The sequence below is a fragment of the Lasiodiplodia theobromae genome, assembly GCF_012971845.1.
Source record: "Lasiodiplodia theobromae strain AM2As chromosome Unknown scaffold_25, whole genome shotgun sequence".
NCBI lineage: Eukaryota > Fungi > Ascomycota > Dothideomycetes > Botryosphaeriales > Botryosphaeriaceae > Lasiodiplodia > Lasiodiplodia theobromae.
The window spans coordinates 553,003-687,286 of NW_023336458.1; the positions used below are offsets into that span (position 1 = coordinate 553,003).

Sequence of the window (134,284 nt, forward strand, 5' to 3'; positions counted from 1 at the left end):
TGGATGAACGGGTCGCACATGGGATAAATCCTCGGCCAGCGCCCCACCTTTGAAGCGCCCATCAGCTTATCGCAAGCGACGTGCAGGATTGCATCCTTGACAGCGGCCCTTCTATTCATCCGGAATAACCTGCGCATTCACTGTTTAAGAACCTCGTTGCAAGCAAACTTGGAGAGAACGAGCGATCAACTCGTCCTCTACAACACGATGTTCCTCGTTTCACTCCTCTTCTGGGCCGCGGTGAGTGCTGCACACCTAACGCTACAACCCCCAATGCTAACACAGACAACAGTGCCTCTGGATCGCGGGCAGGTGCTTCTACAACCTGTACCTCCACCCACTGCGCTCTTACCCGGGCCCCTGGCTCTGCCGCGCCTCCTCCTTGCCCCGGATCTGGCACCGCACCGTCGGCACCAACATCTCGCACGCCCATCACGCGCACGAGAAGTACGGCCCCGTCGTGCGCCTCAGCCCCGGCGAACTCAGCTACATCAACTACGACGCCTGGAACGGTTCGAATGCCCCCCCCCATCCACCCTTCCCCACGCGCCTCCATCTGACCCCGCAACGCAGATATTTACGGCCGCAACGACGGCAATGCCGCCCTGCCAAAAGACCCAACCTTCAACTCGCCATCGCCCGACTACCCACCGGGCCTCGTCCAGGTCACCGACGGCCCGCCGCACGCGCGCCAGCGCCGCATCTTCGCGCCGGCGTTCTCCAACACCTCGCTCATGAAGCAGGAGGCCATGCTGCGCGGCCACGTGCGCAAGATGGTCGCCAAGCTGCAGCGGGCGTGCGACAGCGCCTCGTCCTCGTCCTCCCCCTCCTCAGGCGCCGAACTCGACATCTCCTCCTTCTTCAACTTCCTCACCTTCGACGTCATGGCCGACCTGGCCTTCGGCGCGCCGCTGGGGCTGCTCGACGCGGGCCAGTACACGCCGTGGGTCAAGAACGTCTTCGCCGTCTTCCGCATCCTCTCGCTGCGCGCCATCATCTTGTACTACCTGCCGCAGCTGGAGGGCCTGATGACGCGCGTGCTGGCGCGGCCGGCCATGGTGGCGGCGCGGAAGGCGCACATCGACTACGCTGCCGGGTTGGTGGATCGGAGGCTAGACGCGGATGCCAACGCGCAGACCGAGGAGAGGCCGGATGTCTGGGCGCTGGTGGAGAAGAAGATGGATGTGTTGACGCGGGAGGAGATGCATATTAACGCCGCGACGTTCATGGCGGCGGGGACGGAGACGACGGCGACGGCGTTGTGTGGGGTTGTGTGGTTTCTTGCGAGGGACGGGGGCGCGATGGGGAAGGTGACGGAGGAGGTGAGGGGGTTGAGCGGGGGGGAGGAGGACTTGACGATGGATACGTTGGCGAGGTTGCCGTATCTCAATGCGGTTATTAATGAGGCGATGCGGTTGTATCCGCCCACGCCGGATATGCTGTATAGGCTTGTGCCAGAGGGGGGCGCGATGGTCTGCGGGAAGCTTGTGCCGGCTGGGGTGAGTTGACGCGCTGTCCTCAGTTTGTTGATGGTGTGTTTTTTGCTGACGTTGGCCCCTCTGGGCGTAGACGGTGGTCGGTATCCATCAGTGGCCCGCGTACCACTCGGCGCACAACTTTGCCCGCCCGGAGGAGTTCATTCCGGAGCGGTGGCTTCCCGAAGCTTCGGTCAAAGGGGAATTTGTGAATGATGAGAGGAGGATAGTGCAGCCGTTCTCGAGGGGGCCCAGGAGCTGTATTGGGAAGAAGTAAGTTTTTTACGACCTGCAGCTGATTTTCCTATGCTTACATCCCCGCAGTCTTGCCCTGCATGAGATGCGCTTGGCCCTGGCAAGCACTTTGCGGCAGTTCGATATCGTTGCCACCGATAACAGCAAGGATTGGATGCAGCGCCAGAAATGTCATGTTGTATGGGAAAAGCCTCCACTTATGATGAAGGTCAAACCTGTGGTGTAACTAAGGTAGTGAATGACGGTTTTTGTGGGAGCTGGACCGATCCACGATGTATATGCAAGCATTTGAAACTTGGTAATTTTCCAGTCCATAAAGTAGCAGCCATGGTTGCGATGCTTTCCTCCCGCTTCATGGGCATGGGAATGAGAATGAGTGGAGTTCCACTGACTAATCCATCTTGCACGAGATATCAGGCTCTGCTGCACCGGAGGATGAATGATGCTGCAAGGGACTCTTAGGGGCGTGAGGATCACACCAGCGCAGCATTCTTCCCTCCTGGAACGCCAACGGCCATAGCGACTAGCAAGAAAAGGGGAAAGAGAGAGAGATAGAGGAGCGAGGGAGTGTGAGTATGGGCGTATTGGAGGAAAGGGCGCACAAATGAAGCTTGCGCAAAGTCGAGGTGGTGTCGGCATGATGCGCGGCGGTCATTTGCAGGTCCTGTGATGTGATCTGGAGAACATTCACAATGCCCACCGCTACAGCTGGTTTGCCTACAAAGACCATGTGACCAAATGTACTCAGACCTCGGACTGGGCGTGTAGTATGACCCATGAATAAATCATCCAATTTGGTTCTTTCTTCGTTTCCCTTTGTGGTTGGCAGCTCAGGTTCGTAATCGGTTTTGATGGAGAAGGTCTTTATGCAGGGAGAAGCGTTGCCACCGGATTACGTACTTCTATTTTCGACTCCTGCATTCTTTAGCAAGCGAGGAGGAATATATGCGTACGATAGGGAATCAAGTCTCTTAAGTAAGGGGCCAATCCCCATGTATAAGTTAAGGAATGAGTCAACGGCAGAGAATGAAGAATTTGACAAAGCGAGGGAAGGAAAAGAAGGTAACGGAAGTGGAGATAATGAGTGAAGATACTTAAGGTGAAGCTTGCTCTCTTCATCTCACCTTTGATAACCTCAATACCTCGAAAAAATGGGAAGCCAAATTACCCATGAAGGCGCTGTTCATGAGATATATCCTGGCGGCGATATCATCTTCCTTTGTGGCCCGAGTAAGGTGAAGCTTCTAGTCCATTCGATTTTTTTAACCAATGCATCGAGAGTTTTTGGTGCCATGCTTGGCCCATTCTTCAGCGAAGGACAACCGCAGACTGATTCCGGACCTCGAGAAATTCCGTTGCCAGAAGACGACCCGTTCTCTATGCAAGTCATTTTCAACATCATTCACTCTCGACGCGAGGTCTCACATAAGAAGATATCGCCAAAGCAATTGTTATCCATTGCTTACGCGGCCGACAAGTATGACCTCGTTTCTACTTTGAAATACGCCTCTTCGTGTTGGTTTTCTTCAATCCAAACACCTGGAGACGGCTTTCATCTCGAGACATACTTGCACAGCATGAAAGCTGCGTATCTTCTCAAAAATGAAGCTGCTTTGCAAACGGCAATATCTGCGATTGTCCTCGGCTACACTGGGCCATTTCTCAGTCTCTGGTCACACTTTGATGATATCATGCCACGAGAAACCATATGTATGTTTTTCTATTCAGCTCTACAGGTCTGACAGGATAGCTAAGCCCTGGTTGCAGTCGTGCTGGAAGAGAAGCGCAACAAGATTCGCCTTGATATCATAAAGCTACTCTGGCCACGAGATGGCGTGCTCGACGACCGATATGGGAACCAAACCCTCCGATGGGTTTACATGCTTCAAGCGAATGGATTACTTCCGAACAACGTTGTCAGCTCCGACCTGACGAGGATTATCATAAGGATCCAGAATGCATGCAAGCCCGATGCGTTGATGGCATGTGGAGTTGCCATAACACCTCAATCACGACTGCGTTTTCTAGCACAGTTGAATGAGCTCACAAAGTCTGCTGGGATTTGTCTCGAGAGTCTCGGCAACCGTACCGGGAGAAACACTATATTGTCAAAAGCACCTTGGCAATCATGGTTATGTGTTTTGATCATTGTTATTGCTTTTGTATACCCCTACTTTCAATAAGTTGAACATTAGTAAATAGTGAGAAGATACTCATTCGGAATTACGAGTGCCAGACTACCTCTTGAGACAGCCGAGACCCGCGACCACCCAGATGTTGTGGCTATTTTTAGACAGTGGGCGGCTTTGGCCGTCCAATCTCTGTCACGGTCACAAGGGACGTTGACGGTTGACGTGTTGGATATTCGGTCTAGACATTATGATATGGTACTCTGTTCGTGCATGAACCCGTGGGGCAAGATATAACATGAAACCATGGTGTGTTTACAGCACCAGAGCAGCGGCAAAGACACCCATAGCACCAACAATCGGCACGGCAACCCGCCCAACAGCGCCGCCTGTCGACGACGCCGTCGCAGCCGAGCCGGTCCCGCTGCTGCTACCCGTTGCGGAAGAGGCTATTATCACCAGTCAGCCAGCATTCAAGAGTAAAAAAAAAAAAAGACAAAGGAAAAGAAAACAGCAAAACTCACAACCCTCGCTTGTCGCCGCCGCCGCACCGCTGCTGCTCCCCGTCGCCTCAGCCGTCGCGCTCGCGCTCGCGCCCGCCTTGGTCGCCGCCGCCGCCGCCGCCGCCAGCTTCTCCTGGCCGGCCGTCACGTACAGCGGGCTCCACGAGATGTCGGTCCCCGTGAACGTGGCCGTCTGCGTGCCGGGGAAATCCGCGTCCTTGCCGCCGATGACGGCCGTGCAGACGGCGCGCTCGGTGCTGGCGGTGATGTCGCAGTACTCGTCCATGGTGACGTCGGCGGCAGTCGCGCCTGATGAGGCGCTGTACTGGTAGCGCATGGTGGACGGGCCTGCGATGAGCGTCATGGCGTTGCCGGGGATGCCGCAGTCGGAGGAGTCGACGTCGACGTCGTCGTCGTCGTCGTCGTTGGTCGAGGCGGTGGTGGTGGTGGTGGTGGTGGAGGGCGAGCAGGCGATCAGGTAGGTCGCGGCGGTGGCGTCGGCGGCGATGACGGAGGCGACGGGCGTGTTGTCGAAGCCTAGGTTCATCCAGCTTCTCGTGAGCGTGCTGCTCGACTCGGCCGTGGCGCCGGCAGCGGCGGTGGCGGCGGTGAGGAGGGTGGCGGCGAGCTTGGGCATTTTTGTTTGTTGTGGTGGTGGTTGTGGTGCGCAGAGCGAATGAATGTGGTAGTGACCGAATTGGAAATTGACGCGACGGATGTCAAATGAAAGGCTGCGATCGGGGTAGAGAAGGAAAGTGGATAGAGGACGGATTCAGAGAAGCTTTTGACGTTCTGCTGTGCCGCAGTATTTGCTTGACCGCAATCTTCCTTCGTGGGCGCCACTTCAGGCAGCCGTACGCCCTGGGCACTTCTACTGCCGGGCGGCAGGCCGTTGCGTTGGATGAGCGGGGCCTCTTGTAAATTGAGACGGCGGTGGCGCGATATCCGTCGCTTGGCAGGGGCGAAGGATTCGCCTCCTTGCCGTGTTCCCGAGACCCCATGTGGCTGCTCCACTCACGTCCTAATCGATAAACCCAGTACTGCGTTACACTATTGCAGAAAACGACCGTGAGATCCGGCGATACTCAGGCTATATTGAGCAAAAACTGAAAGAATGCTTCGGGCCCTCTTTTCCGCAATCATCTTGAGAACCAGAGCTATCCAGGCATTGGCCCAGAGAACGTACAAGCGTTCTTTGGAAGAGAGAACATCTTCCACAGCGTTCACTAAAGAGCCGGAAGTTTCCTCTATCCATCATATGAAGGGGCCGAATAGAATACCCTAGGCCGGTGGACATTTGAGGGTAGCAGCAACTTCACACTTTTGCTTGTGATCTCGTGGGACTGCTCCGATCCCCAGGTTTCTGTCTTCCAACTTAGCCACGTTACCTACTCTATAGATGACTGCTAGACTTTGCTAATTCTTAGGAATTGCAGATTCCTCGAGTTTAAGATAACGACCGTCGACTGTGTTTTTAGAGATGCTCTTTCGAACCATTATTTAAGTCCTCAGAAACAAAGTTATATCGAACTGTGAATGCAAACTGGCCAATCTCTTTCATATTCTTTTTTCGTTTTTGGATCGTAAATCGTTAGGGCTAGTTTTATTTCCAATATTTCCTCTGGAGAATCCAGGTAAACAAATAATACGTTGAGAGAAAATGGAAACAACCCAATTCCTACGAAGAAAAACAAGGGATACACCTTTCCCATGGCACAACCCACTATCCCAGGCGAACGTCTTGCCAAACTGGATTAGCTGCATGAAACGCATCGATATGGACATGGCCAAGACCAATGCGATAGGCAATACCATCCTCCCATTCGACAAGGAGAACATGATAACAATTGAGGAACTTTACTTCGAACTTTCCTGTATCATACCTTTGGCAATAAAGGTCCCATTTTCTTGTTGGCCCGCAGTCTTGGCGTGGTACCGAGATGTTGTCCAAGAGTGTTTCATCCAAATCCAAAGGGTCGTCAGCAGGAAACGAAATTTCGCGTCGTGGGCTGCTGGTGAATCTTGACAGGGCGATGAGTCCAGTATTCCGTTCGATGGGTGGGCGATTTTTAAGGGAGACATCTAGACGAATGGTCCCGGCTTTGTGCTTTGTACTGTCGTACACGATCGCTTCTAACCATCGCCAGCTGCTATGCCGTTCTGGACTAAGCCACATCCCTCCTGGATCTCCCTCGTCTAGGTAGCTTTTCGTATCGATGGAAAGACAAAAGCCTTGGAATGTCAAGATGGTGGAGCCTTGAATGGGCGACATTGCATTGCCCTCATCCTGACCCAGTGCCACAGGGTGAGGGAAGTAGAGATCCGGTTTCGACGGATGGACATACACGAACTGAGGGTAACTAAGATCTGGTCGTAGGTTTAAGCACTTCCATCCAAGCTCACGCCAGTTTGCACACCGAAACTCTTGACTGGAAAGGAGGCGCTCGGGCCCATTTGCTGTTCTACATTTCCAGAGAATGGATGGAACAGTGAGATCAGTGATCGGGCTGTACTGAACTCCATGATCCCAACCAGCCCAGCTCCAGCTTGGGGTTGGAAGTCCTGGAATGTTCCGCCGGTGTTCACGTTTCCAATACTCGATGGTATCACTCCTCTCCTTCTGGGAGGTTTCTTTAGATAGTTCTCGGTATATTCGTGAAAAGTCAAACGGTGAATCGGTCGTCCATAGAAGTGCTTCATCAAGAACGGTGGCCGGGAGGTTGAAAAAATGCGTAGATGATGTTCCCCTGCTCAGAAGCTCCAGAATCCCTGAGAATGCCGAAAAAATGTCGGTCTCGTGAGTCATGGTGCGACGAGAGTATGCGCTGACACATCCTCGGTAGTCTTGCCATTGCGTACACATCTGATTGCACAGTCGTCCGATGGGGTCGATGCTTTGGGGGAACACCGGTGTCCTTTCCGGCGGCAGGTGGGCGTTAAGCTCCTCGAAGTACATCGTATGTCCGCACATGAATCGAAGCTGTTTCTCAGTCACGAATAGGAGACGGGAAGACATTTTTCTTTCTTGATACGTCCACGCAAGTTTGCTCCAAGGTGATAGGGTGACTGCTTCCAGACTGCTCTCGTACGAAACGTCTCGCGCAGATGCAAGCTCCATGCCTTGCACCTGTCTAATGTAAGTATCGCTTCGAGGAATGCTGATTCCAGGGAGGCCATCATTAGCAGATGACCCATACGCATCCACGATAGTGACAGCCGCATCTCTGTAGATAGACCCGATCTTGTTTTGGAGGGCTGCCTTTGCAGCCGCATCGTCCTGACGAACGCAAAGTGAAGCCACCCAGAGGTACCGTAGTCCGATGTGCCTTGTGAGCTCTGCCGCATCCTTGATGGTCCTTGGTATCTGCAATGCATCGCTGAAGAGGCCATTGGGTTTTTCCAGTATCTCCTTGGTGCTTGTCTCGTAGCAGACATGTTTCACCTCACCCGGCACATAGCTAAGAGCGGCGTATTTGCAATTTCCACTCACGCTTTTTACACAGCCATCCACCAAGTCCATCAGCAGAAAGTCGTGGACCGCTATCTCCTGAGGTTCCGCACCATGGCTTGATTCGCATGCTGCAAGCCAGTCGCATCCAGAATCAGTCCCAACAAGCTTTGCAGGGATCCTTCGTCCATCTCCTGGACGTGTCCCAATTCGGTAAATGACTGGACGATGGTGCAAAACTTCACAAGGTTCATAGCTATAGGCATCGAGCCCCAAGTATCCAAGTGGCTTTGGGAAGTTATAAGGTCCGAATCCCAGGCCGCTGCGGAGAGAGAGTGCGCCATCGAAATTCTGATAAACCGGGCGCAGAAGTTGGTACCCATGTGTGATTAGACTGCAAAACGAACAAGAGGTTTGTTGGCCATGGTATTGAGGTGTTCCAATGTAGATGTTTTCATCCGGATCAGACTTGTCAACGAGTTGCCTGAAGTCAATATGCCGACACAGTTCGCACAGGTATCCAGGGTCAGCTTGAGATAGGCCGGGTGGATTCTCGATCCACCATTTCTCGTGACATTCAGGTACGACGGCTTTCCAGGACTCAGAGGCATTGTCCCATTTGTGGTTCTGGTATGTGATTGGTTTCCTGGGCTTGTGGTTATGGTCCGCGTTTTCGTGGTGTACCTTAAGGCCTGAGCTCAGTTTCACTTCAGGTTCGTGTGATTGGGAACTTGATGCAGCTAGTTCTTTGGAGTCCTTGGCACAGCCAGGATTCCCATGATCGAAGGTATTTTGACGCGCAGCTTCCCCTTCTGACATCTTGACCAATCCCGTCTTTCGCTACGCTAATAGTAAGCGAAGAGTTAAGACCATAATTAGAATAAAAAGGCAATTACCAAGTGAAAATTCCCAAATGCTATCCGAGATAGGCGTCAACGCTCATAGAGCGATCTTGCTTGCTATGCAACTGGGTGTCACCCATGGATATCATCCAGAAGAAATTTGAGCAACGGCAGGGGGTAGCTTCAGCACCAGAAGAAGACAGTCAAGAGCTTATGCACAAATAACTGGCAACATCTGGTCCTCTGCGGGGTTTCAGCTACAAGAGAAAATTTTTTCATCATCTGACAGGGCTGTGCAGCCCATCTATTCCTGATCTGTAGGATCCCCGCTTGTCAAGGTTTGCTGCGCCGCAGAGATGCGGCCGACGGATGCCACCACCACAACAGACAAGAAAAGGGGGCACTCGCATGTCTCGCCCACGCGCTTACTGATAAAATGTTGCACTGTGTCCTGCAGGAGCCTTGTATTTAGATGAGGAACCTGAGCTGGTTATAAAGCGACTAATCCGGGGAACTCCCCCTCAACCATAGCGCCAGTCTTTCCGGTGCATTCAACTTGATGGATCTCTAGCATCTATCGCGACATGGAATTATATCATGTTAAATGTTCCGACTTTTAAGCACGCATGTGAAAAATTTATCAGCCAATTCTTTGCGTTCTACCGCATTACTGCAAGCTGATACGGGCGTCCGTGCTTTAGTCCCTCTCAGCATCCTCCAACTGCACTACAGTAGCTTTTGGTAGGTTCTCTGGGTCTCCATTACTCTTAAGCACAGCCATGTCGTAGCTGAGGCTAGAGGTCTTGTAGCCTTTGAACTTCCAAGCCGGTATTCTTGCAGCAAAGAGCTCGTCCATCTCCTCAAGTGTACGGTCCTTCAGCTCTGGCATGCATAGCCAGACCCAGATCGCCCCAAGCGCAGAAAAGCCGCCCCAAACATAGCCCAAATTAGCACCGAGGCCAGCGTATGCCGGGTTCATCAAGTATGGTGTAGTAAACACAACTACAAAGCCAACAACGACATTCACGGCAGTCTAGAAGGAAGATTCAGTGAGACGGGCACGCACCGCATAAGAGGCATGTAGACTTACTGCGATACTCATCGTCTTCTCGCGTAACGATGAGGATCCAACTTCTGCTGCAGTGATGTACGCCGCTGGGCCCAGAGTCATGTGCAGAATGGCGGCGTAAATGATGAATGAAGCCACCATTCCATGGGTGTCGCTGGCAGATCTGTCCGGCTTTGCACCAAGAGCTCCGATGAGGCAGAGGAAGACTGCCTGGAAAATGCAGCCGTAGAACGTGACACTCCGGCGCCCAAGAGAATCAAAGATTATCATGCCGATGATGGCCGTGACCATGGAAACACCATTGTTGATTGCCTGAGCCGAGAATATGAGTAAATTTGGTTCATCAACAGAGTATGAGACTACTAACCGCGTACGCAAAGGCCATCTTTGCGAGGCCAACCTGTTTGTAGAAGGTCGGCCCGTAACTGCTCGAGAATGTCACACCTGTCAGTTGTTGCAGGGCCATTATCCCAGTGGCGATCCTGATGAGAACTTATTAGTACGCGCCTTGATGAATTACTGTGCACTTGACCGAGCTTACCATGTGCGGCGAAGGTTTGTGCCCTTGAATAGACTACTCCACGGTTCCTTCTTTCTCACGCCTTCGACCTGTTGTGTAAAGTCCTCCCTCATGGTAGCGAGTTCAATGTTGACAAGTCCATCTTGGACATCCTTCGCGGGGCGAAGTTTCTCCAAAATTGCAAGAGCTTCATCTTCCCGGTCTCTGGAAAGGAGCCATCGCGGAGATTCTGACAGGTCAGCACATTAAGTAAATGTAGAAGTATAGCATCATACCTGGAGTGAAGGGCAATCCAACTATGATGATGACGGCGGGCAAGGCCTGCAGGCCTGAAGCAACCATCCACCCGGCTTGAGTAGCAATCTTGGCCATTTCGTTATTGACGATGCCGGCAATCAAGGAGCCGAAAGTCAAAAACAGTTGGAGAGATCCAACAAAGAAGCCACGCAGGGGTGCGGGCGATACTTCCGATTGGTAGGTCGGAGTAACGTTTTCGACAAGGCCTACGGCTGTGTAGATAAGGATGCGCCCGACGGTAAATTGTGCGACAGTCTTGCTCGTTACTTGAACTGGAACGCATTGTAAGTATTGCAGACTTAATCATACAGAAGATTCAGCATACCGATCACACCGACAATCTGTGTGAAGCAGGTCAAAAACATGGTTTTCTTATGGCCAAGTTTTTCGGTCATTGTTCCCACAATGAGGGTTCCAGCCAGTTTTCCCAGAAGTGCAAGACTATCAAAGTATATCAGTGAAGTGTGCGGTGATTGTATTCAGCGGCAATTGCATTACCTATTCATCAAAGACGCGACTTTGGGAGTAAGCGCGCAGGACCCATCAGAATCGCAGGTTCCGAATTGTTTTGCAAACGGTGCAAATGCCTGAACACCCGCAAACGATGCGCCATCGCTGGAGAACGTCGTCAACCACGGTGCTTGCTTTCGACGAGCCGTAGAAAAACTTACTATCCTTGAGACAAGTTAGCCTCTCATCATGAGTTGGTCATTGTCATCTTGACTAAGGCAAACATACCAAAAAATACGCTGCCCAATGAATAGACAGAGCAAGTAAAAATGAGGCGTGCCGTGACGGAACTCCAAGCACTTCCGCTCACGAATATCGTTCCTCTACCTCCCATAGTGTCGATCACCAATTGAACCGTCTATGGCAACCGAGATGAGAGATTCGAGGACGAGATCTGGGGTGTCGATCCGAGAATGAGGACCGGGAAAGAATTCCGGGGAAAACAACTTATATGGGCCTCCATTTGTTGCATGCATCCAGCTAGTGCAAAGATTTTGCAATCGGCAATCCTTCAGTGAGACCGACGCCATTTCTCTGGGGAATGCTTATTACCCGGTCCTGAAGCTTGCTCGCAAAGATGGTTATGATTGGCCAGGACCCCTAATTCCGGGGATGTGGGGCATGCGGGGTTGGACGGACCCATAACGGCAGGCAAGTTTTGGTCCGATCGGATGGAAAAGACAAATGCCGAGTAGAAAAAGACTAAGCATCCTCAGGCAATGATCATCTGCCGAGGGATTAAATGAAAGTTGCTAGGATCCTCGTCTCTTCAAAATGGCAAAGCTGCCGAGTTTGCTACGAACTTCCCCAGCTTTGACATTCGGAACACAGACCATTGCATCGACAACGTTCATTACTAAAATTGTAGATTGCCATTTCAAACAAATATGACCTTCGAGTTCGACGTCATCGTTTATGGCTCAACGTCTGGAGCTGTCGCCGCAGCTATACAAAGTGCGAAACTTGGTCGTCACGTGGCCCTGGTCTCACCTCACAGCCATATCGGTAGGCATTCCAATATACCTGTATTGCATATCATCCGAAAACTAATAGAAGTATTAGGTGGTATTCAAATCGAAGGCCTTGGGGCAAGCGATATTGACAATCAAGCCGAGTTCCAGAATTCTGGAACAGTCGGAGGGCTGGCACTAGAGCTTCATCGCCGCATCAGCTCTTACTACGGTAGACTTGAACGTCTTGATGAGGTTGTCCAAAAAGGGATTAAGGATCCCACTGTATGGCGGTTTGAATCAAGCGTGGCTGAAGCAGTCATAAAGAAATGGCTAAGTGAATACAGCACCCTACACATCATTTACGTATGATTATCTCCTGGCATCCTGCAAATAACAAACCGAAGCCTAATTTAATTCTATATACAGGGGCGGCTTGCCACAGAGAATGCTGTTGAGAAACAAGGCAATACGTTGCAGCGAATCAGGCTTTCCGACGGCAAAGTCCTTACAGGCCGGGTGAGTTTTTAGAAGATCCGTTCGATCGAATACATGATTGAACCGAGACCAGGCATTCATTGAAGCATCATACGAAGGGGATTTGTTGGCTGCCGCTGGAGTGTCCACGGTAATCGGTCGTGAAGCATCCAGCGCCCACGGAGAAAGCCTGGCCGGTGTGCGAGCGGAGACGCCATACCGGCAATTCAATATACCGATTGACCCCTACCGTATTCCCCAGGATCCCTCCAGCGGACTACTTTTTGGAGTCTCTCCTGAGCCATTTGGAGAGCCGGGGCAGGGAGATGCTCACCTCGCAGCATATTCGTTCCGCATCCCGTTGACGAAGGATGCGTCTAACCAAAAGCCAATCACTAAGCCCGATGGATACAACCCAGATCACTACGAGCTCCACAGGCGCTTTGCCAAAGCGGGAGGGGAATGGTATACGCCTACAGCTCGTTTGCCGAATGGGAAGACGGATTTGATCGGATCAGAAGCCGTTCTGGCAACTGACCTGCTTGGGATGAACGACGGCTGGCCAACGGGCGACTTCGAGGCTCGACAGAAGATCCTTCAGGAAACGACGACTTTCACGAAAGGCCTGCTGTATTTCTTCACAAGCGACCCGAGTCTGCCCCAGGACGTGAGAGATGAATGGAGCAAATGGGGCTATTGCGCCGATGAATTTCCAGACAACGACCATTTCCCCCGCCAACTATACGTGCGGGATGCACGGCGGATGGTATCTGACTACGTCATCACTCAACACACGGCTTCGCAAGGTGGCGATGAGCCAGTCGACGACCCTGTCACTGTGGCTTGCTGGCCTACTGATACTCACTGCGCGCGCCGTATTGTCCGTGACGGCCATGTCCACAACGAAGGTTTCATCTTCAAGGATGGACATCTTTGGCGACCATTTGGGGTCTCATATCGATCCCTGGTACCTCGAAAGTCGGAAGCTCGGAATCTCATTACGGCAACATGTCCTTCATCGACACATGTTGGTTACGGTATGTGTGCTCTGTGAAAAGTTTCTTCTGCATAGACGCTAACGCAAACATCAAAGGGGCGGTACGTCTGGAGCATCAGTTCTATGCTCTAGGTCAAACCTGCGCCCATTCGTGTGACCTGCTCTTGAGAAACCCACAAGACATCCAGGACATTCCTTATGCAGAACTTAAGCAGCGGCTGGAAGCGGATGGGCTTACTCTGGACGCGAGTCATATTGCTATGCCTGATATACCGTAGAGGTCACCCGAGTGTGTACATCTGGTTCATCAGCCGCGATATCAGCGGATTAATATGTTGTAGAAATTGGATCGTGGGTTACCATGGAAATAATTTTCCACTTATCTATGCTACTATTCTAGACAATTTGGCAAATTTCACTGCTATTAAATATTCTCTCATTTCCTCTAGGCGATTGTTTGGAAGGCACATAGAAGAAATCGACGATGGATTGCTTCGGAATATTTGACAATCAAGACGACGGGCCTGTCGAAACATAAGTTGCGATCGCTATCTTAGAGCGGGTCATATCAAGCTTACAGTAATCTCGTCTATTGGTCGATTTTTTCATTGACCGTGAGATCGTCCACGAAAAAGGAAAAACAGTATGAATGACGGGATCTAATCTACGCAATGGAAAAGTCCTCGCTGTGTTTGAGTTTGATTTCCTTGGGTGAACACTCGGACCCGCATTGACCGTCATTGCCGTGTGATTCGCATTTCTGAAGAGCTCCTGTCCCGCTTAAAATCTCGTAATGACAGGAACGCAGCTGCAAAATAACGCAATAGCACTCAGAGACACTCACCAAAACCTCTTCTGTCTGGTATTCCGAGAAACCTTGGAAGGGTTTGTAGTGTAGCTGGGAAGTGACTCCATTATCCACCTTAAGGCCCTTCCAGGTGCCGCAATCGATTAGCCTAACGAAGCCACTGATCACACGCTTTCCACGGATAATCAGACGGTTGCTGCCTGATTCTGTATCTTGCACAAAAGCTTCGTTGCCAACATGGATAGGCTTCCGCGGAGTACCATCCAGCCAGTCATATACCCAAGAAGAGCCTTCCGAACTAAAGCTCGGGAAAACAATGCCGAACCGTCTTACAAAGTAAGTTGCCAGATCTTCGAATGTTTTCTTGCTCGAAAGCCCATAGTCTGGGACCATTTGAGGATGGCTGTCCTTCTCCACTATGCCGAGCAAGGCGAACACTTTGTCCCGTGGATCCGACGCTTTTCCACCTTGGGTGGCACAGAACATCCATGGAAGTCTTTCGATCGGTTGGGCCCCTCTGAGGCCGTAATGGAGCAGCATTTCAGGGAATGAGACGTTGTCCGATTGTGCGTGTTTGTCGTTCGAATGGTACGTTCGATGGTGGTATGTATCGCAAAAATCGGCAAACATTCGCCATGACACCATTTTGTCGCCACACATAAGGACAGCGCGACGGGCCAGCATGATTTCTTGCAATACCCAAAGTCTTTTGAACCATTCTCGTCGAAGCATCGAGTTCGCTTGTTTGACTTGAGCGCTGGAAATTTGCGCCTCTATCTTGTTGTTCAAAAAGTTGATGAACTCGTCACTATCGCGAGTGGCTTCGCCCAGGTAAACTACGACACGCGAAGCCGTACTGTAGATCTTGGACATGATGGACACTTGCTGATTCCTCTCCTCAAGCATTGATTGGTTGATGCAGATGGCGTCGATCCATAAGACTCTAGTCTCGCTTTCTAGACGAAGGTGTCGTAAGGCAGCCTCACAATTCCGAGTAATAGGAATTCTCTTATCTTCAGGCTCGCATGAAATGGCCCCGGTGAGACTTTTGTCGCCATTCTCATCTGCCCATGTGTACGACAAGGCTTCGTAGTCTGGTGCTTCAGCCAGATCGACGTGGATTATGTCGCAGCGGAGGCTGCTGTAGAATGATCCTGGAGGTAAGACGACAAGTCGAATATCGTTCCTCCCTTCGAGTTTGTCGTAATGGTAAAGATCTGTTCTCAGTTCAGTCCTGGTGAGAGCGCCTGAGATTATTTTCCGATGGCTTAGGCTCGGAGTGGTATTGGAGGACATTTTTGGGGAAATGAGCCTGTAGAGCGCAGCGCATAATGTGGGCACGGTTGTTGTGAAGAAGAAATGGCACAAGAAAAAAAAAAAAACCGTCAGCAGAACGCAGGGCTGACGTGGCATATTGCCAAGGCTGAGGTGGCTCAGCTTATGCTGCATACCCAATCAGAGCTACTCGCCAAGTCCCATAATTGGAGAAAGTCTCCGATCCGCAGAAACGCATGATATCAATCCTGCTAGCAAATTATTGCCTTTGATAATGGTCGCGAGACTCGCAGCTTGAATGCTACCAACATGTATACGGGGCATAGCCTGTCGTGATCTGCTTGTGATGCTTTAAAGGGGTGTCTCCATGTAGCCAGATCTATGTTCGCGCATTCTACCTGGCCACCCGGCTACTGAGTATGCACACCATACTTGCGTGTTTAGCGCGCTGGGATGTACTGCCACCACGTTGAAGTAGTTGGCGTAAGAGAACTGCCCCACAATCGTGTCACGAATGGCTTAGATAGGTAGCATACTGTGAGGCGAAGGGAAGTGCACCCGTCTCCGTACCCTCAATGTCTTCATTTTTGGCTGGGCCGGAAAGGAGACCTAGCTTGTCTACACTTAGCTACTCACTGTAGCAGAGGTCTCCTGGATTCCATCCAAATCCCCAATCCTTTACAAACAGGTTGCTCGTGTGGCGCCCTTGCTAATGGTGCCCCGATCTCCTGCGGCGCAGGCGAGCTTCCCGGTCGCATAAAATATCCAAAACAATTAAAAGTGATATTTAGAGACTGAATCCCAGTATGATACTCCCTAACCACTAGAGACTATTCAGTTCCATCGGTATGATTGCTTGAATGCGACAATGAGGTGATCTGCACGTCCAGTTACCAAGCACGCTCTTGTATATCTTGTCAGTCGTCTGAGAGTATTACCTCATCTCCTTTCACAGTGCTGGATGTACAAGTCTCCCCACGTCTGCGGCAACGGCGGTAGGTCAGCCTCACGTGTCCCAACAAATTTTCTTCCCGTCTGTGCTGCGGTATCTGAATCGCATGGGCCTTGACACATGGGCTGAGATGTGCAGAATACCAGTGACAGTTGAATGCATGAAAGTCCTGAAAAGCAGCCCAGACGCTGTTATTGATGGCATTTTATGGGACTCCGTTCCACTTGTCGCGTTTCGCACGTGCTTCATGGCGCTGGTCGTCCTATTTTTAAGGGCCCATGGGGAATATCATAAAATGCGGAGGCATTCGTGCTTGTCCTAAAAGGAAGGTCAGTCGATGTAACAATACGACAGATCTCTTTCAGCATAACATGTTTGTCACTGCTTGACAGATGTACACTAATTTCTATAGCAGCTCACAAACCACGAGGCCCGAGCGGACAGGCTTTCCCGCTCCGGTGGGATCATTTGACTGGGTGATGAGAGATATCAGGAGCTATAGAACAACATCTCTTCTCTATTGCTAGAGCAGATTTTACTAGACAGGGCTTGAGGGCGTCGAGAGCCTTGGCTACCAGACTTACTTCATGGGTGGCGTCCCGGACCCACTTCTCACTGGCCAGATTGAGGGCGATTTGGAGAAATCAAGGCCATGTACGTCCGTAGCAAGGGCTCTTTCCAGATCCAGACGAACTGCAACACTGTCACCTCTCATCCACCAATGCAATCATGGGCACGCCGAGTCCTCATACCAGTAAGAGCCGTAATATCCGTGTCACGAAGGGGTCAATGCGCGGGGATCCATGAGCAGCTCTCACACAGCAACCGACAACGGTAAAACATCTCTTCTCCTCATGTGGTACATGGGTACCACTGGAAATTTTGCGTCTCGTCTTTTGCCACATGGAAAGAATTGTTGAGAGTACACTCACACTCAGCAGTTACCGCTTCGTTGAGCCGAAAAAAGAAAATAAAAACTGGAGCTTTACCACATCGCGACACATCATATCGGCGGCACCACGGCAGCGCTCCCGGGCCCGTTTCATCGGATACATCGATCTGGAAAGGTTGCAAATCACGAAGCTTTCTTCCAATAGCAGGCGATCCTACCGTAGCCCTACCGTAGCCCTAAAAAAAAAACAAGCAAATTAATTGTGTTGACTCCTGCGTCGCAAAATTTGTAACATGAAGAAAAAGCAAAGCACTGGGATCAGTCGCATGCACCAGGTCAGCAACTTTCGAGTTGGTAACAGAAAGTTGCTATTCCGACGACGTCCTTCCTTTTACAATCGGAACTTTTCAAGTAACTCCACCAATCTCGAGTTGATTCTAGGTGACGCGCGTATGTGGCTAATCTTTATAGAAAAATAGGGAAGAACGGTGCACGCCCCTACACTTGCGTTGAGGGGTCATGTCACAGATCACACATTTACCCGGAGGCTCCACAATTTATCCAGAACAAAAAAGACTCGCGTGTTTAACTTGCTTATTGCCGGCTTCACTTTCACCCTTTCAAATAAAACAAGGGTGTACACAGTTCCGGTAAGTCGGTTGCGGGTAGTCAGATAGCCAAGCATCGGTTTCAGGCTATGCTGGTGATCGGACGTAAGTGCCTGACACAGCAAAAAGACAGCAATCTCGCTAGCCCTCATTGTGTGGAATGAGCAGAAGTCCGCTCTCTGTTGGCCTACCGTGACATGTATGCTTGCTGGAAACTTGATGCATCGTACGTTTCTTGGGGATTTTCTTGGTGTGAGAGTAATAGGAATCTGGTTACCCTGGGCGTTTCACCTACACGTGCTGGATATAAGCAATGACAATCCGCGATACCAGCATTCCCTGGAAGCGCAACTCTGTCTTTCTCAACATGATGTGGCCCGTGCTGCTCCTAGCGTTGAGCTTACTCCGGCGTGCCTCGGCAGCAGACCTCTCGTTCTCCAGCCTACCAAAATGCTCTGTAAGGCGATCGATCTAAGCAAATGCGGAAGATCTGCGACCATTGACGGTGTCACAGCTACCTTGCCTATTGGAGGCATTGTCAATCATCGACTGTTCCGCTCTTGACTTCACCTGCCAATGTCGCAAGAGTGGTCAGCTTGCAGATATCACTCAGTCTTGCTTACAAGCGAAGTGCAAAATGCAAGAAGTAATTGGTGAGCACATATATCAATGAAGTACAATACAGTCTACTAAGAAGGACTAGATCTTGCCAAGATTCAAAGCAAACTGTGCAATCACGCAGTTGATTCACGTCAAGGCTATCTGAGAAACGAAAAGATAATATCCGTGTCTCTTGCGCTATTCTTCGTGGCTATCAGAATGACCTCGAAGATTTTAATACAGAGAAGACTAGGATTAGATGACTGGATGATCCTTGTTGCGGCAGTAAGTGCACGGATTGCGCGGAGAGATCATGCCAGATGTACTAACTGGGACTAGCATCTTAGCATCGCGTCACTTGCTTGTCTATTGATCAGTAAGAAGCCATAGCGCTACAATCTCCACTCTAAATAATCGACGATCTTTAACAACGTCCACTGAAACCAGGTGTGAATTACGGCTTCGGACTTCATCTTTGGGGGTTTGATACGTCTTACCATTTTGCGCAAGCACTCAAATTCTGTACGTACTGTATCCTTGGAATCGTTAAATATACTGATACCATCAAGTTTACATCGAGCAAATCCTCTACGCAATTATAACCGGTATCACAAAACTGTCCATCCTGATCTTCTTCCTATCGATCTTCCAACAATCCCGTTCATTCAGGATTGCAGCCAAACTCGTTTTCGCCTCAATCGCATGTTCAACCACCGTCTACATCTTCGGACTTGCCTTTCAATGTATTCCCGTCCCATTGTCATGGGACAAGGACATCAAAGATGGCAAATGCCTCAACTTCAACAACTTGGCGTACTCAGGAGCGGCAATCACCATCGCCCAAGACGTCGCGACGCTCATTCTGCCGATTCCCCAGCTTCACACTCTGCAGGTTGACGTATACAAAAGAATTGGGCTGGCTATCATGTTCACTGTCGGCAGTCTGTATGTCAGAACTCTATTCTGTACACGTGTCACATACTAACTTTGTTCCCTACAAGTGGTTGCGTCGCATCTATGGTGCGGCTCAAATTCCTCATCGACTACGGCATATCGACCGGTGAGGCCGCAGATCCAACATGTAAGCTTCCAGCCAAAGAGCTACTCTTTCATCCAGCTGATCATGCTTTCACGACAGACACGACTGCTCCCGCTATCGCATGGAGTGGAATCGAGGCCGGAGCCGCCATCGTTTGCGCCTGTCTGCCGTCTACTCGCAATTTGTATCGACGGATAGCCTCCCAGCTCTTTCCAAGACTGTCACTCAGCCTCTCCTCTCTGAATCGGTTTCGCGTGAAGCAGGTCACGAGCATCACGCAGAACTCAAGACCTCGCAACGAATCGGAGATCGAGCTGAGCCGGACAGGGGCGGAACCTTAACCGTCCCGTGTGACACATCTGATCTGCGGGGAGGCCCGACGATTCCGGTGACGCCATTCTGTCCTTGGCGACGTCCGGGAGGTGTTCGGACGGGACGTGGGTGTGAAAGAAAGTGGAGAGAGAGAGAGAGCCGAGATGGGTACGAGAAATACTCGGCGGAGGACGGCGGCTGGCGCTGGCGGAGATGGCGGACGGCGCTCTCGACGTAACGGCTGTGGCGTGTGAAGGCGTCGGGGGATGTGCCGTGGCGTGCAAGGGAGATCGCCGGCTAAAGCTTGAACTTGAGGAGTTTTTGAACTCTTCAGCGGGTGTCTCGGTCAGTTCCTTGCAGCGACTCGAGGCTGTGGCGCGGAAAGCGGAGGTCGGGGTTCGGTTCGGTTGCGGGGAGAGGGGAAAGAGCGGGGTTACGGCTGCCAGCAGGGCGGAAAACTAACTGCATCGAGAGCTACAATAGCGAGAAGGCCGTTGGCACGCGTAACGCGATGCGTAATACGACCGACTATCATGACCTGGAAGTGTCAGTTTTCAATGCAAGGCTATTTAATTTTGGAACACCTGACTGTATCAAAGTTCTCAGGTCGGCACTTGGTGGTGCAGTATGACGCTTCGTTCAAAAGATTTGTCGCGAGGATATCGATTCGGCACAAGATTACCGAGTAACCCGGTACTGATCGTCCAATTGAGAAGGGGGTCGGCAGACCCGAATTGACATACCCGGCGTGATCGGCACTCCGGCGGGTGAGATTGAGGCTAAGATCTCGACAATAATCCGCAACCGTGGGATAAGCCGCTTTGATCACGCCAGGTGCCAGAATGGGCAAACTTTCCACTGTCGCCTTCTGCTTTTAGAGGCTGCAGCGGTGGATACGGTGGGATTGTGGGCTCCGTCCAGGGAATCCTTGAATTTCCATCCCACAAGCCCACAAAGCAATTCCCGGCACTTGTTGGCGGAGCGGAGAATGCACTCCCATGCAAGGAGATAAAGCTCGATGTTATTGCCATCATTGTCCGGCAAATCCGTCTATCTGTACCACTCGTTGTTCTTGAAACCTACCGGTATTCGTCATGTTGCTCCATCCGCGTTCTGTTTTGATAGGTGCTGTTGCACTCATCGCTTCCACGGCACCTTCATTGGCTGTTCACTTGACGGTATCCCAAGATAGCGGAAATGCAACATCCTCGCACATGTGGGGTTTGATGTTTGAGGTGAGACATTCAACCATAGTGGGTGGACAGGGACTGATGTGTCAGTGTAGGATATCAATCAATCAGGAGACGGCGGCCTTCATGGTCAGCTCATCCGCAACAACGGTTTCCAGGGGCCAGATCCGGATCTTAGCGCCTACGGATCTTTGAACGGCACTTCCCTCGCGATGGATGATACAGTTCCACTTACGGATGCGATCCCCCGGACTCTTCGTATTGATGTTGAAGCTGGGGCCGCTGGTGAGGCTGGCTTCATCAACTCTGGGTATTGGGGTGTGCCTGTTGATGGCAGCACTTATTCTCACTCAATTTACGTCCGTGGAGAGTATAGCGGTGATATGACCTTCTCTCTGATCGGAAACAGTAGTGGAACTGTCTTCGGCCAGAGCACATTCCATGTTGACAGCGTGTCTGACTCGTACACCCTTTTCGAGGCCACAGCGACGACCACAGAGACAAGCGAGACTGACATTTCATATCACTTGACGTTTGATGCTGGGCTTGTCTCTGGATCCTCGCTATGGTTCGCGCTTCCTCAGCTCTATCCCACCACCTGGAACAACAGGTACGGCCGGGTTTCTTCCTCTATTGCGCATGTTTTGCTGACATCTCGTAGAGAAAATGGGTTGAAACCGTGGATCGCTGAAACACTTGTCAATATCCAAGGGACATTTCTCCGATTTCCTGGAGGCAACAACCTGTATGTATTCAAGTACTGCAGACCAAACGCATTGCTAACAAGTCATTTAGTGAGGGCCCTAATGTAGAAAACCGTTGGAAGTGGAACGAAACTATTGGCCCACTCGAGAACCGACCAGGACATCGAGGTCCGTTTGCAAAGCACGAAATAAAGATATCCGTACTGACAGCTTGGTAGGCACGTGGGGCTACACCAACACAGACGCTTTAGGTAAGAACCTTTATCCCAGACGATTGATAAATCTGCTAATGTAGTACCAGGCCTGCACGAGTACCTCTACTGGTGCGAGGATATGGGTTTGGAACCGGTTCTCGCCATCTATGCCGGATACTCTCTCGACGGCACCGCCATCACTGGCGATGCACTGCAGCCTTACGTTCAAGAAGTCCTGAACGAACTCGAGGTGAGTTGTTGACCGGCTTCAGTGCATATTTCTTTTACATGTAGCTAACTCTGATAGTATGTTCTCGGCGACACAAGCACGACATACGGTGCTCTCCGCGCTTCAAATGGCCAAACGGACCCCTGGGACGTCAAATACGTTGAGATCGGCAATGAGGATTACTTTGCCTGTGACACGTATCCCGAACGCCTGGCTGTATTCCATGACGCCATCTCTCGGGCTTATCCAGACCTGCAGTTGATCGCCTCCACGGAGAACGCTACCTGCTTACCTGACCCCATTCCTGAAGGTATCATACTGGACTTGCACAATTACAATTCCCCAGACGGATTTGTAGATCTATTCGGCTTTTTCGACAACATTGACCGCAGCCATCTCTACATGGTTGGCGAATACGCTCGAGTCAATATTGACTGGCCCGACATGCAGGGATCTGTTGGAGAGGCTGTGTACATGATGGGAATGGAGCGTAACAGCGACCTGATCAGGTTTGCCGCTTACGCCCCGTTGCTTCGGCTGGTTGATAACCAACAGTGGCGAGTGCGTGTTCTCATATCAATTCCCAATGCATCCTGCTAACATAGACTCAGCCTGATTTAATCTCCTACCACCAAGCTCCTGACGCTATCTACCTTTCCACAAGCTACTACGTCCAGCAGCTGTTTGCCCAGAACGCCGGTGACACAACACATGCCGTCACCTCCGACACCGCCTTTGGGCCTTTGTACTGGAGCGCCACAAGTTCGGGTGACACGTACATCGTGAAGCTCGCAAACTACGGCCAAGACGTTCAAAATGTAACCATTGAGATTGCAGGAAAGACGACTGCCACCCTGTCCATCTTGGCAAACGATGACCCGTCAGCCGCCAACTCCGACACTGCTTCTCCTGTCAGTGCTCCCGTGGTATCGACAGTCACAGCAACTGACGGGGTCTTTTCTTTCTCCGCACCGGCCTGGGCTGTCATTGTCTTAGCAGCTGAGTAGAAGACGATGGTAAAGAGAGCGGCGCTTCACCGCATCGTGTCTGGACTGAATTGTTTCACGTTAAACTTTATGTCTAGACGATTTATCTGCAACTTGCAGATTACTTTCCTTGGCATCAGGGGGATCTTCCCCACCACGTTCTTTAGTAGCTAGTAGCATTGGCAGTCTAATCACCTCGCACTACTACTCAGATATTGCGTCGTCATTTATTCAAAGGAGGACCAATTCTTTCCACTGATTGTAGATTCAAACACAATGTTGTCTGCATTTCTGCGTCGTCCTTGCCAGGTTTCTCAAATGTGTACATCGGAGTGTGTCTGTCAATTACTGCCTGTCAACGTCAAATATGTACGTGCCGACACAGCGGACTAGATTTGTTGGTGGTATAGGGTCAACCAGTCCTTCAATATATTTTTAATATGGTGTTGGCTCCCCCTCGAAACTCCTCATAGACCATCGAATGGCCTCCCGATCATCGGATCACCTTCCGACTCTCTGGAAATTTGAGTTCCATCCAGCTCAAAATAGTTGATGGACCTGGACCAAATTCTATCTCTAAACCTACTGATCAATTCATCGTCAAGTTGCCCCTAAATTTTCCGGCAGTCTTCCGAATTTTTTAGTATACTTTGGTCTCAGTGATATGTGCGTGCACAGAGGATGAAGCAGATTTTGACATAATTTTGACCCGGCCCACCATGTCTGCTGGTCGGAGTATTCCGCGCGGCACCGCCTCTACCCACCGATCGACGACAATCCTGTCAATAATGTCTGTCGTGAGCCTAAGGCTAAAATCACGAAGATCATCGCTTAATACCGTCGCATATTCGGGGATGGCGGGAGGCGCTGCTCTTTTCGGGTACATCCCGCGCACCAATGCGCCTCTAGCGCCACGCGGTTCCAGCCCCTGACATATGCTTGAAACGGGCGCTAAATGGTATGATTGGCTGTTTGCGAATAGTTCGAGCTATCCACCAAGCAAATTGGTCCAAACATTTAGGAGCCGTTTACAGATTCCACAGTAATATAATCATCCCCAAAGCCGGGAAGAGATCCCACGCCGACAGTCTATCATTCATTTCACATTTTTATCGTTCCATTCTTTCTGACAAACGCCTTTCGAGTAGCACCAGGTCTACTTTATTTTTTCTTCATTCTGTCGCTCTCGCCATGAAGTTTTCCCCAGTTCTTGCAGTTGCCTTGTCGACCTGGTCCATTCCTTGTTCCGCCCATTACTTTTTTCCACATCTCATTGTCGACGGCAACTTTACCGGATACTTCGAGTATGTCCGTGAGACCACTCAAGGATATATGCCCCAAAAGGGGATGTACGAGAGCACCGACTTCCGCTGCAACACGGGCTCTCAGGACTTTGCATCCAAAACCCTCGTCTACGATGTCCAAGCCGGCGCTGAACTTGGATTCGGGACCGACTTCAACGCACTGATCGAGCATCCCGGACCCTTGAGCGTCTATTTGTCCCGGGCTCCTGGCGACGTCCGCGACTATGACGGCTCTGGCGACTGGTTCAAGATCTACGAGCTGGGCCCTCTTCCGGGCTGGACCGCCGACGGGTCCATCGAGTGGGGCGTCACCGGGCTCGGGAACTTCACTTTCACGCTGCCCAGCCAGACTCCTGCTGGCCAGTATCTCGTGCGGATCGAACACATCGCCCTGCACGGTGCCGGCGAGTTCGGCGGCGCGGAGTTCTACTACAACTGCGCCCAGATCAATGTCTTGGGTGAGAGCACGGCCACCCCGGAGCCGACCGTCAAGATCCCGGGCGTCTACAACGGTTCCGAGCCGGGGATTCTGTTCTACATGTACCGACCAGATTTGAACTACACCATTCCGGGCCCAGCTGTCTGGCCCTCCGCGAATGGGAACACGACGATCGAACAAGCAGCCACGACTACTGGATCAGGGTTTGCCACTCAAATGCCAGCTTCGACCACGCCTACTTCATCCGTGTTCGTGTCAGCTCCCTCCTCTTTTGTTGCCCCTTATCCCTTCAGCAACAACACGGCCGCCATAAATGCAACGAGCACTGACTCTTCGTATGAGCCGGTGACTACGGTCTTGCCCAGTTTCTCCGTCACCGCTGCTGATGCGGCCGCTGGAGTTCCACTCTTAGAGACCGTGGTGGTGACCCAGTACGTCACTTCACTCCAACAGTCTGGCTCCGGGATTCCAACGGCAACGGAGTGTCCTGACTATACTGTTACTGTTACTGAAAGCAGCATCGTCACGGTTACTGTAAACGTCGCAAATTAAGTGAAACGGGTCGAAGTATCTGGCACAAGACCATGGTCATACAGGCGCAATGGAAAGTCACAGTGGAAAAAGGGACCGCCCACCACAACCTCAACATCTTCATCTACACTGAGGTCGTAAATTTGTCAATGTCAACAGGTAGCAGGAGTTCGTTTTTATTCTCTTGAAATGATAGAATATGGCGAAAAGGCTTTTCAGGATCGTGACTCGACATTCCGCGGCGCAAGAGATAGATTTGGTGCAAATGGTGAGGGGGACACCATGGAGCCGGACTTAAATTCAATCGAATCAGCAAGCAGTTTGAATGGAAGATAAATCAAATAGTTATTACCCTGTGTCCGTATGACGCCCATTAACTGGAGCCATTTGACTGTCTTCATGTCGGGTAGAGTAATCTATAGGGCTTTATAGCTTCATACCAGTCTCTGTGTGTTTATGCTGCAGTTAACAATGGCGATACAGAAGAAGGGGTACTGGTGTACTCAGGACTCGGCATTGATTGCTTTTGGCCAAGATCGTACGTGAGTCGCAAACGAAGATGGGATGCAAATGGCCGTTAGTGATCGGATGAAGGGCGGGAATATGCGGCTCGGCGGTCAATGATGAACGATAGTCTGAGTATCCCAGCTAGACTTCAAAGGGGAAAGAAAGCATGCAGTGTACATGCACGATATAGGAACCCCAGCTAGAATGTAACAGCTAAGTACCATGCAGATTGAAATGAAGAAAATTTTGTTTGTATTGGATACTGTAGGTGGTTGTTTCGGGTGGTTTACTTCGTGTACACAATCTGCGCAGATCCAATTTCCTGTCCTTGTGAAACAACACGAAAGCGGAGAACACCCTCTTTTGTGGAAGGAAACACTTGAATTTCATAAGCCAGGTGGTAATGCATGACTCCCTTGTGAATCTTGGTCTCGAAAGCACTGAAGTTCAGAGAATTGAAGCGCAGACCTATCTGGCCAACACTTTGAACCCCTATCCCTCCGAGTTAGTGATCTGTATGAATAAATAATTCTACGAACTTGATTTATACGTACCTGCATAATAGCATCTTTCAGCCTGCTCCTCACTTTCGCTGCGGTACAGATTGACCGGCGGTGGGTTGTTTGCCTGTGCTGCTGTTTGCCACAATACTTGAGAGCTTCTGAAGAACACCCCCTCATCCATGTATTGGCCCTGTACGCGACTTAGCATAAGGAGAATGAGGGTATTATGACACGGAGTTGATCACCTTCGACATTGCCCATTCCATCCGGTGTAGGCACAAGTGCTGACCGTCGATCTCGTCAAACCAATAGTCCTGTTGTGGGTCGATCCCCGGTCGAAAGGTATGGGCGCTCTCGAAGCCGTAATGTTGTCTGCATTTTTTACGCTGCGGTTTGATATTCTCTAGCCCCCTCAAGGCTGCCCCTTTTACAATGGCGGCTTGGCTATTTGTAATTTAGTTGTACTCTATCAGCAACGGGTTACGGCGACTCACGGATGCTTCGGACATAGAACTTGAATCTGCCACTGCGCACACACCCGCTCAAGCTCGGTGTAAAGAAACTTTGAATCTCCAAAGCCCCCAACGAGAACGACTTTCTGTAAACGGGTATTAGCTCACTACTCAAGTGTGTCGTAAAGTACTGCTTACATGGACTCTCTCCCCAATGTTTGCTGCTTGCTGCGTTTGCTCCTGGATCAAGCCTATAATCCTCTCCACAGCTGGTTCAAAAAAGCTTTTCATAGTAGACCTTGGTACGTCAGCAAGCATTGGTGTATATGCAGTGCATTGGCTGAATTACCATTCAATCTTCACTGTGTTTTCCGAAGCATCGTATGACGGCGAATCCGGAACGTCATGCATGGATAGACCCAGCTCGAAATGTTCACAATTGTCGGAGCTGAATGCGCGCTTATGTGACTCAAATTCCTGCATCATCTTGCTCCCAGGACACTTGAGTCTGTCACGAAGCCCGTCGAAAGCTGGGCCAAACGTTTCCGACATCCAAGCCAGGAAGCGGCGATCAACGTATGTGGAGCCACATTTGCCACCTGACCCAACTACAAGCTCTTCGAACTGGAGGGTTGGATAAGTCTGCGTCACTTTGTAGGTTATTAAATCAACCGTCCCCCCGCCACAATCACATATGAGTATACCATCACCCGGTTTGACAATGACATTGGTCCCATGGACCGTGAGGTCTTTCAGGACAGCAACAGCCGCTGCCTCGGGCTCCTGAATCATGAATATTCGGTCTCCTGGTCGGCTTCCGAAGCCAGCGGCCCGGGCTGCCCTTCTCGTCGCATGATTGGCTTGATCTGACCAGATCGCTGGTGTGGTAAACCAAAACTCGATCGGGAGTTGTTGCACAACGCTGGGGGTCATACGACGTTCTAGTGTCCCGATCAAAAACTTGTACACGTGGGAAAGGAAGTCGGTAACAATTTGCTCGGGTGACTTGTGCGGGTGCTGCTTGACCTCCGGGAGCGTATCGTCGTAGTGCCTTTTCGCCTGGTCCTGGTCCAAGAGTAGCTTCATCCACGCCCAAGACACCATCTCAGGCTTGACCTGGAAGCCCCATTTGTCCCCTCTTGGGCTCCACGGAGAGTTCTCGTTTTGGTACGCGATAACGGTAGGGACTTTCCAGTTGTAGCTGCCTGTTGCCCCGCTTCCGCCCCATTCGTTGATGATGTCGATCTCCTGAATGGTCTGCTGGCTGACAGTGGTTACCCAGCTGACCCCTATCATGTCACATATTAACGATGTGTCTTCAGCATGGATGGGCTCCCGGTACCTGTGTATGTTGTGCCGAAGTCGACCCCGACGACGATGCGATGACCGTTCTGCTGGAGCCTCGTCATCTTCCTCTTTTAGGTACATACGCTTTGACGGCGTAGTCAGGTAAAGAAAAGAATTTTCTGATGTGCGAACTGTAGTAGGAAGATTGTGGGGAAATGTGCATGGCTCGAGAGAAGAAGGATTGTAAGTATTTGAGCGCTTGCAGCCGCAGTTACGCGTGTTTGAGAAGAACACGATCAGGCTGCATCAAAACAACGTGTCTAGCTGATGAGCGGGGTTGTTCCGTAAAAAGAGCCGCGGCAGCTCGGCGCGGTAGTACGACTCAGTCAACATTCTATCAGTCCACGACCCACAGCCTTGCCCCACACACGAAAGTACTACGTACACTGACTTCAGTGGCGACACGTTGCGAAGGTGGATAAGGTATATCTTAAAAGGGAATGATTAGCTCTACATCCTCCACAGTAGGCAGCAGTCTTCGGAATCTGGAGGAATTTGTTTACCGCGCCGCTCATTTTCGCAGGCAACAACCGTGGCACAGGGCGATCTAGATCATTATCTTTCGGCAGTTAACAAGGGCCTGCATGTAGAAGAGGAAAGCCAAAGGCGCATGAAATATTGAGTTGACTATGCCCTTCCCCCTCCAGATAGGAAACTTGTTGGTTTAGTGAATGCTGATTCTAGAGTTTTAGAGCGAGAAGGCGGAAGTAGCACTCAGACAACAGACTTGCAGAATTATGCGATATATCTGTAGCAAGACGGGAACGGGTAACGCCGCGGATGAGGCGTTCTGCGGCTGGGTGCGCAGAAGCGAGCGGCAGCCTGATGTCGATCGCGTACGAAACAAAGCTTTGGAACGAAGCCAGAGTACAGAGAATGCAGAGGTCCCTCAACATCTTGACTCTACATACCCGACAGATACTCTATACTCCCCTCCTGCACGGTTTGCCGGCCAAATGGACCCCTCTCTTGGGCCCCCGGGAGGAGAAGACGACCTGGTCATGGTGGATGCCGATACAAACAGCACCATGATGAACAAGGCATGTTTACTCACATGCTAACGCATGAGCGTGGTGATTTAACTGGACAATAGATACATCCGCGCGAGAGCTCCGTGAAAGCGATGCAGCACACGACTATGCGGTATGACGAGGCTGATGAGCAAAACGCCGATTTCGGTACAGGAAGAGATGCCGGAGCCAGGAAATACAGACGCACCGGGCGAGAAGGCCATCCTTACCCATCCAGGACAGATACAAAGGTACGTAGCGTGGCTCTAGTCTGAGAAAAAATAACCTTGCAGAGGCTGACTACCACAAAGACGCTGTTAGACCAACTCAGGCAGAAGGATGAGAAGATCAAGGGCCTCGAGCGCCAACATGAGGAAGACCAGGATTCATACCGGCAACTTCAGGAGAGTGTGCTGCAAACCCTTGAGCCGGCGGTGTGGGCACCTCCAGACGACAGTGACACCAGGGAGTGGCTCATGAGATTTGCAAGAGATGCAAAGAAATGGTCAAGAACGGAAGGTTTGACAATTTCAAGCGTCGATCAGATCGGCGAATCTCAGGCCGGAGAGATAGTGCGGCGCGGAATCCTTGAGAATGTCTTGAGTGTGCAACTTTCTGACGAGCGCATCGGCAAGGTCAAGGTTCACATCCTACTTGAAGCTCTATTGCAACAATTCGTCTCTTCCAAACTCCTGGATGACTGGTCTTTCTTTCTTTATCGCCGCCTTAGATTTCCAGGCACACTCGAAAGCGAGTTACCGGTAGGGATCGCCTCGGAGATCTTGTATCCTGTCAATGCGCTATTCAAGGAATTGGAGAAATGTAGGTTACTCAGACGTAATCGTGAAGCCTGCTGACTCTTCAAAGGTGACCCTAAAGGAGCGCATTCCGTACGCTCACAGATTCTCAGGATAATGTATCCACCAAAACCAACGGACAGCGGGACGAATCAGGAGTTCATGAGGAATCTCATCGATGATGCCATCAAAGCCCACTGTTCCGATCTGAGCAGAACCTTCCTACAACATGTCTCTCCACTTCTCAATCACCCTTACCCACCAGCTGTCGAAACGCAGCTCCAGACCATACTTGAGTCTATCGGCAAATTTGCGTACCAGCTATGGACACAGAAGACGTTATTCATGACTCGAGGGCTTCGTGGTGATGAACCCCTCCCGTCAAAATTTTACTCTAATTCAGAGGAGATGGATCACCATGATGTGCACTTGAACATCTCTCAGGATGATCCCACAGCACTCGACGGTTGGCAGGTTGCGTTGGTCGTGCAGCCTGCCGTAATCCGCAAAGGAGATCGGGAAGGGTTCGATCCAAACATCGTGACCATTCTCAAGAAGGCAGTTGTGTTCCTTGTCCCCAGTTCGTAGGATGTTGTGTTGCGGCTCAAAGGCTTTGGAGCTTAAGCCGGACTTGCAATTTTGCAGAGAATAACTCAAGGAAAGGACCATGACATTGATTTCCGAGCATTCCCAAGTCAATTTCTCAATATGTAATGATTGGATGCCTGCATATGGTATGGTCAGCAACCTGGTGAACCTTCGTTCTACGTGTAAAGTAATAAATCTTTGGGTGTCGAGTTCTTGGCTCTCAGTGCCTTTAACTGCATGTAAATCAGACTTTCTCCCCAAATTACGGTGCCTTGAATCAAAGTATAGCGGGAAGAAATGCTGCCATGAAGAAGCCCGAAAACATACAAGAACTAGAAATGGCAGAGGCCGCATTGTAGTCCAAATCATGCCCCATATACACTACAGGAAACCAATTGCATCGAAGGCAGGAGTGGAGGGAATACAGGAAAGACATACGCTCGTGACACGGCGTCCTACCATTGACAATCGCAATACCGCCAGCCGTGCCACCACGCCAACACCATATCGTACGCCATGCTATTCCGCCCTGTCAATGACTTGGCGACCGTCACGCTATCTTGTGACGACCCGGAATGCAATACTGTCGTCACTACTCACTATTCATACTCGGCTAACCTATACCGCTGTAAGATAAGCCTTTCATCTATACATGTTAAAGGCGTCGCCACTGATGACTTTCCCTGATACGGACCGACGCCGTTATGTGCACATGCCCACCCAGTTCGATCGAATCAGCACACTTGAGCAAAATAATTTGTGTTCAACTCCAACTATAAGAATTCTCATGGCTCTGACTCAAACTACGTCATCAACGGTCCCCCTGACCCGTGCTTTCATCAACCACAAAGTCATTACTACTCCTGTAAAAGGAACCGAAATCGCCCAGAAAATCCAGAATAGGCCAGATACCCGTACTTCACTTTTTTTATCCTTGTCGTCCAACCCGAAATCAAAAAAGTTGCTCCCAAAAAGCGTCGCAATCAATGTACTTGGAAGAAAGAGTAACGTCATGATAGCGATAGTGTTCATGGATCTGCTATCTCGTCCCATTCGTCGACTATCTCGTTGTGTAACAATATTGAAGGACTATGGAGTAGAATTAGTTCTTGGTGATCTCGCAGGGTTGTTTGTCGAGTCAAACATTCAAGCTTACCAGATTCGTGATATTAGAAATTCGTCCCTCAAGACTTGCCAGACGGAGTTGAGATGATCTGAACAACTGTGCAGCATGCCGTAGATCCCGCATAGCATTATTACCCATACCGGGTCCTGTTTCGTGCTCCATAACCTTAATCAAGGCCTGGACAATCTCCTTCGCTGCCTCGAATCCTTCTGAGATATATATGCAGTGCTTCGATATATTATGCAGTCGAGGAAAGTTGAACAGTGCCGCAGTGGACCCTTCAAACTTTTTCGCGGTTTGTAGGGTGTCCTAAATTTTGGTTGAAACAGGTAAGAATGAATTCGATATTCAATCCTGCGTGGCGTTACTTACCTCCTCCGTACTTCGAAAAACGTCCGCAAGCTTCCAGGCAACCACATCCATCTCCACAAAGAGAGCTTGAAATACCACCGCAAAGATTGACCAAGGCTGTTCAGAAAATTCGCGATCAGGTCTGAGCTCATCGAAACGATGTTCCAACGATTCAGAAATTCCAAAACACAGCAACGTTACCCCCTGACTGCCTCGTTGCTCAATGAGTACATACGAAGAATCAAACCAGCTTCTGTCACTGTAGATATCACTTCCCTGTATGTTCCATCGACCGGTTTGTCGATCCTCAACAATATTAACATTCTTGCAAACGAGCCGAAACCATGTTACTGCGGAACTATAGTCAGTTTTTGTCTGCTGATGCCTTTCGTTGAAACAACGTGGCTTACCATTTGTCTGGCTGTCAGTATGCACATGAGTCCCTACCGCGTGGTTGACCGCTTGCTGACGCTCCAACTCAAATTTTGGGGGAACTTTGAAGCGCTCAAGCAGATTCCTGAACGCCTGTTTTGGGTGCGGCTTCATCAGGTCGCGTGGAGCAGAGCTTGATCAGTTAGCGCATCCACGAATCTTGACAGCTCAAAGTGACGTACATAATACGTAAGGGTCCGCTCCACGGCTCCTGACACTCTGAAAGTATCTGCGTGGATGGAATGTCGACTCGCTTCTGGGGTGCAGAGTCAAGTTGGTTCCAAATCCAGAATGTCACACCGAAGTCCGCAGGCTGCATCATCGGTATGCCTACGGGAGCCTCTGCGACTCCAGACATTGATGACGACTGGTGGGCCGCTTTACATTGTTTGCCTCCGTAGCTGATGTTTGCTGAACGCGGAAGAATTGAGGAAGAGAATGCGCGGGGCTAGTGGTAACGTGGAAGCCCGCTAGAGATTAACTTTAGGCACCCACTGGCGCGAACTCAGACCACAGGTGCTACGTGACGCTGACGGTAGTGCAGAGTGGTGTTACGCAGCATAGACTCCTCGGCTTTTGCCTGTTCCGAGCCTTGGCCGCAGGATTCAGGGCAACCTTGCAGCTTGAGTGTATGACAGGTGGCGAGATGCATGCTTTCAGCTCATGCAGCCGGAGCAGATAAAAATAAACGGTGCTGCCTTCTGCAAAAGCTAGACTCAGCACAGGGCTTGCAAATATCTTATTGGAAGTATGGACTTTGATCGAACATTTGGCAGCCATAAAGGTAAAGGTCTCAGCGGGATTGAAATATTTATTCGCACATCTTTTAGTTGCGTATTTCATCGGCGTGACCGATCTCAGGGGCGTGAATATTTGTTCAAGCTTTGTAAGAGCGGGAAGGGAACACGCGCTAGCCTTGGATCTGTACAGTCCCCTCGCGCGGCCGGTGGCTAGCGCGAAGAATAGCAGGGGCTTAAACAGGGAATGACTGTGCCAATTTAGATGATGTGATAGGTCAAGCCCGCAGCGTCTACTGTTTTCGGGAGTTTACAGGCATCTAATAGATTAAAAAAACAAATCCACGCTAGCCACCGGCCGCGTGATGGGACTGTAATTGCGATCGTGATTGTACAACAGCGCTCATTCATGCAGTCAATGCAAAGAATGCTAAGTTGGGAACGGAAATTAACTCATCGATTTAGTCTATTTTCTGCCATGGGATATGGGAGCCCGGCAGAGCCGCTTCTTAATGCTTGCAAAGTGAAATGAGGCAAGTTACACCAGCCTTTGCCTAGTACTCAGCCTCATGCAAGGGAGATGCATGTGCTACGTCGAATAACTGACAGACGTCCTGAGCCCCTATCCTCCAAGATATCTCCAGACTCTAGTCGGCTGTACATTTAAGAGCCTCTTTCCAGCACTATTGAGTATTTATTTCTCTGGATTCCCGCTCAATCCTCCAAGGATCATCAAACCACCAAACTCAAATATTAGAACATTGTTGTTCGAGAAAAGTTCAAATGGATGTAAGAGATTCTTCATTATTATTTTCCACATTATCACCGAAGTATCGTCTTCCCAAATCATTAAAAAGTTAACAACAATCTTTAGAACGACAAACGTCACGGTAGTGGACACACCCCTCGTCCTTCTTCATCAGGCCCCAATACGGAGCGGCATGGAGCCAGCCACACACCTGGATCAAAGGCTGGCCCTAAGCAAAATCGAACTCAAGGTGCAACTCAAAGCGTAAGCCAACTACCTTCTTGAAGTAGAGAGACTCATCTCATATCCCCGTTTATGTTATAGTCAACAAGCACCTTGACTCGTCTTTCGAACATGGTAGGCATCTTTCGCTGAAGAGAAATATGGAGGGACACTAGAATCATAGGAAGAATCCAGATAGGAGTCTTGCTGAATGACTGGTTTATCCTCATGATTCGTACTGATGTGCAAATGCTGACACTGACTCTTATTGGAAAGAAGCCTGAAAACGCGAGACGAAAGTTTAGTCGTCACCACCCGCACGTTTACAGGGAAGCGACACTGGAGTATGACAACGAAGAGCAATACGTTCACATGGACACATTTCGTAGACAATATATCGGACCAGAAGACGATCGCTATATCAGTCCAGCAAGCGGTAGCATCAAGAAGCTAATCGTGCAGTCGACTCACAGCAATTCAGGGAATTCTACCTATCATCGCACCAAAATTGGTACTGATGGTAGCATTATGGTGAGTCTTGCGCACTGGGCACTCATACGCCCACATCCTACTATCCTTGGTTGGATATATGGGATTATCAAGTATATCCTGGCATGTAGTTTCATTGGCCCCTTCGTAAGTGGAGATGTGTCCTTTGCGAATTTGAGATGAAATGTTGATGAGTGCTCTAGTACTTTGTTTCTCCAGCAAGACCGAGAGCGCACTTGCATTATGCCCCATTCCACTATGCGCACTATACCTACGCAAAGGTACCACGAAACATTTTTGAAGAGCGTCCCGAACAAAGACATCACGTGGTACACCAGCCAACGGAATCTAATTCGCCGTATGTCGTACCTAGCACCTGGGTTCATCAATGACACTAACAACTGTTAGTCCTTCTCAGGGCAAAACGATGGCACCCAGGAACACGAGAGAGACTACCCCACGTCCCCTCTTCCCGAAATGGCTATGCTTCCTGGAAAACGCAGGCGAAAAAGATAGCCCAAATCACGGGGTCAAAGTTGCGCGCGTCGACCAGCCTGATACTTGGCCTCATGGAGTGAAGCATGTAAAGCACCCAGAGTACCTCTTCGTGGCTTATACCTCGGAACAGTTCAGACACAGCTCGGACGAAGACATGCAGGCACTTGATGAGATTGCGGAGACGGCAACAAGAAAGGCTGGCCTGGACGCGTACTGGATTGGTTCCACCTGCTTCCGAGACGACGACGATGCCGAAGACCAAGTGTACTGGATAAGCGATATCGTTCGCTGTGCCACATTGACCTGCATGGCTATTGGCCTATCAGAAGTCACTCGCGGTAAAGAAGGCGCAGACATGATGAGAGAATGGGGAAGCAGGATCTGGACATTGCTGGAGGTACTCCTTAGCCGATCCAACCGGGCCATTGTCGTGGTTCAAAGAGGAGACCTTGCACATGAGCAATCTCGAATTGATGACGACTGCTCTTCAATGCCTCCATAGGCGCACGACAAGAAACAAGTACTTCAATGGGGATCATTCCTATGCGCTGATGGGGCTTGCCAACATCCGACCGCGGCCAATAAAGACGGACTCCGCATTCCAAGCATTTGCACGCCTGTCGCTTGCAAACAACAGTGAAAAGCTTCTTGAGCGCCTGATTTGTATTCTTCCAGAACAGCCTGATCAGGAGTGGTGGGCTATGAACGACGCGTTTAGCGTGAGCCTTTGGGACATCTACCCTTCTATTCAAGTTGCAGGTGAGAGGAGACATGAGCCTTGAATTAACCATTTGCAGCTGACAGTCTTGTGCAGGAATTTGCGGCGGAGAAAAAATGAGTAAAGGGAACGGTAAACAACGAGCCGACTTGTCCGACGATGCCCAGGTCGGCTACCTCGATCATCACGATGACGATGCAGTTATAATCGACGGTATGTGGGGCGCTGCTATCCGCTGGAAGTCGTTTTACCTTGTCCAGAAAACGTCACGTTATAGCTGTTCTCGTTGGCTCGCGTACATTTATTTCGCCTTAACCTTTTGCCTGCTTATCGCTACGTGCAGTCTCGGCATCTCTTCCCACTTCGATCCTGGCATCTCTGTTGGCACTGCAGGTATTGTTGGGGTTTTCTTTGCGGCTTTCGCCCTTCCTTCCCCGGTTGTGTTACAGGCAATGATGCGAGAAAGAATACGGAAAGCAGACCCTGCTCTCTTCGGCTTCGAGGGATATCTACCTCTTGATGAGGTGGAGCGAAGAGTATTCGGTGCAGCAAAAGGACACTTGAGATGGTCACCATGGGCTACACCTCTTTCAAGGCACGCACTTAGAGACTACGACGAATGCATCGGGCTTGACCCGGTCCAGACGGACAAAGAGGTGCGGCAGATGGCGGACGATGCCAAGACGGCTGAATACGGGGAGCAACGCATATTCACACTCGTCGACACGGGGACATTGACGGTAACGTTGTTCCAGGCTGCCAGGCCTCCTGTTGGGCTGTTGGTTTGTGGGAGTGAGGGTGGCATGCAGCGAGCCTTGGGGGTGTCGTATGACTGGAAATCGAGGACTTGCTTTCGGGAGACTGTGTTCCGGATGCCGACTTCGATCTTGAACCATATGCTCAGGGTTCCAAAAGTCAAGTTGGGATTAAAGAGGAAGGAGGCAATGGTCAGACGGGTGAGAGCTTAGATTGGGTCAGTAACGTTGAATGCATGGAATTAGTTTTGTCGCTCTGTTTGATTGTCGGTTCTTCCCGTAATTATATTGGTGATTAGCCTGAATGAGGGTGCAAGAGGAAACAGATCAAAGCTAAACCTCTGCCAGTCGGAATGGGGATTGAGGGGGTGAGAAAAGATACACCGAACCCAGATATGAGAGAAAGAGATGCCGTAGCCTCCAGGGAAACAGTTTCCATGCTGTCACCAGAACGAACTAGAATGAGGACCAGTTCAAAGGAATGACAGAAAAATGAATCAACCGAATTGCCCCCTACGGCTCCCCACCCTTAACAATCGCGACAAGGAAATTCAACCCATTCTGGCCCACTGCATGCACCAGTACATTATCGTCAAACTCCCAATCATCCTGCCCACGATTCTCGCTGTACTCAGCGAAGTCCGATCTCGAAATCTCCCCGTTCGCTTCCAGCAGAATATCGAAAGCCTTCTCCTTCGCCTCCTCCACCGTGCGGAAGACGCCCTCAACAATCGTCCGCCTGCTCCCGACCGACCAGTCCCGCGAGTAATCAATGACCGTCTGCACCAGGAAATACAGCGAATCCTTCACGCGCTCATCGGGTCCCTCTAGCGAGAGCTTGCCGACCCTGTTTGGCGTCGTCTCCAGCTCGACCGTGACAGTGCCCTCCTCGATCGTCTTGGCGTACACCATCACGTCGTCGCCGAACGTCCACTCCGTCCCGGAGTCTCGGCGCAGCTGCAGGTCTTGGAACTGGCCCGGCTGGTACCCTTCGTCGGCGAGGGCTTGCGAGGCGAATTTCTTGGCGGCGGGCAGGCTGGCGAAGGTGCCGCGGATGGAGGGCTGCAGGACGGAGTTGGTGTGGTTGGGGGTCGGGTACCAGAAATAGCGTTTGACGTGGTACAGGTTGTCGGGGGAGCCCTCGTGGGGAGGGGTTAATGGCGCGGTTGCCTGTGTGGCCATTGTGGTGTGAAGTTGGATGTTTGTTGGTGAGTGGGATCAATTGCGGATAGTAAGGGGAAGTTTGAGGAGCGAGGTAAGCGCGGAACCGCCCGGTCTTTATATCAGATCTGCGTCTTGCGAATTGCTGGTATCATATGATATTGGCTGGCAAATAGCCTGAGGGGGCGCCGGTACAGTGGCCGATCGTGGCATCCATGTGCCAAGTCTCATGATATATCTAGAAATGGTCTATCGATACGGGTTGAAGTCTTGGAAATGGCTTTGGATTAAACCAATCGAGGGAAAGGCTGACTCCTACTGATGCTAAAACAGCAAAGAGCGCCTACAACTCCATGAAACAGGCTAGATTATTGTCACGAAACTAATCAACATCCTTCTCTTACAAGTGCTGATTGGCTTCATGTGAATGTCTCATGCAAGGGAACGGATAAAGGAAAAGTATTCAAGGTTGGTAGCGACCGGCCATGCTACTCCAGTGTCAAAGCCTCACCGATCAGCCGATTTTCATATTTGACATAAACTGCCGACCTTATCCACGGGGAGACGATTCAGTGAGAGGATTCTGTCTTCTTCCTCCAGTCGCCATCATGGACTGATATCGAGATATTGTAGCATTTGTCCTCGCTGGCAACAGAGGTGGTGTGACCCAGGTCTTGGCACCAGAATGTACCATTGTACTTACATACACACAGGATTTGCGGAACGGGGCGAGACCCCTCCTCCCCGCTACCCCGCCAACTTCCCCGCCCACGCACTGGCCGGTCATTTTCAACACCCCCGCTCTACAGCTGCGTCCGAACTCGGTGGCGCAGAGTTTGCACACAATGGTCTTCGTGCAGTGCAGGCCGGTGCCGGAAGTCATCTTCGACGTGCGGATCAGTTGGCAGCGCTCCGCGCGTATCTATTGGACATGCCCCTTCTCGTGATCGTCGTCTGATCGGAACGTGAGCAACCGGGTCCCAGGTAGACAGGGCTCCCTTCCGATGCCGGCTGTGTCTCCTGATAGACATATCTTGACCTGCCTGGTTGTGTAAAACACAATCCCAGTGTCAGCGAGCAAATCGCCCGCATAGGGGGAACGTTCTCTGATCCTAAACCGTCCATCTGCAGATCAATGCGACTGTAGCAAATGCCTGACCATGCTGCTCCACTCTGTTGTACTGGGCCGCGTGGAGACAAACCCGCCTCGGGGTCCACAGAATTGTGCCCCGTCTCGTTTCTATTCCAAGACTTGGGAGAAAGAGAAAGGGCTGAATGGCCGTGATGGTTCCGACGTTCCAGTCCTCAATATGACATCGGCCCGGTGCCATCAATTAACCCTCAGGTGGTGGATGTCCACGCCTTATCCCGTCTCAAGGGGTTCTGCTCAGGGATATGAGATGTCAGCCCCTATCGGAGACAGCTCGCTGTGGCTCGGACGAATGGAGAGCCTGTAGTATGAGCGAAGTGCGGGTTTATGGTGTAGGGCTAAGCACTAATGCACGAGATCGCCGCGACCATATGCTGCGTGCCGATCATCCACGCTAACCTCTCGGAAGCGTCGGGCGTACACGTGGCGATATGCCGATCATGGAGTCATGGGGAGGAATTGCCGTGGTTCAAGCGTGGGCGTAACCACAACGGCGGCGTGAAGATCTCATGGAAGTGCTGAAACAGTAGCATGACAACATACCGGGAGCATCCGATGTGGCAGCCCTACTCATTGGCAGCGTTGATAAGAACCCACGTTGACACGACAAGGGAGATGCGGACCGACACGGCCCTTGCCAGGGTTCCGTCAGCCACAGACCCAAGCCGCATGGCCCGTAGTGGGACCTTCAGCGCAGGGACCGACGGAGCATTGGCGGCGGCAGGGTCCTTGTCAAAAAGGAAAAGTTGGGGCTCCGTCGCGAGGCTGTGTTTGCCTTAGCTAACGGCCGTGTCAGTGATCCTTCGTGAGCTACGCACACTCGGTTTGCGGACCAGTGCAGCTTGGCCTCCCGTTGAATATAAGCGGCTTGCGGTCGTGCCAGCTGGATGACAGAACTAAATCCAACTTGAACACGCTCATTGCCAACACATGCTCGTTCACTTCCCTATGATCTGTAACGGAGATGGATTCTACCTTTAACATTCCGGAGGGCCAGTGCTCTCCTGAGGATTGGCTTTCTTTTCCTTTCACTTCCCCCCCTATTCACGATGCTCAGTGGGTCGAGTGGGATCCGATGTTCGGCCCCACCGAACAAAGGCGTCCTGGGAATCCTTCAGGGCCGATGCATTCGTCTTCTCCCACAGCTGATGGAAGCAGTCAAAACAATGTATGATGCGGCAAAGCTATGGGCTGAACTTTCGTCAACGACTAATCAGAGATACAGGTGTCCAACTTGCCTCCCGAACTGAATCAGACGTCCACCCTTCCTCCCACCGAGCTCATCTGGTCCCTTGTATCATCTCAACCTGTCAAGCCTGTCATTGGCGAAGGGGAGTTGTACCAGAATTCTCCTGGCTCAGATGCATGCGGACGAAGAAACACCGAGTCTCCTCAAGCCAATATTTCAGAGTCTGGACTTACTTCCGGAACATGCACTGCCAACTCTTCTCCCACCGAAACCTCTGCGTCAATAGAGGTCACAATTGGACCTCCAGTCGGACCCGTCCCGCACGTGAGCGTTGAACGCAAGTATCGCCATGGAATGGTAGCCATGTTCGCGCGGTTACGAGACGCCATTCCAGCGCTCAACATTCCGGGCGATATGTACGCAGACGGCTCCAGTGCTCGGCCAACGAAAGCCAAGATCTTGACCAGCGCCATCGACTACATCAAGACCATGGAGGCAGAGCGCGACCGCATGCAAGACCGCTACGCGAGTAAGGTGGCGGAGAACGAAAGGTTGAGACGGGCAATACTGGAGCTGGAGGGAAGGCTCGGCATTCCGCGATGCGGCGTCTTTAGTGCAATGTCTGACAGCTGACGTTTGTGTCCATTGGAAGCACTCAAGGTGCCTTCCATGTTTGGCTGCTTTCCCTGTACTCCTTTCCTTGTTTTTTCCTTGGTCTCGCGTGCCCCCTCCAGCGCGAGGTGTGCAAGCCACCTCGGGGCCACCACCCAGGGCGCTTATTGGAGCTCGTCCAGTAACGAAGGAATTAATCGCCACCGGAGTGTGTCTGGTTAACCTTGATAAGAGCACGAATTAGCGGGTCGGTAGACTACTGGAAGGTGACTGAGATAGACGCAGGAAGAGATAGTCAGGAGACCTCGTCCTTAGTCTTCGTTTAGTTGCACAAACGAGTTTTAGTTCGGCTCATGCTACAAATCATTCCAAGCGCTAAGCGGCATGAATTCCGCCATGGGAGATGGCTAAAATATAACAGCCACTGTTGTTGATGGTTGATAAAGGTTCTAATCTTGGGCTGAATGTGTAACATGCTATGGAATGTTTAATGTTTCCCCAGCCGTTGCAAATAATAAAATTCTCACTCACACTCGTCGGAGCAGTTTCCTAGGTTAAATATCGGTGCGCTGGTCACCAACCACTACGGATTGCGGGGTCTCCACATTATGTTCCTTCAAGCTAGCGCTCCTGCGCACCGCGTGTACGCACTAACCTTATGGAAGTTACCGCGATCTCCCCCCAATGTGGCTGCAGGCGGTCTGGCCCTAACGATCCGCCTATGACGTACCCCTCCCAAGCGTCATTTTAAGCGCCTCTCCCGTCTCGTTTTCGCCGTTGCAGCAGCATGAAGGTTGATCTTCCTGGTTGAAGTTGGCAGCTGCCGGCTCGTTGCTGGCGTCAACTGAAACAGCGGCGTATAGGCGATGAAGCGGGTTGCCAACGCTCTTGCATGCGTCCGCCCAGCAGGGCTGAAAAGGGCTGAGTGGAAGGTCAAGCGAGAACGCGATTCACAACCACACGAGATTGATCAGTCCAGTCTTCGGTCTGGAGACGATGGGCACACAGATCGTGAGAGCGCTCGTCATGCGCGGGGCCCAGGCAGGCCTGATGCGAATCCACGAGCCACTGGTGCATGGGCCAGACCTTCGATAGCCACATGCTTACCGGAGCATTCTCTGGCATGCTGATTGGCTTCCCGCCTATTGCTCGGATCCTGTACGTGAGCCTATTTGTGGTTGTCTGCAAGTTGAGCTCGAGGGCTCGGTTCAACTGAAAGTTTCTGTTGAGGAAAAATAATCGAGCGTGGATAATCGGCCAATACATGCAGTTCAAATTTTTCTAGTTTCAGAGCCTGTGCCACCGCCTTCAGGTCGGTCCTCGGGAGTTCCGCTCGCCACGATGGCATTTTCCATGGCATTAACTACACCAAAGCATCGAAAGACGATATCGAAGACCCACTTTGCCGTAGCCTGATCCCGGATTTCTTTGAATTATCAATGAAGCATCGCTCTCTCGAATCGAAGATGTTTTTCTTACACATGCGTTTGCTGAAAACATTGATGGGGGGAATCAAAACGCAAACCAAACCCGCCTTTTTTCTCTTGCATAAAGGCCCCTCTGAGAGCATAAATTATTCATGTGATTCGAAGACTATACAAGGAAGACTGAGGAAACATGTCTTCAAGATGGGAATCTGTACTATCGGAAGAGTGATTCAAACTCGGCAGGAATTACATCAGATGTGAGGCCAAGACTTTGCATGAACCCTGGAGGATTCGCAGACCTGGAACGATATGTCAGGACAAGCGTAGCAAATAGTATTGGTGGAATGAATTCTTACCAGTCAACAGGATCCAGGAGGGTAAGAGCTTCGAAGAGGGTATCATCATTGCCTGGTGGGGGCTCCAAACTGGGGTGATTTTCCAATGCGTCCGATGCTTGACTCGCATGGCCGTCATGGGCAGGAACCATTCGTGGATGGGTGAATTGATCGGTCCAGATTGCTGATGTGTTTGGACGAGTGATATTCTGGGTGACCGGATTCGCACTGGTGTGTGATACCATTACTGGTACATCACTCGATGATGGCTCGGTTTGTGAAAGGTTCTCCATCCTGCTGAGGAATGATCTGTTGTTCTGCCAAACTTTCTCGAGGCTACCTCGTAGCTTGTCGCAGATTGTGCTGCTGTAGGAGAGGTTGTCATGCAAGAGCCTATTTCGAACAGAAAATCGTTGTTCAAACAAGGAAAGGTATGTCTCTGAAACCGTAGGGAGGTGTTCAGGCCCGAGAATATCGATCTGCCTGGCAGCGACTCTCAATGCATTGTCCATTTTCTGTTCAAGCGGAGAATCATGGAAAGAATCATTCGTTGCTAATGCGTTTCTTGACTTCAGGGAGAATGTGATACTTCCAAAAGCAAGTGAAAAGTTGAGGATCTGCGGTGAGATGGCTACCCTGGAAGGTTCTCCACGAAAGATGGCCTGACACTGAGTCGGCAGTTGTTCGGCCCATCCTTCGATGCTGTTGATGACCTGAGGAGTAGGGTACCCCGGTAAATCTTCAGTTGACTCTGTTATCATGTCATTCAATACACAAACCAAAACAGCAAATTGGTTGAAGGTGCTTGAAACGTGTCCCGGAGAATGCAGGCCAGAGGAGGCGATAGTCAAGCCTCGATGTGGCTGCCATGGCTCCCATTCCTCAATTCCGTTTGGCTCCAACGCTGTCAGACATATGTCTGAGCGCCGCAGGTATGGTCGCCGGTTCAGGCGGGCGGCAATCAAAGTCTCCAGTACAAAGCATCCAAGAACAGTTCGACTCCGGTTGTCATCGTATATTCCATGACTTAGGCCCGCTCTACGAGCAATGTGCCCAAGGTCAACGGCAAGATAGACGGCTTGTCCGACGTACAGCCATGCTTTTGCCCAGGACTTGCAGCCTATGTATAGGAGAGCAAGAATTAAGAATGCCCGTACGTCGTCAATGTCTCGTTCTGATTGGTCGTTCGTAATCAAACTTTCTGCTTCATCACGAAGCTGATTACAGATCTGACTTCCTTGGTCATCGGGAAGAGACATCGCAGAGGATTGGCTACTCTGAGCCGTGTGGGCCAAGATAGCCCAGAGTAGTTTGCGTTCACCACGTGTGATTGGGTCTTTGGAACCCGCGGTAGTTTGGTTTGCCAGGAGATGTGCTGTACGGAGACATTCATGCCTTTGAACAATTGGAAACCAGCAGTGTGTATTGGTAAAGTAAATATCAAGCAGGTGGAACCAATTAGGGGGAAGAGATGGAGTATTGTCCTTCGGTTGTGCTGGTGCGAGAGGCTCCTGTGTTGGTGCGGGACAAGACGTCTGTTGCTGTTCGGGTGGTGCATCTGGAACACTTACCCGTATCGGATAATTGGTGGCCGCCGGTGATGGTGGGGCGGGACTGCTCGGAGCGACTTCTTCTGCTGATGGTATTGCCGAAATCGCTTCCTCGAACTTGGCATCCAAAGTATCTCCGGATATTTCTTCTCCTTCGGTTTGCCCCGCGAGCAGGACCTTTTCCAACTCTTTCAAGACGGCACTCTGGCGCCAAGACTCCAGTAGTGCGGCAACTGGTGAGGAGCCCTGAAACGTATTCGGCGACGAGTACGATATTCGAGGTACCGGAGATTGACCTTGTAGCAAACCAGCAACAAATTGATCGCTGCCTTTGATCGAACGGAATACCAGCCCCAGTGCAAGCTCCAATGCTCTCACGTAACCCGTTGGTAGTCCGCGTTTTTTCTTGAAGTTGTAGACGCACTCCCGGCCCTCCTCAGTACATGGCCGACAAACTGGCTGCCGGCCATCGCAGCGGTCTTTCCTTCTTCGGCATTCTTCGCAGGCTTGCGAAACCCTTTTTCTTTTACGCCGGCGTGGCTCTTCCTCTTCGCTTGCTTCGTAGGGAGGCTGAGTTCTTCGTCGCGTCCGTGCAGTTGCCATGATAAGGGCTTATCCGATTGCTGAATCCGACCCGTTTGTGAACTGCTCCTCAAACGATGGTGTTGACAGTATCGTGTGTGGAGACGGGCGGGGAAATCTTATCCGCCAAAGTGCGGGGTTTCGGCCAAGACGGATACTTTTTAGCCGCTCTTCGGCCCTTTCCACCACCCCACCAACACCTCGGTAGCTAAAGATACAGTAGAGTGAGAGAAAGCGTGTTTTCTGCTCTACCTCCCTGGTAAGTCTTGAAAACAATCGAAGACGGCGACCGGCGTGTGTACCTCGCGAACTGGCCCCAGCGCGTACCCCTGCTCACTTGCAGAGTATGACGTATACTCCCGACCAATAGCACCAGTAAAAATACAACGAGCACATTGACAACACTGTTTATTCATCCACCAATCGAAAATGTCGTCAGAGTCCCGAAACTGCAGCCCGCAGGCAGATGATGCGTCAATCGTTCTTGTCGGCCTTCGCGGGACTGGAAAATCCACCCTGGGGGTAATGGCAGCAAGTGCATTGGGCTACGCCTTGGTCGATTCCGACCGATACTTCTTTCAGCGCACCGGGCTATCACGAGCAGCCTACAAGAACGCGCATGGAGCAGAGGAGTATCGGCGTCAAGAAATCGAGATGACACGTTCCATGCTTCTCGAGAAGCCGTCCAAGGCCATCATCGTATGTGGGCCTGGGTCTGTGGAAGGTACAGGCCAACGCTTGCTTTCGGAATTTGCTAGGGCCCATCCTGTGATTTTTGTCGACCGCGAGACGAAAGAGATTCAAAGATGCATCGGGTCATGCAGTCTTGAGGTTATTACCAATTTGGTGGAACAGAGCGGCCCAGTGTTCCGATCGATATCCAACCTCGAATTCTTCAACGTGGACCAACGGACTGTCTATGACGGCAATATACCAGAAGAAATTCCAGCTTCCCTGGTCTTGAAGAAAGTGGAACGCGATTTCCTACAATTCCTGTCAAGAGTGGAAAACAGAATCATCCGTACTTCGGTTGGACTAGGATCATACGGCATCAGCAGTGGACGACTGGAATTGGATGACTTTTGCTACACCTTGAATCTGCTGATTTCGGATACAACTAGATTGATGCCGAAGCTGTGCAAAACCGACCTATCCGTCGATTCCATCAGCCTGATTCTGGAAGCTCCATCAGAAGTCGGGGAGAAGGCTTTTAGTCGGCTGGCGAGATCGATAAGCAAAGAGCTTAATTTACTCAGAAGGATGTTCCAACTTCCGGTCACACTAGACATCCAACTCCCAATGACACCATCCAACTGGACTTGGCAAAATGAAGCTCTCTACTGCGACCTACTACAATTCGCACTTCGCCTGTGCCCGGAAATCCTTTGCGTGGACCTGCGCCTCGACGATGAAAGGATAACGAAACTCGTACAGTCCAAAGGCTCATCGAAAATCATGGGTCACTACTACGACCCCGACCCAGGACCCAATGGATGGTGTGGCCAGTCCCGGCAGAGAATCCTCCGTCGTGCTGAGGAACTGGGATGCGACATCGTCCGCCTGTGCCAGCCGGCCAAGTCAGCGAACGACAACGTCTCAGTGCAGCAGATCAGGGCGGCACGGGAAGAGCGAGGACGCAGCCGCGTGCCGCTGATCGCCTACAACACCGGCGAACTCGGCCGCATGTCGTGTTGCTTCAACCCCATCCTCACGCCCGTCACGCACCCTGTTCTTCGGACCTACAGCTCCACCGCATCATCCTCCGATCATCACCTGCTCACTGTCGCCGAGGCTCAAAACGCCCTCTTCTCATCCTTCGTCCTCGACCGCATGCATTTCGGCATCATCGGCGCCGACATCGCGTGGAGTCTATCACCAACCATGCACAACGCCGCCTTCAAGCTCCTGGGCATGCCGCACGAATACACCCTGATCCAGAGGTCATCCCTGGACGATCTGGACGCCCTGGCGCACGATCCGCACTTCGGCGGCGCCAGCATCACAATGCCATTCAAGCAAGACATCATTCCATTCCTTGACACACTGAGCCCTGAAGCGCAGGCCATCGGCGCAGTCAACACCCTGGTTCCCGTCCGGCTGGCCGCGTCGGGCGCGACGCTCGGACGCAATCGCGCAGGCCCGGTGCATGCGCTGCACGGAGAAAACACGGACTGGAAAGGCATCGTCACCTGCATCCGCCGCAGCCTTTCGCCTATCAACGCCGTCAAACCTCTTTCTACGGCACTGGTTCTTGGTGCTGGCGGAATGGCACGAGCAGCCATTTTCGCATTGTTGCGGCTCGGGGTCCGGAACATCTTTGTCTACAACCGCACGAGGGAGCATGCGGAGGCCATGGCCCGGCATTTTCAGCGGCAGACGCTGGCCACGGAGTCAGGGAAGCAAGTGAATGTGCAGCTCGGACATGGCAGCGACGAGGCGATGGCAGTTGACCCAGAGACAGCAGACAGCGTGCATTGCTCGCTGCATATCCTGCCATCGCTAGGACCGTGGCCGGAAGGTTTCCAGCCGCCGTCGATCATAGTGTCTTGCGTGCCCGGCGTTGCCGAAACCGGGGCGTCGACGGACCTGACTGTCCCGCCAGACTGGCTTGGGAGTCACAATGGGGGCGTTCTTGTTGAGGTATGTATCTTCTTAAACACCGTGGCCTTCTGGGTTTGATGTACTAATGTCTGCACAGCTGGCGTACGACACTCTGGAAACTCCGTTGGCGAAGCAAGCACGGGAGAGAAGTAGACAGGGGTGGATCGTGGTCGACGCGTTGCAGACGCTGCCGGAACAAGCAATATGGCAGTTTGAGCTATTCACCGGAAGAAAGGCACCTCGGAAGTTGATGCGCACGGAGGTATTCAAGAGGTACAAAGGGACAGTCGGGTGAAGGTCAAACATAGCGGATGTAAGTAAACGTTGAGCGGAAAATGTCTTTGGCCTCTCTTAACCGGGTGCATGGAGCAGAGTTACTCCGTATAGTGACTTTGCAGGCGGTCGGACGGAGACAAGAGAGCCATGAACCAACCTTGGGTAAATTACCAAACTCAACTCCTTTTTCGCAGAAAATCCCAAACCCAAATCTTAGATCGTGCAGGTTGGTCTTCGCATTCACAAAATGTTATAATCGATATCTATAGGCTTAGCTATTGCTATAGTAGTAAGAAAGCACTCAGAGTTGAATTTCGTTGAAGTTCTGCTGCGGTTAAAAGATGGTAGATTTTGGTGAGGAAGTTGGGTTAGGCCGACGATTGTTGGGTTTGGCCGGTCACGGTTTGGTTTGGTTTGGTAATTGCCGTAGAAACATTCGAATCTGTCATTACAGAGGACTCTTTTGGCCTTGTCCGTGCTTTACCATGCTGAGTCAAAAACTGTAACAGCGGGTTGGCTGACGCCACGAAGATCACGGCAAAAGACAATTGAAACAATTCTTTTTCCCATAAACCTCACTGTACCCCGGAAGTGCATTTAGCCGTCTTGCGCATTGCTTCAAAGATGGTCCTAGACATTGGAGATGGATAACATTGACTCACGCGCTCCTTTGTGACTCACGCGCCTCATTTAACACAACCGAAAGTTTGGTCCAATCCCAAACACTCCAGCATCGACACTCAAGAACCATGGGTGAACAACCTCGGAATGAATCCGGCTCTACACCGGAAAGCCACTCTACGAAGCGGAACTTCTACATCTTCGGCCACAACATTTCTCATTCGCTGTCTCCAGCCCTTCACAATGCCGGGTTTAAGGAGCTCGGACTACCCCACCACTACTCAATTCACCGAAGTGAAGCAGTAGACGAGTCGGTCGAACAAATTATCAACTGTCCAGACTTCGGCGGCGCTTCCGTCACCTACCCGCACAAGCTCCAGGTCTGCAGACTACTTTCCTTCCTTTCTCCGAGCGCAGAACGCATTGGAGCAGTCAACACAATTGTGGTCCGAGACTCGAACGGACAACGGGTTCTGGAGGGCGATAACACGGATTGGCTTGGAATTAAGTCTTGCATCGAGAGGAGCAAAGTCGGGAACTTCCAGTTCATCTCCGCTCTCATTCTGGGAGCTGGTGGTGCCGCCCGCGCGGCCTGCCATGCTGTCCAAACTCTGGGCGTCTCCGAGATTGTGGTTGTCAACAGGACGAAGGAGAAGGCTGTCCAAATGATGAAGCATTTTCCTGGAACGCCCTTCCGCGTCTTCGGGAGCTTGGAAGAGCTAGCGAAGGATAAACGGCATTCGTTCTTTTTGATCGTCCCGTGCATTCCGGCCGACGATCTGACAGAGGACAAGATTCCCAGGGAGATCTTTTCCGAGGGTGCACCAGGGGTGCTGGTTGAGATGGCTTACCGCCCGCAGGTAACGGGTATGATGAAGGTGGCCGGGGCCATGGATGGATGGAAGGTTTTCCGTGGGACTGACGTGCTCGAGGAGCAGGCGTTTGCGCAGTTCACGCTATGGACTGGGAAACCTGCGCCTGTTTCGGCAATGCGGGAGGGGATGCATGCGGCAGTTGCAGCCAGGGCGTAGATCGTATTCGTCACGAATCCTTTACTTTTTCCCAAATCATCACCAATTGCATATCCGTCGTTTGTAACAGTTCCACCAATAGAAACGAAGGCTTATGCAGCACACCAATGAATCCCTCTGTCTACCAGGTCAACCACCGGGTATCCTGTTTTCTTTTGTTCACCCGCAGATCGCATTCCCGACCATTTCTCCCCCGCACAGAATCCTTTTCCGCTTAAAGTAACCCCGCCACCCCCCGCTTTTATTGAGCTTAGCAACACCACCAGCTCTGCGTCAGCCCAGCCCGACCTTCAGCTTTCCCTCTGCAATTTCCCAAGCCCAATTCACCACCATCAAAGCAGAAACTATGACATCATTCCGCCCAGCAATCGCATCCATGTCCCTCGGCCGCGCCTGGCTGCACAACTTCGACACCAAGCTCCGCCAGGCCGCCACCCACGGCTTCGAAGGCATTGAAATCTTCTACGAGGATCTCGACTACCTCGCCAAGGACCTCGCCAGCACATCCGATGCCACCCCAACACCGGACCAGCTCCTCCGCGCAGCCGAGCACACGCGTGAGCTCTGCGACTCCCTGCACCTCACCATCATCGGCCTGCAGCCCTTCATGCACTACGAAGGCCTACTCGACCGCGACCAGCATCGCCAGCGCATCGAGAAGGCGAAGCTGTGGTTCCGGCTCGCGAAGGTCCTTGGGACCCAGACCATCCAGATCCCGGCCAACTTCCTGCCGAAGGAGCAACTGGTAGACGATCTCGCGGTCGCGGTCGCGGATATGCGTGAGCTGGCGGATTTGGGTGCTCAAGAGCAGCCGCCCGTGCGGTTCGCGTACGAGAATCTGTGTTGGGGGACGCATGTTGATACGTGGGAGAAGGCGTGGGAGGTGGTGCGGTTGGTCGACCGGCCGAATTTTGGCGTCTGCCTTGATACGTTTAACATTGCTGGACGTGTCTGGGCGGATCCTACAGCGCCGGATGGGAAGACTCCGAATGCGGACCGTGAGTTCCAGGAGTCAATGGAACGCATGGTGAAGGAGGTTGATGTGGAGAAGGTGTTTTATATTCAGGTGGTGGATGCGGAGCGCATGGAGAAGCCGCTTGTCGAGGGACATCCGTTCCATGTGGAGGGGAACCCGGCAAGGATGAATTGGTCGAGGAATGCGAGGGCGTTCATTTATGAGGAGGATCGCGGGGCTTACTTGCCGGTGGAGAAGGTTGCGAGGACGATTATAGAGGGCTTGGGGTACAAGGGGTTTGTATCGATGGAGCTCTTCTCCCGGACGATGGCGGAGGAGGGCGAGGGAGTGCCTGCTGAGCATGCGAGGAGGGGGGCTGCGGCGTGGAAGAAGCTCGAGCAGCGTCTTGGGTTGAACAAGACATGAATGGTTGAGCAGCATAGAAATCCCATTCTTCAACATCAGCACAAGTGAAGTTTTAGTTTAGCATTGAATCTTCTTATACAAATATGACATCCTTAGAAGCTCAGAAATTGATCGCAGGACTCGCATCTGCGGACTCCAAGAGAACTTTCCATGCCCCTTCCCGGTTTAGCTTCTTAACCCTCTCCTCACCCGCCCACAGGCGCCATTGCTCTTCGATCTGGTACCCAATGACGTGCGTCCCCTCCACAGTAAACCACCCCAACCCCTCAGCCATCTTTATCATTCTAGTTCTCCTCGGCTTGAAACACATATCCAACAAAACACCTTTCTCCGGCCTCGACAGAAACTCCTCCAAACACGCCTTAACCAAAAGCTCGCTCTCAGTAGCCGGCTTGGAATCCGGCACCGTCCCGACAACGTAATACGGCGTATCCAGCGCCTTCGCCTGCTCCAAACTCGTCACATGCACAATCCCCGGTGGCGAAGCCAGCCTCTGCGCGTCCCGCACCAGATCCCGCACCTCTCCCTCATCCCGATTGAGCACGTACACAGTCCCACACCCCAGATGCGCACTCAACGCATACAACGCAGCACGACTCGCACCCCCCGCGCCCACAATCAGCCCCGGCGCCCCCTCACTCGCCGCGCCGCCATCCCCCTTCTCCAACAAACACCCCTTCACGCCCAGCCAATCCGTGTTCGTCCCGCGGAGCTGCCCGGCGGGGTCCCGGTACACGTTGTTGCAGGCGCCGATGATGGTGGCGAGGTCGTCGATGCCGTCTAGGCACGGCATGATGGTTTGCTTGTAAGGCATGGTTACGACGAGGCCGGCTGTGGTGGGGGCGCGCCCCAGGGAGATTGCGTCGTTGATGGTGGCGCATTCGGTGCTGTGGAAGGTCCAGGGGAGGTTGAGGGAGTGGGCAATGTGGTTGTGCATGGGTGGGGCGATGGAGTGGGTTACGCCGATGCCGACGAGGTGGAGGGTTTGAGGTTGGGTGTCGTTTGGGGTTTGGGTGGCCATTGGGAGGGGTTGCTTGGTGGTGGTGTGTTTGGGGTGGAAGGTGAGAAGGTGGCGGAGCGGTGGAACAGATCAGCAAAGTATGGGATGTTCGAATTCCAAATTCTGTGTTGTGGTTATGGAGGAGAGTTACATCATATCGGAGGGAGATGGCGGCGGTAAAGGCATTACCCGCCGGTTACCGAATACCACGTTTACAACGGGGTTGCAAATACCACGTAAGCGGCTGTAACTTTCATTTTATTGCTGCATGCTACCTGATACAAAGTAATTACTCAGGGAGGTGAACTATAAAACGCCGGAAAGAGTGTTAAGGGTGTCAAAGGGAAGAATGACCTAAGTGCTCCCACTATCTTCACAATCAACCACTTCGATGCCCCATCTTGACTGTCCATCACGATCCTTGAACCAACCCAACCTTGTCTTGATCGCATCACTCTCTTCAAATCTTCCCTCTCGCCGGTCTTGCAACAGTTTGAGCAATTTGTCACTCCCACCAACAAGGGCGAGGGTATCAGCTACGCAAGCCACGTCTCCCTTCAAGTTCTTCAAATACCTTCGTTGCACTACCGCTATCACCACAGTTGTCGCTATAAGCCACACTAAGATCGCTACACTGAGCCATACCGCCGCAGGATTTGTCTTCAGAAGCACGATTTCGGTCGATATCTCAGCAGTGGTTGTACGGTTGGTGTGTGAGATTGGCCACCTGATTGGGCCCTTGCAGGTGGTGGGCCCGGTGAAGTTCCATAAGCACTGCGGTAGTGTGTAGTTGATGGGCTGATACGCCCAGCCCCCGGTCTCAAACGGGACATTACTGCTGACAAAATGCTGAAAGAAGGTGGTGAATGTTTTCTGTGCCGTTGCCTCCATGGTTTTGGCATCAAGTAGGGCGAGCGGATCTTTGTCCACCAGGGAATACATAGCGTATGCCATCAGATCGAGGTTGAGACCACGCTCCGTGTCTCTGATGTTGAACGTCTTATCTCCCAAAATTTCTTCATACGCTCCCGAGTTGGCTTGTTCAATATTACCCTGGTATCCTCGAAGGTTGGCGGATCTCAACAAAGAATTGATGAAGAGTACTCCATAGCTATGATTCATCAGCTAATGCTAATGTGTTGACAGAAGTCCAGGTCGAAAATATTGATGACAAATCTGTTGTTCTTACCTGACTGTGATGTTGTAATACGGTCCGTCGCCACTACCGATAAAGACGTCTGTCCATGCTTCGGTAGTATTCATCGGTTCCTCCTCAATCACAAAGTCAATGACTTGACCGGATCTCCGATCAACTGTCACACTGGCCAGCGCCTCTTCAATGATTGGCGTACATTCGAGGGCTTGTGCAAGGGGCACTTCGAGAAACATCACATGTTCCTTCGTTCCGTCTAAGTCAGGATAGCCGTAGTGATTTTTAACCGATCGAACGCCTGTGATTAAGTTTCCATATACCCACTTCATCGCAAAATTGAACGGCTGTCGTATGATGTAATTTTCGTCAGTTTGGAACGGAGACCAGTTGCCGAAAACGGAACTTCTTGCAGGCCAATCTGTCCCATTACCACAACATAAAGGACGAGATCCATCAGCGAGAAACATTGTATTGAAGAACTGAGCCGACATGTACCCTTCCGAGTCTCTGAAGCCGGGCTCATGTGCAGTCGTAATGTTGTGCGGCACTGATGTGGAATTCCATTCAGACGAATTGCCCAGATTCCATGTTGCGAGCCAGGCTGAGGTATTGTCCAGGTTGGCAAACGGTGAGCAGTCAATGCGAGCTCTAATCGCAGGTGTCATTACTGAAACATTTGTTGTTGGCCCAGAAGATGAGTCGGCTACATCTTGGATAAGGCTGTTGTTCTCGAATTGGCTGAGCTGGAAAGGAACAAAGCTCCAACCGTCTCGGCTCCAGGGCGGTTGAGATCCATTCATGGTAAGCTCAAGTGTGGCGCTATACAGCCAATTGGTGGAAAGGTTTGTGTACAAATCCGCAATGATCGATATTTCGTTCCAGCCGGCCCATAGTCCATTCATGAGACTGCGGCCATGATAAACGAAGGGAATTGTCCGCATCTCAAGTCCTCGTTCAGCTGGAACAATATGACTGTAATTGGATCGCACTCTTTGGAAAAGCGCTGACATAGCAATTGTAACTATAATTAAGCTCGGTTAGTCTGGGACAGTCAGGCCCATTTAAAATGATGAAAGAACACTTACGGACTGGGGAGAGGGAAGTGCCAATAGTGATGAGAAGGAGAAACCAATGCCGTCTTGAAGCCGCTTTGTAGGTGCCAAATGACCAGTACGATGATTGGTAGGATAAATCCAAGCCATGTGTGAATAGTTTTGGTGGTGATTGAGCCATGGAGATGTACGGTTGCAGTCTGCGAAATGTTGTGTCCATGGCGCCCCACCACAACCCAGTAGCTACAGCTAGTAAGGTTGGCATGACCAAAAATGGCTCAATTGTACGGGCTCCGAAAAAGGAGAATTGTGCCTGGTATACAAAGGCCGTGCGATATAGCTGAGAATGCTGCGAAAGGCTGTGTAGCGCAATTATAGCGGCTGTAAGGGCACAGAGAAAGACGGTCAGAGCTGACAATACCCGTAAACGGAGGATAGGTGGACTCCAGGGTGACTTTATCATCTCCTTCTCCTTTCTCCCTATTTATGACCTAATTAGCCGGCTAAATATAACAGATATGTGAGAGAAGTTATATTTGCCCAGCCGTTCAGGGAAGACTTACTTACCTGGACTATTGATTACCGATGTACGTGATTCGTAAAGGGTGTGCTGCTCTATGGAGTACCGCCTCTTCCGTAGACTCTGGTAGACATTAGTGGTAGACTCGGGCTTCAGTGTTCGTATCCCCATGTGCGTTGTAGAATCCGGGGAAATTAAAGTAGCAATACTGGCAGCAGAAGCTGGGTCTTCTGATAAGTTTAGAGGTCGAACACGGAGATTTGAATAGATCCACACTACGGACTGTAAGAGCAGGGATACGCTCAGAGTGACTATAAGTATGATAGCAACACCTGGCGTAACCACTACTCGCTTCTGGACGGTTGTGACCTTTCCCGCAACGGTCTCAGTTGACGCATTTTGCCGCTGTAGAGAGTGTTGGACGATTTCGCCGAACATCCTCCGCTTGGCCTTGGCAGCTCGAGTGATCAGGGTCTTCCCATCATTCATAGCCGAAATATCGAAATTGTAAAGGGCTCCGACGATTGAACCGGCACCAAACTCGGATCCGGAGTGTTTAGGTAAATAGTCCGACCATTCTCCGTTCAATGACATCTCCTGAGCAAGGCTGACGTTCAGAAAAGTTTCAGAAATTCGTGACCGTCGTTTTCGATATTCTTCCACGTCGAATGTCATGTCCGAGGATCCAGTTGATGTGTGAGCCGTGACCTCTAGCTCAGCCATGTAATAGTTTGCAGTACACGAATAACCAATAAAATGACTTCTGCCCACTTCTACACCTGGCTCAGGTGTAATGAAGAGTAACTCTCTCTCTCCGCACGCTTTCGATTGATTGAGTGCCATGAACTCCGACCCCGCGAAAGTAAAAGGGATGTACCAATTACATCCGGCGAGGCTTGTGCCACTAGAATGCAACTCTGAGGTGCATCCAGCACCAGAAGCTGTAACGGCGTCATATCCCTTGGTATGGTGGTTGATGAGGTTGACTGGCTCGCATTCTAGTTCAGTGCTGAGGACTAATGTATCAGCTTGCCATTTCTGAGGCGAGTCGGAGAGTAGGGGACCCAGAGGAGGATTTTCCATGCGGGAGGGCCAGAATGGAAAAACCGTATAGTCGTCTGAAATCCATGCAGACGTTGTAACATTCTGCAAGAGATGTCCAAAAATCCGTAACTTTGTGTCTCGCCCGCTGGTAAGATTGACTTGTAGCCGTGGTGTTGTGCGGTCGAACTTCATTTCTTTTGTAACAGTAGTTTCTGCTGACACCAAGAACGATGAGGACAGAGGCGAAATGATCAGAAATCCAAGAACGTTGATGAATGCCGAGGAGAGGAGCAGCCAACTGATTTGGCCGTTGTTTCGCTTTGGCAGACTGTTCGCAAGAGCGTCCCACCAGGCGCCAGGAGCTCTGAGAATGCTTGACACAGCAGGAGCTCCGCCTGATTTGGCCAATTGAGCAAAACATTCGGTTCTCTTTACGTCATCGAGAAGCATTGCGGTGAGCTGGACATAGAGGACAGCGAGTAGAGAAGGAGTAAACCGCCATCCAAATAGCAGGATTGAAGAGCCGTCATCAACACCCAGCCCATCGTTATTGACCGAAAGTGAACACAATAGGATCACGGTGAAGAGGAGGGTTATGATTGAAGCTGTAAGTAGGCAAAGAAAAGGCTTGCGGAGGGTATATGGAAGCCACATTGCCGTCTTAGAGCTGGCGGTGGGCGTGATGCCACGATAATTGCACTGGTCTGAGAAGATAATTGATTAGCGTTACTGCAAATAGTGGCATTTGGGTCGAATTACCGTCTGAGGTGTGAAATCGCTGAGTCTGCTCGAATTGCCGGTCATGTTGGAGAAGTTCTTCATCGTCGTATGAACGATCAGAGAGTGATGAAGAAACGCGGGATACCGAAGGACGCATTTCACCCCCCACGTCCTGACTGTGAGCACATCCGCTCTCCATGACCCCTACTTGCTCATTTGATGAGTTCTCCGAGGGCTCTTCCAGCTGCTGTTCTCGATGAACCGTGGATAAGTGTGAAGATATTCCATCATTATCATCATAATCATCATCGTCTTCTTCTCCCTCTTCTTCTCTAGCGCCCTCTGCTAGTAGAGGCGTGGAATTTTGGTCTCCCTCACTCGCAAATGCGCAACTGTCCCCGTGTTGGTTGTCGGTGTTGAGAGATGATGGCTTATTGCGTGCATGGCCCCCAGCTACTCCTGACATCGATGCTGCCGTGTTGGTATTAGCATCGTGATGAAGCTTGCAAGGCGGGTACATGATGTGGGGGGGGGGGGGGGGGGGGGGGGGAGGGGGGGGGGGGGGGGGGGGGGGGTTTGAGAAGAAAGGATTAGCTGGCGGAAAAAAGACTTCCTAAGTAGAATGAAGAAGAAAAACAGAGGTTAATGTAATACCGGGGACGGGACCTGGGAGTATTTATCATTTGGTCCGGGGCAAGAGCTTCAAGGGCAGAAAATCCGGAGGATTTGCAGGATTCCGGCGAGAGCGGGGGCTGTCGGGCGCGGATATATATGTGTATAGCGAGTCTCGCTTCTATATCGCCACGAGGATCCGTGGGTCTGCAAGGATGTCAGAGGTCTCGGTTATTGCACGAATCGAGGACGTCATGGTGCGCATCTTCCGGTTGCGAGATGAGTTGCAGCGATACAAGCATGGTTTAAACTTGCGATCGTACGTTGACTTGCATCTGTTGGGTCTATGCATCGCACTATCTCTCCGGAAGAGCTACCTTCCTTCGACCTGTGACTTGGAAACATCTCGGTTCCTTGCTGGAAGTTCTTCCACTCCAAACAGCCAAGTCACTGCCGAGACTTTGTATGCATGCCATCAACTCCGATTGGCTAAACCGTCGTTGCATATAGTACGAACGAGGATAGAACCCCTGCCCTACCCAATTGACTCCAATATTGAACTCCCCAAAATCTTCGTATGGAGTCCACTTTTCCCTTTTCAGGCGATGCGGCTGTGCTTTCTGAACGACAGATAGACTTCCAATTAATATCTGTAGATTGACATGCCTAAACTCTTTGTCAATAAGACCCCACTATATGACCTGGAGAAGAAGCTGGAAGAGCTCAGAGAGCGAATGGCGTGACACTGTGGATATTCCAAGCACGCATGGACCCGACCGGGAGGTGGTACATCCGATCCCTGTCGTCGCGTTTGGGAAAACCCCTCGTAGATCGCGAATTATGGAGGGAGCAATTTCTGCATTAGCAAGCTGCATCGTATACAATGATGCATTGTGGCTGCTACGACTCATCCATCAAATACTGTGAATATGGAACGTAGATCTAAATTATATCTCGAAGATAACCTTACTTTGAACTGTAAATCCTACGCACCACTTTAAAGCCACCGAATTGAACCGATCTTACCTATAACGCTAATGCTGTGCAGGGATCATGGAAGCGCATTAGTATGCCGAGTTCAAAGTCTCCACATTCATCGCCGAACGGGCAGAATTATCTTAAAGTATCCACCCTTTTACTTTTCCTACCTGACGTCATGCGTAGCCAAGACGCCTCCGCTTTCTTTCCCCACATGCGTACCTCGGAACGGGCGCCGATCGATAACTTTTGGGGAATGCAAACCCGACAGTGCGCGGAGTACCAATTGCATGTACCCCGCACTCCAATTTACGAAGACAAAAAGATCACAGAGCTGGTATACAGCCGGTTGAAAGGTGACCTCTTTTGCCATTGCTGAAGTTTAAATCTTATTTATCCGGCCACCCCGCCGGAGCCTGAAAACCTACGAAGTGTTTAACCATGCGCGGAGGCGTGGGGGTCTATATAATGAGCCTCATGGCTTTCATCCAAGGTACTTCATTATGAAAGATTGCTGGTATCTTTGACGTTTGCAAGAAGATGAAGTTATTTTTTGTAATTTCCTGGCTTGGTTGCTTAGGTGCATACGCCCAATCACCGGTATGGCCAAGCAGCAGTTCCACAAGCTCCAATCCTGCGATGGTCACTTCAATGGAGCTGACGGTCGATGGTAAGCTATTGCACTATTTGTTTTGTTTTCTGTTTCAATGGCTGACTTTGGTTAGACATGTGGGACATCTGGATCGGCTCAGTAGCCGTAGCATCCGTCAACACGACCGTCTCGCCCACTCCCGTGCCCAGCTCCGAATTGATCCCGCCTCCACCGCTTCACTACCCTTCATGGATGAGCGGCCCGCAAACTCCGCTGCAGGCAAAGAACGAATCTTGGAGCTTCCCGAAGGATTTCTGGTGGGGCGTCGCAAGCGCCTCCTACCAGGTCGAAGGCGCGGTAAAGGACGAGGGCCGCTCGCCTTCTGTTTGGGATGGCCTGCTGCACAATGTCGTCGACTACAGTCTGTACAACGAAACGGGTGATGTTGCCATCAATCATTATTACCTTTACAAGCAGGGTTTGTCGAACACCAAGCTCCGAATGTTATTTTCCCTACTGACGTAGAGGGCCTCAGACATTGCCAGGCTTGCGGCTATGGGAGTGCCTTACTACAGCTTTTCCTTATCCTGGTCGCGAATTTTACCTTTCGGCCGCGGTCCCGTTAATGAGGCTGGACTGGCACATTACGAAGATGTAATCAACACTTGTTTGGAGTATGGTGTGAAGCCTGCGGTAACACTGTATGTTGTTCCCTTGATTTTAAGTACATGAGAACTTTACTGACGTTCCCAAGCTTCCACTGGGATCTACCACTATATCTGTATAATCTGTACGGTAAGTGTTAAATCCCCAGACCTCTGAGCGGAAGTGTATTCATATCCTTCAGGTGGATGGACCAACGAGCAAATCGTAGACGACTTCGTCAACTACGCCCGGATAGTCTTTGAGAGATTCGGTAACAAAGTGCCCATGTGGTTCACAGTCAACGAGCCCATCAGCTTCTGGTACCAAGACGAAAACCCCCTCTCTTACCTCCGAAAGAAGACTGACCAATTCCTCTTTTTCTTCCATACAGCACCCTCCAAATGCCCGAGCATTACTTCCGCCGCGTGCCCATCCTGCAGAAGCAACAGCCCTACTACTGCGGCCAACACGTACTGCTCGCGCACAGCAAAGCCTATCACCTAGCTAAATCGCTCAACCTAACCGGCCCTGTGACGCTCAAGAACAATGGTTACTACAAGACGCCGCGGACCAACTCGAGCGAAGATGCCGAGGCGACGCAGCGCGCGTGGGACTTCAACGAGGGTTGGTTCGCGAATCCCATCTACGTCGACGGCGAATACCCGCGCTACCTCAAGGACTACGTCTCCACCTTCTTGCGCGACCTGACCACGGAGGAGAAGGAGGCGATCCATGGGTCGGCCGATTTCTTTGCGCATGATGCGTATGCGGCGAAGTGAGTTGGTCTTCGTTTTTCTGCTCCTTATCTTCTTGCCACTTTTCTTCCTTTATCCAGCCAACTAATCCTTCCCTTCCTCTTTATGTGTAATAACCTCATCCCTCCTTTTTCTTCAGGAGGTAGCGGGTAATTGAATAAAAGGCTGAAGAAGAGGAAGAGGTAGAAACCAAAGAAAGCAAGCATACTGACCCTGTCACCCACCCCAGATACTACATGGCGCCCGACACCGGCATCGACGCCTGCCTGACCAACTACTCGCACCCGCTCTTCCCCACCTGCGCCAATTCCTCCTTCCAGCTGAGCGACGCCGACGGCGGCTGGCTGGTCGGGCCCGCGGCCGACCCGTACACGTCCTGGCTGCACAAGGCGACCGACTGGATCCCGCAGTTCCTGCGCTACATCAACCAGACCTGGCCGCACCCCGGCGGCATCGCCGTGTCCGAGTTCGGCTTCACCGAGCCCTTCGAGCACGACAAGAAGCTGCTCGGCGACATCCGCATGGACCTGGGCCGCGTGACGTACTACCGCGAGTACGTGCACGCGGTGCTGATGGCCATGAGCGAAGGGATCAAGGTCGTGGGGCTGCTCGCGTGGACGATTGCGGATAACCTCGAGTGGACGGCTGGGTTTGGCGTCAAGTTTGGACTGCAGTACGTGAATTTGACGACGCAGGAGAGGGCGTATAAGGCGAGTTTCTTTGAGCTGAAGGATGTCATTGAGACATATTGGGAAAAGTAGGGGGAAGGGACGGCTGCGCGGTCCGTCAAAGCATTTTCCTGAGCCCGGTTTTGCACAATACCTGGCAATGAAAGGCGACGGACTTTTGTCTCTTGAGATTTTAAATCAGAGAACACAAATTTGTAATTCAGGAAGTCGACCTGATCATACTAATAGCTGAAGCGAAGCTTAATGAAAAGCTAGTCAAGTCGAAGGTATCGAGTCTGAGCAACCTGCATGCAGCTCATGCTCTTTTGAATGACGGCGCTGACGTGAGCGTTCGGGAGTACGACATGAAACTCTTGGACTGACAAATCAAAGGTGAGGGAGGCGATCACATATGTTCATCCCTGCATCGCGCATGAATTTTGTAGTCACTCAGCGCTGTCCAACCCTGCTAAATAGGAATTTGCTTTGAAGTTCGTCGGGTCGCGTCAACGTGAATCACCACACAAGCCGGACACTTAGGGCTCGGAACGTGGCCTGAAAGGCGAAGATCTGCACTCATCATCTTGGCAATAGCAAAAAACCGACATGCTATACCTTTGGGCTATGTGAAAAAAGAAAGAATTCAAATCATCAAGACGTCGCACGTAGCATTTACGTTGGAGAGAATGAGAGATGTTCAGCCACCCAATATACAAGCAACTCTGGGCATCCGCCTGGCCTGCAGGGGCCAACGTTCGGCGGATATCGAGTGGGCATAAGACAGATCGCTGCCCCATTGCGTACGCACCTATACCTATCAAAGCTGTGTTACCGCTTGTACCGTCGGCTTTTGCCCCAAAACGCAGCGGTAACTCCGCACGGTGCACGCGGAAATCCAGCGCCGTGTCCGTGCCCGATTGCCGGTACCTTGGAGGTGCGTCAACCCCAGCAGTGGGGGCCAAGACCCATCCAATCGCCTCCCTGTCCCAACGGACCTGAAGGCTGTGTGGCATGACCCTTGACCATGGTGGACGAATGTGTGGATTTAATTAGCCGCGTTTGCAGAACACAGCCTTGATCGGAGCTGGGTAACATGAAGTAGAAAGGGAGTGCCGCGTTTCTCCACGCGAATTCACGTACATACCAACCCCATCGAGTCCCACTTTTTCCACGGCAGACGTTGTCCAGATGCCAATGATTCAGGTATAAGCAGTCATGCTCCACCCATGAAATTGCGACGTCCAACCTCCCTCAGCTTTTTTATCCCCGAATCGCCGTCGAAGCTTCGTAGCGTCAAAATCCATCGAGCTGCGGGCTCTAAAATACACCGCTGGCCATGACTGCATATCTTGGAGCTCTCACAACTACCTGGACCCCTTCGGCGGCCTCCTCCCAGTGCTTTAGCTCGTTCTTTTACGGATCAAATTCACTCGGATCATGGCTCCAACTAGGCACCACTGCGACAACGGAATGCTTGCCTCCTAATTTCAACCGCGATGTATCATACTTCTACTCTCCCGGAGTCTGCCCGTCTGGCTACACATATGCATGCACCAAGGCATCAACCAGCTCGACAGATGCCATAACAGTAGCAACATGTTGTCCATCGTAAGTCTGGTACCGCCATCATCACCATTCATCGCCCCATGTCATAGCCCAGCAACCGAAATAAAAGAAAAAAAAAATAAACTCACCAACCACGTCACAAAAAAACAGCGGCTACTACTGCATGGGCAACATCGAAACCAGCCAGATCTTCAACTGCGTCTCGGCCTTCCCCTCGTCCGGCACCTTCACCGTCTCGAGCTACTGGTTCGTCAGCCCCTTCGACTCGGGCACCACCACCATCTCCGTCTCCGCCGGCGAGACCGTCCGCGCCTACGGCCCCATCGTCCGCCGCGCCTCCGACGACCCCTCCTGGACTAACGTCCTCCCCACCTCCACCACCACCGTCTCGCCCGGCAGCAGCGCGAACGCCGGAACGGCGGCGGCGACGGCTGGGAGCTCGAATAGCGGTGGTGGCTCTTCTTCTGACAGCGGGTTGAGCACGGGTGCGAAGGCGGGGATTGGTGTAGGCGTGGGTGTGGGTGTTTTGTTGATCGTGGCGGCGTGCGTTGGTGGGTTTATGATTGGGAAGAGGGCGAGTCGGAAAGGTGCGGAGGCGGAGGCGGAGAAGAGGAGGCTGGGTGGAGAGTTGGCTAGCGCGCCGGTGCAGGAATTGTCGGCGGCGCAGACGAGGCATGAGTTGCAGCCGGCGTATATCTCGGAATTGGAGGGGACGCAGAGAAAGTGAATGAAAGCAAGTAATGGGTCAGGGGAAGAACCTCATTTGATTATATTGCGTTGCTGGGGAGCCGGGTCTTCGACCAAAATCCTGCGCCTGATACCATTTTCACAGTTTCGGAAATTCATACCGCATTTTGCTCTGCTGAGAGCTAAGGTAGATGCATACGACGATGTGTACTCTCTGGGCTATTAACATGTTTGGGTTGACTGATCAGCTTTGCAAGGAGCATCCATTCAAAGATACCAAGGGGAGAGGCTGGCTTTAGAAGTTGTCGCATCCACATCCTGAATTTATAGAGGGGAGCATGCTCACCTTCCTTTGAGAATGTAATGTATATAAGGATCGTTTCATTGAAGTTTCAAACGCCCCAATTGCAAAAATGTATTGATGATACCGGATCATACCCTGTCGGGTCAGCTGAATTTTGACCTCAAGGAATTCACCAAAGCCGTCACGCACGACCGCATCGCCCTGTTATGTCACGTTGTAGAATAACTGACAAAGTATCCGGTGGATTCTATGATATTCGCCTCTCTTTGTTTGTTGTTTGCTGTTTGCTCGCTACCAGCCCGTATATATTCTACCTGCCCCACAGTCAGCTTATGGATCATTCTGTGCGTCCTTCAATAACAGAAGGGGTTTCAAACTTCAAACCTTCTAGCCAATGGCTTAGTGTGTTGAGAGGATATCATTCTACTGTCTAAAGCAACCAACAAATGCCTGCGATCGTTCTCCTCTCAGCCATGGGGATGTTTCACGTTTTGGAGGTTGCCTATATGCAGTGTAACCAATATTCAGGCTAAAGAAGCAAATAAACAAAGGCGAAGTAGATATATGCCCAGAGAGGAAGGTCGTAGTACTTGTGCAACCGTCGCACATACGATTGCTGATCAAAATACTACCATAATGTTTTTGACAAAAATGAAAAAAAAAGAAACGGAAGAAACAGGTGACAATAACCTGTTGAGGATATGCCATTGCAGAAAGACTAAATTAGAAACCGAACGACCACAAGACGCTTGTAGTGAGATGAATCCGGTGGCCGGTACAAAGTTGGTGAACAGGTAAAGTGGCTGCTCAGCCATCAATGAACATGCCGTCCACGCCTCCCCACGAAGCTGTCCTCAATTATCATCTCGTTTGCCCGCTCTCGAGCAAGCATCTCAGTCTCCCGTTCCATAACCTGGCGCTTCTTCGCTGCCTGCTTCAACTCTCGCTTTTTGCCCCAGTTCCACCAGTGAAGGCGCTTTGGGTATGAGGAATCTGGGCCCTGCAACACCATTCCCGGATGTACGACGGCAAGAACGATAACTGCGAGAAGCATGGGCAGTCCGTCGAGATACAGCAAGTAGCTCTCGTTGTAAAGAATTTTGTTAGACGGGTCAAATCCTCTAGCGAATTCGATCAAGCGGTACATGATGCGTATCTGCAGCCACTGTCAGCCAAGAAATGAGCTACCTCCGCTACCGAACTCACCGTGATAAGCACAAGCACCGCATATAGCACATACGTAAGCAACTCCCACCTCCTATACAACCACGCCCCCCACCCTCCCCACCCCTGTCCCCCCTCCTCCACCTCCTTCACATACCCCCTTTCCCCCCTCCTCTTCCCCCAATGAAACTTCCCCACCAACACCGCAAACACCACAATAAAGACCTCCTGCACCCCCACTCCCACCATATACACCCTCAACCCCAACCTCATCGCCTCAGCCGTATTCCCCGGCGCCAGCAGCAGTCCGCCAATTGCCTGCACGACGAAGCTCACGACGTCGCACCAAACGAAAACACGGCCGATGCGCGTTGCAGGCATACCAAGCGCGGCGTGTGTCGCGCTGAAGCAGTGGATCAGCCGGCTGGCCGTCATGTAGGCGAAGGCGTTGATCCAGAGCGGCGAGAGCAGGAGGAGGAACTGCGAGAGGGTGGCGATGGACTGCGATTGCTGGTTGCGCTGGCCGAGGGCGCGGAGGGCGAAGGACGCGGTTTCCCAGAATGCGCCGGTGATGAGGACCCAGCAGTATTTCTGTGGTGTGTGGAGCGTTCGTTAGTTGTGGCTGGTGGAGAGGGGAGGGGGGCGGTTGGGAGAAGAAGGTGTTGGTGTGGATGGTGACTTGCCTTTTTGTAGGCGATTGCTTGGTAGAAGTGGATGAGGGTCAGGATGCCGAAGAGGGTGGTGAAAGCTACTGCGGAGTTGAAGTCTGGGACGACGGTGTAGTACGAGTTGCAGGCGTCTGGAGGGACGTGGCCGTATTTTCCTGGTATGGCGGTTGTGCACCCCGGAGATGTGGCATCTGATGTCTCTGTTTGATCGGTTAGACCGGGAATGGTTGTTGTGCCGGACATAATTGCTAGAGAACTAAGTACACAGAAAAGCCAGAGAGATGGGAAGAGGTGCCGTTGAAGGTTTGACGAAATATCAGCTTGTTGAATAATTTGGTGGCCCTTTATGTCTGCAGAGTATTACGTCAGGAGCCAGAGATCAACGTCAATTAGGATTTGGCCCTTGAATAGATGCGCTTACTAGTATAGCCAAGGCTCTATTCTGCCTTTGCTTAGTCATTGCTCTTTGTCTCAATCGCACAACTTCATGAACTTGGAGATCAGGCATTGTATATATTCACATTTGGGCACAGTGGGATTTCGGAATATAAAATATGCTATGATATTGATACTCGCAATAATGATACTAGAGGCGCAAGACATTTGAAATTCAGAAACTCACCTACCCCATGCTAGAATGCTCGTAACCTTTTAGTCCGCCAGAGAAAGCCATGAGAGAACAAAGAGACCGCCAGCGGTCCCATGAAACCCCCAGATCTCTTTTTCGCTTTTTGAACATCAGAACAAGAAAAGACCTACCGCTCTCTCACCTCAACTCAATTCAGCACCATACCGAGATTGCCATCGTACGCGTGCTTCTTCCTCGCATCCGACAGCGTCTCGTTCGCCTCGTTGATGGCCTGGAAGCGCCTGTGCGCCTCGGCCTTGGCGGCGCCGCCGCCGGAGTGCTTGTCCGGGTGGTGCACCAGGGCCAGCTTCCTGTACGCCTTCTTGATCTGCGCCTCGCTCGCGCCCCTGTCGACGCCCAGGATCTCGTAGAATCCGAAGGGACGCTTCAGAAGCCACTCGAAGCGGTCCGCCATGCTGCCGTTGGCCGGCGGCTCGCGCGGGTGCGGGTGCGGCTGCGGCTGAGCACGCGGCGGAGGGCGGGAGTCGTAGTTGCTAGAGCTGCTGCTGTAGCCATAGTTGCTGTGGCCACCGGAGCTGCTGTAGCCACCAGAACCGCTGTAGTTGCTGTCGGGAGAGCTGGAACGGCCCGGGCCGCGGGTCTCGGTGTTGTACTTGGGGGACGCAGGACGGCCACGAGGGCCGCCGCCGCCAGCGTAGTTGTAGCTGTAGCTGTCATTGCCGGAGGAGTATCCCGAAGCGCCACTGCTGGGACCCCTGGTCTCGGTGTTGTAGAAGGACGAAGCACCAGGGTATCCAGAGGACGTCGCCGGACGACGGGGCTCGCCAGCGTAGAAGCCGGAAGAAGAGTAGGCGGAAGAGCCGTCAGACGGGCCCCTAGTCTCCGTATGGAAACCGGAGGGGTCAACGTGCCTGTACGAGGTGTTCGTGGAGTAGCCGGAAGAAGCCGCCGGGCCGCGGCTGGAAGTGTTGTACCCGAAGGACTCACTGCGGTCGGGGAAGCCTGCATAGTGGCCACGAGGCGCCTCAGGGCCACGGCGGTCGGTGAAGTAGTCGCTGCCGTAGGTGCGCTCGAACTGGTGCCGAGCGTCATCCTCGGCGGCCCTGCTGGCGGCCCTACCTGCTGCACGAGTGAACCGATCATCGTAGTCGAAGTGATCATCACGGGTGAACCGATCATCGTAGGCGGATCGATCATCGTAGGTGAACCTATCGTCACGGCTGAACCGATCATAGCCGTCACGACGACTGTGACCCGCAGATGGCGTATCCTTCGGCTTCGTGTGGCGGAACGTAGAGGAACCGCTGGGGCGGCGGCGCGTCCAGCCATGAGCCTTGCTGCGGCGGGAAGAAGAAGATGAAGAAGAAGGGGTAGAGAAGGATGCGGAACGGGAGGGTTCATACCTATCGTAAGAGCATGGCGGAGGGGCTCTACCGCTGCGACCATGCTGCGGCGCGACGTCACCACCTTCCTCGAGAACTTGGTCGAGGTACGGGATGCGCGGCATCGGGGCCAGCTCGCATTGCTCCAGCTCTACTGGAATGCCATGAAGAGTGAAGGCGCGACCGGAGCGCTCGTGGTAGAAGGCGATGGGTTGGTCGCGGAAGAAAGCAACGACACTGCCGGTGCGAGAGTAGATGGTCAACGCGGATTCAAGGATGCGTCCACGCTCATGGCGGTCGGCACGCTGAAGTCGATGGTGGATGAGATCGGTGATCTCCTCTGCGAGGGAGGGGTAAGGCATGTTGCTTACTTGTTTGGTTTCGATAGTGTTTGAATACGCTGTTGTTTGCTTGCGCGAAGCGGGAGTATTCGAGGTGTCCACAGAGAAAAAGAGCAAGAACCCTACAGCTTAAGTATGTAAGCGATTCTGAGTTGTTGGAATACTATGGTGTGTGGGTGACTGAACAACGGGGTTATTTCCAGCATTGTATAGATTATCATAAAGGCGGCTGTAGTTGATTCGCGCCTGATTTAAGTTTGTGCGAAAACAGTTTGAGAAACTGCACTGTCACAAAACAAAGTCACGCACTCGAGTGTGGGATCCTATGATTAGCGCAAATATTGATGCTTTTACTAGTGATTGGAAGTAATTGTTGGGTAAGCCGAGGCCCCATGATGGAAATTGAATACCACTGTAGACTGTAACGAGGCTAAGCTGTAGGAGCGTAAAAGGGAGAAGAACAAGAGATGCTTAATGCAAACGGCGTGGCATACGGACTCTGCACGTGATATTTTTATAACATAGCAGGATGAGGCTCGGCAACAAGGCTCACGAGTTGATGCTTGTCCCCGTGATACGAAGTGGATGGGCGGCCGCACCAGCTGTTGAGGTTGAACAGAGATAGCATGACCATACGTATGGATCCAAAGGCGGGCACTCCGGATGTTCTAGATTGAGCCATGGAGGCTCTGCGGACTTTGCGAGATAAACTCAGACGTTATACCATATGCGGTCGCAGGAGGCCGAGAACATGGGCACGGTCGAAGAGTGCTGCACAAACGGAGCTGAAAAACATTTTGAGACTGGAAAGCTCGGATAGAGTCATGGAGCTGCATCCGGGGCCCGAAAAGTGGGTACGATTTGCGTGGAGCGCATCTGTGACAAGGGGGTTGAAGACCGAGGCCAGATCGTAGGGCAAATCGAGCGCGGGTGACGAGTGCCGATCTCGGGTTCCTGGGCACACGTCGAACGATTGTCGGGTCGGATTCCTACTGGGAGGCGACTTGAGCTCTGTCAACAAGTCCTGGCAGCTGGCGAGGGAGCTTTTGATGATGTTCTTGACATAAGGTAGTGCGGGTTAGTCCCGACCGGACAGATACAGTACCACTTGGTGAACGCATGGCACGTTTGGAGAAGCTTCTTATCGGGCGTACCAATAAATCCAGGTGGCAGCGGGATCCCGTATAGTGCGTACAGCGATATAGCCAGTGGAACCCAGACCGCTGCAGCTACCAAAAGGAATGCACGGATGCGAAGGTGTGAAGGGCTGAGATACGAAGTGGCTGGTTGCACTGGCGATTCTTTTGCTGGGCGCTGGGGTGGTGCAAATCAACGTGGCAGCGTGGTGCAGCGACGGCCTATCCAGACCCCTGGAGCGAATCTGTTAGCCTGAAGAGCACTGATGCTATTGATAGCCCACGAGAGCCGTTATCTGCAGGGCGGCTCGTCGGGGAGTGGGTGGGTGACAGTGCGCGGAACCAGCCAGGCGCCGCGGGCAGGGCGGATCGGCACACGGCAGAAAAGCTGGCTGCCCAGACGGGCCGGGGGCAGGCGGGCAGGTTGACGGCTGGTGAAGGCAGACGATGAAGTTGAAGCGAGCGCTTTGTTCGCCCTTGCCTTGGCTCCCCCTAGCGCCTGCCCTTTCCGTGCTGGCGAGCGGCGCTAGTCATGCATTGTTCTCGGAGCCTTTGCCCTCAAGCTCTGCCGCTTCCGGCCAACCTGCAACACTGATGAAATATTCTGCTGTCGCCCCCAACGTCACGGCGCCGTCCACTCCGCACCATGCCGTCCATCACCGCTCTGTCCGGCCTTGTCGCTTGGCTGTGCCGCCCCTGAAGACATGATCCGAAACGATTGGCAACAGACATGGCAGTGAGAAGCCGCCCCATTGCCCGGGGCTGTCGTGGTGCGGCTGTTGTGGACAAGACAATTAACAGCTCATGCAGCACGAGATGGAGCCTAGCAGAGTCGTATCGATAGTTCTGTGCCCCCGCCAGCTAGCAGGGGACGGCTTCCCGTAGGGCCAGGTGCAGAACCACTCCATGCCAGCAGCCTTTCCGTATACGGCCATGTCGCGCCGCAGTGTCGCCCCGCTCCCTCGCGCGCATCCTCGTCTTTGGCTGCCCGCTTGCCGCCTGGATATCGCCGCCTATGAGGATCTCGGCTGTAGCGCAACCCGGGCGAGATGGATCAGTCCAGCTTGTTGTCCGCGCCGCTCTGGGCCCTGAGGGCTTTGCCAAATTTCGCCTGCTTCGAGCCTTGGGTGCAGCAAGCTTATCTTGACGAGTCCCGCTCGTGTGGTTTTTGTTTCCTTTAAAGCCGTCCTCTCGTTCCAACTCTCGAGAGCCGCAGCCGTCCATCGTTTTTTTACTTTCCCGGCCGGGCATCAGCATTCCGCTTTCGAGCGTTACTTTCGCTACCTACCATGTCGGGGACCGCCACGACCACGGCCACAGCCACACCACGGCCCAGCACGCCCGACAGCGATCGCATTGCCCCCGCTGCCTCGACTCCCCGCAATGGCCCCCCGTCCAACCCGTTCGCTACGCCTTACGGCTCCATGCCGGCATCGGCAACCGGCTCTTTCTACGACATCGGCGCCAACGGCATCGTCACCCAGAGATACTTCCGCTCGCGGCGGATAAAGAAGGGCAGTGTCGAGCAGCCATGGAAGGAAGTGAAGGATCCCAAGGCCAAGTGGACCACCATCATCCCCCTCATTGGCATCATCATCGGCCTGGGTGTAACCGGCGTTCTGATCTGGGACGGCCTGCGCAACGTCATCAACCACGAGTACTGCCCGGTACTCGACGACAACTTCGCCAATGGCTTGAACAGCAAGGTGTGGACGAAGGAGGTTGAGGTGGGCGGATTCGGGTAAGTTCCTCACCATGTGGACGCGACATGTTGCAGTCTTGCTGACGTGGGGATACAGCAACGGCCAGTTCGAAATGACAACCGACACCGACGAGAACGCATTCATCCAGGACGGTGTGCTGCACCTCAAGCCCACGCTGCAGGACCAGAAACTCATCGACACGAACAATGTCATCAACCTGCTGGACGCCGGCACGTGCACGGGGTCGAACTGGTACAGCTGCGTTACGTCGACCAACACGACTAACGGCACCATCGTCAATCCGGTCAAGTCGGCACGCATCAACACCAAGATGGGCGCTAACATCAAGTTCGGACGAGTGGAGGTGGTGGCACAGCTGCCTGAGGGTGACTGGCTGTGGCCCGCCATCTGGATGCTGCCCAAGAACGCAACCTACGGCGACTGGCCGCGGTCGGGCGAGATCGATATCATGGAGGCACGCGGCAACAACTACACCTACCCCACCGGTGGCAACAACATTATCAGCAGCGCACTGCACTTTGGGCCCGACGTCTCGACCGACGCGTGGTGGACGAGCAACGTCAAGCGCAAGGCCAAGCTCACCACCTACTCCAAGGCCTTCCACACCTTCGGCATGGAATGGAGCGAGAAGTACATCTTCACCTACGTTGATACCCGCCTGATCCAGGTCATGTACAACAATTTCGACAAGCCCTTCTGGGAGAAGGGCCATTTCCCGCTGTCCGACACCAACGGCACCCGCCTCGTTGACCCTTGGAGCCAGACGGGCAGCAAGGCCACGCCCTTCGACGAGGAATTCTACCTGATCATCAACGTCGCCGTCGGCGGCACCAACGGCTGGTTCAAGGACGGCAAAGCCGGGAAGCCGTGGGTGGACGCCAGTGCGACTGCGAGGAGGGACTTCTGGAACTCTCGAGACCAGTGGTACCCCACTTGGGAGGACAAGGGCGAGATGCTCGTCAAGAGCGTCAAGATGTGGCAGCAGAAGGGCTACAACGGCTGCTGATTTTCTTTCTATACTGTTGCTGCGGCGCGGGTAAATTATTATAGAGGAACGGGGGCACGCATATCCACGGCCTGGATGATAACGAGCGGGTCTCAATAATCTTGGTCCTTTTTTTGTCAATGTTGGCACGGGCTTGTTTCCGATATACAGATACGAATTCACGAAATAATAGACTGTAGGATTCACTAGTAAAGCTTGGTTATCATCACTGTGCCTGCAGTAACCGCCGAAGACTTCTCAACAACCCAGACCACCAAAAAGTGGACCCACCTTTTTTTTCGCTGTTTAACTTTGCACAATCTGGTGCAGCGATACGATGCGACGCGGTCGCGCCCAGCAAAGGTGGGATTAAGCACTGCGGACTCAGCCAGCCATCGCCCACGTGTGGCTTCAGGTACCCGCTACTTTACCACGCGAAAGTACCAGTCCGGCAACAATCAGCGGGGGGCGGCGGCGGCGGCGGGCGGAAGAAGGAAAGAAAAACTTGCCGTCGTCGGGTAGCGCTGTCGTCGTCGCAACGGCCAATGGGCCAGCCACAAAATGTTTCCCCGCCGCCAATTGAGACGGCCGGGCGGCGCCACAGTGCCAGCCTGTTTGCGCGCGCCATGACACATGCGCTTGCAGGCGGCAGTCAGTCCGTCACTCCTTTCGTCCCCTTCTTTTTCCGTTTCGTGATGGAGTCTTTCTGCTGAAGAGATGATGCCGCTGTTGTCGAGCTTTTGAACGACGTTCGCCTTATAGAAATTGATGTGGGTATTCGACTGCAGCCCCATGGTGTGAGAGTCAGGCTTTCTCCGCAATCGCTGGCAATGTTTTTTGTCTCCGACGGTTCGACGGACCGCCGTTGCTGTTTGGGCTGGGGGAGCGCGCAACACAACCCTGCGTTGGCGGGGTGGGTGTGTTGCTGCAGCAGCAGCGCGCGACACACAACACCGGCCGTGTCTGCCTACGCCTAGCCGCGGAGCAAAAAAACAGGAACTGGGAAGTGGAGACGGTGAGAGGAAAACGCTTGTCTGGCTGATCTCCTCGTCTTCCTCCTCCCGCCGTTTGTCTTGGCTCGCCGATGGCGGATTGCTGCTGGCCAGCAATTTAGAATGCTTGGGTTACGCTCTCTACTTGGTGCAGCGGAAGCGATAATGCATCGGTCTCGCTCCCTGCTCAGAGTCGCGATATTGGGCCAGAATCCTGCTGCAACTCTCTTATACGAGGGGTGGCGGCGGCTACCGGGGGCGACCGTTGGGGAGGCGGGAGGGGAGAGAAATCCTGCCCTGCTATCTTTGTCCCACCCTGCAGCAACTGGAGGGGACGGAGCTCGTGTTCGCCTGCGCCAATGGTGTGCCGCCGTCCCGCGCGCGACAAGGAGATGGATAAGGCGCGTCATCTGCCACGAGAAACAGCCTGCGATAAGTGAACCCTGGAAAAAAAAAAGCAGAAGCGAGAGATCAGAGACAGATGAATGCTATAATGGAGATCTTAAAGTTCGTCAAATGTTGGTGATCTGCCGGCGGCGAACGGGAGGGAGGGTACGAACCGAGGGAGGCGAGCGAAGTGGAACCCCCCAGGCTGATCTTGGTCGGGTGGCTCAAAAACCGCTCCGCCCGCCGTCGTTGGTCGCGGATCAACCCCAATTACCCGAGGGCTAAATACTGGACCTGAGTACCTACGCTGTGGAGAATGTCTACTGATTCGAAAATTCTTCTTTTGTGTCAAGATCATTTTGAGGCTGTTACAGCCGCAGATTTCAGAGACAGCAATTATATACGAGATGCATATTTTGCCTGGCCACACTCATTCTTGCCCCCGCCTGGTGTCTATCCCGCTTGACGTGAAGTACCGAAATACAATAGATATTGTTACGACCGAGCTTCCGGGGCAATTCCGGGCACGGAAGACCTTTGTATGTTTGCGGTAGGCACTGACACGACTGTAACTGCACGATTGCCATCCATGTATTTCCACGCTGTCTACTGTATGACGTATCGCGGTGGTCAGGCAGCTATGTCTGTTTTCTATCATTTCCAAATCTAGTAGAATGCTCGCGTCCCACAACAGCTTGCTTCCCTGTGCGTGGACACTAATGCATATGCTGTGAAAATAGGTCATAGCTCCAATGCAGGCGTGTGCAGGGTCAGACGTCAAGACCATATCGTTGGAGCTTCCTCTCGTGATTTATCACGCGCCATTCTCTTATCATAAGGCAGAAGATGCAGTACGCGATCAAGGGGCCGCAGGATGATACTGTTTAAGTATATGCAGGGAGACCAATCTGCAGCAGCAATAAATGTAATGTCAGCATTCGCTCAAGGTTAATGCAGCTTTCGCCAAAATGCAACCATGTCGTCAATCCCTTGCGGCTTATTCACCCAATTGTGTTCGGCCCCAACGTGCGAGGCTGCACTTTCTATCAGTTTCTGTCGGCTGGATCCGTTGGTACCAGGTCCGGCAAGTAAAGCGATTCGTCCAACGCTGGGCAGTGAACGACGAATCTCAGCGCTGGTATAGCCAAAGATGGGTTGTGGAGCTCGTGTTTGCCCTGCACCTGGCCGGCTTGTGGAGGGTCAGGTGGAGAGGCGTTAGGCGGATGTTGAGGATGCGTGAGCATTGGCAGTGACTATTGCTCATTTCCAGGCTGTCAAAAAAGAATAGCCAATGATATTCTTCCTGCGGTATACAAGTCGAAACACTTCCGCCAGCCTGCATCCCCCTTCGCCGAAGGCTGCAGCTGCACAACAGACTGGGAAGTCGGCAAGGAATATGCAGAACATCGGAACACTGAAATCCGCCTTGGGACGAGCTTTTCGTATCGTTTGAGTGGTCAGATTGTCGAGGATGAAGCGAGCGCACCTCACCGATGCCGCTCTCAAGTGTTTCCCCATCAAGGTAGTCGTCATTTAGGAGGGGGAGCCTTACTGGGTGGGATGCCGAGCGCATGGGCCTCTCTGCGATGGAACTGCGATGAGCGTTCAATTACCGCTATTGCCCCGCCAGATCATTCGGTGCAGGTAGTTCCGTAAAACTGTTCATTCGTTGTTCTGATTGGCTCAATTTGCAAGGCTTGTGCTGAACAAGCCTCTGTTTCAGAGTGTTTGATCAGACGCTTCGCTTGTTTTACATTGGAAAAATACGTGGCCAGCGAACCTACCTCTATCCCTCAACATGCATCCCAAAAGTCTTCGCATATTCAATCCACAATGATTCAGGAATATTCCGATACACAAACCACAGTTAGGCGGGCCTCCACTCACCATTTGGCGATCAGGCACCCTGGGGCTCCGTTGTAATTATTCCACGGAAACTTCCAGCGTCCATGCGTACCGGCTGCCCGGCGAATCCTCATTGGCCCACACACCACGTTGTTTCGTATGATTGTCACCCACGACTGCCGGGAGTAGGCGCGCTCATTGACTAATGGGAAAGAGCCGACCCTGTGCACATCTCGCTCGACGGCCCGGGTGGGGAACAGCAGTCCCGCTTTGGAAACCATCGACACTCACCCTTAATCAATCTGTAACTTGAAACAGGTGAATCCCGTATTTCCATCTCTATAACAGCCTTTAGTTCCCGCAGCCCAGAGAAACACTCACCACCGCAAGCAGTTACAGTCACTCTTTCCGCAGGACCGGGCCTCTCAGTCAACACCATTCGTTTTTCTACATCCAACTTCGAGACAGGATCTCCTCCATTCCTACAATCAACATGCGTTCCACTTCCGTCTCGGCCGCTGCCGCTCTTTCCCTCGCTCTGAGAGCCTCTGCCCAGTCCTCGGACGAATCATGGATCGACAACTACAAGTTCGGCAACATGTTCTACACCGGGCCCACCAGCGGCGGTGCCGTCATCACCAAGGCCACCTACACCATGGCGCCCCCCGAGATCCCCTGCGGCTACAAGACTGGCGGCTCCATTAACGAGGAGCTCGCCCTCTGGATTGGCGCCCAGCCCAACCCCACCGGCAAGGACGTCCTGCAGCTTTCTTTCGTCCAGCCCCTCATCAACTGGGCTCCCGACCAGCAGGCCACTGGTTGCGACTCTACCAACGAGAACTGGTGCATTTCTGCCAGCTCGTACCATCCTTCCGGCCAGGTCAGCGCTGGCTACGTGCCCGTCGCCCCCGGCACTTCGCTGGACTTCGAGATCGCCGTCGATGAGGCCAGCACCGAAATCACCCAGAAGGTCTGGAACAACGGCGAGCTCATCTCCTCGCAGTCGGACAGTAAGCGAACCCAATATCCTCTCCTTCCAATTTTTGAGCTAATCAAATCTTGCAGGCCCCGGCATGAAGCTCGAGGTCTTCTACTCTGGAAACGAGTGCTACGGCGACGACTGCGGAACCCTTCAGGGCTACAGTAAGCTTCTCCCAACCAAACCCCCGCGCCTTCAAGTGCCGGTATGAATTTGACGCTGACGATGTTATCCTCCAGGCTGGAAGAACATCACCGTTCACCTCGACAAGGCCGACGCGGCTTTCGGCAACACCCTCAGCCTGACTGGCGCCACCTCGGATGGTTTCTCTACCTCCGACGGCGGCAAGACCTGGCACGCCGAGGAGATCAAGATCAACGAGGACTACTTCTACCAGAGCGGTGCGAAGAAGGAGTGCTCTTCGTAAATTAACCATTTGAAGAAGTGGTTCGCATATGATATATAGCTTAGTAAATGACTGAACTGTGAAGCGAACGTCCTTATTTCGAATGCATTGATAGTGTGAGGTGCTCAAACGGCTATTGGCCTCTTGAAAAAAAAAAAAGAAACGAAGCCCCCGGAATCAATCGAAACCATTACGAGAAAATAGCTTCAAAATAGCCATTTCTATCCCCGTAAACTTCCTACCATCTCTTCCATTCCTGCAGGTACTTCTCACGTCCGCAAAAGGCATTCTCCCACTCTCCCTTTGCAACGTCCTCACAAAACTCTAGTACGGCTTACGCGGCTGAAGGTCGACGCGCGCACGCCACAGCTACACAAATGCTAATGTGAACATGCGCAGCCTCACCCACCATAACTCAGTTTACATTCTAGTCTCCAACATTATAACCTTGACTCGTTAAGTCTCGAGGAGACTAACGCCTTCTCTTGTGGGATCATTATTGGAGAATACCTCGATAACTGAGCTGTTGTTAGTGTGGGACGATCTACAGGATCTCCTTAGTTACAGACGTCTCATTCTTTTCATCATCTACGTTTTCTGGACCAAGTTGTCACGGAAGGGCTGATTTAATTCCGCTGAGCGGCGTTAATTCGCCGAGAGTCATGGTTCGGCTAACTACAACTCACAATTCGGCGAAAACACCCCCACAGACTACCTCACGTACAAAGCGACTTACAAATACAATACAACATGACCTTAGAAATATATAAAACCTTTATGGAGATTAGTACCCCAAAGTAGCCTTTCATTTACATGGAGCCGTTATCATTGTCTCGATTCCAGCCAACATGAATTCGAAGTTTTACACCGGAGCATCGCGCATGTGGCGCCGCGTGAAGAAAATAACCTCAACAACGGACAAATCAGATGCTACATCGGACAGAGCATACCTGGTAGAGTATGATTGTCAATTAATTTTTTTGTTTTAATGAAAACCTCGACTGACGCCCTTTCAGCCTAAACATCTCTCACCAAAGCTCCCGACGCCCTTCTCACAAAGCCCATTACTATAATCGTATGTTTTCATTACATATTTTCCATATGATCCAAAAGGCTTATATACGATCAGCATCTGATATGTGTTTTGGGTCCTGCTGTTGGAACTAGGCTCTGAATGAGAGACATACAAAGTCGCGAGAGAAGGAGGAATGGCCAGAGTCCGTACCCATGAAGACAATCAAAGCGGGACAACGAAATTGATATTAAATTGTTTATGTAAAGCTTCCTGAATGTACCTTGTGGCCGTATACACCAAATTTGAAATATAAACTTGGCTCTGTTTTCCTTAATTCGCGACCTTCAGAGAGCCCAAACTTCATGACAACTTTTCCTTATGCGGGCTCGTTCCTCAACTCATCCAAGCATATGCACATGGCTGTTATGACTGCCATGTCAACATTTGGAGCCACCGTCACACCGTACGTCTGTTGGCCTCCGATGAACTCCCGTGCATTGAAGTATTTTCGGTCAATCAGCGCGACAACTTGACCTTCCTTTGTGGAAATCTCCGCTCGCGAGTCGAAAAAGTCTCCCTCCATAATCAGTTCTTCCTCTTGGCCTGTCGTCGAAGTAAAAGTACAGATTGCTTTTGATCCAATGACTACTTGAAATTAGCCAGTCATTCTCAGTATTTATGCATCTAAGCCGCGAGAACCCACGTTGCAGCTTCTTTCGGACTTCGAAAAGGTGGTTTCCGGATTCATCTTGGCCGTAAAAGGTCTTGTGGAGCGTGAAATGCTCTTTGCGGATGTCGAAAACAGAATCCCCGTTCGCGTCGAGAAGGTGCTTCCGTCCGGACAGCGAGAGGGCCTCGCCTTTGACCTTGAACGCTGTGTTGTTGCTGCCGGCGCTCTTGATGTCGAAAGAATCACCAGAGAGCGAGAAGATCTTCTCTTTCAGGACGAGCGTTTCCGAGCTCTGGGCAATAAACCTTGGGAAGATGCCAATCGGCCTTGGCGCCGGAGCGAGCTGAGTGATTGCCATGTTGCTCTTCGGGTGACGGAGTTCGATGGGTTCAGGGCGCTGGGGACGGATGTTGCAGAGATGCGGGGTCTTACCGGCTAGTGGCGCAGCACTGCTGCTTTTCTAGATCATGCACGCGATTATTAATAATCGTCAATCCCTGTCTTTGGACCCTTCTTCTACGTTATTTCAAAGAACTTCAATGCGTCCAGAACATCGGTCGGCCCGAATATTTGGACACGCAAAACTACCTCATCAGGACTAGCTTGCTGCTTTACAGTGGTACGCTATTGAAAAGCTGGAGCTTGTCTGTGTCCCGACACTACCCGGAGCCTTTAGCAGTTTTCAACAAATTGGGCAATGTCTTCCGATGGTGGCGCCACAGAGTAATGAAGTAACCGTGGGTAACGAATAGAGATAGCGAAGAACCTATGCTCATCCAATCGATGTTGAGATAGATGAGCTGGTAATGTTCTTCACCATTGCTTAATACTACGGACATTCCCTCCTTGGTAGAATGTCCCTTTCTCTACCAGACCAACGAAACATCTTGCGGCAGAAGTTCCCAAGTTCACCATGACTAGCACGTTGATGTAACCAAACTGAAGCGCCGAGTGACACATTTCTAGAGAGGGACTCCCAATTTTGGTGATTCTCGAATATTCACTCTGCAAGGGTTCCTTTTATACTACGTACTTATATACATGAATGTACTGAGTGCTGAAGACAGTTTATTGGTAATTACAGGTAAAGGTGATTACAAGCTAATCTATCTTTCAAAGGAAGAGTGATGACGCAATGTGCGAGCAAATGCCCTTGTACAATGAACTAGTTCTTCTCACAACTGAAGCATTCCGCCTTGGAGCCATCGCCGCAGCTAGCATTGAAAGTTGTCTTCAACGGAAGCGGGCAGAGAATCCGATTCTGGGTCTCGTTCTTGCTGTTTTGGAAGCTGATGGGAATCGTTTCCGGCACAGTACCATTCTCAACCCACGCGCGCATTTGGTCAAAAATAGTGGTTGGTTGTCCACCGTTGCCACCAGAGCAGTGCCCAAGACCTGGGACCTCGAAGACGCGGAAGAAGTCGTTCACATCCGGGATGACGGAAGCAACAGCCTCATGGTAGCTACGAGTACCCTTGGGCGGAATCGCGGGATCGGCCTGGAAGATTGTCAGTTCTGTTTCACCTCGTGGGAATTTTGCATGGCCCTGGAGGGGGAAAGTGAGACTTACGAGTCCATGATAACTGAGAATCTTGCCACCTGCATTGCGGAACGCGGTCAAATCCGGCTCGTCGGTGCTCCACAAGGATCTCCACTCCATCTTGCTGAGGTGCATCAGCCAGGAATATTCGTCCTGCTTCAAGTCGGTCAAGTTGAAGGAAAGATCCTTGAGGACGGTGGATGTCAACCAACCGGCACCACTGTTGCCGGTTTGTCCGGTGCAGGTTCCGTTGCTGCTGCATTCGGTCGAGGCGATCCCGGCAGCGTCCCCCTCGGTCCCCGCCAGGAGTGTTCCCTTTTCCATGCCGTAGTACAGCTGCTTTCCCTCAGGCGATATGGGTCCAGACCATGTGGCGTTGGCAACTATGGCAGCGGCACGACTGATTTTCACCGGAGCTCCGGTGTCAGAACAGTTGACCGTCTTTCCCACGACGCTGAAGGGATCGAAGTCGCATGCATCCGGATCAGCGATAATGCCATCCGTAATGCCATCTTGCCCGTCACATGCGGCAACAGCAGCATCGGTAATGGCGTTGATCTCACAGTTGTACGGATATTCGCCCTGCAGGTTCATCACCAGCTGCGGCCAGTACAACGACGGCGCGAAGGAGGGGATATTGATTGCCGGGGCTGATGCAACGATTCCGTCATACGCGGTGGGATAACGCTGAGCAAGCATGAGGCCCTGCCGACCTCCCTGAGAGCAGCCGCTCCAGTAAGAGTACTGGGGCCGACGTCCGTAGAAACTTTCGATGACGCTCTTGGCAATTATGGCCTGCTTTTGATTAGCGAGATGGTCCCTGCAAATCCAGCTTAATGATGGGATTTACCTCGTCGTTCAGTGCCCTAAAGCCGAAGTTCTCCATAGCATGCAGATTTACGTTCCCAGGGCTCAGGTATGCCCATTCCGTATAGCCGGATGGATCGGTTGACACACCAGCGTCGGTGCTGACAGTCGCATAACCTTGAGCAATGGCCCCAGCCATGAAGATGTAGGAGAGACCGAAGCGACCGGCAACCATGCCGCCTCCGCCCACAGCCTGCAGGCGATCGTTCCATTCCAGGGGAAGCCAAGCTTCAACGTTGATCTGATCGTCATGGCCGGGATGCGTGTAAGTGACGGTGACATTGCAAAAGTCGATATTGTCCGCGTAGATGGAAGGATGATTGAAGTTGTATGCCTCGGGGGCGTATGCGCTGTAGTTTGTGACCAAGTTGGTGGACACGGAGAGGATCTTTGCACCAAAGAGCGTTGGATTGGGAAGCTGCCCGGAAGAGCAGATGGAGGAAAGAGACGAAGTGTTATACATCTTGGATCCTTGGGGTTGAAAGAGTGTCAGTTGCTTTGAGGCTGCAGCGTCAAAATTGGACGTGGCTTACAGGCTTTATATCTCAGAACCTTTTCTTTGCCCATCTTGAAGAGGCAATTTTCGTAACCGTTTCCCTAACGTTCGGCACCCGGCGCCACCATCCAGGGGTTCCCGCAGCTAATTCCTGAGCATTGGCCACAGTCGATTCTCTTGTGCCGGGACCGCCGAAAATTGACCGCAGTCTGCGAGTCTTTAGCCTACGATTTCTCCGAATGACACATAGAACAGGCTGAGCACGGGTAAAACACCGTGCGTGCATGCCTCGGCAGAGCCTCTTTGGAAGGTAGTGTCCCGAGTAGCCTTCAGCGCCGATGAACCCTGTAGCATCTCGGATACGGGAATGTATCTATTTCTTTGGTATCGCCGGAAAAGCGGCACCAGCAATGAATAGTCGGCCCAGTTACTCCATTCTCGCAATTGCGTTGCACTGTTCAAACTCATGGATCAATTTTCAGCGGACCTGAGCTTCCCCTCATTGGCTCAACGGCCCCATTCAAAAACATTGTCTCTCGTTCTCTTTGATAATCTCCACCTGCTGAATTGGCCACTCAAGCCAGACTTGATGATGCTGATCGAGGAATTTCCGTACCCCGTTGATGAGATGATCAGCCCAACCCCGCAAGAACCAGATGCATTCAAAATTTCTGAGGAGTAGTGCGAAATGGGCCAAAATGATCAAAGCAACAGGGTTCCTCTCCTGCAGAAGATCTGTGTAGTCCTCCTCCAGCTGATAGGTCCAAATAAACAAGTTCTGATGGTCTGCATTCCCTTGATAGGTTGCGTCCGCTCCACCATGTATTGCCTCGTAGCACATCCGAAGTTGGAAGAGAGCTTTTAAGTTGATTGCGAAATCCGGCCCGCCTGAAGCCTGCACAAATCCCTGCAGATGATCGAAGTGGTCGATCCACACGAGTTGGACCAATCTCCAGGCAGTTGCTGCAGGCTCACTAGCCTTGGGGGAAGGATTCACGGGACGATCACCCTGTGGGCCGCCGGCAATTTTCTCTATGCCAATCATTTCGACTATTGTCCGTACTCCTCTCATTAGAGGTAGCCACTGCGGAGGACCATGTTCACTGAACAAAAGATATTCCCCCGGTTGAGGGCCTCGAGCAAAGGCATTGATGCAGGCAAAAACAGCCGCGGTGTAAACAGCGTGGCAATTGTCTTCATCAAGTTGGGACAACATCGAGGTGACTCCGTTCAAGCCGAGTGTCGAGTAGTGCGCGGCCAGCGAGCGATAATGCTGTCGGTTCTCCGGCGGCTGCAGCCGCGCAAAGTCCAACGCCGCAAACTCATAGACGAGGTGAAGGACAAATGGATACGCGAATCCCAACTTGGGTGCCTGCAGGCGAAGAGCATCGTAGGTTGGTGGCTCACCGTCGGAGCCTTCGTATTCCCGCGTGAGGAAATGGTGGAGCAGTTGGATCTCGTCGCCGTAGCCGGGAGTATTATTCGAGGGATCGGGGTCTGCAGGCTGAGGGGCGGACGCTGACAGGGCAGGGGGAGTAGACTCGGCCTGGGACGAGGACGATCCATCGGCCGAAGTGGTTGCCAGCTGTGCCTGGTTCCACCTCGTCCTCGGCCTGCCGCGCTTCCCACGTGTTCGCGGCCCTTGCGTGTTCAGGAAGAAAGAACGGTCCAGTGCGGCGTCTTGCAGCGTCTCCGTGCCGCTGACATAGTCGCACCGTGCACCGAAGGCGGTGCAGTTCTTGCACTCGGGTTTTGTTTCGTCGCACTGCCGCGTGTCGTCTTTAGTCGCGCTCTGACGAGCTCGTCATCGGAGGTACATACCTTAATTCTCCGTTTCTTGCAATTTCCACAGCCACTACGGGACTTCTTGTGTGATCGTCGCATGTGTTTCTGATGCTCGGCAGATTGTGCCGACGGCGGCGGTGGCGGGTGTGAGTCCATGTCAGATGGATGAGAATACGGAATACTACCGCATCAAGTGAAGCGGGAAGCGTGTGTGCACTATATAGTTGGATGGCGAAGCACCGCTACTGGAAAGTGGCTAGTGCAAACCACGGCCAAAGCGCCGCTCCGTGCGCCGCCATTCCAATCTGGGTAATTTTTCGTATGCGTGTTAAGCTTTTCGGCCCGAGCGTTTGAGCCACCCGTAAGCCGAGCTGAGGACCCTTGTCTGCATGCGACGGCAGACATGCGCACCACTCTCAGACGCTGAGATGCAAACCATGCGTTACTACTACACCGAACTTGCTCTGCGAGCCCAGCAAGACATTTTGGTACCTTGCGAGTCCCACGGAAGGCACTTGCGTCTTCAGTCTCTGCTGAAGTCATTCACGTACCGGAATCAGCTTCATGCCAGATGATGAAACTCACTGCGCTCGGCCCTTGCTCTAGTTAGCAGCGCCACTTCGCCCCACAATTTAATGAGATCCCCGAACGGCTCATCTAAAAAAACTATCACCGGAAAGCAGTCCTAAAGCGCCGATTTTCTTTAAATGGCCAACCAACCGCACACAAATAGCCAGAACACTTGATAAAACAATCTTTCAATCTGAATCTCTTTTGAAGGTATGTTCATATCAGACAATCGTGTGAATTCTAAATTACTGACGAGGAAGATCGAAAACTGTAGTCCCATCAAGTTGCATCAAGAAGACTAAAACGATCGGTACAAAATGGTAAGTGTTACCACCTAGTAACTCCGAGTCTCATTTCAAAGACATTCGTATTAACTCAGGCTTTCCCCAGGGCGACTGCTGTGATTACTTCCTGGGATTCTTCTTGCCGACCGTGCCCGTGGCCATGAAGCGTGGCTGCGGCGCCGACGTTATGATCAATTTGGGTCTCTGCTGCCTCGGTTGGCTCCCGGGTGTCATTCGTAAGTTCTGCTGACGATATCGAGTGCGACGAGGTATGAATGGCCATGCTGACCTCAATTCACAGACTCTTACTACATTATATCTCATACGAACGAGAAGGTGAAGGACTCTCCCGTATGATTGCTGCATAAGCAATGTTACACGAAACAGCTCAGCTATGATGTCTTTCAATAACGGCATCTGAAGAAAGGCATGGAAAACGGACGATGAATGCAAAATCGCACCGTACTCCTGACAGGCCTTTTCTCCTGCCATATCGGAATGCGGGCGTCAATTGAAGCACATGAGGTTCGGATAGTGTCGGGAGGCTTCGCTTCTTTACTTGTAATATACTCTTTTTCTTATCTTGTGGAAGTCTGTTTATTATCACTGTTGAAGATACATTGAGAACTGGTGCCGCAAATTCAAGATACAGGCAGTCTTTGCTGAAGTTGCTGTCGTCGCAGGTGTAGATCGATTTTAGTGGGGGTGGGGTTCTGCACTCTGGCAGGGCTGTAGGCGAGGGCGTTGCGCTCACCGTCCCTGCGGCTGAAGGGCTGCAGCGGCCACCACCGAGCGTAGGGCGCCGATTGGTTACGCGACGTGCGGAACCCCAGAAATCTCGTCCCTGGTCGGCCATGTTGACGCCATTCAGCATCAAACTGTCAATTGACGTGCTTCTGCAAATTCCAAACTTGGTAGGTAGGTTGGCCATGCTGTCGACCCGAACTTCCGGTTAGCTTACGTGAGTATGAATGCTGACGCACGCGCGGAACTACCATCCCGTCGGACCCGAAAATCACAGCAAGAGCCAGACTCCCAGCAGGTGCACTGAGTGGAAGGTTTCTAGGGCTATAGTTAGTGGTCTGTCTGCTGTGAAGCAGTAGGTGGTATCGGTGTATGTGGTACGGGCCGAAGTTTGGGACAAAGTACGTGGAATCTGTGTAGCGACCGTTGGAGCCCCGCCAAATCAGCGTTTCAGTGCTCGAAGGTCAGGCTGGCCCCAAATCTCGGCACTAAATGATACTAGGTACGTAGTTACGGCGCGGGCCGAGATTGGTCAGTGAAAAGACGGAACACTTACATATTATGAGAGTGTTCTGTTTGAGAATGATTCAGTGTTAACCAAGAGCCCGGAATTATCGTTGTGAGAAAATCAGGCCGCTATGATAGGCCAAATACGTTTCTGATGGTGCACAAGGGTTGCGCCATTTCCTACAAATGGTTAGCGTCTATGAATCATATTGAGCGATCATCCCGCACTAACGCATCATCGCTGCACTCAACCTTAGACAAACATTTTTATTGCTTCTGTTACATTGATGAGTCTGTATATAAGAAGGTTATCAAAGGCCACATAAAATAATAAAGCACACTCAACTCGAGGGACGCAAAGCAAACGCTCAAATGGCGAACAACACGCTCAACGCACCATCAAGTGGTTCCTCAGGTGGCTCTCTGCCGTTTGGGGATCCCACCACTGTTCTGTTTTCAGCCTTGGCAGGCCTTTTTCTCATCATTTTCCACCAATGGTCGAGGACACCCAAGATTCCGACCATCAATGCCTATCCTGGAGATTGGATGCTCAAGAAGGCGCACAAAGATTTTGAGCAGAATGCAAGAGCTCTTATCCGCGAAGGAACTGAAAAGGTGCGCCAAAAAAACATCACTTAACTTAAGAGGCAGCACTAACATACGGTGTTCAGTTCAAAGGACCATTTCGCATCATCACTGCACTCAGCTCGACTATTCTCGTTCCAACTGAGTGGGCGGAATGGGTGAAGAACTGCAATGACCTGGATCATCTTGAATGGACCTATCATGTAAGCCAAATCAAGAAGGCTCCAAAGTCAGGGCTGACGATGCACGATGCAGGAATTTTTTGCAGGTTATCCTGGCTGGGAGGGTATCACCGCAGCCGTGTGCGACCCGAACAAGCTCCTCATCGAGATCACCAAGAGCAAGCTTAACCAAAACTCGCGTAAGAACCCCTGGTCCAAGTTATCTCCCACAAAACTAATCCTCTTGATAGAATGCACTCTCTTCCGTGAGCAGATCACAAGGACCCTCCACAAAATCTGGTCCGACAAGCCAGGTATGGAAACCCCCCTCATCCCCCCGCTTTCCGCACACCCAGCTAACCGCCTTCCCCCGCTTAGAATGGCACAGCATCGACTGGCACACCGACTCCCTGACCTTCATCAGCCAAATGTCCGCCGCCGTATTCGTCGGCCCCGAGCTGTGCGCCGACCCGGAATGGCAGGACATCACCATCACCTACGCCGTCAACATGTTCCTCGCCACACGCGCCTTGCGCCGCTACCCGCGCTTCACGCGCACCCTCGCCAACTGGTTCCTGCCCGAGAGCACCAAGTGCCGCGAGCAGGTGCGCCGCGGCCGCAGGATGATCCAGGACGTCATGGAAAAGCGCGCAAAGGAGAGGCGCGAGGCTCTGTCCCAGGGGCGCGAGCCCGAGAAGCATGAGGATACGCTGGCGTGGCTGGAGGAGCGCGCTAGTAAGGGCAAGTCGTATGATCCTGTTGCCATCCAGCTCGGCTTCGCGATGGCGGGCTTGCACACGACTACGCAGTTGCTCAAGCAGGCGGTGTTGGATATTTGTGGGCAGCCGGAGCTGGTTGCACCTCTGAGGGAGGAGGTCGAGAAGGCGGTGGCTGAGAGCGGGTGGACGACGGCTGGGCTGTACAAGATGCAGTTGTTGGACAGCGCTATCAAGGAGACGCTGAGGTTGAAGCCTGGGTTGTTGGGTAAGAAATGACTCCTTCTCCTACTTTTTCTGTCCTTTTACTGACTCTTTTCTTCTCCTCACAGCCAATCTCGAGCGCCGGTCCCTCAAGGACATCACCCTGCCAGATGGCACCAAGATTCTGCGAGGCACCAACGTGTCCGTTGACAGCTCACGCATGTGGGACCCAACCGTATACGGTGACGATGCGGCCAAGTTTGATGGTTTCAGGTTCCTGCGGCTGCGCAATGAAGGTGCGCCCGCAACTTCCATGGTGTCGAGTAGCCCCGAGCAGTTCACTTTCGGCATGGGCAAGTCTATCTGCCCTGGGCGCTTCTTTGTACACAATGAGGTCAAGGTTGCACTAGCGACCATCTTACTTGAGTATGACGTGAAGCTTACAGACGGCTACACTCCAAAGTTTGTGGAGTTCGGGTTTGAGATTGTGGTGGATCCGGCGCCGAAGGTGGAGGTGAGGAGGCGGTAGGCAAGGATGGTATTCGAATGGTCTTAGATTTCTTAGCGATGTTATAGAATGGAAACCTTAATGCTTGGAAACTTGACTCCTTCTACGGTGGTAACTCCACGACGATAAGTTTCATGGGTCACCACTTAAGCACTCACCAATATCCACTGACTCTCAATGAACGCCAGGACCTGATAGACTGCGGAGAATATTGACTATGTAATGGATACATTCTACATAAGAGAAGTTAAGGAACTGCAGATCAAACACGTAACAACGAAATATCTTCCTTTGGGTCTTGCTTCGTCATGGGCTAGGTTTGATTTGCATGTTGATATTTGAAAGGCCTCTTTGCGTCATTTCCGAAGTTGGCACAGATCGCAACTTTTGAACTTTGGCCTTCGATGCCAAGCACCGGAAAGAGCTGGCCTTTGACATCGCGAAACGCCGTTCCTTGAATTTCATTAGTTCTGTAATAAGTTGATTGAGGAGTCAAATGGAGGCTAACCTAAAAGCTTCCCGTTCTTGGTGTAGTATATCGATCTCTTACCAGGACTGTTGGTAAGGTTCAGCCCGCACCCAATCACATCACCAGCACCGAACCTCGCGTTGAAGATCCTTCCTTCTTCATGGTTCCAGGAGTATATATTTCCGTTGTCGCCGCGGTATCCCCATGTCAGCGCGCGAGCGTAAATCGACCCTGGCAGAACATCTGAGATCGGCGCAAGTCTACTGCAAAATCCTACTCCGATCACGCTTTCGTACAGTCAGTGTTCAGTTACATTGAAGAGCGTACATTTCTTGCTTACGGCTTTTCAGAATCTGATTGCAAAATCTCAATTTCAAAGTAGAACAGTTTCTTCCCTGGTTGGACAGGATTATTCGCCCTGACTGACATATGAAACTTCTTCGAAGGATCTAAGCAAGTTAGCTAGAATAAGTAATAGAAGAAATGCAGATGCTCACCCATGGGGTCACATGAAGCAATCAGGCCATTGGCCGATATATTCAGTCGCCTGTCTCCGTAGCCCCACCTGTTCGGTGGGCTGGTATTCCTCGGTACGTTGTCATATCTTGTAGCGTTTCCTTCCGGTATTCTGAACCCGTATTCTGCTGCCACCAACATACATGGCCACCCGTACGGGTCTTTATACTCGTTCCAGTGTCTAAGGAGGTCGAAGATTGTTTTGGAATTCCGTTCAAGAGCGCAGACGAACTTCCTGGACTTCTCCGATAGATCAATACCGTGCGGGAACAGTGACTTGATGACATCTTCAAACGACTGGCTAAGCTTCACGTCTGTGAAGCCAAATTCCTGCCAGCCTCCAAACGCCGCATCGAGTGGAGTCTTCCCGTAACGAATGTACCTGGGAAATGCACTGCAGAGAGAATCTTGTTGAGCTCCGTGCGCCAGCAAAATCTTGACAATTGAGGACTGTCCTCGCCATGCCGCAATGTGAAGTGACTGGCTCCCACCTGCGGTTCGTACTTCGCACATCTTCTGATCCAGAGGCTGATTCTTTTGTGTCTTTCCGTTTGCTTTCCCAGATTGCAACAGCTTCTGTACTGCATCCCTCTCGCCCGTATCAATGCAGTAATGTAGAGGGATCTTACCATTTTTGTCGGTTTCGAGCAGAAAGTCCATATCAGAGCGCCGTTGGCAATGAGTATCTATCAAAAATTCCATGATCTTGTATTCCTTGCAGAATGCAGAATGTGCGACTCCGTCCCGAAGTTGGTTGTTTTTGGCAAAGATGTTGATCGCCTTGGCTGTTCGAGCTGCATCGCTTGCCTGAGAAATCCCCTCTTTGTGGACTGGACTATGGCTGTTCTCTCGGTCATGATCATCAACTAGGCCAGCTTTTGATACTCTCTCCAACTCTCTTGCATTCCAATTAATCAAGAGTTCTACAACCCTCTTGTTTCCGGCAGAGATGGCACCATGAAGAGCCTACGGAGCGTTAGTGAAGCACAAGAGTGACGTGTTGAGCCTCGACTAACGGTATTTCCCCATACGTCGTCATCATTGATGTCCGCCTGTTTCTGAAGCAGCAACTTGGCAACTTCATCATTGCCAGCACGACAAGCATTGAATAGTGGTGCTCTGCTGTCTTTGTCTTGCGCATTCGGGTCGGCTCCCTTTTCAAGAAGAAGTTCAATCAAATCTCTCGGTGAGTTTGGTTTCTTGCACGCAAAGTGCAGGGGAGTTTCGTGTCTCCTATCCATGGCATTGACTTTCACCGCTGGGTGTTTGAGCAAAGCCTCACACACAGGCCTGTTCTGAGAGCTTGCAGCGAGGTGAAGACATGTTGTGTTGCTATTGTCTGCAAGAGTCGGATCGGCTTTTCTTTCAAGAAGCTTTTTTACCACACTCAGCCTTGCGTTGTTCCTGATCGCTATTAGAAGCGGCGTGGCTCCGTTCTTGTTTCGAATGTTGATATTCGATGGTCTCAACAGCATATCAATGCCGACAAAACCACCCTGTCCACCGCACGCCGTGTGCAAGGGGGTGTCCTGAATAAATAAGCTACGGTTTTCCTTTTCTGTTATTTGGGGAACTTACTCCGTTGTTGTTTCCCTTATTTCGGAGATCATCGCTGGTGAACATCTCCATGAGGCTGACAAGACCATATCGAGCAGCTACATGTAGAGGGGAGTCTCCACTACGGTCATCATCAGGTGTGCTTTTCAACTTGAGCCAGTTGATGTAGGCATTGTTAGAATCCCCGGTGGATGAAAGAAACCGTTTCGCCTCGCATAGGATCGTGTTCCATCGGCCCTCATACCTTGCGCGGTGGTCTTCCGCCTGGCGTACATGTCTCTGCCAATTGACAATCTCATACCGCAATTGAACGGCTTTTATGGACCTTCTCGTAGTGTCTTTGTACTTGTCGACGGCTTTACGGGAAAGGAATCTGTCCTGGAATCCTTGAGAATTCAAGGTTTTGAGGATGTGCTCTGCCATTAGCGAGTGACCTTCTTTCTCCCCTGCTTCAGCGATAGCCGACGCTATTTCATCCTGGGTGTCAGCTTGAAACTTCAGTCTGTCGTATGAGTTGACGAAGTCTCGAATCGAATTGTGCTCCAAATGAAGCGTGGTGCCGTTCACTCGCAGGAAATCTCGTCCAACATCTTTGAAACCATTTGCAAATCGCTCAACCTGCTTTGCTTCAACTTCCTCAGTGCTGCCACGGCTCCGAAGAGCCAGCTGTCCGCCAGATTTGGTAGCCTTTTTCGATTTGTAGGTGTTGCAAAGTTCATCTGCAATCGGAAGGAGCTGTATCTTGTCGCCACCACACACCAACCAACGAAGTGCAGTGATGAGTACCCTACGGCCATCGGCTGACAGATCATTGATCTTACGTTGGTAGAGTCCATTAATACCATTAGGAAGATCTCTGGAAAAGGCTTCAAGATCCGTGAAGACACCTTCTGGGACGTTGATGAGGCTATCAATAGCAATTCTTGCATCTTAAAAAATGGTAGTCAGTCTTGATTCTCAGAATCTTGCATGGGTCCAACATTCTTACATTTGAACATGCCTTGCGCCTTCGAGATGATCGCTCCTTCCACATTCCATTCGTCGTCAAAGTCCTTGAGTGATCCAGAGACAAATGCTTTAACATCTGCATATGTTTTTGCTGTCTGTCCTGGTGTGTCGATCTGAATGTGTTCGATTCTCAAGGGTGGCTGGTTCCGGCTAGAGGCGATGACGCGAACCTTCATTTTTGATGTAGAAATTGATTCAAGAGCTCTCAGCAATTGCTCTTCTTGGGTGCATTCGTCCAGGGCGTCGACGACAATAAGGATCGGTCTGTTGAGAATTCCTTCCAGTTTTGCAAAGAATGAATGAAGTGTGGATATTTCCAAGCTTGAAGGAAAATGTTCTTGAATGAACTCCTCCGCGGCGTCATTGCAGTCTGACCGTAAGTCAAGCGGAGTGTTCCCGGAAATTGAGTCTGTCGCCTTTTCGAAGAGCTGTACGCATAGGTAAAGCATGATCCGCCAGGCGATTTCTGAGTTTTGGTTGCCCAATCTACAGAAGAAATGGAGGATTATAGCGTTATCTCCAGTTGTGGCCGTGGCTTGGCTCTTCGTCTCTTTGACAAAGCTTTCTACCACCGTCGACATCAGGGTCGATTTGCCAACCCCTCCTCCACCTGAGAGCCATAGGATTCCACGCTCTTTTGATTTCCACGACTGATATTTTCTCTGATCGAAAATCCACCGACAAGAACTCTTGTAGCGCTGCTCAATCTTTTCGTGGTATTTGCGGATTTGAATATCAGTATCTTCAATGCCCCACGATTTCAATTTCTCCTCAATAGCGGTGGATTTTCGGGTGATGGTAAGCTCAGATACATCGCCTTGAATTTTTCCAAATCTGATTTCGATCGATTTGCAGATACCAATCGTCATTTGTTCAAGTTTGCGAAGTTTCTCTGGCCTCAAACGTACGTTGCGCAAGAGCTTGAGTGTTGCAGCCTCGAAGTTGATTGTTGCCGTACGCTGCAAACTGTTTACCGTTTTCATGGCTTCATCAGAGATGTCGAGAAGCTTCTGACATTTTGTGCTGAAGTAGGCCTTGGGGAATGTCACTTGGTAAGATCTTGTTCAGCCTGAAGGTTTCTTTATCGATCTGTAGCGAGCACTTACGGATCCGAGATCTTCTTCGTCCATCCTTGCTCTCAAAGTGCTTTGTCATGATATGAAAGAATTCCAAAACCTGGGAAAGCAGGTCCGTAATGAGATTGTGTGTCGATTGCGTTGTGTCTTCAAACTCATCCTCGACATGTCCTTGGACATGCCTTCGGGCATACACTTCGCAGATAAGCACGACCTCGATCATTTTGTGTGTGCCATCTTCCATACGTTTTGTGTATTTCTCTCCTTCAACAAAGATCTTCACCACATGATTAGTATACAGGCTGCTTATCCCGCTACGAAATGTAGAGAGCACATACCCTTCCAACAAGGCTCACTCCCATCCAGACCAGAGAAGCAATCTCACTAGGGGCAGCGGACATCACTTTGTCGCCAATTTCGAGTATGACGCTGAGCCGTTGAATGAAGCTCTCGCTATTGATAGAGAAGAACTTGTTCTGGTCGGAGCTGTTGAAACTTGAACCAGCCTCGCTGGCTTCCCTTCTCAACTCTTCAATCGTATCCTTGAGTGCACGCGCCTCATGTTTGTTGAGGTCGGACTTGGCGACCGATTTGTGGAACTTTTTTATAGCATCATTCCAAAGCTCGTTCAGGCCGGTTTTTGTAGTGCGGGATGGTCCCGCGGCTTGAGACATGATGGGAACATTGGAGTTTGTGGTTCAAGGTGCGGCGTGAGAATCAGGCTGTCGACTGCGATCTACTTAAGTAAGCGATTTAGGCAGCAGAAGAAAAGGGAATGACGTTGCACCTTCCGTTAGTAGCCTTCGAAGCATGCAAGGCTGCGAAAATCACATCATTGCATCGCGTACGATATCGCGTGTACGAGGAGCTTCTCGGAATTGCCGCATCTGGTGCTGACTGCAGTATTGGTCCCCGGACTTGCTTTCGCCCCCACGCGATAGAAAAAGGACGTTGGGCGTGGAAAGTTTGAGACTGTCTTGTTCTCACTATACGATGTCGTGGTCTCACTCAAAGCTATTCACTATGCGATGCTTTGCCAATCCACTATAATGATGCCCGCTTGTGTGTTACATTCCAAGAGTTGCACAAGATCTACAACAGATCCAGCTGTACCCCGCCTCCATTGAAATCATGCAGCCTTGCACTCTGCTGCAAACTCAACTTTCTACGCTATCCTTCTCTGGAATGCTGATCGGGTCTTCGTTTTCTTTAAGCTGTATAATTAGCCTAAATGGCAGAAATAACTAATTGAGTGAAAACTATCGTTGTATGTGTCCGCGCTGTGGTATTGAGTCAGTCCGAATGCGGGGCTCGCTTGCATTCATACAGAGGGGTGCTGCAGCCGATGGTTAGCGTGAAGAATAGCAGGGCCTTAGAATATAGCATAAGTTCCTCAATTTTCTTTTTTTAAACAATGAAAAGGAACATATGTGGGTAGTTGAAGCTATCGTCCGGACGAGAGTGTGGAGTTAAAAATTCTACATTCTCGTCCAGACGATAGCTTCATCTACCCATGTTATGAGTTAAAAAAAAACCCCCACGCTAACATGGTCATTGAAGGTCGTGTACGGAATGGCGCTTGAAAGGTGGGATCCCTGTTAACAAAACGAAGAGAGTAAATGAAATTGCTTCGTCTATTGTAACTACCAATCTCGCTGGCCATAAATCCAGATTCGTACAGCATATTCAATGCGAGATCTATTTCTTGCAGCAGTAGACTTTCTTTCCGCTGAGACAAGCAACAGTCGAGTCCCCATACCTGCTCTCGGCCTTCTTCTTGGTTCCATCCGGACACTCGCCGCTGCACATGGGCGCCGCACCGTGCCAGTCGCATGTTCCCTTCTCATTGCGGATCTCCACGGGCCAAATTTGCTGAATTTTGCTGGTGTCGGTTCCGTCAATCTGGATAATCTCCTCAATGTCGTCGTTCCTCTTGAGGCCCGGCCACTCCTCCTTGTTCCACACGGAACCCCTGTTTGAGTCAATGGCGCTCGAATCCTTGAACATGACCCAGGCTACGCCGCTGGAGACCTCAGCGAAAGCCCTGCTCCAATTGTTGACAGCCTTCGTGTAGGCGTCATCTTCGTACTTGCTTGGGTCGTCCATGTCCAGCACCTCGACGTCCTGGATCTTGATCAGGCCGTGCTGCTTCTTGTACTGGATGCAGGACCGCGAGGAGCATCCACCGCCGGTGTAGAAGATAGTCTTGTCCATGCCGATATCCATCTTCGCTTTGATGGCGTCCTTAAAGTCGGAGACAGATGGAGCTTTATCTCTCTTGTCGCGCTTCTCAAAGGGGGCAGCCACAGCCAGCTGGGCGGAGAGAAGGACGGCAGAAATGGCGAAAAGCTTCATGGTTGGAGACGAATAGTAGGTTGGGAGAGATATTGAGTCTGAAAGAGAAATGTAACGTTTGAGATGAATTAGAGTGTCGAGAATGAGGCGGTGAAATGCGTTTCGTTGTTGTGTTGTTGATGCAGTGGACGGTTGATGCTGTTTCGTTCTCCCGTTGAAATTGCACCTGTTCTTATACCTATCCAAGGTGTAACCTATAATTAAAAAGGGATGCGGAACGGAACAGCACATAAGCAACCAACCACTCTTGAAGACATGGATGATGGATTGTCACGCGTGTTATTCGCCCCATGAAGGGAGCACGTCAGGCATTTCGCTCCTGAAATGCAGCAGTCGCCGGACCCTAGTAGGGCTGTGATTTAGGCCGTGGTATTCCGACATCGTGTTGGTGTTGTGTCGGTCGGTGTTGTCGCGCCTGTTTCCATAAATTGATGGTCGGTCATCAGCCGTGGGAGCCGCACCTAGTCGGTCAGGCCACACCTGCCAGAAATATCGCTGACAGCCCCCAGCTGAAATTCAGCCACACTGCCACATCCTTTAGAAGGCGATTACGTCATGGGGTCCAAGGTCGAGCTGCACGCCCTCGTTTATTTCAATCCTCCCCTCCATTTCAACAACAACAACAACAACACCACCACCACCACCACATTAACGCAACAAAAATGTCATCCCCACCCCCACCCCCAACCCAAGAACAAGTCCTCCACGCCTGCGCCACCGCACCCCTCCCAGACATCCTCTCCGCCCTCGCCGCCTGCCCGGACCCCCCACACGTCACCAAAATCGCCGAAGTCGCCGTCGAGCACGACCGCATCGACCTGCTCCGGCACTTACTCGCGACAGGCACGCCGACGGACTACATCCCGCGCAAGGCCATCGTGCGCAAGCGCTCGACGGCCATGCTGCAGGCCCTGCTCGACGCCGGCTGGGACATCAACGACTTCCTCGGCGGCTACATGGGCTGCGCGCTGACGCTGGCGATTCTCTGCCGCGCCCCGGACGACTTTGTAAAGTGGCTGCTCGACCGCGGCGCTGACCCGAATGGCCCGCCTGGCGGCATTGACCATTGCGGCTATGCGCTGCGTCTGGCGGTGCAGATGCTGAGGGAGGGGGATGGAGAGGAGGGGCCGTCGGGCGTTGCGCGTATGTTGCTTGAGCGAGGTGCGAATGTGGATGAGTCGAGGGCGCTGCATATGGCGGCTGAGAACCGGGGGATTGCGTGGGTGATGTGGTTGGTGGAGGAGGGCGGCGCGGATGTTAATGCTGAGGGGTTTGATCCGGATTGGGCGGGTTCAACGGAGAGAGAGAAGGGGATTGGGTTGCCGTTGCATTATGCGGCTAGGAGTGGGAATGTGGAGATCGTGAAGTATCTGTTGGAGAGGGGTGCGGATGTGACGCGCAAGGATACTAATGGTCGTACTCCAAAAGAGGTCGCAGAGCGTCTACAGCATGACGAGGCGGCGAGGATCCTGACTGTGGAGGGAGTTAACGCATGATAATTAGTTATGAACAACCCAAAGGAGATTGGTGGACTTTTCTAAAGTTAAGGCTTGCTACTCCTGGAGTGCTTTGGTGAATGTTTCTTATTGATGCAAGGTTTGAGTATGTATCTAAGATCTTATACTTAAGCTTATTCGTAGACCACCTTTGACTCAAGTCAAATCTAGGTAGTTGAATGTAATAAAAGGAACCTTTTTATCGGGTTCTACATTAATGTGACAAATTTAAGAGTACCCTCTTATCTTTCCTGATAAGCAGCTTACTTTGCCAAGTCGCGAGGCAGAAATAGGCGCTATCGCCAACCTATAAAGATATTGTGTACGTAATTTCCCTCCTTCGTGTCTCACAGCCTTACGCCAGCTATTGACCTGGCCTATAGGCGGGAAATACAGGCGAAGACTAGTGCGAAGAATGCAAGGGCCTTAAAATAGCAGTTAAGGACGTTTGTTTCTATCATGAACGAAGAGAAATGACCCCTCGGTGATACTTAGCACAGCGAGTAAAAGCTATCGGCCGGATGTAGATGTACAATGTTACCATATATTTGTCCGGGCGACGTTCAATACACTGAAATATAACTGTACACTACCATTCGGCTGTGATAGGCCGCTGTAAAATTCAGCCTTGCTGAAAGCTATCTGGTCCGGTTTCAGCTATTTTCTAATGCAGCTTACATCCCCGCTCACGCATAGTACAGCCTGCCGTCAGCTAACTCCTTATATATCATACCACCTTTCAAATTCCTGTCTTATCTCTTCATAGTGTCCGAGCTGATCTTTGCCTTGTGTTTCAAAACCTCGTTATGGAAAGTCCTGATGCTGGCATACCATTAATCATGATCGAAAATTGTGACAGCAGGTCATCACGCGCAGCGGACGTGATACTCACGGAAATTCAATCACCCAGAGACGAGACGACAACCTCAGCACCAGAAAGTTCTTCTAGTCGTCTTCCAGCAGATGAATCCACTGATAATCCCCAGGGTACACCCGAAATGAGAGTTATTTTGGAAGAGACGCCAGTTCCAGATGATGCTCGTGTCACTGGAAGCACTGGCGAGCACTCAAACATCTCACGCCTCCGAAGACTTCACTGGTGGTGGTTCTGGGAGCTGAGCGGCATTACCACCAGTGTCTGTTGCATGATCGCGATCCTCATTTTACTTCCGTACCTCGACAATCGTCCTCTCAACGACTGGCAATTTCTCATGGCACCCAACACCATGATTTCGACATTCATCACAGTGGCAAAGACGAGCATGCTTCTCGCCGTGACCGAAGGAATCAGCCAACTGAAGTGGCACTACTTTAAGATCAAAGAGAGATCCCTGAGCGAGCTCGACCTGTTTGATGCGGCAAGTCGCGGTCCCTGGGGCGCTTTCATCTTTATTATACGTATGGTCCGAGAACCTGGGACTCTATTTCCAATGATAGGAGCTTTCGTGGTGGTCGCATCGCTCACCATGGAACCTTTTGCACAGCAGATTCTGTCTTTTGAGAGTCGCCGCGTCAACTCCACTGAGGATACAGCATCTTTTTCCATTTGTCGGGTATGGGATGACACCATTAATGGTAGGTACCACATATTCTGGTAATAATCGATTCAGATGCTGACGCCTTCGTGCTAAAGACAATAAAGGACAACACAGTATGAAATCAGCTTTCATGAAGGGCTTGGTCGACTCCCCTGCGGGATTCCGATTTTCCTGCTCTAGTGGTGACTGTACATGGCCAGACTTCTCTGCCCTGGGATTTTGCACCAGCTGCAATGATGCCACCACAGGGACTACTGAAGTACTCGACACCGTGTCCCTATTCAACGCCTCTACGGACATTGCAGTCGATGGCGACCCGGACGATTGCCTAGATCTCTTATATACTACGCCGGCTGGCGTTACGCTCCGTATGAGCAAAGGTTGCTCGTACGCATATCGCGATCATTGGTCTCCTGGGTGTGAGTCTCGCACCACTCTCCAGAACCGTAATCCGGAGAGTCTGCGATTACCCTTTCCAACTCCAAGGCCATATTCAACTTCGGACTTCCTCTCAACTACGTCACGCTCCTCAATTGAAACGGCCCGAGCAACTCAAATAAGTACCTCTGCCACAAGGGCTACCTTGTTCAACCGGGCGCCATCGGCCAAACTGTGTCAGGCAATAAAGACCTTACCGACATCGATTGCTGGTGGTGCGATATCGTCGAATTTCAATGACGAGGTATCAAACTCTACAATTGTCATATTTGCGATCTCGCAAGTAGGTGTAACAAAGAACGGCCTCTCCGGTCGGATATCAGGAAACGCGAGTATCACAGAATGTCAGTTGAATTGGTGTGAACAAATCTTCAAGAATGTCCAAGTGGTAAGAAGACACCGCGATGATTCCCATTGACTTAGTAGATGATACTGACATGACAAAAGACGGACGGGGTTCTGGAACCTTTTAATGTGACAAGTAAGCAGTTAAACGAGTCGCAGCTAAGCAAAAATATCGAGTATTTGGAGTCTTGGGTCAAGACCGGCCGGAAAAACAGTCTAAATATACCCGAAGTGTGGAGGTACGTCGCTGATCAGATGACCTTCACCGTGGCAGCGGACGGCAACCCCAAATTCGGCCTCGGGTCTGTAATCTCCGATGCTGTGAACATCCAGGAAGTTATTGAAAAAGTTGCAGAAGCCCTCATGCACCAGATGTACCTTGGTAACGGTAGCGTTGCGCAACCCGGCGCTGCGCACTCCCAAGAAGTGTTCGTCGTAGTGCGCTGGCGATGGGCAGTCTTCCCCATGGTTCTGGTCCTGCTCGGGCTCATCTTCCTGGCCGCCAACATCTGGATCAATAGTCACAATGATGTATTTTTGTGGAAGTCGAGCTTGCTGCCGCTATTGTTCCACGGCATTGATGGATGCGACCCGGGGACTCTTGATGTAGATGAGAGTTCGGAGATGACGAAGACGGCTAAGCGGATGTATGCAAGGCTAGAAAAGAATGAGACAGGCAGCACAAAGCTTATTAAAACATGAATGAAAAATACGGTCAAACATATTTCATCTTTACCAAGGCTATGAAGGGAGCGGAGGAACGATCGTTATTATTCAGCCCAGTTGGCTTTTATACACGAGAAACTCGTTCAAGCAGAACATCTTCAGCACTTTCCCCTTTTCCTGCCAGCTTCAATATCTATTTACCACAGTACGCTTCATTCACTCTTTAGAACCTTGTGTGTAGAATGAAGTGGAATGTCAATTGACTATCGTTTCTAACAACCCGATGTCAGTCTTTAAGACTACCGTTGCTAGTTAGCCTACATGTTAGACTGATTTGAACTACTGCTCAACCACTGCTGGGGTGTTTGCTGGTGTTGTGCTTCCCCGTTTCTGTAGCACCCACGCCGGGACCGCACTCTCATCCGGGTTCAAAACCTTCTCGCGAGGAACTTGGCGACCATCAACGCCTCTGTATACATTTTCCAAGTGGTTCCTTTCCTCCGTACCGATGGCGTCGTACATGTTTATAGAGTCGCGAATCTGGTCGGGGCTCAGCTGGCGGTAGTCGATGACGTTTCCGCTCGCGTCGAAGCTCCGCAAGACGCCGTCGTTTCCGAGGTGAACGACACCATGATCGTCCGCCTTTAGCGAAGATAGGAGCTCCTGGTACCGCGTGCAACCCTCAAACTATTCACATGTGAGTATTGAGGCATGTTGAGACACTGAGGCTTGTTTACCATGATCGGACTCTTATAGTTGTACGCCACAAGCAGGGTATTCCCTGCGAAGAAATTGGGCACGTAGGCTTCAGAGACTTGGAGATGGTTTTACTCTGACGCTATCTCACCAGGGTGGAAGAATAGATGATTTCGGTCTCAGGAGCGGACAACGACGGCTTATATAGCCATTGGTGCGCACGTGATACCTACACGAGGCACACGCATGACCCAGTCAAATCTGCACGATTGAAGCACGAAACAAGCAGAGCTAATTTTCAAGATCTCGTCTTACACCCACGCGCAATCGTCCTGTATCGCCCGCTAGGCTCCTCACAGAGCATTCTGCTATGTTCAATACTGTTGTCCGCTATGGCAGGTGCCGACGATGCCAGCCGAGCGAAGGGCAGCCGTGCACTCAATCATCGGAACTGTGAATGACACCAAAATCACGGTCCAATGATACAGTGATCCACCCAGCAGGCTTGCGCCACAGCGATGCCGATGTCCGATTGTAGATAAAGCTCCAAGGACTGCGGCCGAATTGGGCCCGAGCGCGGAGCTTAAGTGTGCTGAGTGCAAGAGCTGTCCGATAGCGTGGAGTGCGGAACGACCGGAAAGAGGGGTGAGAGTTAAGCGAGCCAATGTTATACGTAGTAGTGAGTCTTCCTACCACGGCTATTACAAGCTGTGTGTTGGGTTGTTAGTCTCCTGCATCTACGCCGCATCTACGCCGCATCTACGCCGCAATCCATCATCTCGTATACATCCATTTCTCCACTTTAGTGGCTTCAAAACTCGCCTACGCTGCTTTTACCATACCAACAACGCAACTTTCTCCGTCGTCGGAATCCGATGAGGCATGGTATGCCGAGTAATGGACGCCATGATCGACATCCGATGATATCGATGCGACCGTCGTATTGAAATGAGCCAAGCTTCCGTCTAAAGCTTGACCTGCTCATTTCAGACTAGCCAAACTGCCGCCTTGAAGCTTGGTTGACAAACGGCACAATGCGGGCCGGTAGATCAAGTGCATCGTCAGAATAGTAGTGTACGCCGGCCCAAGAAGGCAATGCTCGGTTTCTGGTGGTAGGCTAGCCCTGAAACCTGGTGGAAGAGGCCTTCTGTTACAATTGCCAATATCTTGTCTGAACAAGGTAGAAATTTTGCTATTCACGAGGAAATCCGGTCCGAGGCCTCTGCGGCGAGAGCTGAGCAAGTGGTCTGCAAACTGCGTGATTCTTGAGGCACAATAGATGGGAATACGAACTGTGCTCGAAGTACCAATCCTACGACGCGGCGACGTAGAGCCTGGAAGTCCTGTGATCCGCATGGAAACACACGCACACGTACATATATATACTCATCAGACGTGAGCCTATCGAACTCATCACTCTACGCCCTCGATCATGCAGTTCATCATGAAGCTTTGTCATGTCCTCGCTGCCACCCTCCTGGCTTCAGTTACAGGAGCGGTGCCGACGGTAAGAATATTTCATGATCATCTACTCTACTTGTGGCTAATCAATGTGCCACTCTCAGGCTGCTACCAACCCGTTGGATATCATTCGCGCCCTCAAGATTGACGACGACGGTTTCGTGCATACAGGTGACGATGGCGTCACCCGCTCTTACAATGCCAACAACGAAGTAATCGACTATCACCAAACCAACCCCCAGTAGCTGGAGATGCTGGTTGACTTCTGGCCCATTGCGACAGACAAGGATCATCTTCGCCAAGTTTTCGATGGGGTTGACGGGCGCGCTATTGTCGACGAGGACACCCTGCTTCATCCGCCAGAGGAACTAAAGCCGGCCTCGATCCCGGCTCCTGACTCCTCGAGCATCGATCCTGCTCTCCAGGAGAAGCGAGAAGTAGTGCAGCGACTTGCTTCAGGCAACAGTACTGCCTCCACAAAGCATGCACTACATCTACTGCATGCCGAACATTGGGATGTAGGCTCTGCTACCACATGGACACTGTAGTATCTCGTGCTGCAGTCTGTATATAGTCCAACCCAGAATGATTCAGCTTCTACATGAGATAGTACCTCGATGTGTGTTTATGACACATCAGTCCACGCATAAACAAACGCAGCAATAAAATTTACATCCATCATAACCATCAATCAGCCATAGCAAATTTTATCGTAACAGCACGTAGTTACAAAACGCTAGCTTTTTGACTAAGCCTTTATACCGCATGCTTATTGCTGTGCGGAATATGGCTAAATGAGTGCGTGCAAGGCTGGGAAAAAGCGGTGCAAAATTAGTTAACATGTGAGTGCAAATCTTGTTCGGGCACGATACACTTTCAACTACAATTGCCCAGCAGGCAGAGGGTTAATTGATTTCGTATATACATGAGCGCCTCGTACATATCTACATTTTCAGGAAACGTGATCCGGTACGTCCTGGCAAGGGGTACTCATTCTCCAAAGCTGGTTTGGAGCAACTTGTTTACGGGCAGTTGTTGCCAATGCCTGCAACTGTCAGAGTGGATATCCAATGGGAAGGATAGTACCTACAAGAGCACTCGAAGAAGCCAGGGGTGTCGAGCCTCACGCAGTCGGAGCAGTATGAGCCACCACCGCTGAGGCGGGAGTTGCAGGTGAGTGCAGCAGTGTTCTCCTGGTTGATGTTGCAGTCCCAGGTGTAGACACCGTTGTGGGCGTCACACTTGCCAGAGAGGTCAAGGGTCTCGCTGGCGGCGAAGCCGGTGATCAGGGTGAAGAGGACGGTGATGGTGAAACGCATTGTGTCTGCATGCAACCACAACGTCAGATGCATACTATCTCTTACATGAGCAGCTGCACTTACTTGCGGTTTGTTGTTTCTGTGCGGGTGATGTTGAAGGTGATGGATAGGTGGATGAGTTGGTTCGATGACGAGTAGCAAGCAACACCTTTATATCTTTCACGCACAGATATAGGCCTTCCTATTTCTGAGTCGATTTCGGCATTGAAAATTCCGATCACCTTTGCAACGCGTCACCAGGGCCCAATTGTGTGGTTTTACGACGGCTTGAATATCCGGTTTCCCCAGTCGGCTAGCCTTGTGTTTCATGTTCCGAATCGGTCGGGCCGCCTGTTTATGCCATCTCATATATAGAGCCAACTGCAAGGTACAAGTGTGGGGAAAAGTCATTGCCTGCCTTTTAAAGCGCAAACAAGCAATGCCATTCTGATGAAATGGGAGGCGATCGATGATAAGCGGGCAATAATTCTGGGCGCAAACCTTGACTTAAATTCCAAGCTTCCCCATTCGATTCGGGACATGCATTTGCCAGCTCACATCCAGCAATGACTCCATTATGACGGATCGATATTGATCTTGCTCCTGATCTCTGCTGATGCGCATACACCAGCAAGTGGTCATCGCGTTCAACCCCGCTTTCAGTCCGAGTCAGGCTGTTTCAATGGAGTCCTGAGGTTGCTTACTACTTGATTGATTATTAATGATTGGCAAGTTTGAACTTGTTGTGACTAAAAGAGATGGGGACTCTGTCACAAAAAACTGAATTCGTCTCAATTCTGCTAGCAAATGCTCAACACCACCCACTCAAAGCGGCCTCCAACAGATGGACAGCCTCACTCAAAGCTATCGACCGCATAGTTCTGGCCCTGGTAATCCTTGAAATCGACATCCCTCACCGGCCAATGGCCCGCGTCCAACATCGCCTCGACCATGCCGTTCCGGCCGCCCCACGTCTCCTCCGCGAAAGCGCGCATCAGATCGGTTCCATTCAGCAGCGTGCTCGAGCTCCAGATCTTGCCGTCGCGCACCCAGCGCCTGTCGACCCAGTTGACCAACGGCGCGTTCTTGCGCATCATGTCCAGGATCATCCGCGGGCCCGTCGCCGTCTTGCCCTCCAGCAGCCCGGCCTCGAGCAGCGCCAGGACGCCGCCGCAGACGGTCAGGAAGGCGGAGCACTGCTCGTACGCCTTGCGGATGAAGGCTTTCTCGGTCTCGCTCGTCTGGTAGCTCACGTCGTGCGCGCCCATGAGCACGATGTCGAGCGGCGGGCATGAGGCGAATGAGTCCTGAACACGCAGGCAGTCAGCTTACTCTGTTCTTTTGTGGTTGGTGGGGGAAGAAGAGATAAAAATGGGATCGTCACTGACAGTAGGCTTGATCTCAGCGCCACTCCTCATTGGCGCCGGGCTCCCGTCTTCGGTCACCCAGTGCAGCTCGATGTCCATGCCCTCCTCAACCATAGCGGCCGGAAACTTGAACTTTTGGAGGCTTTCCTTGTCGACCCAGGCAAAGAACTCGAAAGGCGCTACGTCGAGCATCTCGGTGACGCTGCGCTTTTGATTAGCATGTTGCATTTGGCGAAGGATTGAGATGCATTGGACATTACCCTCTGGTGAGGATGACTCCGGCATGGATCTTCCGGTCAGGTGAGCTAAGGTTGAAAGACATGATGCTACTTCTAACAATTTGATGAAGTTTACAGCTGGATGGTGGTCTGTAATGAGGAATGCCCAAGAACGTTGTGTGGGTTGGCCAACTCTATATATGCATGAAGTTTAAGGCCGAAGCGACCGAGCAACTGACAAATTGGGAAATGCGGGTCAGGTATTTGCATTCCTTCAGGCAACCATTTTCTGACCCACGGTGAGGAAGTCCGCCAGAAGCCGACTTTCAGCCACGGACCATCAATCTGCTCATATCGACTCCGCAAGGGCGCTGTGAGATGCTGAAAAGGCTAGCGCTCCCGGCATGTCAGCATTTACTTTTGGCTCTACGCGTATTAGTTCAGTTTGTCTGACTGTGATCCATTCGCGTAAGCAAGAATTCTGCTGCCTGGCGCCTCAGGCCCACACGCCAAGTCTCGGCCGAACACCTTCTCCACCGAGTCTCTTCCTTCAAGTGAATCATCCCGGCATCATCGAAATAATCCCGACGATAATGAATACATCGACTACTGGTGTCGCTGCATTAAATGTAGCTTAATATTCCCACGTTGCAGACATGCGACATGCTGGACAGTATTTGCGATCTCTGGGTCACTCGAGAGAAGCCTGGGTAACAGATATGCAAATTCTTCTACGTCTCAGCTATCATGCTTACAAAATAATCTTTTCTTGGCCTTTGTGATCGTTGGCCTTCGTCTGGTATCATCCGAAGTCCGATTCGGCCGAACAAAAGAAGCAATACCACCGCTACGAGATGCATAGCGGGTACTGCTATTACGACACTACCAACCAATGATGCAGTGGTGATTGGGAAAAGAACAAGCTACCATTCCCCTTTGATTTGAATGTGAACTCTCCTTTGCCAGCGCGAGTGGCGCCTGTTTCTCATTTTTGGTAACCAGGAAATAATTCTCAAAGAAGTTTCTGTGGTCGTAGAACAGTACAGTAAACCAAGACGCTGGAGAGGGGAATAAACAAGTATGAGAAACGCCAGACTGTCATACACATGCCTGGCAAAAGGAGTGCTGGGCGGTGCTAATGCAGACCCCGCTTTTACGGCCCCCAGATCACGTTACTCTTAAAGTGTCAGCTGCGCACCTGTCCGACCTCAGCCTCACTCATCACTTCTCCTTCACGTAGCTCACCCGCGATGAGCGACTACTTGGATGCCCTTCGTGTCCCCTTCATCTGTGGTGATTGGCCGGATGAAGCTGCCACCGAAAAGTTCTGGAAAAAGGCCCATGAAGACCCTGAAGAACTTGCTCGTTGGATTGATTTCGAAGCGAGCAAGGATGACCGCGGGACGGAAATCATGGAGGAGCTGTTCCAAGGCGCAATGTTCTTTGGGTTCATGCAGAGACTGTTCGGCCCAGCGGGTTTGGATGTTGCATATGAAGATTTCACCACCAGAGAGGATGACGAAGGAAAAAATGAAGAGAAAAATGAAGAAGAGTACGATGAGGACATAGACGATGACATGGATGATGTAGTAGATGATGATGACCTTGTTGAAGATGAGGTGACGGACCAGGAAAGCAACAACCACGAGAATGATGACGAAATGGCTGACGAAAGAGTTGAAAGTGAAGAAGACAATCTGGTCATTGAAATGGGACATTTGACCACTTACGCTATGTATTGGATGGCACTGGAAACCCACAGGGATGATTTCGAGGAGAGGAAGGAGTATCTGTGGCCTCAGCATCAGGAAAGATTCACCGTTGCATCAAGGGTCATCAACAGCTTGATCCGTCATCGGAGAGCCCGATATGCGCGTGATGCGTTTACCGATGGGACCGAACTGCCGCTGCTGGATACGATCATCCTTTCTTGCATCATTCTTCTCGAACAGCTTCACGAAATCCCCAGACATTTGTTCAACGGCGAAGCTTGGTTTCCGAGCTGGGAATTAGATCATGCCTTATGGTATTATCTGAGGCAAGGAGGATGGTGTAGTGGGGAGGTATGTTGTATTCAGGAGCCGCAGATGGAACCATGAACTCACAATACTACGTTGCAGATTACCACATTGCACTCCAAATTCGTTTACGCGTCTAGCCTGTTGTCCTTGAGCGCCCTCGACCGTGGCATGTTGGAGAGAGACCACTCGAACTGCGATGATGATGCCTGCCGGGCAGACTACATTGACGAAAAGACCTATCGCACGAAGCACGCTTTCAAGAGTTGTCCGTGCGCCCACATTGGTGATGATAGACAAGGCGAATCCCAGATCATGCAATCACTAGGCCACAATATCATACCAGTGATCACAGTAATCCCTCACGAGGAATCACCAGAAGGCATTCAGATTTCTGTTTCAGCATCAGACGCAGGTCCGTACGTTGCGATATCACATGTCTGGTCCGATGGTCTGGGAAACCCCACAAGGAACACCCTCCCGGCGTGTCAACTACGTCGAATCCAAACCTGCGTCGACGCTCTATATGATGAAAGCAAGAGACCCATTCCATTTTGGATAGACACGATATGCGTACCCCGTGAGAAAGAAGCCCGCAAGAAAGCAATCAGGATGATGGGACAAACATACGAAGGTGCGGATAAGGTTCTGGTCTTGGATTCATGGCTGCATCATATGGGACTTGACGATGACGACGATATCGATAGCGGACTGAGCTGCCTCAAGATCAAAGCGTGTACGTGGGCATCGCGTCTGTGGACTGGTCAAGAGGGCATGCTCGCTCGCAGCGATCAGCTTTACTATCAGACGGCAAATGGCCCTGTGTCGGAGATCATACTTACCGACTTCTCCGATCCCACCACCACGGTGTCGGGCCTTGAATTGGTGGACGCGTATGTGGGAATCAAGGGAGATCCCCTCAAGGAGCGGCTACCTTCGGTCCGCGATCTCCTCATCCACACGGTTCTTCGTATCAAAGAGATTCAGGAGCTTGGAGAATTGGAACATCGCAAATACTCCCGAGGAGAGGATATTGTCATGCCGGAGACCGACTTTCCATGGGAGCAAGGCCGAGAGTTGTTGAGGAACCTAAACCACTTCAGACTTGGCGAGAATGTTCGAGACGAGGGCAAAAGCTTCGTTCGGATGACACGTTGGATGTTGAAAGGGTCTGATAATAAGCCTTTTCTGAGAGTGTGGGGCACGATGGGGAATGACATTGTTGCAATCGGGTGGGCCATGAGAAACAGGTCAACAAGCAGGATGGAGGACGAACCAATCTGCATTGCCACTCTTCTGGGCCAGGATACGGGTCCACTCCTTGAAGAACCATCTCGAGAAGAACGGATGAAGATATTGACCTCCAAATTAGGCAAAGTGGCGTACAGCTTGATGTTCGCACAGGTGGAGCGCATTGATGAAGATGGCTATCGCTGGGCACCGAGATCTTACTTTCAGAACAGAACAGCTGGCTTGCCACAGTATGGAGGGTTCCATATCGGCGAAGTACGAAGAGAAGGGCTCCTTTGTGACCGCCTGGACGCTATTCTTCTTGAGCCAACACAGCTCCCATTCCAGCGGGATGTACTGGTGATGGTTGAATCTGAGCATTATCAAATCCGTGCGTTGACTGAGGTATTCTACCCACCCAAAGCGAGCTCAGCCCAGCTCGCAATCCTTTGGCCCACTAAGGAAGAAAGTCTCGCTCCCCAGGAGAACGATGCAATCATTGTTGAGGTCAAGCAGCAACAAGGGAACACCTTCTTTTCCGGATTTGTTTGTCTATCGTCTTTCGGGAGGGGTTCTGAAGACCCGGAAGCCAAAGCGATTCCTGGAATCTTCCTAAGGGCGCAAGAACATCAATGGTGCGTAGGATAGAGACGCTCAAACCTGGCGTGTTGAAGCAGAGTTCATCTGGAATATGGGTCGTTTTTCCTATCACTACTAGAGCAGTCGTGGGACCACCGGGAGTTATAAGCGCTCGAGATGTTTTTCACTTCTATTATAGTAACACGTCAGTGATGGCCCCTTGAGAAAGCTGCATAAGCATAGAGCGGATTGCGAAATGCGGAGTGACGTTATTGTAGCTGTATTACTGGGCACCTCGGCAGCGGAATAGGTTTCAGCGTGTACCCGATTCTATGCTTAGTTTCTAGCTTAGATATCTGTCTAGCGCAAGCGTCTCCGGCATGTTCATCTTCCGCAAAGCGGACCAGTGCGAACTATGCGGGACGAAGCAGTCCCGCGGATCCGACGCACGAATGCTACCATATTGGGCAATAAATGTAGAGAAATAGCTTCTGCGCCCCCGCAGTAAGTTTTTCCGATCGTCAAATGATTCAGGTTCAATGGCGTTGAAGGCGCATTTAAAGCCTTACGCCCGTCCAAGGCACACGGAGATCACGGAGTTTGGCGGAGTTAAGAACAGCTTGCCCAGAAACTTCCTTCCTTGCCATTGAACTGCATCCAAGTTAGGAACACTGGAGATGCAGAGAAAGACATAGTTCGAATATGTTCAAGTTGTGTACTCTGCATAATCTTGATCGTTGTCACTCGAGTGTCCGAAGCCGGGCGCACAGACATAGGATTCCAATTGGTCCAATTCGGTGCCTCTGCAAAACTCCAAATTCAATGAAAATGAACAGCCGGAACACACACATTCGGGTAGCCGATACCCGATAGCCGACGTCTTTCTGGCTTCAAGGCTTGGACGAGTTGCGCGGTGAAGTACATATAAAAGAGCTTCTTCATATGGTCTTAGTGACTATTGACAGCAAGTTTCAATCGCCTGCATTCGCCGACTCTCTTCGAAGATACGCAGTTTTCACATCGGGTTCCTTCAAACATCTCTCACTTGAAGCATCCAAACATGTCTCCTCCAAGCTCCATCCCTACCCGAAAGCTGGGCAAGAACGGTCCTCAGGTTCCGGCCATTGGCCTCGGCTTGATGGGACTTAGTATCTTCTACGGCCCTGTAGCCTCGGAAGAAGAAAGGCTGGCTTTCTTGGACAAGGCGTACGAACTTGGTCAGACGAACTGGGACTCTTGTACGTTAGGATATCTCTGGCTCTCTACCTTTCCCGCTTTCTTAAACTCTTCATTTCCGACCGATTACACATACCAGAAGCTTTTTTTTTCTGTTATTTGACCTTCAAGACCTATGGTTGGCTGACCACGATCTCTCTCCACCTAGCCGACTTCTACGGTGATAATGAAGACCTGTTGGGCAAGTGGTTCGCCCGCAACCCCGACAAACGCCCCCACATTTTCCTCGCCACCAAATTCGGCTTCGTCGCTCAACCCGGTGGACCGCCAAAGATTGACTCCTCTCCCGCCTACGTCCGGACCGCACTGGAGAAATCTCTACAGCGCCTGGGCCTCCCCTCCGTCGACCTTTACTACTGCCACCGCCTCGACGGCGTCACCCCGGTCGAGAAGACGATGCAGGCCCTCGTCGAGCTGAAGAACGAAGGCAAGATCAAGTACATCGGCCTCAGCGAGTGCAGTGCCGCGTCCCTCCGCCGCGCCTGCGCCGTCGCGCACGTCGACGCCGTGCAGATCGAGTACTCGCCCTTCTCGCTCGACATCGAGGACCCGCGCATCGGCCTGCTCGCCGCCTGCCGCGAGCTGGGCGTCGCGACCGTCGCGTACAGCCCGCTCGGCCGCGGCATGCTGAGCGGCAAGATCCGCTCGCCCGACAGCCTAGAGGCCGGCGACCTGCGCCGCATGCTGCCCCGCTTCACGGCTGAGAACTGGCCGAAGAATTTGGCGCTTGTGGACAAGATCGAGCAGCTGGCGCAGGAGAAGGGGGTTACGGCGACGCAGTTGACCCTTGCGTGGCTTTTGGCGCAGGGAGATGATATCATTCCGATTCCCGGGACGACGAAGGTGGACAGGGTCATGGAGAACTTGGAGGCTGCGAAGGTGGTCTTGACGAAGGAGGACGTGGAGAGGGTGAGGAAGGCGTGTGATGAGGCCACTATACACGGTGGAAGGTACCCGGATGCTATGGCGGCGATGATGTTTATCGATACGCCAGAGCTGTAAGAGGTGTTGATGGCTGTGGCGTGATGTCCACTGAATTCAGTTTCATGTCTCACTAAATCAATTACATGGCCATTCTGGTGTGAAACCGTGTCGGGCAGTTCAATTACCTGATTGTTTCACTTTTTCTGTGCTTTTTTTCCGTCTCTCCATCTTACTCAAGTATCTGCCATCCCTCCTGCCTGTGACCTATTCAGAATTTCCTGCACGTGAGACGGGAGGAAGAAGTTCTGCGACAACCCTGTTGAAGTGAGGGCGTGGAGCCTCGTCAATCCCAGCCGCATCATCGGCCATAAACGGCTCTGGCAGCTTATCGCGCGGTCCCACAGATCCAGAAGCTGTTTCGTCTTGGCGGCATGCTCGGCGTTGGGAGCCTGAACCAAAAGAAGGAGGATGAAGTTTGATGTTACAGCGAAGCTAATGCGAGACCCTATCCAACAGATCAACTTATCAGAAGCAAGCGAGAAGCAGCAGATGATGAAGGGTGGAAAATACGTACACGAGTGCCAGAAACAGTTCAGGTCATCGAAGGCGAGCCCTCGGACTGAGTTGATTACCCTGGCTGCACAATTCTCGGCAGTTTGAAATATTTCATCTGCGACTGCAGATTGGGAGTTTGTAATGTCGAATGCTGGAAAGGGTGCAACCTCTCGCAGCTCCGAGAAATCCCAGCTGAAGTCGTCCAGGGAAGTGGCTGGATCGATTACCGGCTCTTCGAGGTCGATTATGTGAGGCGGCCTGGATGATCGTACAGTTGGGCGAAGTAGAGCCCGATAAATGTAAACGACGAGGGTAAGGTAGGCAAAGTATATCGAGTATGGACATTCGCTCAAAGCGTTGGTTTGCGCGCGGGATCCAGGTGCTGGGAAGGATGAACGCCAGATGCTCAGCTGATCAAGAAGCGGTCTCGCTTTCTCGATTGATGCATTGAGGTTTTCCGAAAGGATCTGGCAAGCCCTCAGTGTGCTTTCGGCCTGTTAGTAAAGAGGATTTTCGAGAATGCGAACGGAGAACTGACTAGAGATCATTCTGAACTGACTCAGCAATCATCGTCAAATCCATGAAACGCTTGAAAACTATATGCGTTTGATCCTGAAAGGGTGCAAAGTCAACCGACTGCAGTTCAGTAACATCCCACTCTTCTCTCCGGATGAATGGCGGGCGACCCATCAAAAGAGATCTCCACTTGTCTTCAGCATACACTGCCCACCATAGTCTCTTCCGAAGCCGCTTTTCCCAATTGGGGAGGCCAAACATTCCGCATTCAAGCTGCAGGCCCAAGGATGTAGCAAGGCCAACAGTGCTACCCACAAGGGACCAAAGAAATGGAGTGTCCGGCAAAGCCTGGTTGGATTCATGTGCTGGGTTTTTGTGAAGATATAGAAGAAGCGATTGAAGTACCGAAAGATGAGGTCGGTGAATCTCCACAAGTACGAGTTCATAAACTATCCGCCATAGCCTAACGAGCGAGGGCTTATTATAAGTTTGCCAAATTGAGAGATGATTATCATCAGTTGAAAAAGGCAGAGCTGATGCGTAAATTGCTGCACGCAGGTGAACTGGCATAGCCTCTAGCTCATGCAGTCTTGGAAATGGAACGTCGGGAGTGATTCCAAGCTGTGAACGTGAGATTGTAGGCAATAGCGGAAATATACGTTTGCAGAATCTGCCCGAAGTTCATTAATTTCAAAGTACACTGTAGTGAGGTGCGACGTCTTACAACGCTACCAGCCTGGGACCATATTCAAGAGGCACAATGTGGTTGAGCTCTGTGTCATAGTCGTTTTCGGCATTGATTCTGGTCTCATCTCCGACATTTTCATGGAGTTCATTCGTGCTGATCATAAAATGTACTGGGATCTTCTGCGCGATAGGAACCCCACCAACGTTGCGAAAGTGCGTTTTGTGGAAATTGCGCATCCCAAACTCATCGAACTGGCAGTGCCTCAGCAACCAGGGATCCGATTCGGAAGACGCTCCGAAGAGCTGAGCGGAGTGATCTTGGATCTTGTCAATGCTTTGCGAGAATTGCGTGGACAATCGGGCATCCGGTATTTGCTGGGGCGTGATGGATGAATCGGCGGTGATCGAAGGTTGTTCGAGTCCGATGGACAGCCCTGCATCTCTACTGCATTCCTGTGAATGGTGTGCGTGTGAGACGGGACTGTTCCGTGAGTGAGCTGCTGATATTGTCGACAATGGAGTGTGTGCCAAAGTGGCGAAAGGGCTTTCAGGGTCATTGTTTGTCGGACTGCTGGGAGATTGTTGCATGGACATTGACTGCCCGTCGCGTCGAGACCGTTGCCATGGATGACTTTGGAACGTGCAGGAAACACCCTCCCGCGAGCATCTGTAGCAAGGGGGCCCGTTCTCGTTCTGGCATCGCAACTTCCTATTGCGACATTCATCGCATGGTCGAGGCCGTCTTAACGAGCGATATGGTCGAGTTGCAGAGCGTGAAGCCATGTTTCGCGCTCCTCCGAGACAATGAGGAGTAGTTGGCCATTGTTGCGGAGAGATCAGAGAATGCCGTGCTTACTTAGGTAGCTTCGGCCAAATTTTCGCCGGCGCCTTCTAAGCTCGTTGAACCATTTCGCCGAATATACCTACGCTTCAGCAAGGACCAAAAGCAAAGTCCAGCGCGTGCCAAGCCTTTCGTTGGGCAGACGTCATAGGTTGAATAGATTCGCAAGACGATACATAAATGGCATTTCGACGTTCGTTCCTCGTGGCCCCACGGAGAAATTGTCTTAATTCGTCGCCTCAGTCCAACATCCATAAATAGTCGGCATACTGACCATTTATTCTTCATCCTACATCACTTACCCATCATCTTCCCAATTGACTCCTGCTTTCTCAGCTGACTCTCTATGAAGGACACTCCTTCGTAGAATTGTCGCTGTAGAAATAGTCCTTCGCAATCGTGACAGAGTCAATATGCCAAGTCTTTCCTTCATCGGACGTGCTTATGCAGCCAGAGGTACTAGAGCCGTGGCTAATGTCCAACGTGTCACCAAATTTCTTATCCGCTGCGCTCAAGACGACTGTGATATTCTTCCACGCTAAGGAAACATTATCAGTATAATTGAAATTTCTCCCGAGCCATAGTTACTTACTATAGGCATCCAAAGTTCCGCAGGTACCCCTGTAGCACTCGTTCCCCGAATAAAGCACCGTAGGTGCCGAGCCATCGGCTGGGTCACGTCAGCTAAGAGAAGTACCGTAAGAACCGCGTAACATACTGTCAGATCTCTGGGAAGACAGCTTGCCGTTGATCCACACTTTCTGCTCCACGTTTTTAGAGCTGTCAATATTTACTATAGTTGTGTCAGCCATTAAAACTCAGCGAAGTTGTTTCGCAAGGATGAGAGTGCAGACACTCGAAGTCAAGAGTAGCATCCAACGGGACGGCATCATAGTCTTCTGCTACTTGTTCAGCTGTGATTATATCAGTGTACATACACAAAAGGCAATATTAGAGAAAGGGCGTACATGGCGTATAGGTACTCGCTGCAACGCACCACTGTTTAGATGTCGCAGAGCATCCACTGTTCAGGAAAAACACTGTCAATTTGTACCCAAGCGAACGGGTCACGAGAAGAACTCACGTAGCCTCTTGGTCCTCTTGCCAGTTCAGGAGTGGCTGGAAAAGGTCGGCATTCTGGTCGTGGAAGTCTTTTGCTACGCCAATCCAAATGGACATCCACATGGGGTCATTTTCGTCTTCCGTAACAGCACCGCAAGGAACATCCGGTGGATTCAGAGACCATGACACCTTGGCGATATAGGTGTTGCCTGTCGTGGGGCCAAGAGAGAAATTCTTTCCAAAATGCCACTCATCGGCCGAGGCTTGAAGGACAAGACAGAGCAGAAAGATAGATAGGGAGTAGCGCATCCTGATACTTTAGAAGTGCGTCTCAATTTGCACCGGTTGGGAGCAAGAGCACTACGGAGCGAACAGTCTTAAGGAAATCGCTGTGGTGGCCTGATACTTTTGCCCCCAAAGCCCCGCTCCATCTTTAACTTTTTCTTAAAAAAGAACAGCAACTCCAATCAAGAGCTCAAATTTGAGCAAGACTACTAAAATGGTATGACCGATGCTAGAGCTTCCAATTGGTGGAAATAGCGAGTACTAGGTGCGAGTTATACGCGCAACTTTAAACTCTGCGTGGGACGATTATGGTTAATATATCAGGCCTCTTAGACTCTTTAGCCTGTTGGAGTTGGTAGACAGTCAAGAAAAGGCAGAAAGATGTTTGATATGTCAGTATACTTGCGGATAAAATCCTGATCGGCCCATAAGCGAGATGAATACGAAGTCGAAACTTTCTGGTTTTAAACAGGTACCCTTGATTGGCCTGATGACCCAGCGATCGAGCAGAGCCAACATGTTCCGGACTGTTGAACCGCTGGTCACATACTAATCACAAGATCACGGCATATGTGACCCTGCTACTCTGATTACTACACAGGGCAGTTTCGAGGTTGTTTGCTGTCACACCAGCTCAAATCAAAAGAATCCGCTGTCTACTTAGGAGGATGGAAATGTTCCTCCGGGAAAAGTGCGAGTTTGAGCCTTAAAAATAATAACGGTTCTGTCCAGTCACATCAGAACGTGAGATCAATCTAGTTAAATCTATTTCTCCCCTTGACCGCTATCAAGCCGCCTGACTAAATCCCTTGTACTGGCTTATCAGTCGTGTCGAATGCGTCTCCGTTTTGGTGGGGTTCGGATAGTAATAAGAACAAACAGCAATAATCAGGTAAGCCACAAGGCACAGAAAGCCTCTGAGGTAATCGCTTCTACCGTCGCGCAAGAAGCTGCCAACTACCAAAATAGCAAGAATGAGGACGATAGCTTGAAATGGCTCAAAGGCCAAGCTCATGTCTTTCCCTACACCCCAGCCAATGAAAATGATGATGGGGGTAATAAGCATAACGGTCTGGATACAGGATCCGACAACATGGAACAACGCGAAGTTCATTCTGTTGTCAGAAGCGTCGCCAATAGCTGTCAGATGCTCAGCCGCTTTTTCGACGACTGGAACAAGGATTAAGCCAACAAAGGCATCCTTAACGTGACGCTCTTCGACGATAAAGTGAATCTGGTCTACGAGCAGGTAAGCGATGCAACAAACGCAGCCGACAGAGATAAATAGAGCGAGAAGGCATTCGCTAAAGCTGAGTTTTTCCTCTTCAACAGCCTTATCGTGGTTCTCGCCTACTATCAGGTCGTGATTGAAGACGTCGGAATACAAACTGCGGTGCGAATTTGTTTGGTACCACAGGTAGCTGGGCACATCAGCAGCTGAGCAACACAGTTCGCTTTCATATGACTTACACCATGTAAGAGGCTAGTAGAATGAAAGCTGTCCCACGGCTTATCCTAAGGGCATCCAGATCGAAATCTCCAGTCCCGCCATATTCGGTGTCCTGAAGGGTGTTGATATAGGCAGAGGGAAGGATCAGAGCCACTGTCGCCGATTAGAGCCAGCCACATGTAATTTGAGAACAAACTTACTTCCAGCTACCAAAATAAGCGCACCTCCGACTTCTCCAATCGCAGAATGGAACTTCTGCTCTTCGCGTTTCATGCCGCCAATGAAGAAGCACAGGCCAATGCAAAACAACAGATTGGCAAGAACAGATCCGAGAATGGCGGCTTGGATAATTTGAATCGGATCGAACGTCTCCGAGGCAGTCCTGGTAATCAAAATGGTAAAGACCACTATTTCAACGATGGACCCCAATGTTGTCTCGATGATCAGTCCAACAACATTGTATACCTTGCGCACAATTTGCTCTCCGCCGAAGCCAATCAAGTTGGCCGCTGGGACCATGGCGATGTAGTTGAGGATGAAAATCGCAAGATGCCAGCTGCCGGATTCGTCGTGACGCTTGACAAAACCCTGTCGCCGAAATCTGCATTAGCACACCAGAAGTCTAAACAAATTGTTTTTCTTGAAGACATACAATAACTATCGCCGCGGGCACGACGACCCACAAGACGTTGAAGTACCTGCATGGAGCTGAATGGTTGAAGCAGGTACGAACGAAATGCTTGAAGTGAATACCATGGCGGCCGCTTTCGCCAAGATCGTGGATACCGAAAACAGTCGGTGTGCCAGTCCTTGTGCCAGCTTCCAGCGTGCTAAGATCCGAAGCGTCGAAAGGCTCTTCGATTGCGTCTTGACGGTTCGCCATTTGTCTTGGCACTTTGAGAATTTCTCGACAAGAATCGAGTCCTGATTAGGCTTCGCATGAGGTCAAAGAACTTTAAATGTATCGTCCGGATAAAACGGGAACAGAGTGTTGCAAAGCAGCCGAGGCTGCACCGGATCTACGTTGAAGGCGGTGTCGGTGTCAGCGTGATGTGGCAACATTGTTTTCCGGCCACTTCTTGGGAAACCACGACTGCAGCCAGAGATGCTGCATCGAGACTACTTGGGATGGAAATAGTGGGGCAGTAAGGGGGTCGACGGAACTTCGGCCTGACTTAACGGTGAACTGCGGCCTGTGGGGTGGATTGGCGGTGCCGTGCACCCGCGAATTCGTGGACACATTCCCACTTTTTTGACGTCAGCCTAAGCCACATTTATAGGTATGCGGAGCGCCTGACCTTTGTAAGCAGCCTATCGAGGAATCCAGGGGCTTGATGTATTCAAGCTCAAACTCAGTTCTTGGCTGGCGTGGGTTCATATTTACTTGGTTGCTTCCGACTATGCTCCACACCATCTTTGATTGTGCGACACTTGCCTGAATAGCCATCACGCCATGGAACAAAAAACAGCTCCAATAGTTAAAGACGAGTAGGAGCCATAAAGAGGCACACTACCGCGAGGTGCCACTCAGCTATAGTGCTTCTCTTAAGTACTAGTGGCCAAAGCTCTTGGTAGAACACGTATCTCAGACTAACTGAATTCATTCCCGACTATAAGCAGCACAACTTTCGAAGCCAAAGCCAGTCGTTTAATGTTTACTATCATGGCCAATGAAGACACTTCATTGGGTACGACCCACCGAAGACATAACTGGAACACTTACGCAGCCAACAGCTTTCTTCTAATTTCAGATAGATCATCATTCTCTACTTCCCTTGCCTCAACAGCCCCGCTCACCTCTGCCTTCAACTCTGATATATTGGAAGCTTCGAAAAATAGTGTTCGAGATCACCACAAAATAGCAAAGGAGGAGGAGATGAAGGCCTATACCTAACCTCTGAATCTGACAAATGTACTACAGTGTTAACTTTGCCTGTAGCTCTACTCCTCTAGGTGCATCATCCTCATCCAATTTCAGCAACGCGGCATGCTTTTCCATTCCCCACGCAGAAATTGTCTCTGCTGCCCATGGAACCGGTGGCTTGGACTCCCAAAACAATGCAAAAGCGCGCCCTTCTCCATCCTCCGCAGCAGCCACACGACTAACCCTTAGAGAGAGGTCCGCCTCGTCGAATTTTCCCCGCATCTTCACATCCTCGTATTGCACGCCCATCTGGATGTCCATGTTATTGAGCTGCGGCATGCGCCGCACCGCATGCCCTGCGGCCGCAAGCAGCGGATTGATGTGCTCTTCTCGAGGCGTACGGAAAATGTAATCGCTTGGGTCGAATAGGGCCGGCACATGGATGATGATGTCCTCGTCATACTCGCCAGGTGCCTCTACGTACCAGTTCCCTGTTTGATGTGCCGTCAGTACTCGCCCAAATTGAAGATACACGGTGCTAGAAAACTCTGTTCGTTTCGGCGTGGGTGAGTCGCATTGGTGAGGATGATACGGGAATAGATGCTCTTACCGCAAGGGTCAAGTGGGGCGAACAAGAGCGAAAAGCTGAGTAGGTGTGGCCAATATGGTTGCGGAGTTGAAGCTGGCTCGTTTGGGCCGGGCCAAAACAGCGCGGGTGTTATTCGGATATCCATGAGGGTGAGAAATACCAGGCGCGTTGAAATGTCTCTGAGGCTTATGGAAAGGGGGTCATATGGGAGTGAGGTGTAAGAAGGCCAGTTGGAATACCCTCTGGATATGTAGTTGAAGTTGGCTACAAGGTTGACGATGGTATTCGGGAGGACAGAGATGGCCGAACTTAGCTCTAAAATAAGGTTGACAAGCGGCATTAGCATGTTCATCCGAGCGAAAGCTGGGGTCAAAGACTGCTAGTCGGCACCTTCTCGGTAATCTGTCCAGAGTCTTCGCTCCGTGACAGCGATGTCCAGGAGATTGAGGAAAGCATTTCCAAGTCCATGGAAAGAGGTCAATATATTAAGCAATGCTGGTGGCCATAAGCGCGGCAGATTAGAGCAGATCGAATCAGACAAGCCGAAGTAGCTTATGCAACGCAGCCGCGGCAGCGGACCGCCCGGTAGATTGAGGTACATCTCATCCCTACGCCGCTTTTTGACTGCCTTTCCATCACCATCATCTGTCGTCTCTACGGGTTTCTCAGGAGCGATAGCGATGTGTCGAAGCTCCAGTTTGAGGCATCTATGATCCGGTACCGGCGGCCACTCCTCCAATACCTCCCAAAACTGCCGGACTGAAGCCGAAAACATCCGATCGTTGGCGTTTCGGCCTTCTTCTGTGCTTGCTTCTTCGGAATCTAGTGGCGACTGAATGCTTGCACAGAAGATGATGTCGCGGGGGATCGCACGGCGCCGGGCAGGATCTCGACTCATCATCTGCTTGAAGCGCGTTGTGGTGAGAGGTCCGCGCAAATGCTCAGGAATATCGTCCGAATAAACGATGAGATCCTGAAAACTCTCCCTCTCGGTAGCAATGTTCCATGCCCTGTTAAGCGTTGCGTACGGCGCAAATTTCATTGGATACAGAATTGATCGCGCCCAAGGAGTGTGGTGTTCCGTGCCCGGCGGATCGTGAAGTAGCTTGAGCTCCTGCACGATCTGGAAAACTATGTCGTATGGAAGCTCTTTCATTTTTGGTGGACTTTGGGGGAGTGTATGTTGTGGAATGAGTCCAAGTAGCAGGAAGGGGCTTAAATGCCAGTGGCGGGGCTTGCAGATAAGCGAAACGTATCACGTGCTTCAAGATCATGCCCACTCACAGCTTACCATTGCGAGAGGTAGTTCTTCTCGCTCCAAGTCTAGAGCGCCTACCGTGTATCTCGTGCTGACTTTCACAGAATCATGAGGAATCAAATAGAGTGTAAAGGAGTGGATATGCTATCTACTTTCCACTGTAAAGTAGGAAGCACTAAATGTCTAGACTGCTAAGCTGCAAGGCCCAAGCCGCGAGGCCCAAGCCCACACCGGAATCACTATGCGCGTCCACTAAGGGGCAACAATAGTGGGCTCAATCTTGAAGTCGTCGGCAGTGCACTGCTGCTGGCCCTGCTGAGAGGGGTCGTCGACGCAGTTCAGCGTAACGTTGGCCGTGCCACTAGCAGAAGTGTGGTCGTCGGGACTGTTTTCGCAATACTGGGTCAGCCTGAGTCCTCAGATAGTGAGCTGTAGGCAAACCGGTCTACTTACCCGTCGGCGCCCCACAGCCAAGAAACGGAAAGAGTCTTGAAGTCGTCGCCAAACACGAACTGCGGAGCTCCATTGCAGAAGCGGAGCTCATTCGGACGGACGGCATCATCGCCGCAGATGGTCAGGTCGCCCGTGTTGGGCTCGTTGACGTAGAAGTAGACGTTGGCAGCGTCGGAGCCGGCGGCCTGAGTGAAGTTGAAACCGGTGACCTCGAAGGACTTGAGCGCAGCGCGAGGGATGGAAGCGGTGTAGGCCGCGGTGGCGAAACCGAAGATGGCGAAAAGAGCGGAGTGCATGTTGATTGCGGGATTATGGATTATTCGAGAACGAATGGCTTTGATAGAGAGTGTGTTGGTATGGTTCTTCTACTGACAGCGATGACACTCTTCCTTTTATAGGATGCCTCTTAGGCGGACAAAGGGGCAATGCCATCTTCTGGTGCTGGCCACGCTCCACTATCCGGTCTGCCAGCACTTGGTGATGCGGTGGTTACACTCGTGCGCAAGGCGGACTGCAACTACACCAGCGCACAGCCTTGGCCTTGTCGATCTTGAGAACGACTCAAAATACGAGGCATGGGAGTGCCGTTTTCCGAGACGTTGCTTAGAAACCGTAGAAGAGACGAGTAAGTCCCTGCTAATTTTGTGGTCGTAGCTGTGCTGATCGCGCGCTTGTTGGGATATTTTTGAGGGTCAAGGCAGATTCGAGGCAGATTCGCGGCTGAGCCGAGTTAGGAAAAGGAGAAATGAGCGTTGGCTGCGAACAAGTTTCTCCGCGATAAGTTCGGCGAGCGCCGCCACAAACTGCCGAGAAGCAACAGCCATCTGCTCTTTGTCTAGACACAGCCTCCTAAGGGCTTAGAATTGTAGCATACTCGTACACTTCAGCCACTCTGATCATCATGTAGGGGAGAAGCTATGTTTCAGGCTGTTCACGCCAAAGCTTTGGACGAAAGGAGTTATTCTATTGCTCTCATATTCATTTTCAATCGTCCTTCAGCCGCGACTTCACGGTGCACTAATGCAAAGACGCAGCTGGTAGGGCAACAACGGAGAATCCGATGCAAGCACCAGAGCCTATCAATAGCGCTATGGCACCAATGCCTCTGGCCAATGTACCCTTGTGGCAGTTTCCGCCCGCGAAACTCGAGCGGGCATTATTGAGTTCAAAATGATTGGATCCCGAGCATGCCGAATGGCCCGCATAGGTGATGAGGCCATGCATACGTGTTGTGTCATCGGCCGAACCCGGACTCTGATTTCCACGCGTTTCTCAATCACACAGTCCATCCCATCGGAATTCGTCTATTTCCGAAATCGTGTCACACACTGATGAAAGCAATACAGGCGTTTGATGCTTCGGATGTATTTCTCAATTTATTAAACAAAAGCTTCTAGTGAGACGTCTAGTAGAAGGATGAGAGCAGCTAATCTGAAGTCAATGGGGTTTGACTGAGACCTTCGTGCGGGCTGATGACAGTGTCTGCCTTGCAACGCAACCCCGAGCCCGGAGCTAATAAGCCGGCTTTGCCGGTTTAATGGATAGGGGTATCACCTGCGCGCTATGTCTGGAAACACGACAGGATCGAAAGATGTCGAGAGGTCGGAACACAGAGGGCGATACTCAGGTGGCGTTGCTTGCCGTTTCCATTGCATCGTCCATCCCTCAACGGAACCACTTTGTCACTACTATATAAGCTGAGTGAGCAAACCTTCTTGCATTTCAATGGAGAACTAAGAACAAGGCTTGCGAAGCGCAGGTGTCCCTTAGGCCTCTTTCAAACCCCCCCGGCTGCCAGCTCCACCGATCCTATCTCGTAATCTTCCCCTGGACTCATTCTCGGAAGTCCCATCACTTATTCTGAACATACGAGTAAGGCGAGCTGTTCACCATGGACACAAAGTAGCGGAGGCTAACGCACATCACTTTGGTTTGCAGGGCATTTTAGTACTCCGCGATACGTTCTGGCATCGGAAAAGGGCACAGATACTCGAGTCTCAGCATTTACAAACGTAGTGGCACCACACGAGAGAATCGCATATACTTTTGCCGTGATGGAGACGCGGAGAAGGGCAAGACTCGATCGAGGACAAAGGCAGAGGACCGATCGCGGGGAAGGGAAAAGGGTCTCAGCCCCCGAATTGGGATCTCGCAAGCCTATAGATGCACATATTCGTATCGCCGAGCAAGCAGAGAAGGGCCAGGCTGGTCAGCCCCATGCAAGCGACGTGAGACGGCAATGCTGAGTTTCTATCTTGCCCGTTACCATATGGAGAGACAAAGAATAGCTTTCTACCCGTCACCCCCTCTTACATCTATGCGTGTCGGTTCGCAGGCTAAAACGCTAGCGAAAACCTTGCGCCCGTGGCAAAATGCACTTAACTACGGAATCCCCATGGGAGTTTGGCTAGTGAGACAAAAGTCAAGCACAACATCAAGATAGTAGGAGATCTTGCTAAAGGTCTTTTATGATGAGATGTAGTGGGTAATGTTCACATAACCCACCTCGGGGTAGCTGTGAGCTGTTGATGTGGACGAAAGTCGGTGGCAACTGCCCCGATTCTTCTACCAACGCAGCGTTTACCTTGGGAATCATGAAAAGGTCCTTTATCATAAAACTCGATCAGAGTATTCCTCGCCAAATTCATTGGCGTGGCTTTCGTGTGATGCCACTTTGCCTCCCTTCACAAATCGCTCTGCAAACCCCACATGATTACTCAACCCCGCCGAAACCCCCGCACAACAACGATTGGACTGTTCCCGCAACCTTCATACGATTACTCAACCACACTGCACACAACTGTACGCTTACATTCCAGCTCTGTAGCCTGCATCGCATTCTGCCTAAATGCACCAATAGACAAAAGCAAGCCTATCCCAAATAAGACTTGTTTGTGTTGAGTTGAAGCACAAATCAAAGTCGCTTACGCGCCCTGCTATGTCATCGTGTATGCCTCCAGTAATCATATTCATCATCTTGCGGTTTCATGTCTACACGCTTGGAGTGATGAGCCAGTATAAAAGACCGTGGGTTGAAGCAGGAACACCAAGCTAGCACATCAACTCACTTCAGATCAACGAAACGGAACAATTTAACTTTCTCAAAAAATCAAGTCATGGCTACAATCACCAGCACCGATAAATTAAGCCCGTATTTCCCTTCGGCTGGCGTCGCGAACGATGGATGGTCCAAGGAGGACGAAGCGACAGCCACCTGCTTCTGTGGCGCCGTGCAGTTGTCATTCGTAAGTCTGCTGTCCCATCCTTGCGCATTACATGGTGCCCGCTGACACCACGATCAAATAATAAGCCAACCCAAGGCCCTGGGTTTATTGACAGCTTTGTCTGCAACTGCTCCGACTGCCACAAGATTACGGCGTCCATGTTTGCTTCCAACTTCACCATCGCCGACACGCACCTCACCCATCTACGCGGCCGCGAGAACCTCACCAGTTACAGCCAGTCGCGCACCGTTGCGTCGGGGAATACCATGACGAATTACTTTTGCTCCACATGTGGTACGCTTATGTACCGTGTCGGCTCGGCGTTTCCAGGAATGAGTATTCTGCGGATTGGTACTGTGGATGACTTCCACCTGCATGAAACCAAGTTGAGGCCTCAAGTGGAACAGTTCACCAAGCACCGTGTTGGGTGGTTAAATGGCTTGGAAGGGGTCAGTCACTTTGAAGGGGAACGTGTTCGACCTTAAAAGTGTATAGCAATACGCCAATGGTACTGTTATCTCGCATGACCATTTGTTTCGACTGGTGTGTGAAAGTAGCGAATTCTGACTGAAAAGTAAGAGCCAAGGGAAATTACTTTGTATCGATAGGGCTAATGAAGGGGTGGGGGGCGAGAGAGACGAAAGTTGAGGCGGTAGCCTTGCTGTGCCACATTTAAGCGCCCGCCATCCACGACAACAAATCAAGTCTACGACTACGATTGCAGCCTTGTCGTTTACGCCACATGCGCCTCAGCGATGATATAGCGTTGCACTGCCTTCACACTGGCACAGCCTCTGCCAGGCTCCAATCCAAGACTCAACTGCAAGTCTCTTCCGCAAGGGTAGCAGGATGGGTGAATGGCAAAGCTTAGTACGCAGGCAATTGATTGGACAAAAAGGCACCATGTAATGTGGAAAGCGCATGAACTTTACATTTTATCCTGGTTGCCATAACCTTTTTCCTTGATTTATTCCCCAAATGAGGTGCTGGTGCCTAATTGTGCCTCACTACTCGAACGTCTATTTATGCTGGATCACCTTGAGGAACTCCGGAGAGCAACACAACCACCAGAACCTTCACATCAAACAATTGATTCATTTGATCGAGCATTTTCAGCAGTATATCCAAGATGTACATGACGGAAAAGCAGTGCAAAGACCTCAACGGTAGGATACACACAATTTTCCATATGAAAAAGCACTACTCTAACAAGCAGCATACCAGAGGCCCGGCTGCGCGTCCCCCGCTACCTCTTTCGAGCTTTTTCGGCCAGTTCGCGCGGCAGCTTGGAAGCGAACAATGCTTTAAGCATTGTTCCGGACGATCCCGACTGGCTCTACCAGGCCTCCGGGGATGAAAAAAGTACGCGACTGATGATCGAGAAGCACTTGATGTGGGACACCACGCACAGATCTGAGTTCACTTCATGGACCAGCTCACTGCTGTGTGCGCTGCGTCACGCCATGCGAAAGCTGTACTACTGGTCCGAGCATGAGTCGCGTGTCTTCATCGCCGTCCTCGATACATCCAACTTTGCCATCCCTGTCTGGGCGGCAACCGCTCTGTTCGACGCTTACGGGATTCGACGGCTTGAGAGAAAGCTCGAGCGCCACTACTATCTCGGCGAGTACCTCGTCCGTGGTGGCATCAGCTCGGCCAACACAGATTTCCGAGTCGCTTCTCTCCAGAAACTCCGGATGGAGGGTCTCCATGAATTTCTGCCCGAGCTTTTCGGATCGCAGCATGAACGCGAGCGTGGAGACCTTGCTTGCGCTATCAGAGATGACAGAGATGGGCTGTGCAGGCCTGGAGCTGTCCCGAAGACGCTGAAGCGTTCCCATATCCGGCTTTCCACGCAGTTGGGCGAGTGTTTCGCAGCGCAGGGGCGGGACAGCGCTTTTGTCTCTGCAGTTGCCGTGGCGTTGTTAGCAATGCGTAAATGGGCCCATCTTTTTGAGGCAGATCACCCCGCCAAGGTGGAGCTGGAGGACAAGATCTGGGAGTACCTGCAGGGTCTCGAATTCCCGGAGACCTTCGGCGGTGAGGAGGACTTCAGCGGCCTGGCCAATGCGCATGAACGCTACAAACCCCAGGAGGCCGTTCAATTCAAAGAGTTGTGGCAAAATCTTCATGCCCGCAGACCAACCGAAAACTACCTGATTGTAGAGGTCTCCAGAATGAGTAGTGAGTGTGCCAACATGCATATTAGCACCAAAAAACATTCGAGCTTACCACTGTCACAGTGAGGAGCGCCTCTTAGGCTCACTGGAGCCTCAACAGCCCGGAAATACTACAGTTGCGAATGGTTTAAGCGCTCCAAGTGGTCACAGTCTTTCAAATGCGATTTGGCTTATAGAAAATTCACCTTCTTTGTTTCATCATCTGTTGGAGTAGTTGTGTAGCTGTGAACGTAGGAGCCTATTCCCAACTGTGCAAACCCGTCCGTGGGGTTTGAAAACGGGTTCATTGGCACACTTGTTCTCTACAGTTTGAGTTCACCAGCAAAAAAAGGTACAAAACACAAAGCATTCCTTCAGCTCAGATGGCCAGCAATGAAAAGTTTGTAGACATTGTTAAATTCAAATTTCTTTGCAGAACGCGAGAAAGAATACCATCCAAAATACTTCGTCCGGCGGATTGCGCATATAGATGACCCGGACTAGTGTCTGAGAAATCAGTTTGTAGACCTCTGCAGCGACCTTGCATTTAGTGAACTCACGAACAGGATATTGTCGAACGAAAATGTCAAGGCAATGGTCAGTGACGTGTTGAGGAAGAAGACGCATCGTTTTCATATGTGCGCACAGCTCCCATCAGCAAAATCCTCCGCTGGACAGAGACACATCAGTAACACGGCAATTGTAGTGGCAGTTGGCACCGCCAGTGCCGCCAGCGCCGCTAGTACGATTAGTACGACTGACTAAGTCCGTGCGTAGATTTTTTTTCCTACACGTAAACACACAAAGATGAGAAGATACGAAGATACGAACGAACGAGTAAGTAGACGCTAGTATACCCGCCGGCGTCTAGGGTTGATAAAAGTGAAGACTTTTGACTTGTTTTATCTTGTTTCAAAAAAACAGAAAAGGTGAACATTAAGTGGGTGCAAATAAATGTCCAAATTCTACGTGAAATCCTACTACATATGGACGGACTGACTGACGGTGCCAGAGATATTCACGGTGCTAATGATGCTAAAGATGTTAGTGTCTAGAGATCTGCCGGCTCTGTAAATCTCCCTTGCTGATAGTAAACAACCTATGCTGTTCTATACGGAGTTTAGCAATCTACTGGTCTTGGCGCCCGGAACTTTCCTGATTCCCGGCACCCGGTTGCTTATTTGGAGCGCTGTATGGGACTGGCCGAGCCAACGGACTGTACTCCGCACCCGTTCCAATTTCGTCAGTAAAATCGTCAGCCTCATCGTTCGCCAAAATCCGCATGGCTGTTCCTGGCCGTTGAATCAAGAGTGCCCTACAAAACGACGGCCACGGTACTTAATCAAATGCTCAATGTAATCGACGTCAAGAGGCAAGGTTTCAAGAGCAGAGATACAAGTCAAGCGTGCGTAGAAGCAGGGCCGATCCCGGTCTTCTTAACACTGTGCATGGCCTGCTACCGTGATGTACAGCGGACTTGCGACATGCTATGACGCAATCAGCCCTGCCGGGTGAGAAAGGTGTCGCAAGAGCTAAAGATGACAGCGTGCGCCTGTAATTAAATTCCACCACTCAAGTCTTGAGGGCACGCGACTGTTGACGTTGACTCAGTTCATCGCGAATCGTGCCCGACACGGTCTCTGCCACGGCCCGGTTCGAAATGGCCATGAGATGGGCGGGAGCTTCCGGGAAGAGGAAATCGTCGGCTCCTTCCGGCGGCTCCTGGCCATCGTAGTCACGATCGTTATTCTCGTCGTGCTCTTCTTGATGGACCGTAGACCGATCAGTGATATCTTGATCCGTGGCATCATAATTCAGACCAGGATCGAGACTTTGCTCAGCTTTACTTAGGCATCGAAATGCGCCAGGTGCCAAGCCTAACACGCAAGGAAAGCCATAGAGGGTATATGGTAGATGCGGAGGTTGTTGCGTGGGTGAGGGGAAAGGAGTTCGGGAAGCGGATATAGTGGCGTGTTGGAAGTTGTTCCGGATACGACGGAGTTTATTGGGAGGCGTGAGTAGGGGTCGTTGCGGTGAGATGGGATCGCAGTGGTGGTGTGGGGTTTTCGGTGGGATGCATAGATCCGTGGTGGCGTTTTCGGCTCGGATAGGGGAAGTGAGGCATTTGTTAGGTAAGCTCGTGCTGAGAAAGGGATGAAGACGAGAGTCGGTTGGTGGTGTTGTGTTGGCGGTAAAGATGTATGCAAGTGATCAGCAGAGGGGACTACTCTTACGTGCATCATCCAGCTTAAGCTTAATAATGGCGGCTGCTCGCGGCGGCTCATGAGTGGATGGAATTTTTAGCTGCGGTTTCCGGCGGGTCAACTTCGCATCGTGTTGCGTGCTCGCGTCGCCTCCCTACCACGTCTCCGGGGGGCGCCAAGCCAAACACCAAACACCTCCTCCCCAAACACCGTCTGATAAACGAGGCATCCGCGCCGGAAATGGAGATTGAGTGTCGCGAAACCGCCAAGCTCTCGTACACGCCAAGCTTCCGCAAACGCCAAGGCCTCGCTTCCGGGCTGGGCGGGCGGCCGTGAAACAAGGGCGCAAATTGCGCAGAGCCGCTTCGGTGGGAGTGTCCACCAGTGAGGGCGATACTAGCCGCAGGGCCGGACCAGATCGGTGCAGAAGCCGGAGGACAATATACGACCCGCGCTTGGCGGGAGATGCACCCCACACGGCCTTCATGCACAAGCCCCTGTTTCATGGCTCTGAAAGAACGAAACGGGAGCCGCGAGGCCTGCTTTTGGACTCCTGCTCGGGCCCTGCCGTGTGAGTTGGGCGTGCTGCGACACCATGGCGGGCCGTGACTCCGTCTGTTTCTCGTCCCGCCCATGTTTCAAGCGGACCATTGAATCTCCGCCGCGTCCAGCCATCGAGGGACCTCGCTTCCACGAATCGTTACAGATCTGGCGCGGGCGGCACCGTACGATGCGATGGGGACATACATATAGACGGGTATCTCAGCGTGAATGTCACTTTTTTCTCCAGCATCAGCTTCACCTTCTTTTCACATCACCAACTCTCTTCTATCCCTTCACCATGAAGTTCGTTTCCACTCTGGCCCTGGCGGCCCTCGCTCACCTGGCGTGTGCTATCCCTATGGCCGAGAAGCGCGCCCCGGCTGCCACTCCCGTTGGCTATGCCTCGCAGAACGGCGGCGTCACTGGTGGTGCCGGCGGTGCTACCACCACCATCTCCTCGCTCCCCGAGATGACGGCTGCCCTCAAGAAGGGTGATGACTCCGCCCAGGTCGTCTACATCAAGGGCAAGATCTCCGGCAAGGAGAAGATCTACGTCGGCTCCAACAAGGTATGTTAATCTCCGCCGTCCATCAAGTGCAATCAGCTAACCTATCTCTCAGTCCATCCTTGGTGTTGACTCCAGCTCCGGCCTTGAGGGCATCGGTCTCCTTGTCCGTGACTCGGAGAACGTCATCATCCGCAACCTGGCCATCTCCAAGGTCGAGGCCGACACCGGCGGTGACGCCATCGCCATCGACGGCTCCACCAACGTCTGGGTCGACCACTGCGACCTGTCCAGCGACCTGTCCGCCGACAAGGACTTCTACGACGGCCTGCTCGACATCTCGCACGGCGCCGACTACATCACCGTCTCCAACGTCTACTTCCACGACCACCACAAGAACTCGCTCGTCGGCCACTCCGACTCCAACTCCAGCGAGGACAAGGGCAAGCTGCACGTCACCTACTACAACAACTACTGGAGCAACGTCGGCTCGCGCTGCCCGCTCGTCCGCTTCGGCACCGTCCACGTCGTCAACAACTACTTCGAGAACGTCTCCGTCTCCGGCATCAACACCCGCATGGGCGCCCAGGTCCTCGTCGAGAACAACGTCTTCGACAACGTCGTCCAGGCCCTCGTCTCCGTCGACTCCAAGGAGGATGGCTACGCCGTCGCCCGTGGCAACGAGTGGGGCACCTCCACCAACGAGGCCCCTGAGGGTACCCTCACCGAGATGCCCTACACTTACACTGCTGTTGAGGCCAGCGCCGTCAAGGCTGCTGTTGTTGGCAAGGCCGGCAACACCCTCTCTGGCTTGTAAGCGGTTGATGGATTGCTTCCTCGAGAGAGGAGCATGTCAAAGTAGCATTCCTGTAAATACTCTTTTTCAAATAATTGAAGATGATCTCCAAACACAAACAAGAACTGAAAACTGTGAAATCCGATACCCCCACCATTTTTCAATCACCACTATTGTAAGCACAGCATAAACGTCTTCGACCACTGCCCGCCATTCGAATTCATCTTGGTAATGAGCTGTCTGGGGTCCCTCTGGCCTTCTGGATGGGTTCGAGCATCTTTGAATAGCCGATCGTGCTCTGCACCCTGATACCGATAATCGCCTTCTATCCGCATTTTTTCATCGATGCTGGCAAGCATGCTCGGTATCATGATCTCGAACATCTCCACTTTCCGCTGTAGCTCAATAACCGCCTGGATTAGTACCTCTGGAGGCTTATTAAGCGTGCCGATGAGTCTGGGTCATTGACCTTTCTTGTCCTCTTCATACTTAAACATATCATACTTGACGACCCCACCGCTACTATCACCAAACTTACTGATGACGACATCTCCCAGACAAATATCATTACTTACAGATGGAACTCCCGTGAAAGATCTGTGATCCAACCGACAGTGTACAGTCCGGACATCAAAGAGACCATTTGCGTCTTGTATATCTACGATTAGTATGTACGATAGCAATAAATAGGAGATACTTACACTGTCTTGTACTGAGTTTGAAATATAGATAACTTGTGGGTGTGAGATCAAGCTTTTGGGCAACGCGCAGTCTTATGTTCTCCTTTTCTTAGTCATGAGCTTATAATCTTTAAGTAAAGACCACAAAACGACTCACTATAATGACCAATTTGTACATACATCACTAGCATGCGCATATATGAAAGTAAGTTAGTTGAAGAGTATTGATCTTTGGGTGAGTCACAGCCACTACTAAGTTAGGTGTTGTAATAATGAGGCAGCTGAGCTCGATTCCCGCAATTTGTTTCCAGTTGTACGGCTTCAGGCTGAACGATGAAGAAATACGCCAAGGAAAAGTCGCATTACATCTTAAGCACCAGGCGGCCCTTCAGATGCTTGTCCATGTACATCTCCGGGAGCCTCGGAACGTCCTCGAAATTTACTGTCGTAATGTGAGACCAGACCCGATGCTTGGCAACAACCTCCAACATCTCATCGACCAGCTTCTTGCTCGCCACCAAGCTCCCTTGAATCTTGAGTTCTTTGAACACCACATCAAAGGCGTTGAAGTGAAAGCCTGCAGTCGGCAACCCCAGAGGGACGCAGACGCCACGCGGACGCAGAATCTTGACGGACCACTCCGTTGCCGGCACGTCGTCAGTGCACACGACAACTCCGGCTACACCTCCGTCCCCTGCAAATTCAACCACCTGCTCCAAGGCGTCCTCGATGTTGTAGTCAACGACAGCATCCGCACGAAGTGATGTAGACTTTATTTCCTCGGCAAGCGCCAGACCCTCCGGACGGTTGTCAATGGCAACGGTTCGATAGCCCAGAGCCTTCAAGAACTGGATTGCCAGCTGCCCGAGACCACCGACACCAATGACGGCGACGGGCGCTCCCGGAGGTAAGCCCAGATGCTTGATGCCGCCCCAGACTGTGGCCTGTTACAAGATTTGGTCAGTCTCCAGGTCCGGTCCGCTTGTCTGCACAGAATCAGTTACCCCGGCGCACATCAATGGCGCCGCTTGCTCAAACGGCAGGCCATCAGGAAGCAGCGATGTAGTCTCAGCGTCAGCAACAACATACTCGGCAAACCCTCCGTCGTGAGTGAGACCGAGGAGCTCCTTCCCTTGGCAGACGACGATGTCAGGCTTGTCGGAGCCGGGCGGATCTTTGAACATCCTGCACGGAGCACACGTTCCGCAGGCGTGTTTGAACAGCAGCGCTCCGACACGCTGGCCGACCTGCCACTTCTGCGCCGCCTCCTTTCCGACTGCTACGATCGTCCCGACTGGCTCGTGGGAAGGCGTCATCGGCAGTGGGGATTTGTAGACGCCCTCGAATACCTGGTAGTCGGTGTGGCAGAATCCCGCTGCGCCGATCTTCACGAGGAGGTCGTTGTCGCCGATTTCGGGAACTGGGATATCCTGCAGCTCGTACGGCTGGTTGAACTGTTGGGAAAGGAATGTCAGTCCAGGCCAATACAAGGATGTCTCAAGACTCTTCACTTGCCTTTGTGAGGCGTGCAGCTTTCATTGTGGCGGGCAAAGGGTCAGCCATGTCGATTCTCTTGTTGCGGAAATTGTAAAGTGAGCTGCGGAACTGATAAAGGCAGGCGACAATTTATTCTCTCCAATTGTGCCCAAATGTGTCATCGCCAAGAGCAATCTGACCAAGCTGACCAAGCCGCATCTCAGGTGAAAGTCAATGAGGGGCTTCGCAGCCCCGCTTGTGGCGTCCATACATCAACGCAGAAAGATGAAACTACGTTGTACGATCGGAGCAATGCTTGTGCAGCACTCTGCCGTGTTCCAAAAGATGTGAGGAGGATGGCAGATAGCCTTCCGGCTTTGACTCCGCTTGGTTGTAGCAAATTCCTAATTCGCATACCTGGTTAAATACATTGTAACACCAAAAATTACACGGGAGCTATACGCTGATTGGGGGAGGGACTCTCAAGGTTGGCTATCAGCGAATTCTGCCCAAGCCGCAGTGGAATAGACTACAATTGATTTGAGGGATAACATGTCCTGAAGATTCAGCCTCACATCTTTGTTTCGTTTTTGTTGCCATTGATCCCAAATTGATTCGTTAAGCTGAGCTGTATAGAAGCTTTATCGGGAAAAACGTCTGCAACGATTTCATTCACTTCGTTATCAGAATCAGACTTCTATAAACAAGCCATCTGGTTTATTTTTCCTATGATAATTCTATGTGGGTTAATTTTCATTGCATTGGGGATAATGAAGCCATACAAGCTGTGCCCACGATGGAGTCTTTCAGAGTGCGGCGCGATATCGGCTAGGGCCTGGAAGCTCTCTCATGGGTCCGTTGGCCCAAGCTCCGGTTGAGAAGAACTTGCAATTGTCCAATCATAAATATCACATCCAGTTTGGTTCATCAATCTCGCGCTCTGTCAAATGGCTCTAATAATTGAGAACACACCAACTTGCTTGCGAAGATCAATTAGCAAGGACTTCTGCAATCCACAACAAAACTGAAACCTTTCGTGCCAAGTACTTGCAACTAACCACCAGCACCAAGGACAAGGATCAACCGTCTATCTAATTATTTTTTATTCGGCAGCTGCAGGTCATTGGCGCCTTTTTACCACCCGACATCGTAGCCAGCATCTCGGTCATGCACGTTTCTTTGTCGTGGATTCAGCCCTAAATGTAGGTTCTATCGGCCCCCACGCGCAAGACTCGGCATTGGCCTAATATGCCTGTGAGCTCCGCAATGCTCTTCGGCGCTGCTGGCCCAAGCTGTCAATGATTTCCGCTCTCGAAACAGGATTGGTAGGTAAACGATATCCGCGACCCACAAACAGCGGGACGTCGAGCCATGATTACGAATCAGCTGCCTCGCTCTATACAATATAGATACGTACCCCGCAGCGGCGAGAAAAGTAACAACTTTCTTCATACCAAACAGCACACTCTTTCGAAAATGTCCGGCAAAACAGTATTCATCATTGGACCTGGCTTCATTGGCTGGAATGTCCTCGACTTACTTATCGCCGAGGGCTACCAAGTCACCGGCATGGTGCGTCGCGAACAGCACGCCGAGGGCATCAGAAAGTCCGGCGCGCAGGTAGTCTTTGGCGACCTGGACAATAAACCCCTCATTACTCAACACACAGCGAACTCAGACGTACGTAGAACTAATCCCCCAATACCCCTCATTTACACCACCATCCATCCTCCATCCTTGTCCCAACATCCCTGCTAACCGGGCACCAGATCGTCATCCACACCGCAACCGCCGACCACCTCGCCTCGGTCGAAGCCGTCCTCGACGGCATCCGGCAGCGCGCCGCCGCCGGCAAGGAAACCATCTACCTCCACACATCCGGCACCTCCCTCCTCGACGACGGCGCGCTCGGCGCCTTCAAAGGCGACAAGATCTACACCGACGCCGACCCCACCATCATCGACGCGCTGCCCGAAACGCAACCGCACCGCTTCGTCGACCTGGCCATCGCGCGCGCCGCCCGCAGCGACGAATTAGCAGAGAAGGCGAAAATCGCCATCGTCATCCCGCCCGAGATCTACGGGTGGAACGAGCGCCACGGGCGCCTGACCATCCAGCTGCCGACGATCGCGCGCTTCGCCCTCGTGCGCGGATGGGCGGGCCATGTCGGCGACGGCCTGAGCGTCGAGTCGCAGATCCACGTCAAGGATCTGGCGCGCGCGTATGTCGTGCTGCTGCACGTGATTGAGAAGAGTGGGCAGGATACGGCATGGCTGCGCGAGAACCCGTATTTCTTTTGCGAGAATGGACGCGAGTTCTCGTGGAAGGAGGTCGCGGAGGGTGTGGCTGAGAGTCTGGTTAAGGTGGGCCGGTTGCCGAAGAAGGATGTGAGGTCGTTTGATAAGGAGGCGGGTGACTGGGATCAGCTCTTTGCGGCTGGAACGGCGGCGGCGATCGGGCTGAACTCGAGGAGCCGCGCGGTGCGGCTGAGGGAGCTGGGGTGGGAGCCGAGGGAGAAGAGTATTTGGGAGAGTTGGGAGCAGGATGAGCTGCCGGCGGTGCTGCGGGAGTGGGATGCGCGGCCGGAGGCGGAGAAGACGAGCGCGTATATGTTGCGTGTGGTGTGAAGAAAAGGAAGAATCCTGTAGGAGTATTAAAGAAGTACGTATATAGTCTTGGCCCAATTAATCCTCCGTCTCACGTCATACCTTTATCGCTTATATCTTGGCATTCTGAACGTTGAGACTCTGGGCCTCTAACGTAGAGTGGGCTTGTTGGATAGTCACTGATAATACGCTTGAGCTATACATAACTTTTTGGGTTTTCGATCATGGAGTCTTTCAGCACGACATGCTTAGGATGCGGGGTTTGGAAAGTAAGCTCGTTCTCGGTACGAGCCCTAGCTTTCATAAACGAGCATCTCACGCGCATGGTCGACTCTTACATGACCAAACCGCCGCTAGCGCCTGGGCCAAGACGTGGTCTGATTGCGTGCAACGTAGCGCATCCATTTTGTGAGCCGTCTTCGTGGCAAAGGAGCACACCATTTGGGACTGAGACCGTAAGTAGCCCCCACATTCCGAATCGCAAGGCTGATAGTCAGCGCAGTGATGAGGAGGGTCTTTTAATTTAAGGATTAGGGGTTGCCGTCTCATTGGTGAGGATAATTCTCTGCCACTCCAGTCGTATAGAACAGCTGGGTGGTTCATCTCCTGCTCCACTGAATTGCAACAAGTGTTTGGCCTGTTGGTCGGAGTGTTGGGAGACGGCTAAACCGGCGCGTGTGTTTATTGAGCCGCGGTACCATGTGAACATGGATAACCTGGCGAGGCTGCATGATGCTGCAGCTGTCAGAAGGATGTGGCAAATGAGCTTATCTTTGCCTTCACAAACAAACTTTTGTGGAATGTCGCACTGCGGAACATGGACGAGAACTAATCCTTGAAGACTTTTGACGATAATGAAATAAAAGGCCAGTGTATGGTAGACGTGTCAAACTAAAAGGGTGCCAGGTTTTTGGAGGACATTGGCCAGAGCGGAAGGATAAACCTGAAAGAAAAAAGTGTTCTGATGACGGTGCTGACCGGCAAGTTCCTATCGACTATCATGCAATATAAAGACATTCTATTTTCGATGCATATAGCTTATCATTCCAACAAACTAAGTCTGAACCTGATTCCCCGTGGGGAACTCACGTGGACTTGCGCAAAGCATCGCAGAGGCAATTTGGCGGATAATCAGCACACAGTCCAGCATTTCCGGGGCCTATCAGTATATAGTGTGACTTTGAAAGCGTCGTCAGCAGTCTTGCATATCGCTTTGGAACACTCCAGCCCTCGCATGGTCACGGAATTCCTGATGTGCGTAGTGCTCACCTGGACTAAAAAGGATCGACAGCGAACGTTGTCTGTGCATTGCCGCTTTATCCATGATGATGTATTTTAAGTGGGTTAAGGTATCATGACCGTCTACGTGCATAACCCAAGAGTGTGGTCAAGCATTGCTCGTCAGCATGACACAGTCACATCCTCGGGCCGTTGCGCGTATACGTATGATCGGGTGTGATTGCAGACGGAGTCGTATTATCTGGCGAATGACACGATGATTTGATCGGAGCAACCCCCGGATGCATTGCTGTAGGGTGGATTAGAAAGCGTTTCGTCTGCATTGACTGGCTAGCGCATTCATCTTTAGATAGGCGACAGTTGTGGCCCTGTTGCCTTGTATGGCTAAGCGCCCGTGGGTACAGGGAATCAAATGCATTCTCCTCACGCCAAGGCTTCCGTAAACGGATGATCTGCGTCGCACACAGCATCAACACCCTTTGATATCAACTATTGCAGCGATATTAATTAAATCGAGAGATCAT

At 51.5% G+C, this 134,284-nt stretch overlaps 39 protein-coding genes across 39 annotated transcripts; 21 read left to right on the forward strand and 18 right to left on the reverse strand.

The window, feature by feature from the left end:
* Positions 1-207: 207 nt before the first annotated feature.
* On the forward strand, positions 208-1,956 carry LTHEOB_8163 (Cytochrome p450; the record flags this gene model as incomplete). Its single annotated transcript, XM_035517610.1, has 5 exons — positions 208-240; positions 293-512; positions 574-1,499; positions 1,570-1,748; positions 1,800-1,956. 5 exons carry the CDS (start codon positions 208-210, stop codon positions 1,954-1,956), a joined length of 1,515 nt encoding a protein of 504 aa, XP_035370710.1.
* A 2,218-nt stretch (positions 1,957-4,174) lies between these two features.
* LTHEOB_8164 (GPI anchored cell wall protein) lies at positions 4,175-4,999 on the reverse strand (the record flags this gene model as incomplete). Its single annotated transcript, XM_035517611.1, has 2 exons — positions 4,175-4,308; positions 4,384-4,999. 2 exons carry the CDS (start codon positions 4,997-4,999, stop codon positions 4,175-4,177), a joined length of 750 nt encoding a protein of 249 aa, XP_035370711.1.
* A 4,350-nt stretch (positions 5,000-9,349) lies between these two features.
* On the reverse strand, positions 9,350-10,903 carry LTHEOB_8165 (Sugar transporter; the record flags this gene model as incomplete). Its single annotated transcript, XM_035517612.1, has 6 exons — positions 9,350-9,685; positions 9,743-10,033; positions 10,089-10,203; positions 10,263-10,470; positions 10,517-10,810; positions 10,864-10,903. 6 exons carry the CDS (start codon positions 10,901-10,903, stop codon positions 9,350-9,352), a joined length of 1,284 nt encoding a protein of 427 aa, XP_035370712.1.
* Positions 10,904-18,826: 7,923 nt separating this feature from the next.
* LTHEOB_8166 (uncharacterized protein) lies at positions 18,827-19,987 on the forward strand (the record flags this gene model as incomplete). The annotated part of the gene is made up of 6 exons (XM_035517613.1): positions 18,827-18,892; positions 18,947-18,983; positions 19,055-19,129; positions 19,177-19,552; positions 19,609-19,688; positions 19,746-19,987. The coding sequence occupies 6 exons, from the start codon at positions 18,827-18,829 to the stop codon at positions 19,985-19,987; spliced, it is 876 nt and encodes a 291-aa protein (XP_035370713.1).
* A 1,185-nt stretch (positions 19,988-21,172) lies between these two features.
* LTHEOB_8167 (Alpha-N-arabinofuranosidase A) lies at positions 21,173-23,282 on the forward strand (the record flags this gene model as incomplete). The annotated part of the gene is made up of 8 exons (XM_035517614.1): positions 21,173-21,193; positions 21,244-21,758; positions 21,810-21,893; positions 21,944-22,020; positions 22,071-22,103; positions 22,154-22,296; positions 22,354-22,836; positions 22,887-23,282. 8 exons carry the CDS (start codon positions 21,173-21,175, stop codon positions 23,280-23,282), a joined length of 1,752 nt encoding a protein of 583 aa, XP_035370714.1.
* Positions 23,283-24,452: 1,170 nt separating this feature from the next.
* Positions 24,453-25,556, forward strand: LTHEOB_8168 (uncharacterized protein; the record flags this gene model as incomplete). The annotated part of the gene is made up of 1 exon (XM_035517615.1): positions 24,453-25,556. The coding sequence occupies one exon, from the start codon at positions 24,453-24,455 to the stop codon at positions 25,554-25,556; it is 1,104 nt and encodes a 367-aa protein (XP_035370715.1).
* A 772-nt stretch (positions 25,557-26,328) lies between these two features.
* On the reverse strand, positions 26,329-28,406 carry LTHEOB_8169 (Heat shock protein 70; the record flags this gene model as incomplete). The annotated part of the gene is made up of 7 exons (XM_035517616.1): positions 26,329-26,534; positions 26,597-26,735; positions 26,791-26,989; positions 27,040-27,143; positions 27,196-27,295; positions 27,347-28,286; positions 28,340-28,406. 7 exons carry the CDS (start codon positions 28,404-28,406, stop codon positions 26,329-26,331), a joined length of 1,755 nt encoding a protein of 584 aa, XP_035370716.1.
* A 1,061-nt stretch (positions 28,407-29,467) lies between these two features.
* LTHEOB_8170 (uncharacterized protein) lies at positions 29,468-30,739 on the forward strand (the record flags this gene model as incomplete). Its single annotated transcript, XM_035517618.1, has 3 exons — positions 29,468-29,605; positions 29,666-30,176; positions 30,222-30,739. 3 exons carry the CDS (start codon positions 29,468-29,470, stop codon positions 30,737-30,739), a joined length of 1,167 nt encoding a protein of 388 aa, XP_035370717.1.
* Positions 30,740-37,328: 6,589 nt separating this feature from the next.
* On the reverse strand, positions 37,329-37,997 carry LTHEOB_8171 (uncharacterized protein; the record flags this gene model as incomplete). The annotated part of the gene is made up of 1 exon (XM_035517619.1): positions 37,329-37,997. One exon carries the CDS (start codon positions 37,995-37,997, stop codon positions 37,329-37,331), a length of 669 nt encoding a protein of 222 aa, XP_035370718.1.
* Positions 37,998-40,249: 2,252 nt separating this feature from the next.
* On the forward strand, positions 40,250-40,948 carry LTHEOB_8172 (Transcription factor bhlh protein; the record flags this gene model as incomplete). The annotated part of the gene is made up of 2 exons (XM_035517620.1): positions 40,250-40,294; positions 40,352-40,948. 2 exons carry the CDS (start codon positions 40,250-40,252, stop codon positions 40,946-40,948), a joined length of 642 nt encoding a protein of 213 aa, XP_035370719.1.
* A 4,302-nt stretch (positions 40,949-45,250) lies between these two features.
* LTHEOB_8173 (Quinate pathway repressor protein) lies at positions 45,251-47,717 on the forward strand (the record flags this gene model as incomplete). The annotated part of the gene is made up of 3 exons (XM_035517621.1): positions 45,251-45,520; positions 45,677-47,461; positions 47,520-47,717. 3 exons carry the CDS (start codon positions 45,251-45,253, stop codon positions 47,715-47,717), a joined length of 2,253 nt encoding a protein of 750 aa, XP_035370720.1.
* Positions 47,718-48,447: 730 nt separating this feature from the next.
* LTHEOB_8174 (Shikimate-5-dehydrogenase) lies at positions 48,448-49,350 on the forward strand (the record flags this gene model as incomplete). The annotated part of the gene is made up of 1 exon (XM_035517622.1): positions 48,448-49,350. The coding sequence occupies one exon, from the start codon at positions 48,448-48,450 to the stop codon at positions 49,348-49,350; it is 903 nt and encodes a 300-aa protein (XP_035370721.1).
* A 346-nt stretch (positions 49,351-49,696) lies between these two features.
* LTHEOB_8175 (3-dehydroshikimate dehydratase) lies at positions 49,697-50,731 on the forward strand (the record flags this gene model as incomplete). The annotated part of the gene is made up of 1 exon (XM_035517623.1): positions 49,697-50,731. One exon carries the CDS (start codon positions 49,697-49,699, stop codon positions 50,729-50,731), a length of 1,035 nt encoding a protein of 344 aa, XP_035370722.1.
* Positions 50,732-50,831: 100 nt separating this feature from the next.
* Positions 50,832-51,752, reverse strand: LTHEOB_8176 (uncharacterized protein; the record flags this gene model as incomplete). The annotated part of the gene is made up of 1 exon (XM_035517624.1): positions 50,832-51,752. One exon carries the CDS (start codon positions 51,750-51,752, stop codon positions 50,832-50,834), a length of 921 nt encoding a protein of 306 aa, XP_035370723.1.
* Positions 51,753-58,449: 6,697 nt separating this feature from the next.
* On the forward strand, positions 58,450-60,563 carry LTHEOB_8177 (Glycoside hydrolase family 1; the record flags this gene model as incomplete). Its single annotated transcript, XM_035517625.1, has 7 exons — positions 58,450-58,480; positions 58,536-58,880; positions 58,938-59,103; positions 59,157-59,197; positions 59,250-59,367; positions 59,439-59,822; positions 60,032-60,563. The coding sequence occupies 7 exons, from the start codon at positions 58,450-58,452 to the stop codon at positions 60,561-60,563; spliced, it is 1,617 nt and encodes a 538-aa protein (XP_035370724.1).
* A 1,636-nt stretch (positions 60,564-62,199) lies between these two features.
* On the forward strand, positions 62,200-62,763 carry LTHEOB_8178 (Transmembrane alpha-helix domain-containing protein; the record flags this gene model as incomplete). Its single annotated transcript, XM_035517626.1, has 1 exon — positions 62,200-62,763. The coding sequence occupies one exon, from the start codon at positions 62,200-62,202 to the stop codon at positions 62,761-62,763; it is 564 nt and encodes a 187-aa protein (XP_035370725.1).
* A 1,078-nt stretch (positions 62,764-63,841) lies between these two features.
* Positions 63,842-67,192, reverse strand: LTHEOB_8179 (Rta1 domain protein; the record flags this gene model as incomplete). The annotated part of the gene is made up of 4 exons (XM_035517627.1): positions 63,842-64,183; positions 64,234-64,782; positions 64,944-65,059; positions 65,653-67,192. The coding sequence occupies 4 exons, from the start codon at positions 67,190-67,192 to the stop codon at positions 63,842-63,844; spliced, it is 2,547 nt and encodes an 848-aa protein (XP_035370726.1).
* A 2,404-nt stretch (positions 67,193-69,596) lies between these two features.
* LTHEOB_8180 (Glycoside hydrolase family 16) lies at positions 69,597-71,037 on the forward strand (the record flags this gene model as incomplete). The annotated part of the gene is made up of 2 exons (XM_035517629.1): positions 69,597-70,048; positions 70,107-71,037. The coding sequence occupies 2 exons, from the start codon at positions 69,597-69,599 to the stop codon at positions 71,035-71,037; spliced, it is 1,383 nt and encodes a 460-aa protein (XP_035370727.1).
* A 3,696-nt stretch (positions 71,038-74,733) lies between these two features.
* On the forward strand, positions 74,734-75,646 carry LTHEOB_8181 (uncharacterized protein; the record flags this gene model as incomplete). Its single annotated transcript, XM_035517630.1, has 3 exons — positions 74,734-75,250; positions 75,306-75,383; positions 75,459-75,646. 3 exons carry the CDS (start codon positions 74,734-74,736, stop codon positions 75,644-75,646), a joined length of 783 nt encoding a protein of 260 aa, XP_035370728.1.
* A 1,370-nt stretch (positions 75,647-77,016) lies between these two features.
* LTHEOB_8182 (uncharacterized protein) lies at positions 77,017-77,668 on the reverse strand (the record flags this gene model as incomplete). Its single annotated transcript, XM_035517631.1, has 2 exons — positions 77,017-77,285; positions 77,344-77,668. 2 exons carry the CDS (start codon positions 77,666-77,668, stop codon positions 77,017-77,019), a joined length of 594 nt encoding a protein of 197 aa, XP_035370729.1.
* An 807-nt stretch (positions 77,669-78,475) lies between these two features.
* LTHEOB_8183 (uncharacterized protein) lies at positions 78,476-80,180 on the reverse strand (the record flags this gene model as incomplete). Its single annotated transcript, XM_035517632.1, has 3 exons — positions 78,476-78,808; positions 78,881-79,645; positions 79,701-80,180. The coding sequence occupies 3 exons, from the start codon at positions 80,178-80,180 to the stop codon at positions 78,476-78,478; spliced, it is 1,578 nt and encodes a 525-aa protein (XP_035370730.1).
* Positions 80,181-80,733: 553 nt separating this feature from the next.
* Positions 80,734-82,154, reverse strand: LTHEOB_8184 (Sterol uptake control protein 2; the record flags this gene model as incomplete). The annotated part of the gene is made up of 2 exons (XM_035517633.1): positions 80,734-81,978; positions 82,035-82,154. The coding sequence occupies 2 exons, from the start codon at positions 82,152-82,154 to the stop codon at positions 80,734-80,736; spliced, it is 1,365 nt and encodes a 454-aa protein (XP_035370731.1).
* Positions 82,155-84,475: 2,321 nt separating this feature from the next.
* On the forward strand, positions 84,476-86,298 carry LTHEOB_8185 (Cytochrome P450; the record flags this gene model as incomplete). Its single annotated transcript, XM_035517634.1, has 6 exons — positions 84,476-84,718; positions 84,775-84,891; positions 84,944-85,049; positions 85,101-85,163; positions 85,228-85,833; positions 85,898-86,298. The coding sequence occupies 6 exons, from the start codon at positions 84,476-84,478 to the stop codon at positions 86,296-86,298; spliced, it is 1,536 nt and encodes a 511-aa protein (XP_035370732.1).
* A 2,506-nt stretch (positions 86,299-88,804) lies between these two features.
* LTHEOB_8186 (Protein serac1) lies at positions 88,805-91,577 on the reverse strand (the record flags this gene model as incomplete). Its single annotated transcript, XM_035517635.1, has 4 exons — positions 88,805-89,748; positions 89,808-90,875; positions 90,934-91,180; positions 91,242-91,577. 4 exons carry the CDS (start codon positions 91,575-91,577, stop codon positions 88,805-88,807), a joined length of 2,595 nt encoding a protein of 864 aa, XP_035370733.1.
* A 1,024-nt stretch (positions 91,578-92,601) lies between these two features.
* On the reverse strand, positions 92,602-93,258 carry LTHEOB_8187 (uncharacterized protein; the record flags this gene model as incomplete). Its single annotated transcript, XM_035517636.1, has 1 exon — positions 92,602-93,258. One exon carries the CDS (start codon positions 93,256-93,258, stop codon positions 92,602-92,604), a length of 657 nt encoding a protein of 218 aa, XP_035370734.1.
* Positions 93,259-93,920: 662 nt separating this feature from the next.
* LTHEOB_8188 (uncharacterized protein) lies at positions 93,921-94,754 on the forward strand (the record flags this gene model as incomplete). The annotated part of the gene is made up of 1 exon (XM_035517637.1): positions 93,921-94,754. The coding sequence occupies one exon, from the start codon at positions 93,921-93,923 to the stop codon at positions 94,752-94,754; it is 834 nt and encodes a 277-aa protein (XP_035370735.1).
* Positions 94,755-98,080: 3,326 nt separating this feature from the next.
* LTHEOB_8189 (uncharacterized protein) lies at positions 98,081-98,481 on the reverse strand (the record flags this gene model as incomplete). Its single annotated transcript, XM_035517638.1, has 2 exons — positions 98,081-98,428; positions 98,479-98,481. 2 exons carry the CDS (start codon positions 98,479-98,481, stop codon positions 98,081-98,083), a joined length of 351 nt encoding a protein of 116 aa, XP_035370736.1.
* A 1,388-nt stretch (positions 98,482-99,869) lies between these two features.
* LTHEOB_8190 (uncharacterized protein) lies at positions 99,870-100,143 on the forward strand (the record flags this gene model as incomplete). Its single annotated transcript, XM_035517640.1, has 2 exons — positions 99,870-99,944; positions 100,003-100,143. 2 exons carry the CDS (start codon positions 99,870-99,872, stop codon positions 100,141-100,143), a joined length of 216 nt encoding a protein of 71 aa, XP_035370737.1.
* Positions 100,144-100,920: 777 nt separating this feature from the next.
* On the reverse strand, positions 100,921-101,217 carry LTHEOB_8191 (uncharacterized protein; the record flags this gene model as incomplete). Its single annotated transcript, XM_035517641.1, has 2 exons — positions 100,921-100,943; positions 100,989-101,217. 2 exons carry the CDS (start codon positions 101,215-101,217, stop codon positions 100,921-100,923), a joined length of 252 nt encoding a protein of 83 aa, XP_035370738.1.
* An 833-nt stretch (positions 101,218-102,050) lies between these two features.
* Positions 102,051-102,885, reverse strand: LTHEOB_8192 (Dj-1 family protein; the record flags this gene model as incomplete). Its single annotated transcript, XM_035517642.1, has 3 exons — positions 102,051-102,503; positions 102,585-102,765; positions 102,824-102,885. 3 exons carry the CDS (start codon positions 102,883-102,885, stop codon positions 102,051-102,053), a joined length of 696 nt encoding a protein of 231 aa, XP_035370739.1.
* A 1,146-nt stretch (positions 102,886-104,031) lies between these two features.
* Positions 104,032-106,677, forward strand: LTHEOB_8193 (Het domain-containing protein; the record flags this gene model as incomplete). The annotated part of the gene is made up of 2 exons (XM_035517643.1): positions 104,032-104,844; positions 104,902-106,677. The coding sequence occupies 2 exons, from the start codon at positions 104,032-104,034 to the stop codon at positions 106,675-106,677; spliced, it is 2,589 nt and encodes an 862-aa protein (XP_035370740.1).
* Positions 106,678-107,668: 991 nt separating this feature from the next.
* Positions 107,669-108,846, forward strand: LTHEOB_8194 (Aldo-keto reductase; the record flags this gene model as incomplete). Its single annotated transcript, XM_035517644.1, has 2 exons — positions 107,669-107,846; positions 107,993-108,846. 2 exons carry the CDS (start codon positions 107,669-107,671, stop codon positions 108,844-108,846), a joined length of 1,032 nt encoding a protein of 343 aa, XP_035370741.1.
* Positions 108,847-111,711: 2,865 nt separating this feature from the next.
* On the reverse strand, positions 111,712-112,738 carry LTHEOB_8195 (uncharacterized protein; the record flags this gene model as incomplete). Its single annotated transcript, XM_035517645.1, has 6 exons — positions 111,712-111,905; positions 111,960-112,037; positions 112,086-112,160; positions 112,222-112,281; positions 112,336-112,391; positions 112,452-112,738. The coding sequence occupies 6 exons, from the start codon at positions 112,736-112,738 to the stop codon at positions 111,712-111,714; spliced, it is 750 nt and encodes a 249-aa protein (XP_035370742.1).
* A 1,119-nt stretch (positions 112,739-113,857) lies between these two features.
* On the reverse strand, positions 113,858-115,047 carry LTHEOB_8196 (Ca2+ H+ antiporter; the record flags this gene model as incomplete). Its single annotated transcript, XM_035517646.1, has 5 exons — positions 113,858-113,884; positions 114,069-114,135; positions 114,185-114,317; positions 114,389-114,752; positions 114,817-115,047. The coding sequence occupies 5 exons, from the start codon at positions 115,045-115,047 to the stop codon at positions 113,858-113,860; spliced, it is 822 nt and encodes a 273-aa protein (XP_035370743.1).
* Positions 115,048-118,127: 3,080 nt separating this feature from the next.
* Positions 118,128-118,624, reverse strand: LTHEOB_8197 (Secreted hemolysin-type calcium-binding protein; the record flags this gene model as incomplete). The annotated part of the gene is made up of 2 exons (XM_035517647.1): positions 118,128-118,260; positions 118,329-118,624. The coding sequence occupies 2 exons, from the start codon at positions 118,622-118,624 to the stop codon at positions 118,128-118,130; spliced, it is 429 nt and encodes a 142-aa protein (XP_035370744.1).
* A 2,820-nt stretch (positions 118,625-121,444) lies between these two features.
* Positions 121,445-123,812, forward strand: LTHEOB_8198 (Threonyl alanyl tRNA synthetase Sad protein; the record flags this gene model as incomplete). The annotated part of the gene is made up of 5 exons (XM_035517648.1): positions 121,445-121,573; positions 121,639-122,001; positions 122,703-122,718; positions 122,777-123,736; positions 123,796-123,812. The coding sequence occupies 5 exons, from the start codon at positions 121,445-121,447 to the stop codon at positions 123,810-123,812; spliced, it is 1,485 nt and encodes a 494-aa protein (XP_035370745.1).
* Positions 123,813-126,756: 2,944 nt separating this feature from the next.
* On the forward strand, positions 126,757-127,780 carry LTHEOB_8199 (Pectate lyase; the record flags this gene model as incomplete). Its single annotated transcript, XM_035517649.1, has 2 exons — positions 126,757-127,026; positions 127,079-127,780. 2 exons carry the CDS (start codon positions 126,757-126,759, stop codon positions 127,778-127,780), a joined length of 972 nt encoding a protein of 323 aa, XP_035370746.1.
* A 1,021-nt stretch (positions 127,781-128,801) lies between these two features.
* LTHEOB_8200 (alcohol dehydrogenase) lies at positions 128,802-130,184 on the reverse strand (the record flags this gene model as incomplete). The annotated part of the gene is made up of 3 exons (XM_035517652.1): positions 128,802-129,383; positions 129,444-129,893; positions 130,116-130,184. The coding sequence occupies 3 exons, from the start codon at positions 130,182-130,184 to the stop codon at positions 128,802-128,804; spliced, it is 1,101 nt and encodes a 366-aa protein (XP_035370747.1).
* Positions 130,185-131,391: 1,207 nt separating this feature from the next.
* Positions 131,392-132,542, forward strand: LTHEOB_8201 (Nad dependent epimerase dehydratase; the record flags this gene model as incomplete). The annotated part of the gene is made up of 2 exons (XM_035517653.1): positions 131,392-131,595; positions 131,685-132,542. 2 exons carry the CDS (start codon positions 131,392-131,394, stop codon positions 132,540-132,542), a joined length of 1,062 nt encoding a protein of 353 aa, XP_035370748.1.
* Positions 132,543-134,284: the final 1,742 nt, after the last annotated feature.